Source organism: Lepeophtheirus salmonis, chromosome 8 (genome assembly GCF_016086655.4).
Source record: "Lepeophtheirus salmonis chromosome 8, UVic_Lsal_1.4, whole genome shotgun sequence".
NCBI classification, from domain to species: domain Eukaryota; kingdom Metazoa; phylum Arthropoda; class Copepoda; order Siphonostomatoida; family Caligidae; genus Lepeophtheirus; species Lepeophtheirus salmonis.
Genome location: NC_052138.2, coordinates 11060543 through 11195215, shown reverse-complemented (window position 1 = coordinate 11195215; position 134673 = coordinate 11060543). Strand labels below are relative to the sequence as shown.

Sequence of the window (134673 nt, the reverse complement as noted above, 5' to 3'; positions counted from 1 at the left end):
CGGCAACAGTAGCGACATATGTATTCATTTTTAATTTGTAAAAGCACCAATGATATTAAATATATTCAAACAATAACAGAAAAATATAGATAGCTTGTGTTAGATTTTAGTTGTCTATTTGTCAAACTAAAGGATTCTAGGCAAAGAGTGGACACTCAAGGTAAGGAAAGTAGGGTTTAGTAGTTCTTAATTCTGATTGGCTTAAAATTAGAAGCTGATATATGTTCCTCAAGGCACGCAGCCACTTTCAAAAGGCCGTCTCCCCCCTAGTGAAAAGATAATAATAATATATAATATAGTTCGGTGTTAGGAACAAGTCTTCATTGTTTTTAGATTGAATTTTTATTTTTCACTTGGCTGCTCTTTCCTAGAGTCCTTTAAGTCAACCCTGCTCTGAGTATTGGACTTTTTATGTGAAACCATTTAAAAAAAAATTATATATCTTAGTAATAATGAAATCGCAGCTTCATTACTTTTCCTCATGTAAGCAATAAAACATTTACACTTTTTTATAATGAAGTAATTTATTATTTTGCTCAAAATATACCCATTCTATAGTATGAATATAATTAATGTGAAAATTCAACTAATAAATATATATTTATTTTTAAGACTGATTTTAGATATCTATGTAATAAGTTTGGGCTGTTGTTCCGGTTTTAGGATTTTTGTACGTAAGAGTTAATCCCTTGGCACGTCTAACTTTTTCTGCCCATAGTGTGATGGTCAATACTTCTTTCTGGAATTTGGATCACTGACATGAATATGGAGCTTATCACCATCAACTTCTCCCTTCAGATTCATATCACCTAAACGGGTACTCTTTTTGGCATTGGATTTGTGAAATATCTACGAATTGGCCATCTAAAATATTTACCCGATTGTTCTAAAATATTTAATTACTATAACATTTGGTCATATCTGAATATTTTTTAGCAAGACTTACCCATAATTCCGTTGGCTGAATGTGAAGGGAGTTTAAAGGATTAAATATGCATGTTTGTAAAAGAAAATAATATTACCTTGTCCAAAGATTGCATATGCTCCAATTTTTCTAAGTAAACAATCTCCATTTCACTAGGATTGGAGCCCACTGGATTTAAATATTTAAGTTCATTCGTCAACTTTTCAAATCCTTCTTGATTTTTGTATCTTCCTTCCAATTTCCAAAAAGTAAGGGAAGTTTTTCCATTTTTTTAACTCGTCTAATTTTTTAGATATTAAATAGAAAAACATGGGATATTCAGTTTGTTAATTTGAGAGTCTAATAAAAGTTGGAGGATGAAGGAATCTAACTTACATTCCATGTTGGGCTTCACACTGGGAGAAGAAAAGAAGTGTAACTGTAATCAAACTTGAAAATATAACTTTCATATTGATATCTTGGCTAACGCGTGTACTTTCAATATGTATGCGTTCATGCTGAAAAACTGTGCTTTTAACTTAGTTTTTGCAATTGTTAATGACACATTTGCAAAAATATTGATATGTAAATACATTTATAGACCAATGACATCAATGACTTTGTTTCAATATGTAATTTTGCAAATATAATAAATACTCCTATATCAATTAATACGTTATACCTTTGTCCCAGGTTTGCAGCACCTGAACCACATAAGCACATCCAAACATCAAAATCTTAGATATTCCTCAAAAATGGGGATGGAGATTATGTTCACATTGAAAGGCATCAGGGATGGACAAAAGTTCATCTCCCCATTTAACACTAGTTTGATTAGTTTTTCACTTTACTGCAAATATTCGGGACAAATATACAACGATATCAAACGCCATTTTTTGTTGCTAAATTATAAAAGATTTATTATATAAGTTATTTCCAAATATATTCCTGATGATATTTTTCATCGATATCACAAATAAAGGCATTGTGTTATCTTTTTTTTTTTAAAGTTGTTTTGGTGTTTTTTTTATGTAGTACATTAATTTTTTTCAATATTACATTTTTAAGTACAATGATTTGCTTTTTTATAAGAGTTTGTAACATGGATAATTAGGTCATACCAAAGGGAAATTAATTTTAAACCAAAATTTATAATTATGTTTTTTAGAACACAATTTTTTTTTTTGGGAAATAAAATAATTTTTGCACAGGGCTAATTTTTCCAAATTTTTATAAAAAATGATCCCATGTCCTTTTTTTTTTATATATATAGGGTCTTCTTTTTCTCAGATAACTTATGTAATGAAGAGCTTGATAGGGTATGTTGACTTTAATTTTTGCACTTTAAAACTACCACTTAGTGAGTGCCCAGATATAACTACTTATAAGACTTGGTCCAATACTTTGAAAGTGATTCCTTACAGGAAAATCTTATAAAGATATTTTGCTCAATAATTGATCTCAAATAGTTGAGCGTTGTTTAAAAGACTCAAATTTTATCAATCTCACATCGAAATGAGAAACTCGATTGACGTCAAGGAAGACGAAAGTGAAAATAACGTAATAAATTTTAAATGTTTTAATTTAATACAGATTGTTTTTTTTTTTTTAAAAAATAAGTCACATATAAGAGTTGACAGTAAAATAATATTCATATAATTAAAAATCGAATTAAAAATAATCCAGAGTTGAACCTTTATTTTTTACGTTTGCTTAATCATTGCTCCATGTCTCTCATAATGACAGTAATATTAACTAGAAAATCAATTTGCTGGCTACAGATTATTCATTTGGATTATGGAACTTATTTCTACAGACACAGGTCAAGGGCGTTCCCAGGGGTGGGCTGTAGCCCTTCCCAAATCAAGTGTTGTTTGCCTCTTTGCAAAAAATGTAATATTTGAGATTTAATTTTTCAATATTTTTGTAAAAAAATAAAAATTTAATTTTTAAATGTTTTTGGCCAAAAATTTAGTTTTTCAAATATTTTGTATGTTAACTTTAACTTTATGTAAATAACTATTGATTTTTGATTTTATTCTCCTAAAAAATTAATATTTGAATTTTTTTATAAAATTTATATTTCAAATTTTTTCCCGAAAATTGAAATATTTTATGAAGAGTTGTAGATTTCTAATTTATTTTTTTTGTATTTCATTTCTTTTGATAATAAATATGGATTTTGAATAATTTTTCCAAAATATTTCATTTTTTAAATTTTTTTCCAAAATATTTAATTTTTTAATTTTTTTTCCAAAATATTCAATTTCTTTGCTAATAGCTGTGGAATTTTTTTCTACAAATTAAATATTTGAAATTTCTTTTCAAATAATTTAATCTTTTGTGAAAAGCTGTATATTTTTGGAAAAAATTATGATTTTGAGATTTTTGGATTAGGCCACGCTCCTGGTAATTGGTATTTTCTTTTAATTTACAAATTTGTTGCATACATATTTGACAAATCATGTTGAAACTTTGTTTTCAACATTTAATATTATTCCCCTTCTTGTAAGATATTTTATTTATTTTCATTTTATGACTGAAAACTCTGAGAAATCGAGAATAAATACCGTGATATTTGAATTTTTATAAAATATGCTTAAGTCAGTCTGTGTGAGTTCGAATCCCGGTCACTCCTAAAAAAGGAAAAGCATATTGGTTATGTTAATTGTTTTCAATATATTTCTTTGATAAAAATGATTAATTGTAGAACTACATTGTCAACTTATACCTACAGATGCTCTTAGGAAAGAGAAGAAAAGATGTTTAAAATAATAATAATGAAACATAAAACATGTATGTTAACTGCGTAAGTTTGTATGTTAACTTCTCCCTCTGAAGTCAGAACTATCACCTATCTGTATTGTATATTGTTTTAAAATGCAAAATTATTTAAATATAATTACAATATCAATTTTAACATGTTCTCAATTCTATTTTAAGTGTAGAAAGTCGTCATCTTTATAGCAGATAACTTTATTTTACACTTAAATCATATAATATGTAGCTGATAATAACAAGGTTCTTAATTCTATAGTAACATATGCTTCATTCCTGCATTCTTCTTTCGATCTTTTTCTCCCTACAAAAAGTCAACTCTACTTAATTTTTATAATAACTATAGATTTTTGAAATTTTTTTTAAATAATTTCAATTTTTAGATTCAGCTTTGCAAAAAAATTCCATAAAAAACCAAGGGAAAATATATATAAAAAATCTTTGCGCACAGCCCTTTTTGCCCTCTACCCAGTGCTCATTTATTTTTCATTTCTTTTGTATTCTAAAATAAAAACGTTAGTATATGTTGATAAATTAACCATCTTAGTCAAAAGTTTAAGAACCAACGGCACCAACCTCTGAATGTCTCTCAAGTAATCCAATTTTTGTCAATGGAATATATTTTGACTTACACGGATTCAGAGGGTGAGAGACCGAAAATAAGAGCATTGATTTTTTTAAAGTAGGCAATAAGTGCCACCCTAATTTACATGAGTAAAAACGCACCAAGGTCAAGGATTACAAATATAGTGTTGCTTGAGAATACAAATAGAGTAAACAAAGATCTCAATCATTATAATCACTCAAAGGAATTCACACGTTAAAAAAAAAGTTTTTTAGATATTATAAGAAATCAATAAAAAGGCATCCACATTGAGTTTGCTTTCTCAAATGAGATTTGTTCATCCCTCCTATTGAGGGAAAAATTGATCAATGTATTACAATTTCTAGAGCAATATCAAATTATTGATTTCAATCAAATTATCTATTTGGGTGATGTAATGTTACCGGAGCCGGCAACAGTAGCGACATATGTATTCATTTTTAATTTGTAAAAGCACCAATGATTTAAATATATTCAAACAATAGCAGAAAAATATAGATTTTGTGTTAGATTTTAGTTGTCTATTTGTCAAACTAAAGGACTTTAGGCAGTGGATCTTAGGTCAAAGTAGGGTTTAGTAGTTCTTAATTCTGATTGGTGATGAAAAAATTAGAAGCTGATATATGTTCCTAACGAACCTCTTAACAAGCGCAGCCACTTTCAAAAGGCCGTTAATCTTTAGCTAGTGAAAAGATAATAATAATATATAATATAGTTCGGTGTTAGGAACAAGTCTTCATTGTTTTTAGATTGAATTTTATTTTTCGGACTTGGCTGCTAATTTCCCTAGAGTCCTTTAAGTCAACCCTGCTCTGAGTATTGGACTTTTTATGTGAAACCATTTAAAAAAATTATATATCTTAAGTAATAATGAAAACGCAGCTTCATTACTTTTCCTCATGTAAGCAATAAAACATTTACACTCTTATATAATGAAGTAATTTATTATTTTGCTAAAAATATACCCATTCTATAGTATGAATATAATTAATGTGAAAATTCAACTAATAAATATATATTTATTTTTAAGACGATTTTAGATATCTGTGTAATAAGTTTGGGCTGTTGTTCCGGTTTTAGGATTTTTGTACGTAAGAGTTAATCCCTTGGCACGTCTAACTTCTTGTGCCCATAGTGTGATGGTCAATACTTCTTCTCTGGAATTTGGATCACTGACATGAATATGGAGCTTATCACCATCAACTTCTCCCTTCAGTTTCATATCACCTAAACGGGTACTCTTTTTTGGCATTGGATTTGTGAAATATCGGCGTTGGCCATCTAAAATATTTGCCCGATTGTTCTAAAATATTTAATTAATATAACATTTGGTCATATCTGAATATTTTTAGCAAGACTTACCCATAATTCCGTTGGCTGAATGTGAAGGGAGTTTAAAGGATTAAATATGCATCGTTTGTAAAAGAAAAATAATATTGTGTCCAAAGATTGCATATGCTCCAATTTTTTCTAAGTAAACAATCTTCATTTCACTAAATTGGAGCCCACTGGATATAAATATTTGAGTTCATTCGTCAACTTTTCAAATCCTTCTTGATTTTTGTATCTTCCTTCCAATTTCCAAAAGTAAGGGAAGTTTTTCCATTTTTTTAACTCGTCTAATTTTTTTAGATATTAAATAGAAAAACATGGGATATTCGGTTTGTTAATTTGAGAGTCTAATAAAAGTTGGAGGATAAAGGAATCTAACTTACATTCCATGTTGGGCTTCACACTGGGAGAAGAAAAGAAGTGTAACTGTAATCAAACTTGAAAATATAACTTTCATATTGATATCTTGGCTAAAGCGTGTACTTTCAATATGTATGCGTTCATGCTGAAAAACTGTGCATTTTATCGTTAAACCGATGGATCCAGCAATGTTTGGAAAGCATACAGATTTAGTTTTTGCAATTGTTAATTACACATTTGCATAAAATATTGATAGGTAAAGGAACATTTATAGACGAATGACATCAATGACCAAAACAATATGCCATTTTGCAAATATAAAAATTCTTCCTTTATAGGCCCTCAGGGTGGTACGTTATACCTTTGTCCCAGGCTGCAAAGCACCTGAACTTCCATAATCACAGACAAACATCAAAATCTTAGATATTCCTCAAAAATGGGGATGGAGATTATGTTCACTTTGAAAGGCATCAGGGATGGACAAAAGTTCATCTCCCCATTTAACACTAGTTTGATTAGTTTTTCACTTTACTGCAAATATTCGGGACAAATATACAACGATATCAAACGCCATTTTTTGTTGCTAAATTATAAAAGATTTATTATATAAGTTATTTCCAAATATATTCCTGATGATATTTTTCATCGATATCACAAATAAAGGCATTGTGTTATCTTTTTTTTTTTAAAGTTGTTTTGGTGTTTTTTTATTTAGTACATTAATTTTTTCAATATTACATTTTTAAGTACAATGATTTGCTTTTTTATAAGAGTTTGTAACATGGATAATTAGGTCATACCAAAGGGAAATTAATTTTAAACCAAAATTTATAATTATGTTTTTTAGAACACAATTTTTTTTTTGGGAAATAAAATAATTTTTGCACAGGGCTAATTTTTCCAAATTTTTATAACAAAATGATCCCATGTCCTTTTTTTATATATATATCGTCTTCTTTTTCTCAATAACTTATGTAATGAAGAGCTTGATAGGGTATGTTCCTTTAATATTTGCACTCTAACTACCACTGGGTAGTGAGTGCCCACGACTAACTACTTATAAGACTTGGTCCAATACTTTGAAAGTGATTCCTTACAGGAAAATCTTATTAAGATATTTTGCTCAATAATTGATCTCAAATAGTTGAGCGTTGTTTAATTAGACTCAAATTTTATCAATCTCACATCGAAATGAGAAACTTCGATTGACGTCAAGGAAGCGAAAGTGTATAACGTAATAAATTTTAAATGTTTTAATTTAATACAGATTGTCTCAGACTTTTTTTTTCAAAAAATAAGTCACATATAATGAGAGAGTAAAATAATATTCATATAATTCGAAAAATCGAATTAAAAATAATCCAGAGTTGAATTTTTTTACGTTTGCTTAATCATTGCTCCATGTCTCTCATAATGACAGTAATACATAACTAGAAAATCAATTTGCTGGCTACAGATTATTCATTTGGATTATGGAACTTATTTCTACAGACACAGGTCAAGGGCGTTCCCAGGGGGTGGGCTGTAGCCCTTCCCAAATCAAGTGTTGTTTACTCTTTGCAAGAAAATGTAATATTTGAGATTTAATTTTTCAATATTTTTCCAAAAAATAAAAATTTAATTTTTCAAATGTTTTTGGCCAAAAATTTAGTTTTTCAAATATTTTGTATGTTAACTTTAACTTTATGTAAATAACTATTGATTTTTGATTTTATTCTCCTAAAAAATTAATATTTGAATTTTTTTATAAAATTTATATTTCAAATTTTTTCCGAAAATTGAAATATTTTATGAAGAGTTGTAGATTTCTAATTTATTTTTTTGTATTTCATTTCTTGTGATAATAAATATGGATTTTGAATAATTTTTCCAAAATATTTCATTTTTAAATTTTTTTCCAAAATATTTAATTTTTTAAATTTTTTTCCAAAATATTCAATTTCTTTGCTAATAGCTGTGGAATTTTTTTCTACAAATTAAATATTTGAAATTTCTTTTCAAATAATTTAATCTTTTGTGAAAAGCTGTATATTTTGGAAAAATTATGATTTTGAGATTTTTGGATTAGGCCACGCTCCTGGTAATTGGTATTTTCTTTTAATTTACAAATTTGTTGCATACATATTTGACAAATCATGTTGAAACTTTGTTTTCAACATTTAATATTATTCCCCTTCTTGTAAGATATTTTATTTTCATTTTATGACTGAAAACTCTGAGAAATCGAGAATAAATACCGTGATATTTGAATTTTTATAAAATATGCTTAAGTCAGTCTGTGTGAGTTCGAATCCCGGTCACTCCTAAAAAAGGAAAAGCATATTGGTTATGTTAATTGTTTTCAATATATTTCTTTGATAAAAATGATTAATTGTAGAACTACATTGTCAACTTATACCTACAGATGCTCTTAGGAAAGAGAAGAAAAGATGTTTAAAATAATAATAATAAAACATAAAACATGTATGTTAACTCTGTAAGTTTGTATGTTAACTTCTCCCTCTGAAGTCAGAACTATCACCTATCTGTATTGTATATTGTTTTAAAATGCAAAATTATTTAAATATAATTACAATATCAATTTTAACATGTTCTCATTCTATTTTAAGTGTAGAAAGTCGTCATCTTTATAGCAGATAACTTTATTTTACACTTAAATCATATAATATGTAGCTGATAATAACAAGGTTCTTAATTCTATAGTAACATATGCTTCATTCCCGCATTCTTCTTTCGATCTTTTTCTCCCTACAAAAAAGTCAACTCTACTTAATTTTTATAATAACTATAGATTTTTGAAATTTTCTTTAAATAATTTCAATTTTTAGATTCAGCTTTGCAAAAAAATTCCAAAAAAACCAAGGGAAAATATATATAAATAAATCTTTGCGCACAGCCCTTTTTGCCCTCTACCCAGTGCTCATTTATTTTTCATTTCTTTTGTATTCTAAAATAAAAACGTTAGTATATGTTGATAAATTAACCATCTTAGTCAAAAGTTTAAGAACCAACGGCACCAACCTCTGAATGTCTCTCAAGTAATCCAATTTTTGTCAATGGAATATATTTTGACTTACACGGATTCAGAGGGTGAGAGACCGAAAATAAGAGCATTGATTTTTTAAAGTAGGCAATAAGTGCCACCCTAATTTACATGAGTAAAAAACGCACCAAGGTCAAGGATTACAAATATAGTGTTGCTTGAGAATACAAATAGAGTAAACAAAGATCTCAATCATTATAATCACTCAAAGGAATTCACACGTTAAAAAAAAGTTTTTAGATATTATAATGTATTCATTTTTAATTTGTAAAAGCACCAATGATATTAAATATATTCAAACAATAGCAGAAAAATATAGATAGTTTGTGTTAGATTTTAGTTGTCTATTTGTCAAACTAAAGGACTTTAGGCAAAGAGTGGACACTCAAGGTAAGGAAAGTAGGGTTTAGTAGTTCTTAATTCTGATTGGCTTAAAATTAGAAGCTGATATATGTTCCTCAAGGCACGCAGCCACTTTCAAAAGGCCGTCTCCCCCCTAGTGAAAAGATAATAATAATATATAATATAGTTCGGTGTTAGGAACAAGTCTTCATTGTTTTTAGATTGAATTTTTATTTTTCACTTGGCTGCTCTTTCCCTAGAGTCCTTTAAGTCAACCCTGCTCTGAGTATTGGACTTTTTATGTGAAACCATTTAAAAAAATTATATATCTTAAGTAATAATGAAAACGCAGCTTCATTACTTTTCCTCATGTAAGCAATAAAACATTTACACTCTTATATAATGAAGTAATTTATTATTTTGCTCAAAATATACCCATTCTATAGTATGAATATAATTAATGTGAAAATTCAACTAATAAATATATATTTATTTTTAAGACCGATTTTAGATATCTGTGTAATAAGTTTGGGCTGTTGTTCCGGTTTTAGGATTTTTGTACGTAAGAGTTAATCCCTTGGCACGTCTAACTTCTTGTGCCCATAGTGTGATGGTCAATACTTCTTCTCTGGAATTTGGATCACTGACATGAATATGGAGCTTATCACCATCAACTTCTCCCTTCAGTTTCATATCACCTAAACGGGTACTCTTTTTTGGCATTGGATTTGTGAAATATCTACGAATTGGCCATATAAAATATTTGCCCGATTGTTCTAAAATATTTAATTAATATAACATTTGGTCATATCTGAATATTTTTTAGCAAGACTTACCCATAATTCCGTTGGCTGAATGTGAAGGGAGTTTAAAGGATTAAATATGCACGTTTGTAAAAGAAAAATAATATTACCATGTCCAAAGATTGCATATGCTCCAATTTTTCTAAGTAAACAATCTTCATTTCACTAGGATTGGAGCCCACTGGATATAAATATTTGAGTTCATTCGTCAACTTTTCAAATCCTTCTTGATTATTTGTATCTTCCTTCCAATTTCCAAAAAGTAAGGGAAGTTTTTCAATTTTTTTAACTCGTCTAATTTTTTAGATATTAAATAGAAAAACATGGGATATTCAGTTTGTTAATTTGAGAGTCTAATAAAAGTTGGAGGATAAAGGAATCTAACTTACATTCCATGTTGGGCTTCACACTGGGAGAAGAAAAGAAGTGTAACTGTAATCAAACTTGAAAATATAACTTTCATATTGATATCTTGGCTAAAGCGTGTACTTTCAATATGTATGCGTTCATGCTGAAAAACTGTGCTTTTATGGTTAATTTGATGGATCCAGCAATGTTTGGAAAGCATACACAACTTAGTTTTTGCAATTGTTAATTACACATTTGCAAAAATATTGATATGTAAATACATTTATAGACGAATGACATCAATGACTTTGTTTCAATATGTAATTTTGCAAATATAATAAATACTCCTATATCAAATAATACGTTATACCTTTGTCCCAGGTTTGTAGCACCTGAACCACATAATCACATCCAAACATCAAAATCTTAGATATTCCTCAAAAATGGGGATGGGGATTATGTTCACTTTGAAAGGCATCAGGGATGGGCAAAAGTTCATCTCCCCATTTAACACTAGTTTGATTAGTTTTTCACTTTACTGCAAATATTCGGGACAAATATACAACGATATCAAACGCCATTTTTTGTTGCTAAATTATAAAAGATTTATTATATAAGTTATTTCCAAATATATTCCTGATGATATTTTTCATCGATATCACAAATAAAGGCATTGTGTTATCTTTTTTTTTTAAAGTTGTTTTGGTGTTTTTTTATTTAGTACATTAATTTTTTCAATATTACATTTTTAAGTACAATGATTTGCTTTTTATAAGAGTTTGTAACATGGATAATTAGGTCATACCAAAGGGAAATTAATTTTAAACCAAAATATATAATTTATGTTTTTTTAGAACACATTTTTTTTTTTGGGAAATAAAATAATTTTTGCACAGAGCCAATTTTTCCAAATTTTTTAACAAAATGATCCCATGTTCTTTTTTTTATATATATCGTCTTCTTTTTCTGATATGACTTATGTAATGAAGAGCTTGATAGGGTATGTTCCTTTAATATTTGCACTCTAACTACCACTGGGTAGTGAGTGCCCACGACTAACTACTTATAAGACTTGGTCCAATACTTTGAAAGTGATTCCTTACAGGAAAATCTTATTAAGATATTTTGCTCAATAATTGATCTCAAATAGTTGAGCGTTGTTTAATCAGACTCAAATTTTATCAATCTCACATCGAAATGAGAAACTTCGATTGACGTCAAGGAAGCGAAAGTGTATAACGTAATAAATTTTAAATGTTTTAATTTAATACAGATTGTCTCAGACTTTTTTTTAAAAAATAAGTCACATATAATGAGAGAGTAAAATAATATTAATATAATTCAAAAATCGAATTAAAAATAATCCAGAGTTGAATTTTTTTACGTTTGCTTAATCATTGCTCCATGTCTCTCATAATGACAGTAATACATAACTTAGAAAATCAATTTGCTGGCTACAGATTATTCATTTGGATTATGGAACTTATTTCTACAGACACAGGTCAAGGGCGTTCCCAGGGGGTGGGCTGTAGCCCTTCCCAAATCAAGTGTTGTTTACTCTTTGCAAGAAAATGTAATATTTGAGATTTAATTTTTCAATATTTTTCCAAAAAATGAAAAATTTAATTTTTCAAATGTTTTTGGCCAAAAATTTAGTTTTTCAAATATTTTGTATGTTAACTTTAACTTTATGTAAATAACTATTGATTTTTGATTTTATTCTCCTAAAAAATTAATATTTGAATTTTTTTTTTATAAAATTTTATATTTCAAATTTTTTCCCGAAAATTGAAACATTTTATGAAGAGTTGTAGATTTCTAATTTATTTTTTTTGTATTTCATTTCTTGTGATAATAAATATGGATTTTGAATAATTTTTCCAAAATATTTCATTTTTTAAATTTTTTCCAAAATATTTAATTTTTTAATTTTTTTCCAAAATATTCAATTTCTTTGCTAATAGCTGTGGAATTTTTTTTCTACAAATTAAATATTTGAAATTTCTTTTCAAATAATTTAATCTTTTGTGAAAAGCTGTATATTTTGGAAAAAATTATGATTTTGAGATTTTTGGATTAGGCCACGCTCCTGGTAATTGGTATTTTCTTTTAATTTACAAATTTGTTGCATACATATTTGACAAATCATGTTGAAACTTTGTTTTCAACATTTAATATTATTCCCCTTCTTGTAAGATATTTTATTTTCATTTTATGACTGAAAACTCTGAGAAATCGAGAATAAATACCGTGATATTTGAATTTTTATAAAATATGCTTAAGTCAGTCTGTGTGAGTTCGAATCCCGGTCACTCCTAAAAAAGGAAAAGCATATTGGTTATGTTAATTGTTTTCAATATATTTCTTTGATAAAAATGATTAATTGTAGAACTACATTGTCAACTTATACCTACAGATGCTCTTAGGAAAGAGAAGAAAAGATGTTTAAAATAATAATAATGAAACATGAAACATGTATGTTAACTGCGTAAGTTTGTATGTTAACCTCTCCCTCTGAAGTCAGAACTATCACCTATCTGTATTGTATATTGTTTTAAAATGCAAAATTATTTAAATATAATTACAATATCAATTTTAACATGTTCTCATTCTATTTTAAGTGTAGAAAGTCGTCATCTTTATAGCAGATAACTTTATTTTACACTTAAATCATATAATATGTAGCTGATAATAACAAGGTTCTTAATTCTATAGTAACATATGCTTCATTCCCGCATTCTTCTTTCGATCTTTTTCTCCTACAAAAAGTCAACTCTACTTAATTTTTATAATAACTATAGATTTTTGAAATTTTCTTTAAATAATTTCAATTTTTAGATTCAGTTTTGCAAAAAAATTCCAAAAAAAAAACCAAGGGAAAATATATATAAATAAATCTTTGCGCACAGCCCTTTTTGCCCTCTACCCAGTGCTCATTTATTTTTCATTTCTTTTGTATTCTAAAATAAAAACGTTAGTATATGTTGATAAATTAACCATCTTAGTCAAAAGTTTAAGAACCAACGGCACCAACCTCTGAATGTCTCTCAAGTAATCCAATTTTTGTCAATGGAATATATTTTGACTTACACGGATTCAGAGGGTGAGAGACCGAAAATAAGAGCATTGATTTTTAAAGTAGGCAATAAGTGCCACCCTAATTTACATGAGTAAAAAACGCACCAAGGTCAAGGATTACAAATATAGTGTTGCTTGAGAATACAAATAGAGTAAACAAAGATCTCAATCATTATAATCACTCAAAGGAATTCACACGTTAAAAAAAAAAAGTTTTTAGATATTATAAGAAATCAATAAAGAATGGCATTGATGTTTCTTAGACAAACCTTGCCAATGAGATTCATCCCTCCTATTTTCCATAAGAAAAATGATTCAAGGGCGTCCGCAATATCAAATTATTGATTTCCTCAAATTATCTATTTAGGTGATGTAATGTTACCGGAGCCGGCAACAGTAGCGACATATGTATTCATTTTTAATTTGTAAAAGCACCAATGATATTAAATATATTCAAACAATAGCAGAAAAATATAGATAGTTTGTGTTAGATTTTAGTTGTCTATTTGTCAAACTAAAGGACTTTAGGCAAAGAGTGGACACTCAAGGTAAGGAAAGTAGGGTTTAGTAGTTCTTAATTCTGATTGGCTTAAATTAGAAGCTGATATATGTTCCTCAAGGCACGCAGCCACTTTCAAAAGGCCGTCTCCCCTAGTGAAAAGATAATAATAATATATAATATAGTTCGGTGTTAGGAACAAGTCTTCATTGTTTTTAGATTGAATTTTTATTTTTCACTTGGCTGCTCTTTCCCTAGAGTCCTTTAAGTCAACCCTGCTCTGAGTATTGGACTTTTTTATGTGAAACCATTTAAAAAAAAATTATATATCTTAAGTAATAATGAAATCGCAGCTTCATTACTTTTCCTCATGTAAGCAATAAAACATTTACACTTTTATATAATGAAGTAATTTATTATTTTGCTCAAAATATACCCATTCTATAGTATGAATATAATTAATGTGAAAATTCAACTAATAAATATATATTTATTTTTAAGACCGATTTTAGATATCTGTGTAATAAGTTTGGGCTGTTGTTCCGGTTTTAGGATTTTTGTACGTAAGAGTTAATCCCTTGGCACGTCTAACTTTTTGTGCCCATAGTGTGATGGTCAATACTTCTTCTCTGGAATTTGGATCACTGACATGAATATGGAGCTTATCACCATCAACTTCTCCTTCAGTTTCATATCACCTAAACGGGTACTCTTTTTGGCATTGATTTTGTGAAATATCTGCGAATTGGCCATATAAAATATTTACCCGATTGTTCTAAAATATTTAATTAATATAACATTTGGTCATATCTGAATATTTTTTAGCAAGACTTACCCATAATTCCGTTGGCTGAATGTGAAGGGAGTTTAAAGGATTAAATATGCACGTTTGTAAAAGAAAAATAATATTACCATGTCCAAAGATTGCATATGCTCCAATTTTTTCTAAGTAAACAATCTTCATTTCACTAGGATTGGAGCCCACTGGATTTAAATATTTAAGTTCATTCGTCAACTTTTCAAATCCTTCTTCGATTTTTGTATCTTCCTTCCAATTTCCAAAAAGTAAGGGAAGTTTTCAATTTTTAACTCGTCTAATTTTTTAGATATTAAATAGAAAAACATGGGATATTCGGTTTGTTAATTTGAGAGTCTAATAAAAGTTGGAGGATAAAGGAATCTAACTTACATTCCATGTTGGGCTTCACACTGGGAGAAGAAAAGAAGTGTAACTGTAATCAAACTTGAAAATATAACTTTCATATTGATATCTTGGCTAAAGCGTGTACTTTCAATATGTATGCGTTCATGCTGAAAAACTGTGCTTTTATGGTTAATTTGATGGATCCAGCAATGTTTGGAAAGCATACACAACTTAGTTTTGCAATTGTTAATTACACATTTGCAAAAATATTGATATGTAAATACATTTATAGACGAATGACATCAATGACTTTGTTTCAAAATGTAATTTTGCAAATATAATAAATACTCCTATATCAAATAATACGTTATACCTTTGTCCCAGGTTTGTAGCACCTGAACCACATAATCACATCCAAACATCAAAATCTTAGATATTCCTCAAAAATGGGGATGGGGATTATGTTCACTTTGAAAGGCATCAGGGATGGGCAAAAGTTCATCTCCCCATTTAACACTAGTTTGATTAGTTTTTTCACTTTACTGCAAATATTCGGGACAAATAAACAACGATATGCAACACAATTTTTGTTGCTAAATTATAAAAGATTTATTATATAAGTTATTTCCAAATATATTCCTGATGATATTTTTCATCGATATCACAAATAAAGGCATTGTGTTATCTTTTTTTTAAAGTTGTTTTGGTGTTTTTTTATTTAGTACATTAATTTTTTTCAATATTACATTTTTAAGTACAAAAGATTTGCTTTTTTATAAGAGTTTGTAACATGGATAATTAGGTCATACCAAAGGGAAATTAATTTTAAACCAAAATATATAATTTATGTTTTTAGAACACAATTTTTTTTGGGAAATAAAATAATTTTTGCACAGAGCCAATTTTTCCAAATTTTTTAACAAAATGATCCCATGTTCTTTTTTTTTTTTATATATATCGTCTTCTTTTTCTGATATGACTTATGTAATGAAGAACTTGATAGGGTATGTTCCTTTAATATTTGCACTCTAACTACCACTGGGTAGTGAGTGCCCACGACTAACTACTTATAAGACTTGGTCCAATACTTTGAAAGTGATTCCTTACAGGAAAATCTTATTAAGATATTTTGCTCAATAATTGATCTCAAATAGTTGAGCGTTATTTAATCAGACTCAAATTTTATCAATCTCACATCGAAATGAGAAACTTCGATTGACGTCAAGGAAGCGAAAGTGTATAACGTAATAAATTTTAAATGTTTTAATTTAATACAGATTGTCTCAGACTTTTTTTAAAAAAAATAGGTCACATATAATGAGAGAGTAAAATAATATTAATATAATTCAAAAATCGAATTAAAAATAATCCAGAGTTGAATTTTTTTTTACGTTTGCTTAATCATTGCTCCATGTCTCTCATAATGACAGTAATACATAACTTGAAAATCAATTTGCTGGCTACAGATTATTCATTTGGATTATGGAACTTATTTCTACAGACACAGGTCAAGGGCGTTCCCAGGGGGTGGGCTGTAGCCCTTCCCAAATCAAGTGTTGTTTACTCTTTGCAAGAAAATGTAATATTTGAGATTTAATTTTTCAATATTTTTCCAAAAAATAAAAATTTAATTTTCAAATGTTTTTGGCCAAAATTTAGTTTTTCAAATATTTTGTATGTTAACTTTAACTTTATGTAAATAACTATTGATTTTTGATTTTATTCTCCTAAAAAATTAATATTTGAATTTTTTTATAAAATTTATATTTCAAATTTTTTCCCGAAAATTGAAATATTTTATGAAGAGTTGTAGATTTCTAATTTATTTTTTTTGTATTTCATTTCTTTTGATAATAAATATGGATTTTGAATAATTTTTCCAAAATATTTCATTTTTAAATTTTTTTCCAAAATATTTAATTTTTAATTTTTTCCAAAATATTCAATTTCTTTGCTAATAGCTGTGGAATTTTTTTCTACAAATTAAATATTTGAAATTTCTTTTCAAATAATTTAATCTTTTGTGAAAAGCTGTATATTTTTGGAAAAATTATGATTTTGAGATTTTTGGATTAGGCCACGCTCCTGGTAATTGGTATTTTCTTTTAATTTACAAATTTGTTGCATACATATTTGACAAATCATGTTGAAACTTTGTTTTCAACATTTAATATTATTCCCTTCTTGTAAGATATTTTATTTTCATTTTATGACTGAAAACTCTGAGAAATCGAGAATAAATACCGTGATATTTGAATTTTTATAAAATATGCTTAAGTCAGTCTGTGTGAGTTCGAATCGGTCACTCCTAAAAAAGGAAAAGCATATTGGTTATGTTAATTGTTTTCAATATATTTCTTTGATAAAAATGATTAATTGTAGAACTACATTGTCAACTTATACCTACAGATGCTCTTAGGAAAGAGAAGAAAAGATGTTTAAAATAATAATAATAAAACATCAAACATGTATGTTAACTCTGTAAGTTTGTATGTTAACTTCTCCCTCTGAAGTCAGAACTATCACCTATCTGTATTGTATATTGTTTTAAAATGCAAAATTATTTAAATATAATTACAATATCAATTTTAACATGTTCTCATTCTATTTTAAGTGTAGAAAGTCGTCATCTTTATAGCAGATAACTTTATTTTACACTTAAATCATATAATATGTAGCTGATAATAACAAGGTTCTTAATTCTATAGTAACATATGCTTCATTCCTGCATTCTTCTTTCGATCTTTTCTCCCTACAAAAAAGTCAACTCTACTTAATTTTTATAATAACTATAGATTTTGAAATTTTCTTTAAATAATTTCAATTTTAGATTCAGCTTTGCAAAAAAAAATTCCTTAAAAAACCAAGGGAAAATATATATAAATAAATCTTTGCGCACAGCCCTTTTTGCCCTCTACCCAGTGCTCATTTATTTTCATTTCTTTTGTATTCTAAAATAAAAACGTTAGTATATGTTGATAAATTAACCATCTTAGTCAAAAGTTTAAGAACCAACGGCACCAACCTCTGAATGTCTCTCAAGTAATCCAATTTTTGTCAATGGAATATATTTTGACTTAAACGGATTCAGAGGGTGAGAGACCGAAAATAAGAGCATTGATTTTTAAAGTAGGCAATAAGTGCCACCCTAATTTACATGAGTAAAAAACGCACCAAGGTCAAGGATTACAAATATAGTGTTGCTTGAGAATACAAATAGAGTAAACAAAGATCTCAATCATTATAATCACTCAAAGGAATTCACACGTTAAAAAAAAAGTTTTTTAGATATTATAAGAAATCAATAAAGAATGTGCATTGATGTTTGCTGTAGGCAAACCTTGCCTTTGTTCATCCCTCCTATTTTCCATAAGAATCAATGTATTACAAGGGCGTCCGCAATATCAAATTATTGATTTCACTCAAATTATCTATTTAGGTGATGTAATGTTACCGGAGCCGGCAACAGTAGCGACATATGTATTCATTTTTAATTTGTAAAAGCACCAATGATATTAAATATATTCAAACAATAGCAGAAAAATATAGATAGTTTGTGTTAGATTTTAGTTGTCTATTTGTCAAACTAAAGGACTTTAGGCAAAGAGTGGACACTCAAGGTAAGGAAAGTAGGGTTTAGTAGTTCTTAATTCTGATTGGCTTAAAATTAGAAGCTGATATATGTTCCTCAAGGCACGCAGCCACTTTCAAAAGGCCGTCTCCCCCCTAGTGAAAAGATAATAATAATATATAATATAGTTCGGTGTTAGGAACAAGTCTTCATTGTTTTTAGATTGAATTTTTATTTTTCACTTGGCTGCTCTTTCCCTAGAGTCCTTTAAGTCAACCCTGCTCTGAGTATTGGACTTTTTATGTGAAACCATTTAAAAAAAAAAATTATATATCTTAAGTAATAATGAAAACGCAGCTTCATTACTTTTCCTCATGTAAGCAATAAAACATTTACACTCTTATATAATGAAGTAATTTATTATTTTGCTCAAAATATACCCATTCTATAGTATGAATATAATTAATGTGAAAATTCAACTAATAAATATATATTTATTTTTAAGACCGATTTTAGATATCTGTGTAATAAGTTTGGGCTGTTGTTCCGGTTTTAGGATTTTTGTACGTAAGAGTTAATCCCTTGGCACGTCTAACTTCTTGTGCCCATAGTGTGATGGTCAATACTTCTTCTCTGGAATTTGGATCACTGACATGAATATGGAGCTTATCACCATCAACTTCTCCCTTCAGTTTCATATCACCTAAACGGGTACTCTTTTTTGGCATTGGATTTGTGAAATATCTGCGAATTGGCCATATAAAATATTTGCCCGATTGTTCTAAAATATTTAATTAATATAACATTTGGTCATATCTGAATATTTTTTAGCAAGACTTACCCATAATTCCGTTGGCTGAATGTGAAGGGAGTTTAAAGGATTAAATATGCACGTTTGTAAAAGAAAAATAATATTACCATGTCCAAAGATTGCATATGCTCCAATTTTTCTAAGTAAACAATCTTCATTTCACTAGGATTGGAGCCCACTGGATATAAATATTTGAGTTCATTCGTCAACTTTTCAAATCCTTCTTGATTATTTGTATCTTCCTTCCAATTTCCAAAAAGTAAGGGAAGTTTTTCAATTTTTTTAACTCGTCTAATTTTTTTAGATATTAAATAGAAAAACATGGGATATTCGGTTTGTTAATTTGAGAGTCTAATAAAGTTGGAGGATAAAGGAATCTAACTTACATTCCATGTTGGGCTTCACACTGGGAGAAGAAAAGAAGTGTAACTGTAATCAAACTTGAAAATATAACTTTCATATTGATATCTTGGCTAAAGCGTGTACTTTCAATATGTATGCGTTCATGCTGAAAAACTGTGCTTTTATGGTTAATTTGATGGATCCAGCAATGTTTGGAAAGCATACACAACTTAGTTTTTGCAATTGTTAATTACACATTTGCAAAAATATTGATATGTAAATACATTTATAGACGAATGACATCAATGACTTTGTTTCAATATGTAATTTTGCAAATATAATAAATACTCCTATATCAAATAATACGTTATACCTTTGTCCCAGGTTTGTAGCACCTGAACCACATAATCACATCCAAACATCAAAATCTTAGATATTCCTCAAAAATGGGGATGGGGATTATGTTCACTTTGAAAGGCATCAGGGATGGGCAAAGTTCATCTCCCATTTAACACTAGTTTGATTAGTTTTTCACTTTACTGCAAATATTCGGGACAAATAAACAACGATATGCAACACAATTTTTTGTTGCTAAATTATAAAAGATTTATTATATAAGTTATTTCCAAATATATTCCTGATGATATTTTCATCGATATCACAAATAAAGGCATTGTGTTATCTTTTTTTTTAAAGTTGTTTTGGTGTTTTTTTTTATTTAGTACATTAATTTTTTTCAATATTACATTTTTAAGTACAAAGATTTGCTTTTTATAAGAGTTTGTAACATGGATAATTAGGTCATACCAAAGGGAAATTAATTTTAAACCAAAATATATAATTTATGTTTTTAGAACACAATTTTTTTGCGAAATAAAATAATTTTTGCACAGGGCCAATTTTTCCAAATTTTTTAACAAAATGATCCCATGTTCTTTTTTTTTATATATATCGTCTTCTTTTTCTGAGCTGACTTATGTAATGAAGAACTTGATAGGGTATGTTCCTTTAATATTTGCACTCTAACTACCACTGGCTAGTGAGTACCCACCTAACTACTTATAAGACTTGGTCCAATACTTTGAAAGTGATTCCTTACAGGAAAATCTTATTAAGATATTTTGCTCAATAATTGATCTCAAATAGTTGAGCGTTGTTTAATCAGACTCAAATTTTATCAATCTCACATCGAAATGAGAAACTTCGATTGACGTCAAGGAAGCGAAAGTGTATAACGTAATAAATTTTAAATGTTTTAATTTAATACAGATTGTCTCAGACTTTTTTTTAAAAAATAGGTCACATATAATGAGAGAGTAAAATAATATTCATATAATTCAAAAATCGAATTAAAAATAATCCAGAGTTGAATTTTTTTATGTTTGCTTAATCATTGCTCCATGTCTCTCATAATGACAGTAATACATAACTAGAAAATCAATTTGCTGGCTACAGATTATTCATTTGGATTATGGAACTTATTTCTACAGACACAGGTCAAGGGCGTTCCCAGGGGTGGGCTGTAGCCCTTCCCAAATCAAGTGTTGTTTACTCTTTGCAAGAAAATGTAATATTTGAGATTTAATTTTTCAATATTTTTCCAAAAAAATAAAAATTTAATTTTCAAATGTTTTTGGCCAAAAATTTAGTTTTTCAAATATTTTGTATGTTAACTTTAACTTTATGTAAATAACTATTGATTTTTGATTTTATTCTCCTAAAAAATTAATATTTGATTTTTTATTTTATATTTCAAATTTTTTTCCGAAAATTGAAACATTTTATGAAGAGCTGTAGATTTCTAGTTTATTTTTTTTGTATTTCATTTCTTTTGATAATAAATATGGATTTTGAATAATTTTTCCAAAATATTTCATTTTTAAATTTTTTTCCAAAATATTTAATTTTTTAAATTTTTTCCAAAATATTCAATTTCTTTGCTAATAGCTGTGGAATTTTTTTCTACAAATTAAATATTTGAAATTTCTTTTCAAATAATTTAATCTTTTGTGAAAAGCTGTATATTTTTGGAAAAAATTATGATTTGAGATTTTGGATTAGGCCACGCTCCTGGTAATTGGTATTTTCTTTTTAATTTACAAATTTGTTGCATACATATTTGACAAATCATGTTGAAACTTTGTTTTCAACATTTAATATTATTCCCCTTCTTGTAAGATATTTTATTTTCATTTATGACTGAAAACTCTGAGAAATCGAGAATAAATACCGTGATATTTGAATTTTTATAAAATATGCTTAAGTCAGTCTGTGTGAGTTCGAATCCCGGTCACTCCTAAAAAGGAAAAGCATATTGGTTATGTTAATTGTTTTCAATATATTTCTTTGATAAAAATGATTAATTGTAGAACTACATTGTCAACTTATACCTACAGATGCTCTTAGGAAAAGAGAAGAAAAGATGTTTAAAATAATAATAATGAAACATAAAACATGTATGTTAACTCTGTAAGTTTGTATGTTAACCTCTCCCTCTGAAGTCAGAACTATCACCTATCTGTATTGTATATTGTTTTAAAATGCAAAATTATTTAAATATAATTACAATATCAATTTTAACATGTTCTCATTCTATTTTAAGTGTAGAAAGTCGTCATCTTTATAGCAGATAACTTTATTTTACACTTAAATCATATAATATGTAGCTGATAATAACAAGGTTCTTAATTCTATAGTAACATATGCTTCACTCCTGCATTCTTCTTTCGATCTTTTTCTCCCTACAAAAAGTCAACTCTACTTAATTTTTATAATAACTATAGATTTTTGAAATTTTCTTTAAATAATTTCAATTTTTAGATTCAGTTTTGCAAAAAAATTCCAAAAAAAACCAAGGGAAAATATATATAAATAAATCTTTGCACAGCCCTTTTTGCCCTCTACCCAGTGCTCATTTATTTTACATTTCATTTTGTATTCTAAGATAAAAACGTTAGTATATGTTGATAAATTAACCATCTTAGTCAAAAAGTTTAGAACCAACGGCACCAACCTCTGAATGTCTCTCAAGTAATCCAATTTTTGTCAATGGAATATATTTTGACTTAAACGGATTCAGAGGGTGAGAGACCGAAAATAAGAGCATTGATTTTTAAAGTAGGCAATAAGTGCCACCTAATTTACATGAGTAAAAAACGCACCAAGGTCAAGGATTACAAATATAGTGTTGCTTGAGAATACAAATAGAGTAAACAAAGATCTCAATCATTATAATCACTCAAAGGAATTCACACGTTAAAAAAAAGTTTTTAGATATTATAATGTTCATCCCTCCTATTTCCATAGAATCAATGTATTACAAGGGCGTCCGCAATATCAAATTATTGATTTCACTCAAAATTATCTATTTAGGTGATGTAATGTTACCGGAGCCGGCAACAGTAGCGACATATGTATTCATTTTTAATTTGTAAAAGCACCAATGATATTAAATATATTCAAACAATAACAGAAAAATATAGATAGTTTGTGTTAGATTTTAGTTGTCTATTTGTCAAACTAAAGGACTTTAGGCAAAGAGTGGACACTCAAGGTAAGGAAAGTAGGGTTTAGTAGTTCTTAATTCTGATTGGCTTAAAATTAGAAGCTGATATATGTTCCTCAAGGCACGCAGCCACTTTCAAAAGGCCGTCTCCCCCCTAGTGAAAAGATAATAATAATATATAATATAGTTCGGTGTTAGAACAAGTTTTCATTGTTTTTAGATTGAATTTTTATTTTTCACTTGGCTGCTCTTTCCTAGAGTCCTTTAAGTCAACCTCAAAATATACCCATTCTATAGTATGAATATAATTAATGTGAAAATTCAACTAATAAATATATATTTATTTTTAAGACTGATTTTAGATATCTATGTAATAAGTTTGGGCTGTTGTTCCGGTTTTAGGATTTTTGTACGTAAGAGTTAATCCCTTGGCACGTCTAACTTTTTCTGCCCATAGTGTGATGGTCAATACTTCTTCTCTGGAATTTGGATCACTGACATGAATATGGAGCTTATCACCATCAACTTCTCCCTTCAGTTTCATATCACCTAAACGGGTACTCTTTTTTGGCATTGGATTTGTGAAATATCTGCGAATTGGCCATATCTAAAATATTTGCCCGATTGTTCTAAAATATTTAATTAATATAACATTTGGTCATATCTGAATATTTTTTAGCAAGACTTACCCATAATTCCGTTGGCTGAATGTGAAGGGAGTTTAAAGGATTAAATATGCACGTTTGTAAAAGAAAAATAATATTACCATGTCCAAAGATTGCATATGCTCCAATTTTTTTCTAAGTAAACAATCTTCATTTCACTAGGATTGGAGCCCACTGGATATAAATATTTGAGTTCATTCGTCAACTTTTCAAATCCTTCTTGATTATTTGTATCTTCCTTCCAATTTCCAAAAAGTAAGGGAAGTTTTTCCAATTTTTTAACTCGTCTAATTTTTTAGATATTAAATAGAAAACATGGGATATTCAGTTTGTTAATTTGAGAGTCTAATAAAAGTTGGAGGATGAAGGAATCTAACTTACATTCCATGTTGGGCTTCACACTGGGAGAAGAAAAGAAGTGTAACTGTAATCAAACTTGAAAATATAACTTTCATATTGATATCTTGGCTAAAGCGTGTACTTTCAATATGTATGCGTTCATGCTGAAAAACTGTGCTTTTATGGTTAATTTGATGGATCCAGCAATGTTTGGAAAGCATACACAACTTAGTTTTGCAATTGTTAATTACATTTGCAAAAATATTGATATGTAAATACATTTATAGACGAATGACATCAATGACTTTGTTTCAATATGTAATTTTGCAAATATAATAAATACTCCTATATCAAATAATACGTTATACCTTGTCCCAGGTTTGCAGCACCTGAACCACATAATCACATCCAAACATCAAAATCTTAGATATTCCTCAAAAATGGGGATGGAGATTATGTTCACATTGAAAGGCATCAGGGATGGACAAAAGTTCATCTCCCCATTTAACACTAGTTTGATTAGTTTTTCACTTTACTGCAAATATTCGGGACAAATATACAACGATATCAAACGCCAATTTTTGTTGCTAAATTATAAAAGATTTATTATATAAGTTATTTCCAAATATATTCCTGATGATATTTTTCATCGATATCACAAATAAAGGCATTGTGTTATCTTTTTTTTTTTAAAGTTGTTTTGGTGTTTTTTTTATTTAGTACATTAATTTTTTTCAATATTACATTTTTAAGTACAAAGATTTGCTTTTATAAGAGTTTGTAACATGGATAATTAGGTCATACCAAAGGGAAATTAATTTTAAACGAAAATATATAATTATGTTTTTTAGAACACAATTTTTTTTTGGGAAATAAAATAATTTTTGCACAGGGCTAATTTTTCCAAATTTTTATAACAAAATGATCCCATGTCCTTTTTTTTATATATATATCGTCTTCTTTTTCTCAGATAACTTATGTAATGAAGAGCTTGATAGGGTATGTTCCTTTAATATTTGCACTCTAACTACCACTGGGTAGTGAGTGCCCACGACTAACTACTTATAAGACTTGGTCCAATACTTTGAAAGTGATTCCTTACAGGAAAATCTTATTAAGATATTTTGCTCAATAATTGATCTCAAATAGTTGAGCGTTGTTTAATTAGACTCAAATTTTATCAATCTCACATCGAAATGAGAAACTTCGATTGACGTCAAGGAAGCGAAAGTGTATAACGTAATAAATTTTAAATGTTTTAATTTAATACAGATTGTCTCAGACTTTTTTTTTCAAAAAATAAGTCACATATAATGAGAGAGTAAAATAATATTCATATAATTCGAAAAATCGAATTAAAAATAATCCAGAGTTGAATTTTTTTACGTTTGCTTAATCATTGCTCCATGTCTCTCATAATGACAGTAATACATAACTAGAAAATCAATTTGCTGGCTACAGATTATTCATTTGGATTATGGAACTTATTTCTACAGACACAGGTCAAGGGCGTTCCCAGGGGGTGGGCTGTAGCCCTTCCCAAATCAAGTGTTGTTTACTCTTTGCAAGAAAATGTAATATTTGAGATTTAATTTTTCAATATTTTTCCAAAAAAATAAAAATTTAATTTTTCAAATGTTTTTGGCCAAAAATTTAGTTTTTCAAATATTTTGTATGTTAACTTTAACTTTATGTAAATAACTATTGATTTTTGATTTTATTCTCCTAAAAATTAATATTTGAATTTTTTTATAAAATTTATATTTCAAATTTTTTCCCGAAAATTGAAATATTTTATGAAGAGTTGTAGATTTCTAATTTATTTTTTTTGTATTTCATTTCTTGTGATAATAAATATGGATTTTGAATAATTTTTCCAAAATATTTCATTTTTTAAATTTTTTTCCAAAATATTTAATTTTTTAATTTTTTTTTCCAAAATATTCAATTTCTTTGCTAATAGCTGTGGAATTTTTTTCTACAAATTAAATATTTGAAATTTCTTTTCAAATAATTTAATCTTTTGTGAAAAGCTGTATATTTTTGGAAAAAATTATGATTTTGAGATTTTTGGATTAGGCCACGCTCCTGGTAATTGGTATTTTCTTTTAATTTACAAATTTGTTGCATACATATTTGACAAATCATGTTGAAACTTTGTTTTCAACATTTAATATTATTCCCCTTCTTGTAAGATATTTTATTTTCATTTTATGACTGAAAACTCTGAGAAATCGAGAATAAATACCGTGATATTTGAATTTTTATAAAATATGCTTAAGTCAGTCTGTGTGAGTTCGAATCCCGGTCACTCCTAAAAAAGGAAAAGCATATTGGTTATGTTAATTGTTTTCAATATATTTCTTTGATAAAAATGATTAATTGTAGAACTACATTGTCAACTTATACCTACAGATGCTCTTAGGAAAGAGAAGAAAAGATGTTTAAAATAATAATAATGAAACATAAAACATGTATGTTAACTGCGTAAGTTTGTATGTTAACTTCTCCCTCTGAAGTCAGAACTATCACCTATCTGTATTGTATATTGTTTTAAAATGCAAAATTATTTAAATATAATTACAATATCAATTTTAACATGTTCTCATTCTATTTTAAGTGTAGAAAGTCGTCATCTTTATAGCAGATAACTTTATTTTACACTTAAATCATATAATATGTAGCTGATAATAACAAGGTTCTTAATTCTATAGTAACATATGCTTCATTCCTGCATTCTTCTTTCGATCTTTTTCTCCCTACAAAAAGTCAACTCTACTTAATTTTTATAATAACTATAGATTTTTGAAATTTTCTTTAAATAATTTCAATTTTTAGATTCAGCTTTGCAAAAAATTCCAAAAAAACCAAGGGAAAATATATATAAATAAATCTTTGCGCACAGCCCTTTTTGCCCTCTACCCAGTGCTCATTTATTTTTCATTTCTTTTGTATTCTAAAATAAAAACGTTAGTATATGTTGATAAATTAACCATCTTAGTCAAAAGTTTAAGAACCAACGGCACCAACCTCTGAATGTCTCTCAAGTAATCCAATTTTTGTCAATGGAATATATTTTGACTTAAACGGATTCAGAGGGTGAGAGACCGAAAATAAGAGCATTGATTTTTTAAAGTAGGCAATAAGTGCCACCCTAATTTACATGAGTAAAAACGCACCAAGGTCAAGGATTACAAATATAGTGTTGCTTGAGAATACAAATAGAGTAAACAAAGATCTCAATCATTATAATCACTCAAAGGAATTCACACGTTAAAAAAAAAGTTTTTTAGATATTATAAGAAATCAATAAAGAATGTGCATTGATGTTTGCTGTAGGCAAACCTTGCCTTTGTTCATCCCTCCTATTTTCCATAAGAATCAATGTATTACAAGGGCGTCCGCAATATCAAATTATTGATTTCACTCAAATTATCTATTTAGGTGATGTAATGTTACCGGAGCCGGCAACAGTAGCGACATATGTATTCATTTTTAATTTGTAAAAGCACCAATGATATTAAATATATTCAAACAATAGCAGAAAAATATAGATAGTTTGTGTTAGATTTTAGTTGTCTATTTGTCAAACTAAAGGACTTTAGGCAAAGAGTGGACACTCAAGGTAAGGAAAGTAGGGTTTAGTAGTTCTTAATTCTGATTGGCTTAAAATTAGAAGCTGATATATGTTCCTCAAGGCACGCAGCCACTTTCAAAAGGCCGTCTCCCCTAGTGAAAAGATAATAATAATATATAATATAGTTCGGTGTTAGGAACAAGTCTTCATTGTTTTTAGATTGAATTTTTATTTTTCACTTGGCTGCTCTTTCCCTAGAGTCCTTTAAGTCAACCCTGCTCTGAGTATTGGACTTTTTTATGTGAAACCATTTAAAAAAAAATTATATATCTTAAGTAATAATGAAAACGCAGCTTCATTACTTTTCCTCATGTAAGCAATAAAACATTTACACTCTTATATAATGAAGTAATTTATTATTTTGCTCAAAATATACCCATTCTATAGTATGAATATAATTAATGTGAAAATTCAACTAATAAATATATATTTATTTTTAAGACCGATTTTAGATATCTGTGTAATAAGTTTGGGCTGTTGTTCCGGTTTTAGGATTTTTGTACGTAAGAGTTAATCCCTTGGCACGTCTAACTTCTTGTGCCCATAGTGTGATGGTCAATACTTCTTCTCTGGAATTTGGATCACTGACATGAATATGGAGCTTATCACCATCAACTTCTCCCTTCAGTTTCATATCACCTAAACGGGTACTCTTTTTGGCATTGGATTTGTGAAATATCTGCGAATTGGCCATATAAAATATTTGCCCGATTGTTCTAAAATATTTAATTAATATAACATTTGGTCATATCTGAATATTTTTTAGCAAGACTTACCCATAATTCCGTTGGCTGAATGTGAAGGGAGTTTAAAGGATTAAATATGCACGTTTGTAAAAGAAAAATAATATTACCATGTCCAAAGATTGCATATGCTCCAATTTTTTTCTAAGTAAACAATCTTCATTTCACTAGGATTGGAGCCCACTGGATATAAATATTTGAGTTCATTCGTCAACTTTTCAAATCCTTCTTGATTATTTGTATCTTCCTTCCAATTTCCAAAAAGTAAGGAAGTTTTTCAATTTTTTAACTCGTCTAATTTTTTAGATATTAAATAGAAAAACATGGGATATTCAGTTTGTTAATTTGAGAGTCTAATAAAAGTTGGAGGATGAAGGAATCTAACTTACATTCCATGTTGGGCTTCACACTGGGAGAAGAAAAGAAGTGTAACTGTAATCAAACTTGAAAATATAACTTTCATATTGATATCTTGGCTAAAGCGTGTACTTTCAATATGTATGCGTTCATGCTGAAAAACTGTGCTTTTATGGTTAATTTGATGGATCCAGCAATGTTTGGAAAGCATACACAACTTAGTTTTTGCAATTGTTAATTACACATTTGCAAAAATATTGATATGTAAATACATTTATAGACGAATGACATCAATGACTTTGTTTCAATATGTAATTTTGCAAATATAATAAATACTCCTATATCAAATAATACGTTATACCTTTGTCCCAGGTTTGTAGCACCTGAACCACATAATCACATCCAAACATCAAAATCTTAGATATTCCTCAAAAATGGGGATGGGGATTATGTTCACTTTGAAAGGCATCAGGGATGGGCAAAAGTTCATCTCCCCATTTAACACTAGTTTGATTAGTTTTTCACTTTACTGCAAATATTCGGGACAAATATACAACGATATCAAACGCCATTTTTTGTTGCTAAATTATAAAAGATTTATTATATAAGTTATTTCCAAATATATTCCTGATGATATTTTTCATCGATATCACAAATAAAGGCATTGTGTTATCTTTTTTTTTTAAAGTCGTTTTGGTGTTTTTTTATTTAGTACATTAATTTTTTTCAATATTACATTTTTAAGTACAAAGATTTGCTTTTTTATAAGAGTTTGTAACATGGATAATTAGGTCATACCAAAGGGAAATTAATTTTAAACCAAAATATATAATTTATGTTTTTAGAACACAATTTTTTTTTTTTGGGAAATAAAATAATTTTTGCACAGGGCCAATTTTTCCAAATTTTTAACAAAATGATCCCATGTTCCTTTTTTTATATATATCGTCTTCTTTTTCTGATATGACTTATGTAATGAAGAACTTGATAGGGTATGTTCCTTTAATATTTGCACTCTAACTACCACTGGGTAGTGAGTGCCCACGACTAACTACTTATAAGACTTGGTCCAATACTTTGAAAGTGATTCCTTACAGGAAAATCTTATTAAGATATTTTGCTCAATAATTGATCTCAAATAGTTGAGCGTTATTTAATCAGACTCAAATTTTATCAATCTCACATCGAAATGAGAAACTTCGATTGACGTCAAGGAAGCGAAAGTGTATAACGTAATAAATTTTAAATGTTTTAATTTAATACAGATTGTCTCAGACTTTTTTTTTAAAAAATAGGTCACATATAATGAGAGAGTAAAATAATATTAATATAATTCAAAAATCGAATTAAAAATAATCCAGAGTTGAATTTTTTTACGTTTGCTTAATCATTGCTCCATGTCTCTCATAATGACAGTAATACATAACTTGAAAATCAATTTGCTGGCTACAGATTATTCATTTGGATTATGGAACTTATTTCTACAGACACAGGTCAAGGGCGTTCCCAGGGGGTGGGCTGTAGCCCTTCCCAAATCAAGTGTTGTTTACTCTTTGCAAGAAAATGTAATATTTGAGATTTAATTTTTCAATATTTTTCCAAAAAATAAAAATTTAATTTTTCAAATGTTTTTGGCCAAAAATTTAGTTTTTCAAATATTTTGTATGTTAACTTTAACTTTATGTAAATAACTATTGATTTTTGATTTTATTCTCCTAAAAAATTAATATTTGAATTTTTTTAAATTTTATATTTTTTTCCGAAAATTGAAATATTTTATGAAGAGTTGTAGATTTCTAATTTATTTTTTTGTATTTCATTTCTTTTGATAATAAATATGGATTTTGAATAATTTTTCCAAAATATTTCATTTTTAAATTTTTTTCCAAAATATTTAATTTTTTAAATTTTTTCCAAAATATTCAATTTCTTTGCTAATAGCTGTGGAATTTTTTTCTACAAATTAAATATTTGAAATTTCTTTTCAAATAATTTAATCTTTGTGAAAAGCTGTATATTTTGGAAAAAATTATGATTTTGAGATTTTTGGATTAGGCCACGCTCCTGGTAATTGGTATTTTCTTTTAATTTACAAATTTGTTGCATACATATTTGACAAATCATGTTGAAACTTTGTTTTCAACATTTAATATTATTCCCCTTCTTGTAAGATATTTTATTTTCATTTTATGACTGAAAACTCTGAGAAATCGAGAATAAATACCGTGATATTTGAATTTTTATAAAATATGCTTAAGTCAGTCTGTGTGAGTTCGAATCCCGGTCACTCCTAAAAAAGGAAAAGCATATTGGTTATGTTAATTGTTTTCAATATATTTCTTTGATAAAAATGATTAATTGTAGAACTACATTGTCAACTTATACCTACAGATGCTCTTAGGAAAGAGAAGAAAAGATGTTTAAAATAATAATAATAAAACATCAAACATGTATGTTAACTCTGTAAGTTTGTATGTTAACTTCTCCCTCTGAAGTCAGAACTATCACCTATCTGTATTGTATATTGTTTTAAAATGCAAAATTATTTAAATATAATTACAATATCAATTTTAACATGTTCTCATTCTATTTTAAGTGTAGAAAGTCGTCATCTTTATAGCAGATAACTTTATTTTACACTTAAATCATATAATATGTAGCTGATAATAACAAGGTTCTTAATTCTATAGTAACATATGCTTCACTCCTGCATTCTTCTTTCGATCTTTTTCTCCCTACAAAAAGTCAACTCTACTTAATTTTTATAATAACTATAGATTTTTGAAATTTTCTTTAAATAATTTCAATTTTTAGATTCAGTTTTGCAAAAAATTCCTTAAAAAACCAAGGAAAATATATATAAATAAATCTTTGCGCACAGCCCTTTTTGCCCTCTACCCAGTGCTCATTTATTTTACATTTCATTTGTATTCTAAGATAAAAACGTTAGTATATGTTGATAAATTAACCATCTTAGTCAAAAGTTTAAGAACCAACGGCACCAACCTCTGAATGTCTCTCAAGTAATCCAATTTTTGTCAATGGAATATATTTTGACTTAAACGGATTCAGAGGGTGAGAGACCGAAAATAAGAGCATTGATTTTTAAAGTAGGCAATAAGTGCCACCCTAATTTACATGAGTAAAAAACGCACCAAGGTCAAGGATTACAAATATAGTGTTGCTTGAGAATACAAATAGAGTAAACAAAGATCTCAATCATTATAATCACTCAAAGGAATTCACACGTTAAAAAAAAAAGTTTTTAGATATTATAAGAAATCAATAAAGAATGTGCATTGATGTTTGCTGTAGGCAAACCTTGCCTTTGTTCATCCCTCCTATTTTCCATAAGAATCAATGTATTACAAGGGCGTCCGCAATATCAAATTATTGATTTCACTCAAATTATCTATTTAGGTGATGTAATGTTACCGGAGCCGGCAACAGTAGCGACATATGTATTCATTTTTAATTTGTAAAAGCACCAATGATATTAAATATATTCAAACAATAGCAGAAAAATATAGATAGTTTGTGTTAGATTTTAGTTGTCTATTTGTCAAACTAAAGGACTTTAGGCAAAGAGTGGACACTCAAGGTAAGGAAAGTAGGGTTTAGTAGTTCTTAATTCTGATTGGCTTAAAATTAGAAGCTGATATATGTTCCTCAAGGCACGCAGCCACTTTCAAAAGGCCGTCTCCCCCCTAGTGAAAAGATAATAATAATATATAATATAGTTCGGTGTTAGGAACAAGTCTTCATTGTTTTTAGATTGAATTTTTATTTTCACTTGGCTGCTCTTTCCCTAGAGTCCTTTAAGTCAACCCTGCTCTGAGTATTGGACTTTTTTATGTGAAACCATTTAAAAAAAAATTATATATCTTAAGTAATAATGAAAACGCAGCTTCATTACTTTTCCTCATGTAAGCAATAAAACATTTACACTCTTATATAATGAAGTAATTTATTATTTTGCTCAAAATATACCCATTCTATAGTATGAATATAATTAATGTGAAAATTCAACTAATAAATATATATTTATTTTTAAGACCGATTTTAGATATCTGTGTAATAAGTTTGGGCTGTTGTTCCGGTTTTAGGATTTTTGTACGTAAGAGTTAATCCCTTGGCACGTCTAACTTCTTGTGCCCATAGTGTGATGGTCAATACTTCTTCTCTGGAATTTGGATCACTGACATGAATATGGAGCTTATCACCATCAACTTCTCCCTTCAGTTTCATATCACCTAAACGGGTACTCTTTTTTGGCATTGGATTTGTGAAATATCTGCGAATTGGCCATATAAAATATTTGCCCGATTGTTCTAAAATATTTAATTAATATAACATTTGGTCATATCTGAATATTTTTAGCAAGACTTACCCATAATTCCGTTGGCTGAATGTGAAGGGAGTTTAAAGGATTAAATATGCACGTTTGTAAAAGAAAAATAATATTACCATGTCCAAAGATTGCATATGCTCCAATTTTTTCTAAGTAAACAATCTTCATTTCACTAGGATTGGAGCCCACTGGATATAAATATTTGAGTTCATTCGTCAACTTTTCAAATCCTTCTTGATTTTTTGTATCTTCCTTCCAATTTCCAAAAAGTAAGGGAAGTTTTTCAATTTTTTTAACTCGTCTAATTTTTTTAGATATTAAATAGAAAAACATGGGATATTCGGTTTGTTAATTTGAGAGTCTAATAAAAGTTGGAGGATAAAGGAATCTAACTTACATTCCATGTTGGGCTTCACACTGGGAGAAGAAAAGAAGTGTAACTGTAATCAAACTTGAAAATATAACTTTCATATTGATATCTTGGCTAAAGCGTGTACTTTCAATATGTATGCGTTCATGCTGAAAAACTGTGCTTTTATGGTTAATTTGATGGATCCAGCAATGTTTGGAAAGCATACACAACTTAGTTTTTGCAATTGTTAATTACACATTTGCAAAAATATTGATATGTAAATACATTTATAGACGAATGACATCAATGACTTTGTTTCAATATGTAATTTTGCAAATATAATAAATACTCCTATATCAAATAATACGTTATACCTTTGTCCCAGGTTTGTAGCACCTGAACCACATAATCACATCCAAACATCAAAATCTTAGATATTCCTCAAAAATGGGGATGGGGATTATGTTCACTTTGAAAGGCATCAGGGATGGGCAAAAGTTCATCTCCCCATTTAACACTAGTTTGATTAGTTTTTCACTTTACTGCAAATATTCGGGACAAATAAACAACGATATGCAACACAATTTTTGTTGCTAAATTATAAAAGATTTATTATATAAGTTATTTCCAAATATATTCCTGATGATATTTTTCATCGATATCACAAATAAAGGCATTGTGTTATCTTTTTTTTTTTTTTTAAAGTTGTTTTGGTGTTTTTTTATTTAGTACATTAATTTTTTCAATATTACATTTTTAAGTACAAAGATTTGCTTTTTATAAGAGTTTGTAACATGGATAATTAGGTCATACCAAAGGGAAATTAATTTTAAACCAAAATATATAATTTATGTTTTTAGAACACAATTTTTTTTTATGAAATAAAATAATTTTTGCACAGAGCCAATTTTTCCAAATTTTTTAACAAAATGATCCCATGTTCTTTTTTTTATATATATCGTCTTCTTTTCTGATATGACTTATGTAATGAAGAACTTGATAGGGTATGTTCCTTTAATATTTGCACTCTAACTACCACTGGGTAGTGAGTGCCCACGATAACTACTTATAAGACTTGGTCCAATACTTTGAAAGTGATTCCTTACAGGAAAATCTTATTAAGATATTTTGCTCAATAATTGATCTCAAATAGTTGAGCGTTATTTAATCAGACTCAAATTTTATCAATCTCACATCGAAATGAGAAACTTCGATTGACGTCAAGGAAGCGAAAGTGTATAACGTAATAAATTTTAAATGTTTTAATTTAATACAGATTGTCTCAGACTTTTTTTAAAAAATAGGTCACATATAATGAGAGAGTAAAATAATATTAATATAATTCAAAAATCGAATTAAAAATAATCCAGAGTTGAATTTTTTTACGTTTGCTTAATCATTGCTCCATGTCTCTCATAATGACAGTAATACATAACTTGAAAATCAATTTGCTGGCTACAGATTATTCATTGGGATTATGGAACTTATTTCTACAGACACAGGTCAAGGGCGTTCCCAGGGGGTGGGCTGTAGCCCTTCCCAAATCAAGTGTTGTTTACTCTTTTGCAAGAAAATGTAATATTTGAGATTTAATTTTTCAATATTTTTTCCAAAAATTAAAAATTTAATTTTTCAAATGTTTTTGGCCAAAAATTTAGATTTTCAAAATTTTGTATGTTAACTTTAACTTTATGTAAATAACTATTGATTTTTGATTTTATTCTCCTAAAAAATTAATATTTGAATTTTTTTCTTTTATATTTCAAATTTTTTCCCGAAAATTGAAACATTTTATGAAGAGTTGTAGATTTCTAATTTATTTTTTTTGTATTTCATTTCTTTTGATAATAAATATGGATTTCGAATAATTTTTCCAAAATATTTCATTTTTAAATCTTTTTCCAAAATATTTAATTTTTTTAATTTTTTTCCAAAATATTCAATTTCTTTGCTAATAGCTGTGGAATTTTTTCTACAAATTAAATATTTGAAATTTCTTTTCAAATAATTTAATCTTTTGTGAAAAGCTGTATATTTTTGGAAAAAATTATGATTTTGAGATTTTTGGATTAGGCCACGCTCCTGGTAATTGGTATTTTCTTTTAATTTACAAATTTGTTGCATACATATTTGACAAATCATGTTGAAACTTTGTTTTCAACATTTAATATTATTCCCTTCTTGTAAGATATTTTATTTTCATTTTATGACTGAAAACTCTGAGAAATCGAGAATAAATACCGTGATATTTGAATTTTTATAAAATATGCTTAAGTCAGTCTGTGTGAGTTCGAATCCCGGTCACTCCTAAAAAAGGAAAAGCATATTGGTTATGTTAATTGTTTTCAATATATTTCTTTGATAAAAATGATTAATTGTAGAACTACATTGTCAACTTATACCTACAGATGCTCTTAGGAAAGAGAAGAAAAGATGTTTAAAATAATAATAATAAAACATCAAACATGTATGTTAACTCTGTAAGTTTGTATGTTAACCTCTCCCTCTGAAGTCAGAACTATCACCTATCTGTATTGTATATTGTTTTAAAATGCAAAATTATTTAAATATAATTACAATATCAATTTTAACATGTTCTCATTCTATTTTAAGTGTAGAAAGTCGTCATCTTTATAGCAGATAACTTTATTTTACACTTAAATCATATAATATGTAGCTGATAATAACAAGGTTCTTAATTCTATAGTAACATATGCTTCACTCCTGCATTCTTCTTTCGATCTTTTTCTCCCTACAAAAAGTCAACTCTACTTAATTTTATAATAACTATAGATTTTTGAAATTTTCTTTAAATAATTTCAATTTTAGATTCAGTTTTGCAAAAAAATTCCTTAAAAAACCAAGGAAAATATATATAAATAAATCTTTGCGCACAGCCCTTTTTGCCCTCTACCCAGTGCTCATTTATTTTACATTTCATTTGTATTCTAAGATAAAAACGTTAGTATATGTTGATAAATTAACCATCTTAGTCAAAAGTTTAAGAACCAACGGCACCAACCTCTGAATGTCTCTCAAGTAATCCAATTTTTGTCAATGGAATATATTTTGACTTAAACGGATTCAGAGGGTGAGAGACCGAAAATAAGAGCATTGATTTTTAAAGTAGGCAATAAGTGCCACCTAATTTACATGAGTAAAAAACGCACCAAGGTCAAGGATTACAAATATAGTGTTGCTTGAGAATACAAATAGAGTAAACAAAGATCTCAATCATTATAATCACTCAAAGGAATTCACACGTTAAAAAAAAGTTTTTTAGATATTATAAGAAATCAATAAAGAATGTGCATTGATGTTTGCTGTAGGCAAACCTTGCCTTTGTTCATCCCTCTATTTTCCATAAGAATCAATGTATTACAAGGGCGTCCGCAATATCAAATTATTGATTTCACTCAAATTATCTATTTAGGTGATGTAATGTTACCGGAGCCGGCAACAGTAGCGACATATGTATTCATTTTTAATTTGTAAAAGCACCAATGATATTAAATATATTCAAACAATAGCAGAAAAATATAGATAGTTTGTGTTAGATTTTAGTTGTCTATTTGTCAAACTAAAGGATTTAGGCAAAGAGTGGACACTCAAGGTAAGGAAAGTAGGGTTTAGTAGTTCTTAATTCTGATTGGCTTAAAATTAGAAGCTGATATATGTTCCTCAAGGCACGCAGCCACTTTCAAAAGGCCGTCTCCCCCCTAGTGAAAAGATAATAATAATATATAATATAGTTCGGTGTTAGGAACAAGTCTTCATTGTTTTTAGATTGAATTTTTATTTTTCACTTGGCTGCTCTTTCCCTAGAGTCCTTTAAGTCAACCCTGCTCTGAGTATTGGACTTTTTATGTGAAACCATTTAAAAAAAAATTATATATCTTAAGTAATAATGAAAACGCAGCTTCATTACTTTTCCTCATGTAAGCAATAAAACATTTACACTCTTATATAATGAAGTAATTTATTATTTTGCTCAAAATATACCCATTCTATAGTATGAATATAATTAATGTGAAAATTCAACTAATAAATATATATTTATTTTTAAGACCGATTTTAGATATCTATGTAATAAGTTTGGGCTGTTGTTCCGGTTTGAGGATTTTTGTACGTAAGAGTTAATCCCTTGGCACGTCTAACTTCTTGTGCCCATAGTGTGATGGTCAATACTTCTTTCTGGAATTTGGATCACTGACATGAATATGGAGCTTATCACCATCAACTTCTCCCTTCAGTTTCATATCACCTAAACGGGTACTCTTTTTTGGCATTGGATTTGTGAAATATCTACGAATTGGCCATCTAAAATATTTGCCCGATTGTTCTAAAATATTTAATTAATATAACATTTGTTCATATCTGAATATTTTTTAGCAAGACTTACCCATAATTCCGTTGGCTGAATGTGAAGGGAGTTTAAAGGATTAAATATGCATGTTTGTAAAAGAAAAATAATATTACCATGTCCAAAGATTGCATATGCTCCAATTTTTTCTAAGTAAACAATCTTCATTTCACTAGGATTGGAGCCCACTGGATATAAATATTTGAGTTCATTCGTCAACTTTTCAAATCCTTCTTGATTTTTGTATCTTCCTTCCAATTTCCAAAAAGTAAGGGAAGTTTTTCCATTTTTTTAACTCGTCTAATTTTTTTAGATATTAAATAGAAAAACATGGGATATTCAGTTTGTTAATTTGAGAGTCTAATAAAAGTTGGAGGATGAAGGAATCTAACTTACATTCCATGTTGGGCTTCACACTGGGAGAAGAAAAGAAGTGTAACTGTAATCAAACTTGAAAATATAACTTTCATATTGATATCTTGGCTAAAGCGTGTACTTTCAATATGTATGCGTTCATGCTGAAAAACTGTGCTTTTATAGTTAATTTTATGGATCCAGCAATGTTTGGAAAGCATACACAACTTAGTTTTTGCAATTGTTAATGACACATTTGCAAAAATATTGATATGTAAATACATTTATAGACGAATGACATCAATAACTTTGTTTCAATATGTAATTTTGCAAATACTCCTATATCAAATAATACGTTATACCTTTGTCCCAGGTTTGCAGCACCTGAACCACATAATCACATCCAAACATCAAAATCTTAGATATTCCTCAAAAATGGGGATGGAGATTATGTTCACTTTGAAAGGCATCAGGGATGGGCAAAAGTTCATCTCCCCATTTAACACTAGTTTGATTAGTTTTTCACTTTACTGCAAATATTCGGGACAAATAAACAACGATATGCAAACACAATTTTTGTTGCTAAATTATAAAAAGATTTATTATATAAGTTATTTCCAAATATATTCCTGATGATATTTTTCATCGATATCACAAATAAAGGCATTGTGTTATCTTTTTTTTTAAAGTTGTTTTGGTGTTTTTTTATTTAGTACATTAATTTTTTCAATATTACATTTTTAAGTACAAAGATTTGCTTTTTATAAGAGTTTGTAACATGGATAATTAGGTCATACCAAAGGGAAATTAATTTTAAACCAAAATATATAATTATGTTTTTAGAACACAATTTTTTTTTTGGAAATAAAATAATTTTTGCACAGGGCCAATTTTTCCAAATTTTTTAACAAAATGATCCCATGTCCTTTTTTTTTATATATATCGTCTTCTTTTTCTGATAACTTATGTAATGAAGAACTTGATAGGGTATGTTCCTTTAATATTTGCACTCTAACTACCACTGGGTAGTGAGTGCCACCTACTTGAAACTACTTATAAGACTTGGTCCAATACTTTGAAAGTGATTCCTTACAGGAAAATCTTATTAAGATATTTTGCTCAATAATTGATCTCAAATAGTTGAGCGTTATTTAATCAGACTCAAATTTTATCAATCTCACATCGAAATGAGAAAATTTGATTGACGTCAAGGAAGCGAAAGTGTATAACGTAATAAATTTTAAATGTTTTAATTTAATACAGATTGTCTCAGACTTTTTTTTTCAAAAAATAGGTCACATATAATGAGAGAGTAAAATAATATTCATATAATTCGAAAAATCGAATTAAAAATAATCAGAGTTGAATTTTTTTTACGTTTGCTTAATCATTGCTCCATGTCTCTCATAATGACAGTAATACATAACTAGAAAATCAATTTGCTGGCTACAGATTATTCATTTGGATTATGGAACTTATTTCGACACAGGTCAAGGGCGTTCCCAGGGTGGGCTGTAGCCCTTCCCAAATCAAGTGTTTTTACTCTTTGCAAGAAAATGTAATATTTGAGATTTAATTTTTCAATATTTTTCCAAAAAATTAAAAATTTAATTTTTCAAATGTTTTTGGCCAAAAATTTAGTTTTTCAAATATTTTGTATGTTAACTTTAACTTTTTAAATAACTATTGATTTTTGATTTTATTCTCCTAAAAAATTAATATTTGAATTTTTTATTTATTTTTCAAATTTTTTTCCGAAAATATTGAAGATTTAGATTTGCTAATAGCTGTGGAATAATTTTTTTTCTACAAATTAAATATTTGAAATTTTTTTTTCAAATAATTTAATCTTTTGTGAAAAGCTGTATATTTTTGGAAAAATTATGATTTTGAGATTTTTGGATTAGGCCACGCTCCTGGTAATTGGTATTTTCTTTTAATTTACAAATTTGTTGCATACATATTTGACAAATCATGTTGAAACTTTGTTTTCAACATTTAATATTATTCCCCTTCTTGTAAGATATTTTATTTTCATTTTATGACTGAAAACTCTGAGAAATCGAGAATAAATACCGTGATATTTGAATTTTTATAAAATATGCTTAAGTCAGTCTGTGTGAGTTCGAATCCCGGTCACTCCTAAAAAAGGAAAAGCATATTGGTTATGTTAATTGTTTTCAATATATTTCTTTGATAAAAATGATTAATTGTAGAACTACATTGTCAACTTATACCTACAGATGCTCTTAGGAAAGAGAAGAAAAGATGTTTAAAATAATAATAATGAAACATAAAACATGTATGTTAACTGCGTAAGTTTGTATGTTAACTTCTCCCTCTGAAGTCAGAACTATCACCTATCTGTATTGTATATTGTTTTAAAATGCAAAATTATTTAAATATAATTACAATATCAATTTTAACATGTTCTCATTCTATTTTAAGTGTAGAAAGTCGTCATCTTTATAGCAGATAACTTTATTTTACACTTAAATCATATAATATGTAGCTGATAATAACAAGGTTCTTAATTCTATAGTAACATATGCTTCACTCCCGCATTCTTCTCGCGATCTTTTTCTCCCTACAAAAAAGTCAACTCTACTTAATTTTTATAATAACTATAGATTTTTGAAATTTTCTTTAAATAATTTCAATTTTTAGATTCAGTTTTGCAAAAAAATTCCAAAAAAACCAAGTTGAAAATATATATAAATAAATCTTTGCACACAGCCCTTTTTGCCCTCTACCAAGTGCTCATTTATTTTACATTTCATTTGTATTCTAAGATAAAAACGTTAGTATATGTTGATAAATTAACCATCTTAGTCAAAAGTTTAAGAACCAACGGCACCAACCTCTGAATGTCTCTCAAGTAATCCAATTTTTGTCAATGGAATATATTTTGACTTAAACGGATTCAGAGGGTGAGAGACCGAAAATAAGAGCATTGATTTTTAAAGTAGGCAATAAGTGCCACCTAATTTACATGAGTAAAAAAACGCACCAAGGTCAAGGATTACAAATATAGTGTTGCTTGAGAATACAAATAGAGTAAACAAAGATCTCAATCATTATAATCACTCAAAGGAATTCACACGTTAAAAAAAAAGTTTTTTAGATATTATAAGAAATCAATAAAGAATGTGCATTGATGTTTGCTGTAGGCAAACTTTGCCTTTGTTCATCCCTCTTATTTTCCATAAGAATCAATGTATTACAAGGGCGTCCGCAGAATTATATATATATATATTTTTTTTGGGGGGGGGAAGGAAATTAAGTTTTAAATATTACATTTTTTAGAAAATAAATTCAAAAATCCTTATTTTTTCCAAAAAGTTAAATCTTTCTGAATTTTTTTTGAAACCCCCTGCGGACGCCCCTGTATGTTACTTAAATATCTATTTTGATATGAATTTGATTTAGAGTACTTTTACAAACAATATATTTTGATCTGAAATTATCAGATATAAATACATTTTTGGTTAATTTCAATTATAGGGATAATATTAGTATTTATGTATTCTTCGACAAAGACTTTTTGTGATCCATGAAATCATCGCATGCTATATACATTAAAGCAGAGGCGTCCACATTGGGTGGGCAGGAAGGGCTGTAGCCGTCCCCCCTTATTAAGGAATTTTTGATTGTTACAGGATTTTTTTTGGTCAGGATGAAAAACTTTTGTGGAAGAGTCGGGGTTAAATTTTATATTGAAAAATTATTTTCTTAAGAAAAAAGGTCCTTCGCGTATATACATTTAAATATCTATCCTACGTACCCAGATACATTTAGTTTAAGAGAATAACATCTACTGAGGGCGCTGTTCACTGTGCTACGGTTTTAAACATAAATTTGTTTGGATTTTGTGCAAGTTATAATTAAAACCTCTTTTAACGTTTTATTTTTGTATTTTAATAACCAAATTTATTAAGACTGAGGATTTTACAAGGTGGGGTAGCAAAACGTGGACTGTTACTTAATTAGTGGACAAATGAGACTGTAATTCAGACTCATTTTAGAGAAAATCATCCTTCTGAATTACAGTTTTATTCATTTATCTGATTGACGGGTCACATTTTTGGCCGAAGTAGAAAAATAATAGAGCCGACTTCCTGGGTATACGTACTTTTTCGCTTTAGCTACTCTAGGTTAATAGAAATACAAAGTTATATAATAACACGTTTCCGGCAGACTTTTCCTGAAGACTTGCACTACGCATATGTCAAAAAGAATATACTATTAGTATTAATCATATAATTTTTAGTATAATATGCTCTTAATATACTGTTGTTATTCTCTATAACGTCCAAATCTGTCTGTATTGCCTAACGGTCGGTACGGTATATCAAATGGAAATTATGGCAAGCCCGATGACATGATGGTATAACCTTGTATTTCTATTAACCTTGGGGCTACTAAGGTTAAATAGTTCTTCACTAAAGGGCTACCTAAAAATATGCCCAATATCTCGACTGACTAATCTCGTTCTATGTTAATAAAAGCTCCAAAAATATTAATTAGATTATATTTGTCATCATGTACATCAAATCATTAAAAAAATACGAACAGATCCTTTGATTTACTTTTCGGCTACTAAAACAGGGACGTACCAGGATTCTATTTTAAGAAGGGCTTGGTTTTCCGAATTATTTTGAAAAAAAGTTTAAAATTTAAATTACTATTAACTATTAAATGTGTACCCGAAAAACACAAAAATTAAAAAACTCTTCACAAAAAATTTGCAATATAAATTTTTTTGGAAAACAATTTGAAATATATACATATTTTTCGATAAAATTTAGAAAATCTCCATTTTTGTAAAGAAATTCAAATATGAAATTTTCTAATAAAAGGAAAAATTCCTTAATTAGGGGGAAGGCTACACCCCCTGTGAACGCCGCTGCAAAATCTGAATAGTATATATTTTTTTAAATGTCTTCTTCTTCACATCCTGGAAGCTTTTAGGTATCGACAATGATCATAATATATGTAATTCACCCTTGCTACATAATTAGGTACTTAAATATGCATTTATTTAAATAATATAATATATACTTATGCGCGTGTTCCTAATTACGTACGAGGAAAGAAAGTTTTTATTCCAATGCTAGAGGAAGATATAGTCATTAACATTAACAAGATATTTACACCAAATGCCTCCTAAACAACCAGAAGCATCATATCAACCGTGTGATCTTCTTCTCGGGTGAAAAAACATTCATAGTCGACCCTGTCTTCAACAAGCGGGACAATCGGGTTGTTTGCATTGAAGACACTTCTGAAGACCTCCACTACGTGTCCAAGACGGTTGGGTGGGTGCCCCATCCTGCTGGAAGACGTAGGACTCCTTACCCGACTACTTGGAGATCTTGAAGATCAAGGTACTCCGGTAGGTCCTCAAGATCACCAAGAAGTCGAACAAGGCGTTCTACGTCTTCCAGCAGGATGGGGACCCACCTACACAGCCAATGTTGAGTAAGTCTGGACGGAAGAGAACATGTAGTTTTGGCTTTTGAACTTCTGGCCTCAACAGAGCCTCGAACTGAATCCTTTGGACTACTGTATCTCGTCAAGTCCAAAGTCTGCTGATCATCCATTTCGCACAACCCGGTAGATTTAATAGAGGCTGGTTGCGACCTTGTTGAATAGTTCTTGCCATTATTGATTGCTAAAAGTTTTTTTTTATAAGCTTTTCTAATAAAAAGTTATTAAGGTTTTGGTTTTGCTTCTTGAATGTGGGAAAATTTCCTGTTGCACTCTCTATAATACTATATTCCAAATTATTGTGAGAAAACAATTCAATAACTATAAATATTGTTGTAATAATAGAATCAGTGTTTCACTATTTTTTCTGTTGTTTATATGATATGAAATATTAATTCTTTTTTGATTTAGTATCAAATTATTGATTTCACTCAAATTATCTATTTAGGTGATCGGCAACAGTAGCGACATATGTATTCATTTTTAATTTGTAAAAGCACCAATGATATTAAATATATTCAAACAATAACAGAAAAATATAGATAGCTTGTGTTAGATTTTAGTTGTCTATTTGTCAAACTAAAGGATTCTAGGCAAAGAGTGGACACTCAAGGTAAGGAAAGTAGGGTTTAGTAGTTCTTAATTCTGATTGGCTTAAAATTAGAAGCTGCTATATGTTCCTCAAGGCACGCAGCCACTTTCAAAAGGCCGTCTCCCCCTAGTGAAAAGATAATAATAATATATAATATAGTTCGGTGTTAGGAACAAGTCTTCATTGTTTTTAGATTGAATTTTTATTTTTCACTTGGCTGCTCTTTCCCTAGAGTCCTTTAAGTCAACCCTGCTCTGAGTATTGGACTTTTTTATGTGAAACCATTTAAAAAAAAATTATATATCTTAAGTAATAATGAAATCGCAGCTTCATTACTTTTCCTCATGTAAGCAATAAAACATTTACACTTTTTTATAATGAAGTAATTTATTATTTTGCTCAAAATATACCCATTCTATAGTATGAATATAATTAATGTGAAAATTCAACTAATAAATATATATTTATTTTTAAGACTGATTTTAGATATCTATGTAATAAGTTTGGGCTGTTGTTCCGGTTTTAGGATTTTTGTACGTAAGAGTTAATCCCTTGGCACGTCTAACTTTTTCTGCCCATAGTGTGATGGTCAATACTTCTTCTCTGGAATTTGGATCACTGACATGAATATGGAGCTTATCACCATCAACTTCTCCCTTCAGATTCATATCACCTAAACGGGTACTCTTTTTTGGCATTGGATTTGTGAAATATCTACGAATTGGCCATCTAAAATATTTACCCGATTGTTCTAAAATATTTAATTACTATAACATTTGGTCATATCTGAATATTTTTTAGCAAGACTTACCCATAATTCCGTTGGCTGAATGTGAAGGGAGTTTAAAGGATTAAATATGCATGTTTGTAAAAGAAAAATAATATTACCTTGTCCAAAGATTGCATATGCTCCAATTTTTTCTAAGTAAACAATCTCCATTTCACTAGGATTGGAGCCCACTGGATTTAAATATTTAAGTTCATTCGTCAACTTTTCAAATCCTTCTTGATTTTTTGTATCTTCCTTCCAATTTCCAAAAAGTAAGGGAAGTTTTTCCATTTTTTTAACTCGTCTAATTTTTTTAGATATTAAATAGAAAAACATGGGATATTCAGTTTGTTAATTTGAGAGTCTAATAAAAGTTGGAGGATGAAGGAATCTAACTTACATTCCATGTTGGGCTTCACACTGGGAGAAGAAAAGAAGTGTAACTGTAATCAAACTTGAAAATATAACTTTCATATTGATATCTTGGCTAACGCGTGTACTTTCAATATGTATGCGTTCATGCTGAAAAACTGTGCTTTTATAGTTAATTTTATGGATCCAGCAATGTTTGGAAAGCACACAACTTAGTTTTTGCAATTGTTAATGACACATTTGCAAAAATATTGATATGTAAATACATTTATAGACCAATGACATCAATGACTTTGTTTCAATATGTAATTTTGCAAATATAATAAATACTCCTATATCAATTAATACGTTATACCTTTGTCCCAGGTTTGCAGCACCTGAACCACATAAGCACATCCAAACATCAAAATCTTAGATATTCCTCAAAAATGGGGATGGAGATTATGTTCACATTGAAAGGCATCAGGGATGGACAAAAGTTCATCTCCCCATTTAACACTAGTTTGATTAGTTTTTCACTTTACTGCAAATATTCGGGACAAATATACAACGATATCAAACGCCATTTTTTGTTGCTAAATTATAAAAGATTTATTATATAAGTTATTTCCAAATATATTCCTGATGATATTTTTCATCGATATCACAAATAAAACATTGTGTTATCTTTTTTTTTTTAAAGTTGTTTTGGTGTTTTTTTTATTTAGTACATTAATTTTTTTCAATATTACATTTTTAAGTACAATGATTTGCTTTTTTATAAGAGTTTGTAACATGGATAATTAGGTCATACCAAAGGGAAATTAATTTTAAACCAAAATTTATAATTATGTTTTTAGAACACAATTTTTTTTTTTGGGAAATAAAATAATTTTTGCACAGGGCTAATTTTTCCAAATTTTTATAACAAAATGATCCCATGTCCTTTTTTTTTATATATATATCGTCTTCTTTTTCTCAGATAACTTATGTAATGAAGAGCTTGATAGGGTATGTTCCTTTAATATTTGCACTCTAACTACCACTGGGTAGTGAGTGCCCACGACTAACTACTTATAAGACTTGGTCCAATACTTTGAAAGTGATTCCTTACAGGAAAATCTTATTAAGATATTTTGCTCAATAATTGATCTCAAATAGTTGAGCGTTGTTTAATTAGACTAATTTTATCAATCTCACATCGAAATGAGAAACTTCGATTGACGTCAAGGAAGCGAAAGTGTATAACGTAATAAATTTTAAATGTTTTAATTTAATACAGATTGTCTCAGACTTTTTTTTTCAAAAAATAAGTCACATATAATGAGAGAGTAAAATAATATTCATATAATTCGAAAAATCGAATTAAAAATAATCCAGAGTTGAATTTTTTTACGTTTGCTTAATCATTGCTCCATGTCTCTCATAATGACAGTAATACATAACTAGAAAATCAATTTGCTGGCTACAGATTATTCATTTGGATTATGGAACTTATTTCTACAGACACAGGTCAAGGGCGTTCCCAGGGGGTGGGCTGTAGCCCTTCCCAAATCAAGTGTTGTTTACTCTTTGCAAGAAAATGTAATATTTGAGATTTAATTTTTCAATATTTTTCCAAAAAATGAAAAATTTGATTTTTCAAATGTTTTTGGCCAAAAATTTAGTTTTTCAAATATTTTGTATGTTAACTTTAACTTTATGTAATAATAATTATTGATTTTTGATTTTATTCTCCTAAAAAATTAATATTTGAATTTTTTTATAAAATTTATATTTCAAATTTTTTCCCGAAAATTGAAATATTTTATGAAGAGTTGTAGATTTCTAATTTATTTTTTTTGTATTTCATTTCTTGTGATAATAAATATGGATTTTGAATAATTTTTCCAAAATATTTCATTTTTTAAATTTTTTCCAAAATATTTAATTTTTTAATTTTTTTTCCAAAATATTCAATTTCTTTGCTAATAGCTGTGGAATTTTTTTCTACAAATTAAATATTTGAAATTTCTTTTCAAATAATTTAATCTTTTGTGAAAAGCTGTATATTTTTGGAAAAAATTATGATTTTGAGATTTTTGGATTAGGCCACGCTCCTGGTAATTGGTATTTTCTTTTAATTTACAAATTTGTTGCATACATATTTGACAAATCATGTTGAAACTTTGTTTTCAACATTTAATATTATTCCCCTTCTTGTAAGATATTTTATTTTCATTTTATGACTGAAAACTCTGAGAAATCGAGAATAAATACCGTGATATTTGAATTTTTATAAAATATGCTTAAGTCAGTCTGTGTGAGTTCGAATCCCGGTCACTCCTAAAAAAGGAAAAGCATATTGGTTATGTTAATTGTTTTCAATATATTTCTTTGATAAAAATGATTAATTGTAGAACTACATTGTCAACTTATACCTACAGATGCTCTTAGGAAAGAGAAGAAAAGATGTTTAAAATAATAATAATGAAACATAAAACATGTATGTTAACTGCGTAAGTTTGTATGTTAACTTCTCCCTCTGAAGTCAGAACTATCACCTATCTGTATTGTATATTGTTTTAAAATGCAAAATTATTTAAATATAATTACAATATCAATTTTAACATGTTCTCATTCTATTTTAAGTGTAGAAAGTCGTCATCTTTATAGCAGATAACTTTATTTTACACTTAAATCATATAATATGTAGCTGATAATAACAAGGTTCTTAATTCTATAGTAACATATGCTTCATTCCCGCATTCTTCTTTCGATCTTTTTCTCCCTACAAAAAAGTCAACTCTACTTAATTTTTATAATAACTATAGATTTTTGAAATTTTCTTTAAATAATTTCAATTTTTAGATTCAGCTTTGCAAAAAAATTCCAAAAAAACCAAGGGAAAATATATATAAATAAATCTTTGCGCACAGCCCTTTTTGCCCTCTACCCAGTGCTCATTTATTTTTCATTTCTTTTGTATTCTAAAATAAAAACGTTAGTATATGTTGATAAATTAACCATCTTAGTCAAAAGTTTAAGAACCAACGGCACCAACCTCTGAATGTCTCTCAAGTAATCCAATTTTTGTCAATGGAATATATTTTGACTTACACGGATTCAGAGGGTGAGAGACCGAAAATAAGAGCATTGATTTTTTAAAGTAGGCAATAAGTGCCACCCTAATTTACATGAGTAAAAAACGCACCAAGGTCAAGGATTACAAATATAGTGTTGCTTGAGAATACAAATAGAGTAAACAAAGATCTCAATCATTATAATCACTCAAAGGAATTCACACGTTAAAAAAAAAGTTTTTTAGATATTATAACGCATGCTATATACATTAAAGCAGAGGCGTCCACATTGGGTGGGCAGGAAGGGCTGTAGCCGTCCCCCCTTATTAAGGAATTTTTGATTGTTAGAGGATTTTTTTGGTCAGGATGAAAAACTTTTGTGGAAGAGTCGGGGTTAAATTTTATATTGAAAAATTATTTTCTTAAGAAAAAAGGTCCTTCGCGTATATACATTTAAATATCTATCCTACGTACCCAGATACATTTAGTTTAAGAGAATAACATCTACTGAGGGCGCTGTTCACTGTGCTACGGTTTTAAACATAAATATGTTTGGATTTTGTGCAAGTTATAATTAAAACCTCTTTTAACGTTTTATTTTTGTATTTTAATAACCAAATTTATTAAGACTGAGGATTTTACAAGGTGGGGTAGCAAAACGTGGACTGTTACTTAATTAGTGGACAAATGAGACTGTAATTCAGACTCATTTTAGAGAAAATCATCCTTCTGAATTACAGTTTTATTCATTTATCTGATTGACGGGTCACATTTTTGGCCGAAGTAGAAAAATAATAGAGCCGACTTCCTGGGTATACGTACTTTTTCGCTTTAGCTACTCTAGGTTAATAGAAATACAAAGTTATATAATAACACGTTTCCGGCAGACTTTTCCTGAAGACTTGCACTACGCATATGTCAAAAAGAATATACTATTAGTATTAATCATATAATTTTTAGTATAATATGCTCTTAATATACTGTTGTTATTCTCTATAACGTCCAAATCTGTCTGTATTGCCTAACGGTCGGTACGGTATATCAAATGGAAATTATGGCAAGCCCGATGACATGAGGGTATAACCTTGTATTTCTATTAACCTTGGGGCTACTAAGGTTAAATAGTTCTTCACTAAAGGGCTACCTAAAAATATGCCCAATATCTCGACTGACTAATCTCGTTCTATGTTAATAAAAGCTCCAAAAATATTAATTAGATTATATTTGTCATCATGTACATCAAATCATTAAAAAATACGAACAGATCCTTTGATTTACTTTTCGGCTACTAAAACAGGGACGTACCAGGATTCTATTTTAAGAAGGGCTTGGTTTTCCGAATTATTTTGAAAAAAGTTTAAAATTTAAATTACTATTAACTATTAAATGTGTACCCGAAAAACACAAAAATTAAAAAACTCTTCACAAAAAATTTGCAATATAAATTTTTTTGGAAAACAATTTGAAATATATACATATTTTTCGATAAAATTTAGAAAATCTCCATTTTTGTAAAGAAATTCAAATATGAAATTTTCTAATAAAAGGAAAAATTCCTTAATTAGGGGGAAGGCTACACCCCCTGTGAACGCCGCTGCAAAATCTGAATAGTATATATTTTTTTAAATGTCTTCTTCTTCACATCCTGGAAGCTTTTAGGTATCGACAATGATCATAATATATGTAATTCACCCTTGCTACATAATTAGGTACTTAAATATGCATTTATTTAAATAATATAATATATACTTATGCGCGTGTTCCTAATTACGTACGAGGAAAGAAAGTTTTTATTCCAATGCTAGAGGAAGATATAGTCATTAACATTAACAAGATATTTACACCAAATGCCTCCTAAACAACCAGAAGCATCATATCAACCGTGTGATCTTCTTCTCGGGTGAAAAAACATTCATAGTCGACCCTGTCTTCAACAAGCGGGACAATCGGGTTGTTTGCATTGAAGACACTTCTGAAGACCTCCACTACGTGTCCAAGACGGTTGGGTGGGTGCCCCATCCTGCTGGAAGACGTAGGACTCCTTACCCGACTACTTGGAGATCTTGAAGATCAAGGTACTCCGGTAGGTCCTCAAGATCACCAAGAAGTCGAACAAGGCGTTCTACGTCTTCCAGCAGGATGGGGGACCCACCTACACAGCCAATGTTGAGTAAGTCTGGACGGAAGAGAACATGTAGTTTTGGCTTTTGAACTTCTGGCCTCAACAGAGCCTCGAACTGAATCCTTTGGACTACTGTATCTCGTCAAGTCCAAAGTCTGCTGATCATCCATTTCGCACAACCCGGTAGATATGGTCTGAATGAAGTTTTTGATCAGGTAGAGTATGTAGATTATTGTAGAATTTAATTCGTAAATCGAAATATGGCCTTAGTTTTTCTCCATCAACATCAGAAGGAAAAAAATTTATAAGATTTATTTTTCTTAAATAAGATCATTCCCTCCAATTCTGGGGCTTATAATTTTTTAGAGGCTTTAATAGAGGCTGGTTGCGACCTTGTTGAATAGTTCTTGCCATTATTGATTGCTAAAAGTTTTTTTTATAAGCTTTTCTAATAAAAAGTTATTAAGGTTTTGGTTTTGCTTCTTGAATGTGGGAAAATTTCCTGTTGCACTCTCTATAATACTATATTCCAAATTATTGTGAGAAAACAATTCAATAACTATAAATATTGTTGTAATAATAGAATCAGTGTTTCACTATTTTTCTGTTGTTTATATGATTTGAAATATTAATTCTTTTTTGATTTAGTATCAAATTATTGATTTCACTCAAATTATCTATTTAGGTGATGTAATGTTACCGGAGCCGGCAACAGTAGCGACATATGTATTCATTTTTAATTTGTAAAAGCACCAATGATATTAAATATATTCAAACAATAACAGAAAAATATAGATAGCTTGTGTTAGATTTTAGTTGTCTATTTGTCAAACTAAAGGATTCTAGGCAAAGAGTGGACACTCAAGGTAAGGAAAGTAGGGTTTAGTAGTTCTTAATTCTGATTGGCTTAAAATTAGAAGCTGATATATGTTCCTCAAGGCACGCAGCCACTTTCAAAAGGCCGTCTCCCCCCTAGTGAAAAGATAATAATAATATATAATATAGTTCGGTGTTAGGAACAAGTCTTCATTGTTTTTAGATTGAATTTTTATTTTTCACTTGGCTGCTCTTTCCCTAGAGTCCTTTAAGTCAACCCTGCTCTGAGTATTGGACTTTTTTATGTGAAACCATTTAAAAAAATTATATATCTTAAGTAATAATGAAATCGCAGCTTCATTACTTTTCCTCATGTAAGCAATAAAACATTTACACTTTTTTATAATGAAGTAATTTATTATTTTGCTCAAAATATACCCATTCTATAGTATGAATATAATTAATGTGAAAATTCAACTAATAAATATATATTTATTTTTAAGACTGATTTTAGATATCTATGTAATAAGTTTGGGCTGTTGTTCCGGTTTTAGGATTTTTGTACGTAAGAGTTAATCCCTTGGCACGTCTAACTTCTTGTGCCCATAGTGTGATGGTCAATACTTCTTTTCTGGAATTTGGATCACTGACATGAATATGGAGCTTATCACCATCAACTTCTCCCTTCAGATTCATATCACCTAAACGGGTACTCTTTTTTGGCATTGGATTTGTGAAATATCTACGAATTGGCCATCTAAAATATTTACCCGATTGTTCTAAAATATTTAATTACTATAACATTTGGTCATATCTGAATATTTTTTAGCAAGACTTACCCATAATTCCGTTGGCTGAATGTGAAGGGAGTTTAAAGGATTAAATATGCATGTTTGTAAAAGAAAAATAATATTACCTTGTCCAAAGATTGCATATGCTCCAATTTTTTCTAAGTAAACAATCTCCATTTCACTAGGATTGGAGCCCACTGGATTTAAATATTTAAGTTCATTCGTCAACTTTTCAAATCCTTCTTGATTTTTTGTATCTTCCTTCCAATTTCCAAAAAGTAAGGGAAGTTTTTCCATTTTTTTAACTCGTCTAATTTTTTTAGATATTAAATAGAAAAACATGGGATATTCAGTTTGTTAATTTGAGAGTCTAATAAAAGTTGGAGGATGAAGGAATCTAACTTACATTCCATGTTGGGCTTCACACTGGGAGAAGAAAAGAAGTGTAACTGTAATCAAACTTGAAAATATAACTTTCATATTGATATCTTGGCTAACGCGTGTACTTTCAATATGTATGCGTTCATGCTGAAAAACTGTGCTTTTATAGTTAATTTTATGGATCCAGCAATGTTTGGAAAGCATACACAACTTAGTTTTTGCAATTGTTAATGACACATTTGCAAAAATATTGATATGTAAATACATTTATAGACCAATGACATCAATGACTTTGTTTCAATATGTAATTTTGCAAATATAATAAATACTCCTATATCAAATAATACGTTATACCTTTGTCCCAGGTTTGCAGCACCTGAACCACATAAGCACATCCAAACATCAAAATCTTAGATATTCCTCAAAAATGGGGATGGAGATTATGTTCACATTGAAAGGCATCAGGGATGGACAAAAGTTCATCTCCCCATTTAACACTAGTTTGATTAGTTTTTCACTTTACTGCAAATATTCGGGACAAATATACAACGATATCAAACGCCATTTTTTGTTGCTAAATTATAAAAGATTTATTATATAAGTTATTTCCAAATATATTCCTGATGATATTTTTCATCGATATCATCGATATCACAAAGTATAAAAAAGAAAATAAAGGCATTGTGTTATCTTTTTTTTTTTAAAGTTGTTTTGGTGTTTTTTTTATTTAGTACATTAATTTTTTTCAATATTACATTTTTAAGTACAATGATTTGCTTTTTTATAAGAGTTTGTAACATGGATAATTAGGTCATACCAAAGGGAAATTAATTTTAAACCAAAATTTATAATTATGTTTTTTAGAACACAATTTTTTTTTTGGGAAATAAAATAATTTTTGCACAGGGCTAATTTTTCCAAATTTTTATAACAAAATGATCCCATGTCCTTTTTTTTATATATATATCGTCTTCTTTTTCTCAGATAACTTATGTAATGAAGAGCTTGATAGGGTATGTTCCTTTAATATTTGCACTCTAACTACCACTGGGTAGTGAGTGCCCACGACTAACTACTTATAAGACTTGGTCCAATACTTTGAAAGTGATTCCTTACAGGAAAATCTTATTAAGATATTTTGCTCAATAATTGATCTCAAATAGTTGAGCGTTGTTTAATTAGACTCAAATTTTATCAATCTCACATCGAAATGAGAAACTTCGATTGACGTCAAGGAAGCGAAAGTGTATAACGTAATAAATTTTAAATGTTTTAATTTAATACAGATTGTCTCAGACTTTTTTTTTCAAAAAATAAGTCACATATAATGAGAGAGTAAAATAATATTCATATAATTCGAAAAATCGAATTAAAAATAATCCAGAGTTGAATTTTTTTACGTTTGCTTAATCATTGCTCCATGTCTCTCATAATGACAGTAATACATAACTAGAAAATCAATTTGCTGGCTACAGATTATTCATTTGGATTATGGAACTTATTTCTACAGACACAGGTCAAGGGCGTTCCCAGGGGGTGGGCTGTAGCCCTTCCCAAATCAAGTGTTGTTTACTCTTTGCAAGAAAATGTAATATTTGAGATTTAATTTTTCAATATTTTTCCAAAAAAATAAAAATTTAATTTTTCAAATGTTTTTGGCCAAAAATTTAGTTTTTCAAATATTTTGTATGTTAACTTTAACTTTATGTAAATAACTATTGATTTTTGATTTTATTCTCCTAAAAAATTAATATTTGAATTTTTTTATAAAATTTATATTTCAAATTTTTTCCCGAAAATTGAAATATTTTATGAAGAGTTGTAGATTTCTAATTTATTTTTTTTGTATTTCATTTCTTGTGATAATAAATATGGATTTTGAATAATTTTTCCAAAATATTTCATTTTTTAAATTTTTTTCCAAAATATTTAATTTTTTAATTTTTTTTCCAAAATATTCAATTTCTTTGCTAATAGCTGTGGAATTTTTTTCTACAAATTAAATATTTGAAATTTCTTTTCAAATAATTTAATCTTTTGTGAAAAGCTGTATATTTTTGGAAAAAATTATGATTTTGAGATTTTTGGATTAGGCCACGCTCCTGGTAATTGGTATTTTCTTTTAATTTACAAATTTGTTGCATACATATTTGACAAATCATGTTGAAACTTTGTTTTCAACATTTAATATTATTCCCCTTCTTGTAAGATATTTTATTTTCATTTTATGACTGAAAACTCTGAGAAATCGAGAATAAATACCGTGATATTTGAATTTTTATAAAATATGCTTAAGTCAGTCTGTGTGAGTTCGAATCCCGGTCACTCCTAAAAAAGGAAAAGCATATTGGTTATGTTAATTGTTTTCAATATATTTCTTTGATAAAAATGATTAATTGTAGAACTACATTGTCAACTTATACCTACAGATGCTCTTAGGAAAGAGAAGAAAAGATGTTTAAAATAATAATAATGAAACATAAAACATGTATGTTAACTGCGTAAGTTTGTATGTTAACTTCTCCCTCTGAAGTCAGAACTATCACCTATCTGTATTGTATATTGTTTTAAAATGCAAAATTATTTAAATATAATTACAATATCAATTTTAACATGTTCTCATTCTATTTTAAGTGTAGAAAGTCGTCATCTTTATAGCAGATAACTTTATTTTACACTTAAATCATAATATGTAGCTGATAATAACAAGGTTCTTAATTCTATAGTAACATATGCTTCATTCCTGCATTCTTCTTTCGATCTTTTTCTCCCTACAAAAAGTCAACTCTACTTAATTTTTATAATAACTATAGATTTTTGAAATTTTCTTTAAATAATTTCAATTTTTAGATTCAGTTTTGCAAAAAAATTCCAAAAAAACCAAGGGAAAATATATATAAATAAATCTTTGCGCACAGCCCTTTTTGCCCTCTACCCAGTGCTCATTTATTTTACATTTCATTTGTATTCTAAGATAAAAACGTTAGTATATGTTGATAAATTAACCATCTTAGTCAAAAGTTTAAGAACCAACGGCACCAACCTCTGAATGTCTCTCAAGTAATCCAATTTTTGTCAATGGAATATATTTTGACTTAAACGGATTCAGAGGGTGAGAGACCGAAAATAAGAGCATTGATTTTTTAAAGTAGGCAATAAGTGCCACCCTAATTTACATGAGTAAAAAACGCACCAAGGTCAAGGATTACAAATATAGTGTTGCTTGAGAATACAAATAGAGTAAACAAAGATCTCAATCATTATAATCACTCAAAGGAATTCACACGTTAAAAAAAAGTTTTTTAGATATTATAAGAAATCAATAAAGAATGTGCATTGATGTTTGCTGTAGGCAAACTTTGCCTTTGTTCATCCCTCTTATTTTCCATAAGAATCAATGTATTACAAGGGCGTCCGCAGAATTATATAGAGATATTTTTTTTTTTTTTGGGGGGGAAGGAAATTAAGTTTTAAATATTACATTTTTTAGAAAATAAATTCAAAAATCCTTATTTTTTCCAAAAGTTAAATCTTTCTGAATTTTTTTGAAACCCCTGCGGACGCCCCTGTATGTTACTTAAATATCTATTTTGATATGAATTTGATTTAGAGTACTTTTACAAACAATATATTTTGATCTGAAATTATCAGATATAAATACATTTTTGGTTAATTTCGATAATATTAGTATTTATGTATTCTTCGACAAAGACTTTTTGTGATCCATGAAATCATCGCATGCTATATACATTAAAGCAGAGGCGTCCACATTGGGTGGGCAGGAAGGGCTGTAGCCGTCCCCCCTTATTAAGGAATTTTTGATTGTTAGAGGATTTTTTTGGTCAGGATGAAAAACTTTTGTGGAAGAGTCGGGGTTAAATTTTATATTGAAAAATTATTTTCTTAAGAAAAAAGGTCCTTCGCGTATATACATTTAAATATCTATCCTACGTACCCAGATACATTTAGTTTAAGAGAATAACATCTACTGAGGGCGCTGTTCACTGTGCTACGGTTTTAAACATAAATATGTTTGGATTTTGTGCAAGTTATAATTAAAACCTCTTTTAACGTTTTATTTTTGTATTTTAATAACCAAATTTATTAAGACTGAGGATTTTACAAGGTGGGGTAGCAAAACGTGGACTGTTACTTAATTAGTGGACAAATGAGACTGTAATTCAGACTCATTTTAGAGAAAATCATCCTTCTGAATTACAGTTTTATTCATTTATCTGATTGACGGGTCACATTTTTGGCCGAAGTAGAAAAATAATAGAGCCGACTTCCTGGGTATACGTACTTTTTCGCTTTAGCTACTCTAGGTTAATAGAAATACAAAGTTATATAATAACACGTTTCCGGCAGACTTTTCCTGAAGACTTGCACTACGCATATGTCAAAAAGAATATACTATTAGTATTAATCATATAATTTTTAGTATAATATGCTCTTAATATACTGTTGTTATTCTCTATAACGTCCAAATCTGTCTGTATTGCCTAACGGTCGGTACGGTATATCAAATGGAAATTATGGCAAGCCCGATGACATGAGGGTATAACCTTGTATTTCTATTAACCTTGGGGCTACTAAGGTTAAATAGTTCTTCACTAAAGGGCTACCTAAAAATATGCCCAATATCTCGACTGACTAATCTCGTTCTATGTTAATAAAAGCTCCAAAAATATTAATTAGATTATATTTGTCATCATGTACATCAAATCATTAAAAAAATACGAACAGATCCTTTGATTTACTTTTCGGCTACTAAAACAGGGACGTACCAGGATTCTATTTTAAGAAGGGCTTGGTTTTCCGAATTATTTTGAAAAAAAGTTTAAAATTTAAATTACTATTAACTATTAAATGTGTACCCGAAAAACACAAAAATTAAAAAACTCTTCACAAAAAATTTGCAATATAAATTTTTTTGGAAAACAATTTGAAATATATACATATTTTTCGATAAAATTTAGAAAATCTCCATTTTTGTAAAGAAATTCAAATATGAAATTTTCTAATAAAAGGAAAAATTCCTTAATTAGGGGGAAGGCTACACCCCCTGTGAACGCCGCTGCAAAATCTGAATAGTATATATTTTTTTAAATGTCTTCTTCTTCACATCCTGGAAGCTTTTAGGTATCGACAATGATCATAATATATGTAATTCACCCTTGCTACATAATTAGGTACTTAAATATGCATTTATTTAAATAATATAATATATACTTATGCGCGTGTTCCTAATTACGTACGAGGAAAGAAAGTTTTTATTCCAATGCTAGAGGAAGATATAGTCATTAACATTAACAAGATATTTACACCAAATGCCTCCTAAACAACCAGAAGCATCATATCAACCGTGTGATCTTCTTCTCGGGTGAAAAAACATTCATAGTCGACCCTGTCTTCAACAAGCGGGACAATCGGGTTGTTTGCATTGAAGACACTTCTGAAGACCTCCACTACGTGTCCAAGACGGTTGGGTGGGTGCCCCATCCTGCTGGAAGACGTAGGACTCCTTACCCGACTACTTGGAGATCTTGAAGATCAAGGTACTCCGGTAGGTCCTCAAGATCACCAAGAAGTCGAACAAGGCGTTCTACGTCTTCCAGCAGGATGGGGGACCCACCTACACAGCCAATGTTGAGTAAGTCTGGACGGAAGAGAACATGTAGTTTTGGCTTTTGAACTTCTGGCCTCAACAGAGCCTCGAACTGAATCCTTTGGACTACTGTATCTCGTCAAGTCCAAAGTCTGCTGATCATCCATTTCGCACAACCCGGTAGATATGGTCTGAATGAAGTTTTTGATCAGGTAGAGTATGTAGATTATTGTAGAATTTAATTCGTAAATCGAAATATGGCCTTAGTTTTTCTCCATCAACATCAGAAGGAAAAAAATTTATAAGATTTATTTTTTTAAATAAGATCATTCCCTCCAATTCTGGGGCTTATAATTTTTTAGAGGCTTTAATAGAGGCTGGTTGCGACCTTGTTGAATAGTTCTTGCCATTATTGATTGCTAAAAGTTTTTTTTTATAAGCTTTTCTAATAAAAAGTTATTAAGGTTTTGGTTTTGCTTCTTGAATGTGGGAAAATTTCCTGTTGCACTCTCTATAATACTATATTCCAAATTATTGTGAGAAAACAATTCAATAACTATAAATATTGTTGTTATAATAGAATCAGTGTTTCACTATTTTTTCTGTTGTTTATATGATTTGAAATATTAATTCTTTTTTGATTTAGTATCAAATTATTGATTTCACTCAAATTATCTATTTAGGTGATGTAATGTTACCGGAGCCGGCAACAGTAGCGACATATGTATTCATTTTTAATTTGTAAAAGCACCAATGATATTAAATATATTCAAACAATAGCAGAAAAATATAGATAGCTTGTGTTAGATTTTAGTTGTCTATTTGTCAAACTAAAGGATTCTAGGCAAAGAGTGGACACTCAAGGTAAGGAAAGTAGGGTTTAGTAGTTCTTAATTCTGATTGGCTTAAAATTAGAAGCTGCTATATGTTCCTCAAGGCACGCAGCCACTTTCAAAAGGCCGTCTCCCCCCTAGTGAAAAGATAATAATAATATATAATATAGTTCGGTGTTAGGAACAAGTCTTCATTGTTTTTAGATTGAATTTTTATTTTTCACTTGGCTGCTCTTTCCTAGAGTCCTTTAAGTCAACCCTGCTCTGAGTATTGGACTTTTTTATGTGAAACCATTTAAAAAAAAATTATATATCTTAAGTAATAATGAAATCGCAGCTTCATTACTTTTCCTCATGTAAGCAATAAAACATTTACACTTTTTTATAATGAAGTAATTTATTATTTTGCTCAAAATATACCCATTCTATAGTATGAATATAATTAATGTGAAAATTCAACTAATAAATATATATTTATTTTTAAGACCGATTTTAGATATCTATGTAATAAGTTTGGGCTGTTGTTCCGGTTTGAGGATTTTTGTACGTAAGAGTTAATCCCTTGGCACGTCTAACTTCTTGTGCCCATAGTGTGATGGTCAATACTTCTTTTCTGGAATTTGGATCACTGACATGAATATGGAGCTTATCACCATCAACTTCTCCCTTCAGATTCATATCACCTAAACGGGTACTCTTTCTTGGCATTGGATTTGTGAAATATCTACGAATTGGCCATCTAAAATATTTGCCCGATTGTTCTAAAATATTTAATTACTATAACATTTGGTCATATCTGAATATTTTTTAGCAAGACTTACCCATAATTCCGTTGGCTGAATGTGAAGGGAGTTTAAAGGATTAAATATGCATGTTTGTAAAAGAAAAATAATATTACCTTGTCCAAAGATTGCATATGCTCCAATTCTTTCTAAGTAAACAATCTTCATTTCACTAGGATTGGAGCCAACTGGATATAAATATTTGAGTTCATTCGTCAACTTTTCAAATCCTTCTTGATTTTTTGTATCTTCCTTCCAATTTCCAAAAAGTAAGGGAAGTTTTTCCATTTTTTTAACTCGTCTAATTTTTTTAGATATTAAATAGAAAAACATGGGATATTCAGTTTGTTAATTTGAGAGTCTAATAAAAGTTGGAGGATGAAGGAATCTAACTTACATTCCATGTTGGGCTTCACACTGGGAGAAGAAAAGAAGTGTAACTGTAATCAAACTTGAAAATATTAATTTCATATTGATATCTTGGCTAAAGCGTGTACTTTCAATATGTATGCGTTCATGCTGAAAAACTGTGCTTTTATAGTTAATTTTATGGATCCAGCAATGTTTGGAAAGCATACACAACTTAGTTTTTGCAATTGTTAATGACACATTTGCAAAAATATTGATATGTAAATACATTTATAGACCAATGACATCAATGACTTTGTTTCAATATGTAATTTTGCAAATATAATAAATACTCCTATATCAAATAATACGTTATACCTTTGTCCCAGGTTTGCAGCACCTGAACCACATAAGCACATCCAAACATCAAAATCTTAGATATTCCTCAAAAATGGGGATGGAGATTATGTTCACATTGAAAGGCATCAGGGATGGACAAAAGTTCATCTCCCCATTTAACACTAGTTTGATTAGTTTTTCACTTTACTGCAAATATTCGGGACAAATATACAACGATATCAAACGCCATTTTTTGTTGCTAAATTATAAAAGATTTATTATATAAGTTATTTCCAAATATATTCCTGATGATATTTTTCATCGATATCACAAATAAAGGCATTGTGTTATCTTTTTTTTTTTAAAGTTGTTTTGGTGTTTTTTTTATTTAGTACATTAATTTTTTTCAATATTACATTTTTAAGTACAATGATTTGCTTTTTTATAAGAGTTTGTAACATGGATAATTAGGTCATACCAAAGGGAAATTAATTTTAAACCAAAATTTATAATTATGTTTTTTAGAACACAATTTTTTTTTTGGGAAATAAAATAATTTTTGCACAGGGCTAATTTTTCCAAATTTTTATAACAAAATGATCCCATGTCCTTTTTTTTTTATATATATATCGTCTTCTTTTTCTCAGATAACTTATGTAATGAAGAGCTTGATAGGGTATGTTCCTTTAATATTTGCACTCTAACTACCACTGGGTAGTGAGTGCCCACGACTAACTACTTATAAGACTTGGTCCAATACTTTGAAAGTGATTCCTTACAGGAAAATCTTATTAAGATATTTTGCTCAATAATTGATCTCAAATAGTTGAGCGTTGTTTAATTAGACTCAAATTTTATCAATCTCACATCGAAATGAGAAACTTCGATTGACGTCAAGGAAGCGAAAGTGTATAACGTAATAAATTTTAAATGTTTTAATTTAATACAGATTGTCTCAGACTTTTTTTTTCAAAAAATAAGTCACATATAATGAGAGAGTAAAATAATATTAATATAATTCAAAAATCGAATTAAAAATAATCCAGAGTTGAATTTTTTTACGTTTGCTTAATCATTGCTCCATGTCTCTCATAATGACAGTAATACATAACTAGAAAATCAATTTGCTGGCTACAGATTATTCATTTGGATTATGGAACTTATTTCTACAGACACAGGTCAAGGGCGTTCCCAGGGGGTGGGCTGTAGCCCTTCCCAAATCAAGTGTTGTTTACTCTTTGCAAGAAAATGTAATATTTGAGATTTAATTTTTCAATATTTTTCCAAAAAATGAAAAATTTAATTTTTCAAATGTTTTTGGCCAAAAATTTAGTTTTTCAAATATTTTGTATGTTAACTTTAACTTTATGTAAATAACTATTGATTTTTGATTTTATTCTCCTAAAAAATTAATATTTGAATTTTTTTTTTATAAAATTTTATATTTCAAATTTTTTTCCGAAAATTGAAATATTTTATGAAGAGTTGTAGATTTCTAATTTATTTTTTTGTATTTCATTTCTTGTGATAATAAATATGGATTTTGAATAATTTTTCCAAAATATTTCATTTTTTAAATTTTTTTCCAAAATATTTAATTTTTTAATTTTTTTTCCAAAATATTCAATTTCTTTGCTAATAGCTGTGGAATTTTTTTCTACAAATTAAATATTTGAAATTTCTTTTCAAATAATTTAATCTTTTGTGAAAAGCTGTATATTTTGGAAAAAATTATGATTTTGAGATTTTTGGATTAGGCCACGCTCCTGGTAATTGGTATTTTCTTTTAATTTACAAATTTGTTGCATACATATTTGACAAATCATGTTGAAACTTTGTTTTCAACATTTAATATTATTCCCCTTCTTGTAAGATATTTTATTTTCATTTTATGACTGAAAACTCTGAGAAATCGAGAATAAATACCGTGATATTTGAATTTTTATAAAATATGCTTAAGTCAGTCTGTGTGAGTTCGAATCCCGGTCACTCCTAAAAAAGGAAAAGCATATTGGTTATGTTAATTGTTTTCAATATATTTCTTTGATAAAAATGATTAATTGTAGAACTACATTGTCAACTTATACCTACAGATGCTCTTAGGAAAGAGAAGAAAAGATGTTTAAAATAATAATAATAAAACATCAAACATGTATGTTAACTGCGTAAGTTTGTATGTTAACTCTCCCTCTGAAGTCAGAACTATCACCTATCTGTATTGTATATTGTTTTAAAATGCAAAATTATTTAAATATAATTACAATATCAATTTTAACATGTTCTCATTCTATTTTAAGTGTAGAAAGTCGTCATCTTTATAGCAGATAACTTTATTTTACACTTAAATCATATAATATGTAGCTGATAATAACAAGGTTCTTAATTCTATAGTAACATATGCTTCATTCCTGCATTCTTCTTTCGATCTTTTTCTCCCTACAAAAAAGTCAACTCTACTTAATTTTTATAATAACTATAGATTTTTGAAATTTTCTTTAAATAATTTCAATTTTTAGATTCAGTTTTGCAAAAAAATTCCTTAAAAAACCAAGGGAAAATATATATAAATAAATCTTTGCGCACAGCCCTTTTTGCCCTCTACCCAGTGCTCATTTATTTTACATTTCATTTGTATTCTAAGATAAAAACGTTAGTATATGTTGATAAATTAACCATCTTAGTCAAAAGTTTAAGAACCAACGGCACCAACCTCTGAATGTCTCTCAAGTAATCCAATTTTTGTCAATGGAATATATTTTGACTTAAACGGATTCAGAGGGTGAGAGACCGAAAATAAGAGCATTGATTTTTTAAAGTAGGCAATAAGTGCCACCCTAATTTACATGAGTAAAAAACGCACCAAGGTCAAGGATTACAAATATAGTGTTGCTTGAGAATACAAATAGAGTAAACAAAGATCTCAATCATTATAATCACTCAAAGGAATTCACACGTTAAAAAAAAGTTTTTTAGATATTATAAGAAATCAATAAAGAATGTGCATTGATGTTTGCTGTAGGCAAACCTTGCCTTTGTTCATCCCTCCTATTTTCCATAAGAATCAATGTATTACAAGGGCGTCCGCAATATCAAATTATTGATTTCACTCAAATTATCTATTTAGGTGATGTAATGTTACCGGAGCCGGCAACAGTAGCGACATATGTATTCATTTTTAATTTGTAAAAGCACCAATGATATTAAATATATTCAAACAATAGCAGAAAAATATAGATAGTTTGTGTTAGATTTTAGTTGTCTATTTGTCAAACTAAAGGACTTTAGGCAAAGAGTGGACACTCAAGGTAAGGAAAGTAGGGTTTAGTAGTTCTTAATTCTGATTGGCTTAAAATTAGAAGCTGATATATGTTCCTCAAGGCACGCAGCCACTTTCAAAAGGCCGTCTCCCCCCTAGTGAAAAGATAATAATAATATATAATATAGTTCGGTGTTAGGAACAAGTCTTCATTGTTTTTAGATTGAATTTTTATTTTTCACTTGGCTGCTCTTTCCCTAGAGTCCTTTAAGTCAACCCTGCTCTGAGTATTGGACTTTTTATGTGAAACCATTTAAAAAAAAAAATTATATATCTTAAGTAATAATGAAAACGCAGCTTCATTACTTTTCCTCATGTAAGCAATAAAACATTTACACTCTTATATAATGAAGTAATTTATTATTTTGCTCAAAATATACCCATTCTATAGTATGAATATAATTAATGTGAAAATTCAACTAATAAATATATATTTATTTTTAAGACCGATTTTAGATATCTGTGTAATAAGTTTGGGCTGTTGTTCCGGTTTTAGGATTTTTGTACGTAAGAGTTAATCCCTTGGCACGTCTAACTTCTTGTGCCCATAGTGTGATGGTCAATACTTCTTCTCTGGAATTTGGATCACTGACATGAATATGGAGCTTATCACCATCAACTTCTCCCTTCAGTTTCATATCACCTAAACGGGTACTCTTTTTTTGGCATTGGATTTGTGAAATATCTGCGAATTGGCCATATAAAATATTTGCCCGATTGTTCTAAAATATTTAATTAATATAACATTTGGTCATATCTGAATATTTTTTAGCAAGACTTACCCATAATTCCGTTGGCTGAATGTGAAGGGAGTTTAAAGGATTAAATATGCACGTTTGTAAAAGAAAAATAATATTACCATGTCCAAAGATTGCATATGCTCCAATTTTTTCTAAGTAAACAATCTTCATTTCACTAGGATTGGAGCCCACTGGATATAAATATTTGAGTTCATTCGTCAACTTTTCAAATCCTTCTTGATTATTTGTATCTTCCTTCCAATTTCCAAAAAGTAAGGGAAGTTTTTCAATTTTTTTAACTCGTCTAATTTTTTTAGATATTAAATAGAAAAACATGGGATATTCGGTTTGTTAATTTGAGAGTCTAATAAAAGTTGGAGGATAAAGGAATCTAACTTACATTCCATGTTGGGCTTCACACTGGGAGAAGAAAAGAAGTGTAACTGTAATCAAACTTGAAAATATAACTTTCATATTGATATCTTGGCTAAAGCGTGTACTTTCAATATGTATGCGTTCATGCTGAAAAACTGTGCTTTTATGGTTAATTTGATGGATCCAGCAATGTTTGGAAAGCATACACAACTTAGTTTTTGCAATTGTTAATTACACATTTGCAAAAATATTGATATGTAAATACATTTATAGACGAATGACATCAATGACTTTGTTTCAATATGTAATTTTGCAAATATAATAAATACTCCTATATCAAATAATACGTTATACCTTTGTCCCAGGTTTGTAGCACCTGAACCACATAATCACATCCAAACATCAAAATCTTAGATATTCCTCAAAAATGGGGATGGGGATTATGTTCACTTTGAAAGGCATCAGGGATGGGCAAAAGTTCATCTCCCCATTTAACACTAGTTTGATTAGTTTTTCACTTTACTGCAAATATTCGGGACAAATAAACAACGATATGCAACACAATTTTTTGTTGCTAAATTATAAAAGATTTATTATATAAGTTATTTCCAAATATATTCCTGATGATATTTTTCATCGATATCACAAATAAAGGCATTGTGTTATCTTTTTTTTTTTTTTAAAGTTGTTTTGGTGTTTTTTTTTATTTAGTACATTAATTTTTTTCAATATTACATTTTTAAGTACAAAGATTTGCTTTTTTATAAGAGTTTGTAACATGGATAATTAGGTCATACCAAAGGGAAATTAATTTTAAACCAAAATATATAATTTATGTTTTTTAGAACACAATTTTTTTTTTTGCGAAATAAAATAATTTTTGCACAGAGCCAATTTTTCCAAATTTTTTAACAAAATGATCCCATGTTCTTTTTTTTTTTATATATATCGTCTTCTTTTTTTCTGATATGACTTATGTAATGAAGAACTTGATAGGGTATGTTCCTTTAATATTTGCACTCTAACTACCACTGGGTAGTGAGTGCCCACGACTAACTACTTATAAGACTTGGTCCAATACTTTGAAAGTGATTCCTTACAGGAAAATCTTATTAAGATATTTTGCTCAATAATTGATCTCAAATAGTTGAGCGTTATTTAATCAGACTCAAATTTTATCAATCTCACATCGAAATGAGAAACTTCGATTGACGTCAAGGAAGCGAAAGTGTATAACGTAATAAATTTTAAATGTTTTAATTTAATACAGATTGTCTCAGACTTTTTTTTAAAAAATAGGTCACATATAATGAGAGAGTAAAATAATATTAATATAATTCAAAAATCGAATTAAAAATAATCCAGAGTTGAATTTTTTTACGTTTGCTTAATCATTGCTCCATGTCTCTCATAATGACAGTAATACATAACTTGAAAATCAATTTGCTGGCTACAGATTATTCATTGGGATTATGGAACTTATTTCTACAGACACAGGTCAAGGGCGTTCCCAGGGGGTGGGCTGTAGCCCTTCCCAAATCAAGAAAATGTAATATTTGAGATTTAATTTTTCAATATTTTTCCAAAAAATTAAAAATTTAATTTTTCAAATGTTTTTGGCCAAAAATTTAGATTTTCAAAAATTTTGTATGTTAACTTTAACTTTATGTAAATAACTATTGATTTTTGATTTTATTCTCCTAAAAATTAATATTTGAATTCTTTTATATTTCAAATTTTTTCCGGAAATTGAAACATTTTATGAAGAGTTGTAGATTTCTAATTTATTTTTTTTGTATTTCATTTCTTTTGATAATAAATATGGATTTTGAATAATTTTTCCAAAATATTTCATTTTTTAAATCTTTTTCCAAAATATTTAATTTTTTAATTTTTTTCCAAAATATTCAATTTCTTTGCTAATAGCTGTGGAATTTTTTTCTACAAATTAAATATTTGAAATTTCTTTTCAAATAATTTAATCTTTTGTGAAAAGCTGTATATTTTTGGAAAAAATTATGATTTTGAGATTTTTGGATTAGGCCACGCTCCTGGTAATTGGTATTTTCTTTTAATTTACAAATTTGTTGCATACATATTTGACAAATCATGTTGAAACTTTGTTTTCAACATTTAATATTATTCCCCTTCTTGTAAGATATTTTATTTTCATTTTATGACTGAAAACTCTGAGAAATCGAGAATAAATACCGTGATATTTGAATTTTTATAAAATATGCTTAAGTCAGTCTGTGTGAGTTCGAATCCCGGTCACTCCTAAAAAAGGAAAAGCATATTGGTTATGTTAATTGTTTTCAATATATTTCTTTGATAAAAATGATTAATTGTAGAACTACATTGTCAACTTATACCTACAGATGCTCTTAGGAAAGAGAAGAAAAGATGTTTAAAATAATAATAATAAAACATCAAACATGTATGTTAACTCTGTAAGTTTGTATGTTAACCTCTCCCTCTGAAGTCAGAACTATCACCTATCTGTATTGTATATTGTTTTAAAATGCAAAATTATTTAAATATAATTACAATATCAATTTTAACATGTTCTCATTCTATTTTAAGTGTAGAAAGTCGTCATCTTTATAGCAGATAACTTTATTTTACACTTAAATCATATAATATGTAGCTGATAATAACAAGGTTCTTAATTCTATAGTAACATATGCTTCACTCCTGCATTCTTCTTTCGATCTTTTTCTCCCTACAAAAAGTCAACTCTACTTAATTTTTATAATAACTATAGATTTTTGAAATTTTCTTTAAATAATTTCAATTTTTAGATTCAGTTTTGCAAAAAAATTCCTTAAAAAACCAAGGGAAAATATATATAAATAAATCTTTGCGCACAGCCCTTTTTGCCCTCTACCCAGTGCTCATTTATTTTACATTTCATTTGTATTCTAAGATAAAAACGTTAGTATATGTTGATAAATTAACCATCTTAGTCAAAAGTTTAAGAACCAACGGCACCAACCTCTGAATGTCTCTCAAGTAATCCAATTTTTGTCAATGGAATATATTTTGACTTAAACGGATTCAGAGGGTGAGAGACCGAAAATAAGAGCATTGATTTTTTTAAAGTAGGCAATAAGTGCCACCCTAATTTACATGAGTAAAAAACGCACCAAGGTCAAGGATTACAAATATAGTGTTGCTTGAGAATACAAATAGAGTAAACAAAGATCTCAATCATTATAATCACTCAAAGGAATTCACACGTTAAAAAAAAAGTTTTTTAGATATTATAAGAAATCAATAAAGAATGTGCATTGATGTTTGCTGTAGGCAAACCTTGCCTTTGTTCATCCCTCCTATTTTCCATAAGAATCAATGTATTACAAGGGCGTCCGCAATATCAAATTATTGATTTCACTCAAATTATCTATTTAGGTGATGTAATGTTACCGGAGCCGGCAACAGTAGCGACATATGTATTCATTTTTAATTTGTAAAAGCACCAATGATATTAAATATATTCAAACAATAGCAGAAAAATATAGATAGTTTGTGTTAGATTTTAGTTGTCTATTTGTCAAACTAAAGGACTTTAGGCAAAGAGTGGACACTCAAGGTAAGGAAAGTAGGGTTTAGTAGTTCTTAATTCTGATTGGCTTAAAATTAGAAGCTGATATATGTTCCTCAAGGCACGCAGCCACTTTCAAAAGGCCGTCTCCCCCCTAGTGAAAAGATAATAATAATATATAATATAGTTCGGTGTTAGGAACAAGTCTTCATTGTTTTTAGATTGAATTTTTATTTTTCACTTGGCTGCTCTTTCCCTAGAGTCCTTTAAGTCAACCCTGCTCTGAGTATTGGACTTTTTTTATGTGAAACCATTTAAAAAAAAATTATATATCTTAAGTAATAATGAAAACGCAGCTTCATTACTTTTCCTCATGTAAGCAATAAAACATTTACACTCTTATATAATGAAGTAATTTATTATTTTGCTCAAAATATACCCATTCTATAGTATGAATATAATTAATGTGAAAATTCAACTAATAAATATATATTTATTTTTAAGACCGATTTTAGATATCTGTGTAATAAGTTTGGGCTGTTGTTCCGGTTTTAGGATTTTTGTACGTAAGAGTTAATCCCTTGGCACGTCTAACTTCTTGTGCCCATAGTGTGATGGTCAATACTTCTTCTCTGGAATTTGGATCACTGACATGAATATGGAGCTTATCACCATCAACTTCTCCCTTCAGTTTCATATCACCTAAACGGGTACTCTTTTTTGGCATTGGATTTGTGAAATATCTGCGAATTGGCCATATAAAATATTTGCCCGATTGTTCTAAAATATTTAATTAATATAACATTTGGTCATATCTGAATATTTTTTAGCAAGACTTACCCATAATTCCGTTGGCTGAATGTGAAGGGAGTTTAAAGGATTAAATATGCACGTTTGTAAAAGAAAAATAATATTACCATGTCCAAAGATTGCATATGCTCCAATTTTTTCTAAGTAAACAATCTTCATTTCACTAGGATTGGAGCCCACTGGATATAAATATTTGAGTTCATTCGTCAACTTTTCAAATCCTTCTTGATTATTTGTATCTTCCTTCCAATTTCCAAAAAGTAAGGGAAGTTTTTCAATTTTTTTAACTCGTCTAATTTTTTTAGATATTAAATAGAAAAACATGGGATATTCGGTTTGTTAATTTGAGAGTCTAATAAAAGTTGGAGGATAAAGGAATCTAACTTACATTCCATGTTGGGCTTCACACTGGGAGAAGAAAAGAAGTGTAACTGTAATCAAACTTGAAAATATAACTTTCATATTGATATCTTGGCTAAAGCGTGTACTTTCAATATGTATGCGTTCATGCTGAAAAACTGGCTTTTATGGTTAATTTGATGGATCCAGCAATGTTTGGAAAGCATACACAACTTAGTTTTTGCAATTGTTAATTACACATTTGCAAAAATATTGATATGTAAATACATTTATAGACGAATGACATCAATGACTTTGTTTCAATATGTAATTTTGCAAATATAATAAATACTCCTATATCAAATAATACGTTATACCTTTGTCCCAGGTTTGTAGCACCTGAACCACATAATCACATCCAAACATCAAAATCTTAGATATTCCTCAAAAATGGGGATGGGGATTATGTTCACTTTGAAAGGCATCAGGGATGGGCAAAAGTTCATCTCCCCATTTAACACTAGTTTGATTAGTTTTTCACTTTACTGCAAATATTCGGGACAAATAAACAACGATATGCAACACAATTTTTGTTGCTAAATTATAAAAGATTTATTATATAAGTTATTTCCAAATATATTCCTGATGATATTTTTCATCGATATCACAAATAAAGGCATTGTGTTATCTTTTTTTTTTAAAGTTGTTTTGGTGTTTTTTTTATTTAGTACATTAATTTTTTTCAATATTACATTTTTAAGTACAAAGATTTGCTTTTTTATAAGAGTTTGTAACATGGATAATTAGGTCATACCAAAGGGAAATTAATTTTAAACCAAAATATATAATTTATGTTTTTTAGAACACAATTTTTTTTTTTTTGCGAAAAAAAATAATTTTTGCACAGAGCCAATTTTTCCAAATTTTTTAACAAAATGATCCCATGTTCTTTTTTTTTTTATATATATCGTCTTCTTTTTCTGATATGACTTATGTAATGAAGAACTTGATAGGGTATGTTCCTTTAATATTTGCACTCTAACTACCACTGGGTAGTGAGTGCCCACGACTAACTACTTATAAGACTTGGTCCAATACTTTGAAAGTGATTCCTTACAGGAAAATCTTATTAAGATATTTTGCTCAATAATTGATCTCAAATAGTTGAGCGTTATTTAATCAGACTCAAATTTTATCAATCTCACATCGAAATGAGAAACTTCGATTGACGTCAAGGAAGCGAAAGTGTATAACGTAATAAATTTTAAATGTTTTAATTTAATACAGATTGTCTCAGACTTTTTTTTTAAAAAATAGGTCACATATAATGAGAGAGTAAAATAATATTAATATAATTCAAAAATCGAATTAAAAATAATCCAGAGTTGAATTTTTTTACGTTTGCTTAATCATTGCTCCATGTCTCTCATAATGACAGTAATACATAACTTGAAAATCAATTTGCTGGCTACAGATTATTCATTGGGATTATGGAACTTATTTCTACAGACACAGGTCAAGGGCGTTCCCAGGGGGTGGGCTGTAGCCCTTCCCAAATCAAGTGTTGTTTACTCTTTGCAAGAAAATGTAATATTTGAGATTTAATTTTTCAATATTTTTCCAAAAAATTAAAAATTTAATTTTTCAAATGTTTTTGGCCAAAAATTTAGATTTTCAAAAATTTTGTATGTTAACTTTAACTTTATGTAAATAACTATTGATTTTTGATTTTATTCTCCTAAAAAATTAATATTTGAATTCTTTTATATTTCAAATTTTTTTCCGGAAATTGAAACATTTTATGAAGAGTTGTAGATTTCTAATTTATTTTTTTTGTATTTCATTTCTTTTGATAATAAATATGGATTTCGAATAATTTTTCCAAAATATTTCATTTTTTAAATCTTTTTCCAAAATATTTAATTTTTTAAATTTTTTCCAAAATATTCAATTTCTTTGCTAATAGCTGTGGAATTTTTTTCTACAAATTAAATATTTGAAATTTCTTTTCAAATAATTTAATCTTTTGTGAAAAGCTGTATATTTTTGGAAAAAATTATGATTTTGAGATTTTTGGATTAGGCCACGCTCCTGGTAATTGGTATTTTCTTTTAATTTACAAATTTGTTGCATACATATTTGACAAATCATGTTGAAACTTTGTTTTCAACATTTAATATTATTCCCCTTCTTGTAAGATATTTTATTTTCATTTTATGACTGAAAACTCTGAGAAATCGAGAATAAATACCGTGATATTTGAATTTTTATAAAATATGCTTAAGTCAGTCTGTGTGAGTTCGAATCCCGGTCACTCCTAAAAAAGGAAAAGCATATTGGTTATGTTAATTGTTTTCAATATATTTCTTTGATAAAAATGATTAATTGTAGAACTACATTGTCAACTTATACCTACAGATGCTCTTAGGAAAGAGAAGAAAAGATGTTTAAAATAATAATAATAAAACATCAAACATGTATGTTAACTCTGTAAGTTTGTATGTTAACCTCTCCCTCTGAAGTCAGAACTATCACCTATCTGTATTGTATATTGTTTTAAAATGCAAAATTATTTAAATATAATTACAATATCAATTTTAACATGTTCTCATTCTATTTTAAGTGTAGAAAGTCGTCATCTTTATAGCAGATAACTTTATTTTACACTTAAATCATATAATATGTAGCTGATAATAACAAGGTTCTTAATTCTATAGTAACATATGCTTCACTCCTGCATTCTTCTTTCGATCTTTTTCTCCCTACAAAAAGTCAACTCTACTTAATTTTTATAATAACTATAGATTTTTGAAATTTTCTTTAAATAATTTCAATTTTTAGATTCAGTTTTGCAAAAAAATTCCTTAAAAAACCAAGGGAAAATATATATAAATAAATCTTTGCGCACAGCCCTTTTTGCCCTCTACCCAGTGCTCATTTATTTTACATTTCATTTGTATTCTAAGATAAAAACGTTAGTATATGTTGATAAATTAACCATCTTAGTCAAAAGTTTAAGAACCAACGGCACCAACCTCTGAATGTCTCTCAAGTAATCCAATTTTTGTCAATGGAATATATTTTGACTTAAACGGATTCAGAGGGTGAGAGACCGAAAATAAGAGCATTGATTTTTTAAAGTAGGCAATAAGTGCCACCCTAATTTACATGAGTAAAAAACGCACCAAGGTCAAGGATTACAAATATAGTGTTGCTTGAGAATACAAATAGAGTAAACAAAGATCTCAATCATTATAATCACTCAAAGGAATTCACACGTTAAAAAAAAAGTTTTTTAGATATTATAAGAAATCAATAAAGAATGTGCATTGATGTTTGCTGTAGGCAAACCTTGCCTTTGTTCATCCCTCCTATTTTCCATAAGAATCAATGTATTACAAGGGCGTCCGCAATATCAAATTATTGATTTCACTCAAATTATCTATTTAGGTGATGTAATGTTACCGGAGCCGGCAACAGTAGCGACATATGTATTCATTTTTAATTTGTAAAAGCACCAATGATATTAAATATATTCAAACAATAGCAGAAAAATATAGATAGTTTGTGTTAGATTTTAGTTGTCTATTTGTCAAACTAAAGGACTTTAGGCAAAGAGTGGACACTCAAGGTAAGGAAAGTAGGGTTTAGTAGTTCTTAATTCTGATTGGCTTAAAATTAGAAGCTGATATATGTTCCTCAAGGCACGCAGCCACTTTCAAAAGGCCGTCTCCCCCCTAGTGAAAAGATAATAATAATATATAATATAGTTCGGTGTTAGGAACAAGTCTTCATTGTTTTTAGATTGAATTTTTATTTTTCACTTGGCTGCTCTTTCCCTAGAGTCCTTTAAGTCAACCCTGCTCTGAGTATTGGACTTTTTATGTGAAACCATTTAAAAAAAAAAATTATATATCTTAAGTAATAATGAAAACGCAGCTTCATTACTTTTCCTCATGTAAGCAATAAAACATTTACACTCTTATATAATGAAGTAATTTATTATTTTGCTCAAAATATACCCATTCTATAGTATGAATATAATTAATGTGAAAATTCAACTAATAAATATATATTTATTTTTAAGACCGATTTTAGATATCTGTGTAATAAGTTTGGGCTGTTGTTCCGGTTTTAGGATTTTTGTACGTAAGAGTTAATCCCTTGGCACGTCTAACTTCTTGTGCCCATAGTGTGATGGTCAATACTTCTTCTCTGGAATTTGGATCACTGACATGAATATGGAGCTTATCACCATCAACTTCTCCCTTCAGTTTCATATCACCTAAACGGGTACTCTTTTTTGGCATTGGATTTGTGAAATATCTGCGAATTGGCCATATAAAATATTTGCCCGATTGTTCTAAAATATTTAATTAATATAACATTTGGTCATATCTGAATATTTTTTAGCAAGACTTACCCATAATTCCGTTGGCTGAATGTGAAGGGAGTTTAAAGGATTAAATATGCACGTTTGTAAAAGAAAATAATATTACCATGTCCAAAGATTGCATATGCTCCAATTTTTTCTAAGTAAACAATCTTCATTTCACTAGGATTGGAGCCCACTGGATATAAATATTTGAGTTCATTCGTCAACTTTTCAAATCCTTCTTGATTATTTGTATCTTCCTTCCAATTTCCAAAAAGTAAGGGAAGTTTTTCAATTTTTTTAACTCGTCTAATTTTTTAGATATTAAATAGAAAAACATGGGATATTCGGTTTGTTAATTTGAGAGTCTAATAAAAGTTGGAGGATAAAGGAATCTAACTTACATTCCATGTTGGGCTTCACACTGGGAGAAGAAAAGAAGTGTAACTGTAATCAAACTTGAAAATATAACTTTCATATTGATATCTTGGCTAAAGCGTGTACTTTCAATATGTATGCGTTCATGCTGAAAAACTGTGCTTTTATGGTTAATTTGATGGATCCAGCAATGTTTGGAAAGCATACACAACTTAGTTTTTGCAATTGTTAATTACACATTTGCAAAAATATTGATATGTAAATACATTTATAGACGAATGACATCAATGACTTTGTTTCAATATGTAATTTTGCAAATATAATAAATACTCCTATATCAAATAATACGTTATACCTTTGTCCCAGGTTTGTAGCACCTGAACCACATAATCACATCCAAACATCAAAATCTTAGATATTCCTCAAAAATGGGGATGGGGATTATGTTCACTTTGAAAGGCATCAGGGATGGGCAAAAGTTCATCTCCCCATTTAACACTAGTTTGATTAGTTTTTCACTTTACTGCAAATATTCGGGACAAATAAACAACGATATGCAACACAATTTTTGTTGCTAAATTATAAAAGATTTATTATATAAGTTATTTCCAAATATATTCCTGATGATATTTTTCATCGATATCACAAATAAAGGCATTGTGTTATCTTTTTTTTTTTAAAGTTGTTTTGGTGTTTTTTTTATTTAGTACATTAATTTTTTTCAATATTACATTTTTAAGTACAAAGATTTGCTTTTTTATAAGAGTTTGTAACATGGATAATTAGGTCATACCAAAGGGAAATTAATTTTAAACCAAAATATATAATTTATGTTTTTTAGAACACAATTTTTTTTTTGCGAAATAAAATAATTTTTGCACAGAGCCAATTTTTCCAAATTTTTTAACAAAATGATCCCATGTTCTTTTTTTTTTATATATATCGTCTTCTTTTTCTGATATGACTTATGTAATGAAGAACTTGATAGGGTATGTTCCTTTAATATTTGCACTCTAACTACCACTGGGTAGTGAGTGCCCACGACTAACTACTTATAAGACTTGGTCCAATACTTTGAAAGTGATTCCTTACAGGAAAATCTTATTAAGATATTTTGCTCAATAATTGATCTCAAATAGTTGAGCGTTATTTAATCAGACTCAAATTTTATCAATCTCACATCGAAATGAGAAACTTCGATTGACGTCAAGGAAGCGAAAGTGTATAACGTAATAAATTTTAAATGTTTTAATTTAATACAGATTGTCTCAGACTTTTTTTTTAAAAAATAGGTCACATATAATGAGAGAGTAAAATAATATTAATATAATTCAAAAATCGAATTAAAAATAATCCAGAGTTGAATTTTTTTACGTTTGCTTAATCATTGCTCCATGTCTCTCATAATGACAGTAATACATAACTTGAAAATCAATTTGCTGGCTACAGATTATTCATTGGGATTATGGAACTTATTTCTACAGACACAGGTCAAGGGCGTTCCCAGGGGGTGGGCTGTAGCCCTTCCCAAATCAAGTGTTGTTTACTCTTTGCAAGAAAATGTAATATTTGAGATTTAATTTTTCAATATTTTTCCAAAAAATTAAAAATTTAATTTTTCAAATGTTTTTGGCCAAAAATTTAGATTTTCAAAAATTTTGTATGTTAACTTTAACTTTATGTAAATAACTATTGATTTTTGATTTTATTCTCCTAAAAAATTAATATTTGAATTCTTTTATATTTCAAATTTTTTTCCGGAAATTGAAACATTTTATGAAGAGTTGTAGATTTCTAATTTATTTTTTTTGTATTTCATTTCTTTTGATAATAAATATGGATTTCGAATAATTTTTCCAAAATATTTCATTTTTTAAATCTTTTTCCAAAATATTTAATTTTTTAAATTTTTTCCAAAATATTCAATTTCTTTGCTAATAGCTGTGGAATTTTTTTCTACAAATTAAATATTTGAAATTTCTTTTCAAATAATTTAATCTTTTGTGAAAAGCTGTATATTTTTGGAAAAAATTATGATTTTGAGATTTTTGGATTAGGCCACGCTCCTGGTAATTGGTATTTTCTTTTAATTTACAAATTTGTTGCATACATATTTGACAAATCATGTTGAAACTTTGTTTTCAACATTTAATATTATTCCCCTTCTTGTAAGATATTTTATTTTCATTTTATGACTGAAAACTCTGAGAAATCGAGAATAAATACCGTGATATTTGAATTTTTATAAAATATGCTTAAGTCAGTCTGTGTGAGTTCGAATCCCGGTCACTCCTAAAAAAGGAAAAGCATATTGGTTATGTTAATTGTTTTCAATATATTTCTTTGATAAAAATGATTAATTGTAGAACTACATTGTCAACTTATACCTACAGATGCTCTTAGGAAAGAGAAGAAAAGATGTTTAAAATAATAATAATAAAACATCAAACATGTATGTTAACTCTGTAAGTTTGTATGTTAACCTCTCCCTCTGAAGTCAGAACTATCACCTATCTGTATTGTATATTGTTTTAAAATGCAAAATTATTTAAATATAATTACAATATCAATTTTAACATGTTCTCATTCTATTTTAAGTGTAGAAAGTCGTCATCTTTATAGCAGATAACTTTATTTTACACTTAAATCATATAATATGTAGCTGATAATAACAAGGTTCTTAATTCTATAGTAACATATGCTTCACTCCTGCATTCTTCTTTCGATCTTTTTCTCCCTACAAAAAGTCAACTCTACTTAATTTTTATAATAACTATAGATTTTTGAAATTTTCTTTAAATAATTTCAATTTTTAGATTCAGTTTTGCAAAAAAATTCCTTAAAAAACCAAGGGAAAATATATATAAATAAATCTTTGCGCACAGCCCTTTTTGCCCTCTACCCAGTGCTCATTTATTTTACATTTCATTTGTATTCTAAGATAAAAACGTTAGTATATGTTGATAAATTAACCATCTTAGTCAAAAGTTTAAGAACCAACGGCACCAACCTCTGAATGTCTCTCAAGTAATCCAATTTTTGTCAATGGAATATATTTTGACTTAAACGGATTCAGAGGGTGAGAGACCGAAAATAAGAGCATTGATTTTTTAAAGTAGGCAATAAGTGCCACCCTAATTTACATGAGTAAAAAACGCACCAAGGTCAAGGATTACAAATATAGTGTTGCTTGAGAATACAAATAGAGTAAACAAAGATCTCAATCATTATAATCACTCAAAGGAATTCACACGTTAAAAAAAAGTTTTTTAGATATTATAAGAAATCAATAAAGAATGTGCATTGATGTTTGCTGTAGGCAAACCTTGCCTTTGTTCATCCCTCCTATTTTCCATAAGAATCAATGTATTACAAGGGCGTCCGCAATATCAAATTATTGATTTCACTCAAATTATCTATTTAGGTGATGTAATGTTACCGGAGCCGGCAACAGTAGCGACATATGTATTCATTTTTAATTTGTAAAAGCACCAATGATATTAAATATATTCAAACAATAGCAGAAAAATATAGATAGTTTGTGTTAGATTTTAGTTGTCTATTTGTCAAACTAAAGGACTTTAGGCAAAGAGTGGACACTCAAGGTAAGGAAAGTAGGGTTTAGTAGTTCTTAATTCTGATTGGCTTAAAATTAGAAGCTGATATATGTTCCTCAAGGCACGCAGCCACTTTCAAAAGGCCGTCTCCCCCCCTAGTGAAAAGATAATAATAATATATAATATAGTTCGGTGTTAGGAACAAGTCTTCATTGTTTTTAGATTGAATTTTTATTTTTCACTTGGCTGCTCTTTCCCTAGAGTCCTTTAAGTCAACCCTGCTCTGAGTATTGGACTTTTTTTATGTGAAACCATTTAAAAAAAAATTATATATCTTAAGTAATAATGAAAACGCAGCTTCATTACTTTTCCTCATGTAAGCAATAAAACATTTACACTCTTATAATAATGAAGTAATTTATTATTTTGCTCAAAATATACCCATTCTATAGTATGAATATAATTAATGTGAAAATTCAACTAATAAATATATATTTATTTTTAAGACCGATTTTAGATATCTGTGTAATAAGTTTGGGCTGTTGTTCCGGTTTTAGGATTTTTGTACGTAAGAGTTAATCCCTTGGCACGTCTAACTTCTTGTGCCCATAGTGTGATGGTCAATACTTCTTCTCTGGAATTTGGATCACTGACATGAATATGGAGCTTATCACCATCAACTTCTCCCTTCAGTTTCATATCACCTAAACGGGTACTCTTTTTTGGCATTGGATTTGTGAAATATCTGCGAATTGGCCATATAAAATATTTGCCCGATTGTTCTAAAATATTTAATTAATATAACATTTGGTCATATCTGAATATTTTTTAGCAAGACTTACCCATAATTCCGTTGGCTGAATGTGAAGGGAGTTTAAAGGATTAAATATGCACGTTTGTAAAAGAAAAATAATATTACCATGTCCAAAGATTGCATATGCTCCAATTTTTTCTAAGTAAACAATCTTCATTTCACTAGGATTGGAGCCCACTGGATATAAATATTTGAGTTCATTCGTCAACTTTTCAAATCCTTCTTGATTATTTGTATCTTCCTTCCAATTTCCAAAAAGTAAGGGAAGTTTTTCAATTTTTTTAACTCGTCTAATTTTTTTAGATATTAAATAGAAAAACATGGGATATTCGGTTTGTTAATTTGAGAGTCTAATAAAAGTTGGAGGATAAAGGAATCTAACTTACATTCCATGTTGGGCTTCACACTGGGAGAAGAAAAGAAGTGTAACTGTAATCAAACTTGAAAATATAACTTTCATATTGATATCTTGGCTAAAGCGTGTACTTTCAATATGTATGCGTTCATGCTGAAAAACTGTGCTTTTATGGTTAATTTGATGGATCCAGCAATGTTTGGAAAGCATACACAACTTAGTTTTTGCAATTGTTAATTACACATTTGCAAAAATATTGATATGTAAATACATTTATAGACGAATGACATCAATGACTTTGTTTCAATATGTAATTTTGCAAATATAATAAATACTCCTATATCAAATAATACGTTATACCTTTGTCCCAGGTTTGTAGCACCTGAACCACATAATCACATCCAAACATCAAAATCTTAGATATTCCTCAAAAATGGGGATGGGGATTATGTTCACTTTGAAAGGCATCAGGGATGGGCAAAAGTTCATCTCCCCATTTAACACTAGTTTGATTAGTTTTTCACTTTACTGCAAATATTCGGGACAAATAAACAACGATATGCAACACAATTTTTTGTTGCTAAATTATAAAAGATTTATTATATAAGTTATTTCCAAATATATTCCTGATGATATTTTTCATCGATATCACAAATAAAGGCATTGTGTTATCTTTTTTTTTTTAAAGTTGTTTTGGTGTTTTTTTATTTAGTACATTAATTTTTTCAATATTACATTTTTAAGTACAAAGATTTGCTTTTTTATAAGAGTTTGTAACATGGATAATTAGGTCATACCAAAGGGAAATTAATTTTAAACCAAAATATATAATTTATGTTTTTTAGAACACAATTTTTTTTTTGCGAAATAAAATAATTTTTGCACAGAGCCAATTTTTCCAAATTTTTTAACAAAATGATCCCATGTTCTTTTTTTTTTTTATATATATCGTCTTCTTTTTCTGATATGACTTATGTAATGAAGAACTTGATAGGGTATGTTCCTTTAATATTTGCACTCTAACTACCACTGGGTAGTGAGTGCCCACGACTAACTACTTATAAGACTTGGTCCAATACTTTGAAAGTGATTCCTTACAGGAAAATCTTATTAAGATATTTTGCTCAATAATTGATCTCAAATAGTTGAGCGTTATTTAATCAGACTCAAATTTTATCAATCTCACATCGAAATGAGAAACTTCGATTGACGTCAAGGAAGCGAAAGTGTATAACGTAATAAATTTTAAATGTTTTAATTTAATACAGATTGTCTCAGACTTTTTTTTAAAAAATAGGTCACATATAATGAGAGAGTAAAATAATATTAATATAATTCAAAAATCGAATTAAAAATAATCCAGAGTTGAATTTTTTTACGTTTGCTTAATCATTGCTCCATGTCTCTCATAATGACAGTAATACATAACTTGAAAATCAATTTGCTGGCTACAGATTATTCATTGGGATTATGGAACTTATTTCTACAGACACAGGTCAAGGGCGTTCCCAGGGGTGGGCTGTAGCCCTTCCCAAATCAAGTGTTGTTTACTCTTTGCAAGAAAATGTAATATTTGAGATTTAATTTTTCAATATTTTTCCAAAAAATTAAAAATTTAATTTTTCAAATGTTTTTGGCCAAAAATTTAGATTTTCAAAAATTTTGTATGTTAACTTTAACTTTATGTAAATAACTATTGATTTTTGATTTTATTCTCCTAAAAAATTAATATTTGAATTCTTTTATATTTCAAATTTTTTTCCGGAAATTGAAACATTTTATGAAGAGTTGTAGATTTCTAATTTATTTTTTTTGTATTTCATTTCTTTTGATAATAAATATGGATTTCGAATAATTTTTCCAAAATATTTCATTTTTTAAATCTTTTTCCAAAATATTTAATTTTTTAAATTTTTTTCCAAAATATTCAATTTCTTTGCTAATAGCTGTGGAATTTTTTTCTACAAATTAAATATTTGAAATTTCTTTTCAAATAATTTAATCTTTTGTGAAAAGCTGTATATTTTTGGAAAAAATTATGATTTTGAGATTTTTGGATTAGGCCACGCTCCTGGTAATTGGTATTTTCTTTTAATTTACAAATTTGTTGCATACATATTTGACAAATCATGTTGAAACTTTGTTTTCAACATTTAATATTATTCCCCTTCTTGTAAGATATTTTATTTTCATTTTATGACTGAAAACTCTGAGAAATCGAGAATAAATACCGTGATATTTGAATTTTTATAAAATATGCTTAAGTCAGTCTGTGTGAGTTCGAATCCCGGTCACTCCTAAAAAGGAAAAGCATATTGGTTATGTTAATTGTTTTCAATATATTTCTTTGATAAAAATGATTAATTGTAGAACTACATTGTCAACTTATACCTACAGATGCTCTTAGGAAAGAGAAGAAAAGATGTTTAAAATAATAATAATAAAACATCAAACATGTATGTTAACTCTGTAAGTTTGTATGTTAACCTCTCCCTCTGAAGTCAGAACTATCACCTATCTGTATTGTATATTGTTTTAAAATGCAAAATTATTTAAATATAATTACAATATCAATTTTAACATGTTCTCATTCTATTTTAAGTGTAGAAAGTCGTCATCTTTATAGCAGATAACTTTATTTTACACTTAAATCATATAATATGTAGCTGATAATAACAAGGTTCTTAATTCTATAGTAACATATGCTTCACTCCTGCATTCTTCTTTCGATCTTTTTCTCCCTACAAAAAGTCAACTCTACTTAATTTTTATAATAACTATAGATTTTTGAAATTTTCTTTAAATAATTTCAATTTTTAGATTCAGTTTTGCAAAAAATTCCTTAAAAAACCAAGGGAAAATATATATAAATAAATCTTTGCGCACAGCCCTTTTTGCCCTCTACCCAGTGCTCATTTATTTTACATTTCATTTGTATTCTAAGATAAAAACGTTAGTATATGTTGATAAATTAACCATCTTAGTCAAAAGTTTAAGAACCAACGGCACCAACCTCTGAATGTCTCTCAAGTAATCCAATTTTTGTCAATGGAATATATTTTGACTTAAACGGATTCAGAGGGTGAGAGACCGAAAATAAGAGCATTGATTTTTAAAGTAGGCAATAAGTGCCACCCTAATTTACATGAGTAAAAAACGCACCAAGGTCAAGGATTACAAATATAGTGTTGCTTGAGAATACAAATAGAGTAAACAAAGATCTCAATCATTATAATCACTCAAAGGAATTCACACGTTAAAAAAAAGTTTTTTAGATATTATAAGAAATCAATAAAGAATGTGCATTGATGTTTGCTGTAGGCAAACCTTGCCTTTGTTCATCCCTCCTATTTTCCATAAGAATCAATGTATTACAAGGGCGTCCGCAATATCAAATTATTGATTTCACTCAAATTATCTATTTAGGTGATGTAATGTTACCGGAGCCGGCAACAGTAGCGACATATGTATTCATTTTTAATTTGTAAAAGCACCAATGATATTAAATATATTCAAACAATAGCAGAAAAATATAGATAGTTTGTGTTAGATTTTAGTTGTCTATTTGTCAAACTAAAGGACTTTAGGCAAAGAGTGGACACTCAAGGTAAGGAAAGTAGGGTTTAGTAGTTCTTAATTCTGATTGGCTTAAAATTAGAAGCTGATATATGTTCCTCAAGGCACGCAGCCACTTTCAAAAGGCCGTCTCCCCTAGTGAAAAGATAATAATAATATATAATATAGTTCGGTGTTAGGAACAAGTCTTCATTGTTTTTAGATTGAATTTTTATTTTTCACTTGGCTGCTCTTTCCCTAGAGTCCTTTAAGTCAACCCTGCTCTGAGTATTGGACTTTTTTATGTGAAACCATTTAAAAAAAAATTATATATCTTAAGTAATAATGAAAACGCAGCTTCATTACTTTTCCTCATGTAAGCAATAAAACATTTACACTCTTATATAATGAAGTAATTTATTATTTTGCTCAAAATATACCCATTCTATAGTATGAATATAATTAATGTGAAAATTCAACTAATAAATATATATTTATTTTTAAGACCGATTTTAGATATCTGTGTAATAAGTTTGGGCTGTTGTTCCGGTTTTAGGATTTTTGTACGTAAGAGTTAATCCCTTGGCACGTCTAACTTCTTGTGCCCATAGTGTGATGGTCAATACTTCTTCTCTGGAATTTGGATCACTGACATGAATATGGAGCTTATCACCATCAACTTCTCCCTTCAGTTTCATATCACCTAAACGGGTACTCTTTTTTGGCATTGGATTTGTGAAATATCTGCGAATTGGCCATATAAAATATTTGCCCGATTGTTCTAAAATATTTAATTAATATAACATTTGGTCATATCTGAATATTTTTTAGCAAGACTTACCCATAATTCCGTTGGCTGAATGTGAAGGGAGTTTAAAGGATTAAATATGCACGTTTGTAAAAGAAAAATAATATTACCATGTCCAAAGATTGCATATGCTCCAATTTTTTTTCTAAGTAAACAATCTTCATTTCACTAGGATTGGAGCCCACTGGATATAAATATTTGAGTTCATTCGTCAACTTTTCAAATCCTTCTTGATTATTTGTATCTTCCTTCCAATTTCCAAAAAGTAAGGGAAGTTTTTCAATTTTTTTAACTCGTCTAATTTTTTTAGATATTAAATAGAAAAACATGGGATATTCGGTTTGTTAATTTGAGAGTCTAATAAAAGTTGGAGGATAAAGGAATCTAACTTACATTCCATGTTGGGCTTCACACTGGGAGAAGAAAAGAAGTGTAACTGTAATCAAACTTGAAAATATAACTTTCATATTGATATCTTGGCTAAAGCGTGTACTTTCAATATGTATGCGTTCATGCTGAAAAACTGTGCTTTTATGGTTAATTTGATGGATCCAGCAATGTTTGGAAAGCATACACAACTTAGTTTTTGCAATTGTTAATTACACATTTGCAAAAATATTGATATGTAAATACATTTATAGACGAATGACATCAATGACTTTGTTTCAATATGTAATTTTGCAAATATAATAAATACTCCTATATCAAATAATACGTTATACCTTTGTCCCAGGTTTGTAGCACCTGAACCACATAATCACATCCAAACATCAAAATCTTAGATATTCCTCAAAAATGGGGATGGGGATTATGTTCACTTTGAAAGGCATCAGGGATGGGCAAAAGTTCATCTCCCCATTTAACACTAGTTTGATTAGTTTTTCACTTTACTGCAAATATTCGGGACAAATAAACAACGATATGCAACACAATTTTTTGTTGCTAAATTATAAAAGATTTATTATATAAGTTATTTCCAAATATATTCCTGATGATATTTTTCATCGATATCACAAATAAAGGCATTGTGTTATCTTTTTTTTTTTAAAGTTGTTTTGGTGTTTTTTTTATTTAGTACATTAATTTTTTTCAATATTACATTTTTAAGTACAAAGATTTGCTTTTTTATAAGAGTTTGTAACATGGATAATTAGGTCATACCAAAGGGAAATTAATTTTAAACCAAAATATATAATTTATGTTTTTAGAACACAATTTTTTTTTTGCGAAATAAAATAATTTTTGCACAGAGCCAATTTTTCCAAATTTTTTAACAAAATGATCCCATGTTCTTTTTTTTTTTTATATATATCGTCTTCTTTTTCTGATATGACTTATGTAATGAAGAACTTGATAGGGTATGTTCCTTTAATATTTGCACTCTAACTACCACTGGGTAGTGAGTGCCCACGACTAACTACTTATAAGACTTGGTCCAATACTTTGAAAGTGATTCCTTACAGGAAAATCTTATTAAGATATTTTGCTCAATAATTGATCTCAAATAGTTGAGCGTTATTTAATCAGACTCAAATTTTATCAATCTCACATCGAAATGAGAAACTTCGATTGACGTCAAGGAAGCGAAAGTGTATAACGTAATAAATTTTAAATGTTTTAATTTAATACAGATTGTCTCAGACTTTTTTTTAAAAAATAGGTCACATATAATGAGAGAGTAAAATAATATTAATATAATTCAAAAATCGAATTAAAAATAATCCAGAGTTGAATTTTTTTACGTTTGCTTAATCATTGCTCCATGTCTCTCATAATGACAGTAATACATAACTTGAAAATCAATTTGCTGGCTACAGATTATTCATTGGGATTATGGAACTTATTTCTACAGACACAGGTCAAGGGCGTTCCCAGGGGTGGGCTGTAGCCCTTCCCAAATCAAGTGTTGTTTACTCTTTGCAAGAAAATGTAATATTTGAGATTTAATTTTTCAATATTTTTCCAAAAAATTAAAAATTTAATTTTTCAAATGTTTTTGGCCAAAAATTTAGATTTTCAAAAATTTTGTATGTTAACTTTAACTTTATGTAAATAACTATTGATTTTTGATTTTATTCTCCTAAAAAATTAATATTTGAATTCTTTTATATTTCAAATTTTTTTCCGGAAATTGAAACATTTTATGAAGAGTTGTAGATTTCTAATTTATTTTTTTTGTATTTCATTTCTTTTGATAATAAATATGGATTTTGAATAATTTTTCCAAAATATTTCATTTTTTAAATCTTTTTCCAAAATATTTAATTTTTTAAATTTTTTTCCAAAATATTCAATTTCTTTGCTAATAGCTGTGGAATTTTTTTCTACAAATTAAATATTTGAAATTTCTTTTCAAATAATTTAATCTTTTGTGAAAAGCTGTATATTTTTGGAAAAATTATGATTTTGAGATTTTTGGATTAGGCCACGCTCCTGGTAATTGGTATTTTCTTTTAATTTACAAATTTGTTGCATACATATTTGACAAATCATGTTGAAACTTTGTTTTCAACATTTAATATTATTCCCCTTCTTGTAAGATATTTTATTTTCATTTTATGACTGAAAACTCTGAGAAATCGAGAATAAATACCGTGATATTTGAATTTTTATAAAATATGCTTAAGTCAGTCTGTGTGAGTTCGAATCCCGGTCACTCCTAAAAAAGGAAAAGCATATTGGTTATGTTAATTGTTTTCAATATATTTCTTTGATAAAAATGATTAATTGTAGAACTACATTGTCAACTTATACCTACAGATGCTCTTAGGAAAGAGAAGAAAAGATGTTTAAAATAATAATAATAAAACATCAAACATGTATGTTAACTCTGTAAGTTTGTATGTTAACCTCTCCCTCTGAAGTCAGAACTATCACCTATCTGTATTGTATATTGTTTTAAAATGCAAAATTATTTAAATATAATTACAATATCAATTTTAACATGTTCTCATTCTATTTTAAGTGTAGAAAGTCGTCATCTTTATAGCAGATAACTTTATTTTACACTTAAATCATATAATATGTAGCTGATAATAACAAGGTTCTTAATTCTATAGTAACATATGCTTCACTCCTGCATTCTTCTTTCGATCTTTTTCTCCCTACAAAAAAGTCAACTCTACTTAATTTTTATAATAACTATAGATTTTTGAAATTTTCTTTAAATAATTTCAATTTTTAGATTCAGTTTTGCAAAAAAATTCCAAAAAAACCAAGGGAAAATATATATAAATAAATCTTTGCGCACAGCCCTTTTTGCCCTCTACCCAGTGCTCATTTATTTTACATTTCATTTGTATTCTAAGATAAAAACGTTAGTATATGTTGATAAATTAACCATCTTAGTCAAAAGTTTAAGAACCAACGGCACCAACCTCTGAATGTCTCTCAAGTAATCCAATTTTTGTCAATGGAATATATTTTGACTTAAACGGATTCAGAGGGTGAGAGACCGAAAATAAGAGCATTGATTTTTTAAAGTAGGCAATAAGTGCCACCCTAATTTACATGAGTAAAAAACGCACCAAGGTCAAGGATTACAAATATAGTGTTGCTTGAGAATACAAATAGAGTAAACAAAGATCTCAATCATTATAATCACTCAAAGGAATTCACACGTTAAAAAAAAGTTTTTTAGATATTATAAGAAATCAATAAAGAATGTGCATTGATGTTTGCTGTAGGCAAACCTTGCCTTTGTTCATCCCTCCTATTTTCCATAAGAATCAATGTATTACAAGGGCGTCCGCAATATCAAATTATTGATTTCACTCAAATTATCTATTTAGGTGATGTAATGTTACCGGAGCCGGCAACAGTAGCGACATATGTATTCATTTTTAATTTGTAAAAGCACCAATGATATTAAATATATTCAAACAATAGCAGAAAAATATAGATAGTTTGTGTTAGATTTTAGTTGTCTATTTGTCAAACTAAAGGACTTTAGGCAAAGAGTGGACACTCAAGGTAAGGAAAGTAGGGTTTAGTAGTTCTTAATTCTGATTGGCTTAAAATTAGAAGCTGATATATGTTCCTCAAGGCACGCAGCCACTTTCAAAAGGCCGTCTCCCCCCTAGTGAAAAGATAATAATAATATATAATATAGTTCGGTGTTAGGAACAAGTCTTCATTGTTTTTAGATTGAATTTTTATTTTTCACTTGGCTGCTCTTTCCCTAGAGTCCTTTAAGTCAACCCTGCTCTGAGTATTGGACTTTTTTATGTGAAACCATTTAAAAAAAAATTATATATCTTAAGTAATAATGAAAACGCAGCTTCATTACTTTTCCTCATGTAAGCAATAAAACATTTACACTCTTATATAATGAAGTAATTTATTATTTTGCTCAAAATATACCCATTCTATAGTATGAATATAATTAATGTGAAAATTCAACTAATAAATATATATTTATTTTTAAGACCGATTTTAGATATCTGTGTAATAAGTTTGGGCTGTTGTTCCGGTTTTAGGATTTTTGTACGTAAGAGTTAATCCCTTGGCACGTCTAACTTCTTGTGCCCATAGTGTGATGGTCAATACTTCTTCTCTGGAATTTGGATCACTGACATGAATATGGAGCTTATCACCATCAACTTCTCCCTTCAGTTTCATATCACCTAAACGGGTACTCTTTTTTGGCATTGGATTTGTGAAATATCTGCGAATTGGCCATATAAAATATTTGCCCGATTGTTCTAAAATATTTAATTAATATAACATTTGGTCATATCTGAATATTTTTTAGCAAGACTTACCCATAATTCCGTTGGCTGAATGTGAAGGGAGTTTAAAGGATTAAATATGCACGTTTGTAAAAGAAAAATAATATTACCATGTCCAAAGATTGCATATGCTCCAATTTTTTCTAAGTAAACAATCTTCATTTCACTAGGATTGGAGCCCACTGGATATAAATATTTGAGTTCATTCGTCAACTTTTCAAATCCTTCTTGATTATTTGTATCTTCCTTCCAATTTCCAAAAAGTAAGGGAAGTTTTTCAATTTTTTTAACTCGTCTAATTTTTTTAGATATTAAATAGAAAAACATGGGATATTCGGTTTGTTAATTTGAGAGTCTAATAAAAGTTGGAGGATAAAGGAATCTAACTTACATTCCATGTTGGGCTTCACACTGGGAGAAGAAAAGAAGTGTAACTGTAATCAAACTTGAAAATATAACTTTCATATTGATATCTTGGCTAAAGCGTGTACTTTCAATATGTATGCGTTCATGCTGAAAAACTGTGCTTTTATGGTTAATTTGATGGATCCAGCAATGTTTGGAAAGCATACACAACTTAGTTTTTGCAATTGTTAATTACACATTTGCAAAAATATTGATATGTAAATACATTTATAGACGAATGACATCAATGACTTTGTTTCAATATGTAATTTTGCAAATATAATAAATACTCCTATATCAAATAATACGTTATACCTTTGTCCCAGGTTTGTAGCACCTGAACCACATAATCACATCCAAACATCAAAATCTTAGATATTCCTCAAAAATGGGGATGGGGATTATGTTCACTTTGAAAGGCATCAGGGATGGGCAAAAGTTCATCTCCCCATTTAACACTAGTTTGATTAGTTTTTCACTTTACTGCAAATATTCGGGACAAATAAACAACGATATGCAACACAATTTTTTGTTGCTAAATTATAAAAGATTTATTATATAAGTTATTTCCAAATATATTCCTGATGATATTTTTCATCGATATCACAAATAAAGGCATTGTGTTATCTTTTTTTTTTTAAAGTTGTTTTGGTGTTTTTTTTATTTAGTACATTAATTTTTTTCAATATTACATTTTTAAGTACAAAGATTTGCTTTTTTATAAGAGTTTGTAACATGGATAATTAGGTCATACCAAAGGGAAATTAATTTTAAACCAAAATATATAATTTATGTTTTTAGAACACAATTTTTTTTTTTGCGAAATAAAATAATTTTTGCACAGGGCCAATTTTTCCAAATTTTTTAACAAAATGATCCCATGTTCTTTTTTTTTATATATATCGTCTTCTTTTTCTGATATGACTTATGTAATGAAGAACTTGATAGGGTATGTTCCTTTAATATTTGCACTCTAACTACCACTGGGTAGTGAGTGCCCACGACTAACTACTTATAAGACTTGGTCCAATACTTTGAAAGTGATTCCTTACAGGAAAATCTTATTAAGATATTTTGCTCAATAATTGATCTCAAATAGTTGAGCGTTATTTAATCAGACTCAAATTTTATCAATCTCACATCGAAATGAGAAACTTCGATTGACGTCAAGGAAGCGAAAGTGTATAACGTAATAAATTTTAAATGTTTTAATTTAATACAGATTGTCTCAGACTTTTTTTTTTTTTAAAAAATAGGTCACATATAATGAGAGAGTAAAATAATATTAATATAATTCAAAAATCGAATTAAAAATAATCCAGAGTTGAATTTTTTTACGTTTGCTTAATCATTGCTCCATGTCTCTCATAATGACAGTAATACATAACTTGAAAATCAATTTGCTGGCTACAGATTATTCATTGGGATTATGGAACTTATTTCTACAGACACAGGTCAAAAGCGTTCCCAGGGGGTGGGCTGTAGCCCTTCCCAAATCAAGTGTTGTTTATTCTCTAAAAAATTAATATTTGCAAGAAAATGTAATATTTGTATTTCAGATTTAATTTTTCAATATTTTTCCAAAAAATTAAAAATTTAATTTTTTAAATTTTTTTCCAAAATATTCAATTTCTTTGCTAATAGCTGTGGAATTTTTTTCTACAAATTAAATATTTGAAATTTCTTTTCAAATAATTTAATCTTTTGTGAAAAGCTGTATATTTTTGGAAAAAATTATGATTTTGAGATTTTTGGATTAGGCCACGCTCCTGGTAATTGGTATTTTCTTTTAATTTACAAATTTGTTGCATACATATTTGACAAATCATGTTGAAACTTTGTTTTCAACATTTAATATTATTCCCCTTCTTGTAAGATATTTTATTTTCATTTTATGACTGAAAACTCTGAGAAATCGAGAATAAATACCGTGATATTTGAATTTTTATAAAATATGCTTAAGTCAGTCTGTGTGAGTTCGAATCCCGGTCACTCCTAAAAAAGGAAAAGCATATTGGTTATGTTAATTGTTTTCAATATATTTCTTTGATTTAAATGATTAATTGTAGAACTACATTGTCAACTTATACCTACAGATGCTCTTAGGAAAGAGAAGAAAAGATGTTTAAAATAATAATAATGAAACATCAAACATGTATGTTAACTCTGTAAGTTTGTATGTTAACTTCTCCCTCTGAAGTCAGAACTATCACCTATCTGTATTGTATATTGTTTTAAAATGCAAAATTATTTAAATATAATTACAATATCAATTTTAACATGTTCTCATTCTATTTTAAGTGTAGAAAGTCGTCATCTTTATAGCAGATAACTTTATTTTACACTTAAATCATATAATATGTAGCTGATAATAACAAGGTTCTTAATTCTATAGTAACATATGCTTCACTCCTGCATTCTTCTTTCGATCTTTTTCTCCCTACAAAAAAGTCAACTCTACTTAATTTTTATAATAACTATAGATTTTTGAAATTTTCTTTAAATAATTTCAATTTTTAGATTCAGTTTTGCAAAAAAATTCCTTAAAAAACCAAGGGAAAATATATATAAATAAATCTTTGCGCACAGCCCTTTTTGCCCTCTACCCAGTGCTCATTTATTTTACATTTCATTTGTATTCTAAGATAAAAACGTTAGTATATGTTGGTAAATTAACCATCTTAGTCAAAAGTTTAAGAACCAACGGCACCAACCTCTGAATGTCTCTCAAGTAATCCAATTTTTGTCAATGGAATATATTTTGACTTAAACGGATTCAGAGGGTGAGAGACCGAAAATAAGAGCATTGATTTTTTAAAGTAGGCAATAAGTGCCACCCTAATTTACATGAGTAAAAAAACGCACCAAGGTCAAGGATTACAAATATAGTGTTGCTTGAGAATACAAATAGAGTAAACAAAGATCTCAATCATTATAATCACTCAAAGGAATTCACACGTTAAAAAAAAAGTTTTTTAGATATTATAAGAAATCAATAAAGAATGTGCATTGATGTTTGCTGTAGGCAAACTTTGCCTTTGTTCATCCCTCTTATTTTCCATAAGAATCAATGTATTACAAGGGCGTCCGCAGAATTATATAGATATATTTTTTTGGGGGAAGGAAATTAAGTTTTAAATATTACATTTTTTAGAAAATAAATTCAAAAATCCTTATTTTTTCCAAAAAGTTAAATCTTTCTGAATTTTTTTGAAACCCCCTGCGGACGCCCCTGTATGTTACTTAAATATCTATTTTGATATGAATTTGATTTAGAGTACTTTTACAAACAATATATTTTGATCTGAAATTATCAGATATAAATACATTTTTGGTTAATTTCAATTATAGGGATAATATTAGTATTTATGTATTCTTCGACAAAGACTTTTTGTGATCCATGAAATCATCGCATGCTATATACATTAAAGCAGAGGCGTCCACATTGGGTGGGCAGGAAGGGCTGTAGCCGTCCCCCCCCCCTTATTAAGGAATTTTTGATTGTTACAGGATTTTTTTTGGTCAGGATGAAAAACTTTTGTGGAAGAGTCGGGGTTAAATTTTATATTGAAAAATTATTTTCTTAAGAAAAAAAGGTCCTTCGCGTATATACATTTAAATATCTATCCTACGTACCCAGATACATTTAGTTTAAGAGAATAACATCTACTGAGGGCGCTGTTCACTGTGCTACGGTTTTAAACATAAATTTGTTTGGATTTTGTGCAAGTTATAATTAAAACCTCTTTTAACGTTTTATTTTTGTATTTTAATAACCAAATTTATTAAGACTGAGGATTTTACAAGGTGGGGTAGCAAAACGTGGACTGTTACTTAATTAGTGGACAAATGAGACTGTAATTCAGACTCATTTTAGAGAAAATCATCCTTTTGAATTACAGTTTTATTCATTTATCTGATTGACGGGTCACATTTTTGGCCGAAGTAGAAAAATAATAGAGCCGACTTCCTGGGTATACGTACTTTTTCGCTTTAGCTACTCTAGGTTAATAGAAATACAAAGTTATATCATAACACGTTTCCGGCAGACTTTTCCTGAAGACTTGCACTACGCATATGTCAAAAAGAATATACTATTAGTATTAATCATATAATTTTTAGTATAATATGCTCTTAATATACTGTTGTTATTCTCTATAACGTCCAAATCTGTCTGTATTGCCTAACGGTCGGTACGGTATATCAAATGGAAATTATGGCAAGCCCGATTACATGATGGTATAACCTTGTATTTCTATTAACCTTGGGGCTACTAAGGTTAAATAGTTCTTCACTAAAGGGCTACCTAAAAATATGCCCAATATCTCGACTGACTAATCTCGTTCTATGTTAATAAAAGCTCCAAAAATATTAATTAGATTATATTTGTCATCATGTAAACAACTCATTAAAAAAATATGAACAGATCCTTTGATTTACTTTTCGGCTACTAAAACAGGGACGTACCAGGATTCTATTTTAAGAAGGGCTTGGTTTTCCGAATTATTTTGAAAAAAAGTTTAAAATTTAAATTACTATTAACTATTAAATGTGTACCCGAAAAACACAAAAATTAAAAAACTATTCACAAAAAATTTGCAATATAAATTTTTTTGGAAAACAATTTGAAATATATACATATTTTTCGATAAAATTTAGAAAATCTCCATTTTTGTAAAGAAATTCAAATATGAAATTTTCTAATAAAAGGAAAAATTCCTTAATTAGGGGGAAGGCTACACCCCCTTCAGATCACCCCCTGTGAACGCCGCTGCAAAATCTGAATAGTATTTTTTTTTTAAATGTCTTCTTCTTCACATCCTGGAAGCTTTTAGGTATCGACAATGATCATAATATATGTAATTCACCCTTGCTACATAATTAGGTACTTAAATATGCATTTATTTAAATAATATAATATATACTTATGCGCGTGTTCCTAATTACGTACGAGGAAAGAAAGTTTTTATTCCAATGCTAGAGGAAGATATAGTCTAGAGAGAGAGAGAGAGAAGGGAATAACTTATTATACACTTCAAGAAACACTTTATTAAATTGCAAAAAGATTTAAAAAAATAAAATATAAAGAAAACAAAATTGGACTTGCATAATCAACATTTAAAATATTTAATTATATACATATGTACATAGACTGAATATTGTTTAAGTATGTATAAAGACGGATCCATAATAATTATGACCACAAGGAAGGTCAACTTAGTAGTTAGGAAAAGTGAAACTAAAGTTTCACACCATAGCAAAGGAAAATAAGTTTTTTGTTATTATCTTTAAAAAAATCTTATGAGGAGGTAAAAGAGATGCTATCCATTCCTCTCAAAATATGACTATATCTGATTTATATTTGAACTCCTCTAAATATGTGCTCTATTATACATTTGGTACTATTGTATGTCTTGAATATTTTGACCCATTCTTAGCCTCTCCTTTATTTTACCTAATATATTGATACGTAAAATAATCATTCATTAGCATACCTTCAAATAAACATGATCATTAGACACAAATAGATATATTTTCCCTTAAAGAGGCCTCATTTACGGGTAAATGACTCTTGCATAATACCCTTGTCTATCAGTACTAAGAATAACTTACTGTAGCTGTTATTATAAGTAACAGGCTATCCAAATTACTCCTAACCAGTAATTTTGCCGCCTAAAGTTTGACCAGAGGTAATTTTGCCTTAAATAAATTTTACTACATAGGATATTTGTTGCCGCCTTTTTATATTTTGATATTATCAACTCGAACTTTACCGTTTAGATATGTCCTTCGAACAATAAGGCAATGTGAACCTCTAAAGTTTTAGAGTCCGACATTCCGATAAAAATTTGAATTGCCTTCCATATACCGGATCGTGTAAAATGGATGTACCAATACGATAGATTAATTTTTCGAGGTAGAGTGATTGTAATTCGTAAACTACCGATGTTTCATGCAACAGCTGACGTTTTAAGTTTTTGAATGAGCTATTGCAATTCTCTCTATCATTTCTGTACACAAAAATGGAAGCAAAAATAAATCAGATTGCTTCTTTGATTTGCACCTGCCATAGCACACCAGAAATAGTCAAGATTGTTAGGATCGAGAAGCACACCGTCTACAGGATAAGAAAGCTCATAAAGAGGGGAAACCCCTTAAAATAGAGCCCAGTCGTGGAAGCCCGACCAAACTGAACCAGAAGTGGGCAAGAAGTCAGTGGTTTCCTCCACCGTATCCAGAAAAATCAAGGTAATAGGGGGGAAAGTCCAAGAGGTACGTGGAAAGACCATTAATGGCTCAACATTAACAAGATATTTATTTGGAGCGCACCAAATGCCTCCTAAACAACCAGAAGCATCATATCAACCGTGTGATCTTCTTTTCGGGTGAAAAAACATTCACAGTCGACCCTGTCTTCAATAAGCACGACAATCGGGTTGTTTGCATTGAAGACACTTCTAAAGACCTCCACTACGTGTCCAAGACGGTTGGGTGGGTGCCCCATCCTGCTGGAAGACATAGGACTCCTTACCCGACTACTTGGAGATCTTAAAGATCAAGGTACTCCGGTAGGTCCTCAAGATCACCAAGGAGTCGGGCAAGGCGTCCTACGTCTCCTGCGGACACCCATCCAAAAGTAATAAAGTTTTTGATGTCTTCAGCTATTTTTAAGATTTAAACAATAATTTGAAGTTCGAGGTTCCTTCGCTAAGGGCCACACTTTGAGGGACTCCAAAAGGAGCCCTTGTGCTCACATAAGTCTATAATTTTAGACATAGTATTTTATTAATGGGATAAACCTACTTACCAAAAATTATTTAATTCGAAATTTCTAAAACGTGCGTACACTTGAATTGGAAGGACCCATGTGTAAGCACTAGGTATTGAAAATAGGGGTAAGGGATATCAATACTATTGCTGTGTTGGTTGTTATCTATGCTTTCTTTTTTTAAATTATCCCATTATATATTCAAATAAATTATAGTCCGTGCGAAGTACCGATAGTCTTAAGGAACGGTACCGAGGACAGCCAGTCCAAAGGGCCAATAGAATTAATTCGGACTGGACCGAATAAATATGGAACGACACCACACTAATGAATACATATAAAATCCTAATCTTGAATGATTGTTTTGTGTCCATGAATGAAAATTTTCCAACAAAATTATTAATACTGCTCCATCGATAAAAACCGTTTTACTGCACTAGAATATGTGCAAAAATTCCTCATTAAGAAATTAGAGCATTGGATTCAACTTCAAAATCCAAGCTTCGTCCAATTATTTTAATTAATTTGGCACAAATAGCTCCTATTCTCTTTGTAATGAAATATATGATATTTATACGTCACTTAAAATAAGTACATATTTTGTTTCATTTCTTGTTAGAGAACTGCATTGGAGGTATTTTTTTGTGTTCCTTCGTGCATAATCACCATTATAATCCTGTGGGTTGGTTTTATTTAACGTAATAAAATAAAATAAAACCTGTGGTGCAACGAGATCGAGTACACGATACATTTATTCCATTGCATTGTTTTTGCAACATTTTCTTAATCTTCATTATCTTTATCTATCGTTTTATTTTTGGTTTCTTCTGTGTGCGTAGGTATGTAATTGAATCTCATCTTGTTCAAAATAAAATATAACATCAGACCGCCACCCAGTTAATAAACTCTCAAATTTATATATATGAGTTATACCATGAGAAATTTTTAAGAGGAAACGGATTTGATTCAAATTTTGTAATTGGTATTATTGACTGTAGAACAGTTTGAAAATGAAATTCGTAACTGGAAATGGAAGACAACAGAAAGGAAGTTGCTGTTTATAGTTCACAACGGTCACATCAGTATCATGAGCATGTTCTCATCAGCAACCAAACGGTCTGTAGTCAAGAAACGACTTGAAGCTGAAGATAATATTGAAGAAAAAGCTCGAAGTGAACGACCAATTCGACTGACTCCAGAAGTTTTTAAAACCAATCCAAGAATGAAATTGCCTTAGTTTGCCATGAAATAACATTATGCAAAGTCCACAGTGTCAAGAACCTTAAAAATTGCTGGTGGTTAGTCCCCAGGGTTTCAGAAACAACATTTATGTAGTCAAGTAAAAAAATTTAAAAAAACTCCTTTTTAGAGATGTAAACTCATCCGGAATTATCTTTAACATCATGAAAACAGAGTCATTTTCTTTAATGATGAAAAAACCTTCACTGTTGATCCTGTTGTTAACAGGTAAAGATATAAAACCCTTGATAAATCCTGAGAAACGAGATGAATCCGCTTCCTGACCCTCAAGATTGCCCGGTTGTTAATTGAGAGCATGCTCATTATGAAGGTTGACCGGCATGTACTAGAACAGCAGATTATTTTCTATCGGCTTCCATTTTCCATTTGAAAGTATTTATTCGGATATATACAGCTGACTTTACTTCTAAAACTATCGCACCTGAAAGTTTGTAAGGGGTTGTTTACAAAAAATGCCTACGCAACCTCATAAGCTTTTCTTTTTGCTATTAAAAAAAAAAGTAAACCATAACCTTAGTTTTTGACCTACAAATGTTCAAGGTTTATGGTGTTTGATTCATTTGAAATTTTAACCGTCCACAAATAAAGCACTTAGTTATATTTATATAAAGTGGAAGGTTCATGGAATTAGGCGTAATTGTGTGATTTATAAAATCTCAACTTCCTTAATTTATTTAGTATTTTTTCTACATTAAATTAAATTTTACTTTAAAGGGGTAGGTTCAATGCTGCTTATTTTACTATGTATATAAATGGAGTTATGATTTTTATAAATCACACCATTTCTCATAACTCCATGAATTCTTTAATTTTTTATATAACATATGTGACCTGTCAAAATAAAAGCAGGCTGGGATTATTTTCGAAGCTAAAACAATCGATTAAATTCTGTTCATTTAATTATATAAATACATGTTTTTGATTCGTTGAGTGCAAATTGTAGTTTTTAACTGATTTATTACGTTTTACCAAAATTCAACGTTAAACATAGAAATAAACTGGCTTTGATTAAAAAAACAGCTACTTCTAAGGCTTTAAATTTTAAATGAGAAACATATAAAAAACCTCAGAGCCCTTACTTATAATAACCTCATACCAACGAATAATATTATTACTACACGGGAGTGCATAATGGTCTGTAAAAAAATCCTATGATCTTTTCTTATGAAGTAAAATAGCCATAAAAAGAAAAATATTTTTTTCTCAAACTCTTCTGTTGATAACCCAGTCTGCTTTTATATTGACGCATTACATATACCAAGTGGTCCATTAATATCTGACCACTTTGAATTTTAAACTTCAACAAGATATAATTTATTAATTAACAATAAAATTTGAACAAAATTAATATTATAAATAGATGTGTGTATGGCCTCTCTTAAACATCATTGCACCCTACCTTAGGAGCAATGATGGCCTACAAGCGGCGGTTGAAGGCCTGACACCTGCTGTGGACGTAATATTCTGTCATGGGGTCCCAATGGTATCTAACAGTGGCCTTGAGGGCCTCCCTATTTGGATGACGGACGCTACAGGCCTTCCCCTCGTCAGGCACGTAAATTTGTAGTCAAGGAGAGGGATTTCTTTCATTGCTGTTGTCAGAAGCAGCTTCTTCACCCTCAAAAGCCACTTTCCATCCACTTATTTGATAGCTCTCTGGCCAGACTGGTGTGTACCCCTGATATCTATTACATTTGCCCTCCTGGACTTGAGGGGACTGACCTGCCCTGTTTTCTTTAACTTCTATGTGTCCATTTTGGTCTTTTTGACAGAGCTCTTCCTCCTCTACAATATTTGGACTTGCTGATATTATGGACGGTGGTCCTTGAGACGTCAAGAGTCAAGGAGGGTGCGAATGAAAATTTGTTGATCACGTTCAAGTGTCATTTTCTCGACTTGTATTTAAGCTAAAGAGCTCAGATTTGTTTTTGATTGTAACTCATTCCTTATACTTTAATATAGCGAAATTTGAATTAATTTCATTAATTTTTGAATAACTAAGTTTTCAGATTTCAATGAACGACCCTGTACTTTATCTAATTTCAGAGTGGCATTTATATAATATGTATTTGATTATCAATTTCTTATTATCAAATAGTAAATATTCAAGTCTGTCATGACGTATCAATATGATCAATAAAAGATAAGAATGGAAAATAACAATTTCAGGACATCAAAGACTGTATTTAGCAAGAGTCAAGATTGAAGTATATAATATTAAGTATCTATAAAGTTATGATGAAAAATGGAAATAACTTTTGATGACGGAGCAACATCCTTACGAGATAAGTGTTGATGAATACAAAACTCTAAGACTGACCATACAGTGACATTAATTTCATAACCACTTCTTTAAAAGGAAAAAGAAAAAAGTCCTCAATTAGTTTTGGAATATTTTTCATATAATAGTACTGCTTCAAAAGAAGTAATTCCAGTTCAACGGACCAACGTTCAAAAAACTAATAACACTATGTCATCGTCTTTTTATAGATGACCCTCTCCTCTAAAAAGAAGTAAATACCCAACATCAGTTGTAGGTAAGTTGTTTTGGTCCAACATAATTAAATAGTGGGGAATTGTTCACACCTTAACGCAGATAATTCGATTTCAATCAATAAACGTTCATAATTCTATGTATTTATAGAGGGGCATGCATAGTACAATTATCGACAGCTGGCAGACAAATGTAGTGTAACTTATTCCAAGGTATTATTTTATATGTTAATTTATAAGTTGTAATATTTTGTACAAATTGTTCAAATTGCAACCTAAAAAGAGGAGCATAAATACACAGTAGTACTTCTAATATATCTAATGTATGGATTGAAATTCCATTAGATCTAAGATATATATTTCAAATACCCACAGTTACTACGGACCAGTTTGATCCAATTTTTAAAACTTAACTACTCAGTATATACTTACGACTAGTTTTTTTATCTATACTTAAACTCGATTGTCAAAAGGAAAGGAAAAAATTGAGGAAAACAAATGGTAATTTGCCTTCTGTATTTTTCCTGTTGCCAACTGTTAATTATTATTAAGATATCGAATAGTGATTAATTTAATTGCTAATATTATCAATGACCCAGTATAAAATGACACGAATTATAAATGTAGGCCCTTGATTGATATAAATTAATATAAAAATCCCAACCATATTTAATACCCTTTTTAAGTTTATGAAACGTAGAATCAGCTGTTTTAAATCATACAAGAGTTAACTTATGAAAATTAAGGAAAAAAACTTTAAGGAAAATACATTATACCTTTGTTTATATAGAAAAACAAGCCGTGATTAAAATAGTTTAATTTTTTCCCCTATTAGGAAGTGCCTGAAGTATCCTCTTTTTGTTTACATTATATTTTAAACATTACAGTTTATTATCATGTTGCAAGAACAACAAAGGTGACATATTATACCCTTGTCCCCAAAAGCAGTTTTTACGGCGAAATATGGGTCAAAAGTAAGCGTGCACTTCGATAAGGGTGAGGATCTTGGAGAAGCCCCAGGAGTGTTCATCAAAGAAAATTAACTACTGACTAAGCTGTATTCAAAGCTTTTAAAGAGCAGCTAGATCCCTCCTTGGCCATCGACGTCAAAGTTCACTGTATAGATGGGCATCAAAGAGGGGTGGGGGGTGTCTCTCTATGAGGCCAAAAAGTACCACTTCTGACAGCAGGGATGGTGAAAAAAAAGGAACCATCAGTTCAGTTCTAGTTCTTTGTGATAAACTCTTGACCTTCCCAATCACCAGATATGAATCCCCCTTCCAAACGTTGAAGTCTTTAAGGGCTCTGTGAATGAGTAGTGGCCTACCATATGACAGGCCTACATCTAAAGCACTTGCTGCAAATTCCACCCCCGCTCGAAGTTGTTTTGGCTGCCTTGTTGTGTTCATATTAATTTTAATTATTAAGATACACTTTTTGTTGATGTTATTAAATGATTCAAAATTATACATCGTCATTTAACTCTTTCTTTTAACTTTTGACATCCCGGTATATCATACCCCCTATAAGTTATAACTAGAGTTGACATGTTTATAATGAAAAAAATAAGTTCAGAAATTTGAAAGGGAAAAGGGTTAAGGGGTGTGCTCTTTCTTCTTTTTTGTTAATTATGTGGTCGTCGTGATAAATTTTCTCTCTGAAGTAAGAATTATCACCTATCTTTGGTATAAATTCTTTAAAAATGTATAATAAAATAAATATATATATATGAATTTAAATATGATTATAATATTTTTCCTGTACTAATGCTATTTTAAATATAGAAGTTTTTCCTCTTTATAGCAGTAATTCATTTTTTTCTCCCAAAATCATATTATAAACAGGTGATATTCACAAGGTTATAAATTCAGATGTATAATTTGTATCGCTCTTTCACATGCACATAAAGGAACATTCGCAGAATTTGTGATTTGATTAGTGGGAGAGGTGGTCTTGTCCAGAAATTTAATGAGTTTTACAATATTAGTCCTAATGCTTTATTGTTGATTGAAAAACTTATTAATGAGGTTTTTAATTTTTAAGGCCCGTTAATTTATACAAGAAAGATATTATGTAGATTGTTCATATAACAAAATCATTCTTAAATTTTGAATATACATTGACTATAACTCAGTTACATAAATTCATAGCTTTGTTGAAGATTTAAAAGAACATGGTAATTACAAATGCACGTGAGAATATTAACTGGCTACAGTCCTTTTGTAAACAATTAATATATACCTGTTGCATTCATGACGTACGACAACTTTATCTGCCAGAAAAAAAATCTCTTTAACTCAAATTTGTCGAGGAAGAATATTTTTTTCAATAACTACTCGTTTTTTATCTAATTTGGATAAATTTGGAGGGGGAAATCGAAACTTTCGAGATCTGCATATTAATGTTTCCCCCTATATTCACCTAAAAAATCTTGGCATTACTGATATCATAAAAAAACGAATAATGATGTTTTATATTCCAAATAAACGGTGAATGAATGAAGGCTCACCAGTCTTAATTTGATTTAATAATAAATTATCCAATTAATTTAAAAAAGTAGATGGAGGTAATGGCACCCTAGTTCCGGAGCCACTAGGGTTGACTTTCCTATAGACTGAACTATTTTTAGTTAACTTTTTCTATCCTGCTAAAAAAACTTTTTGCACTGGGGACAAACAAAAAACTAACTTTAGTAAAGTTTGAGATCTATCTGGTTATTTCTGTTGTGGAACAGGGCATTTTAGTTGTTGAAAATGGTATTTTTGGTTAAAGTTGGATTTTTTCTACGCCTCTTGCACTGTTCTAATTATGAAGTAAAATTGTAATTTTTATATTTTTAGTATTCAGTTATCAGTTAAATATATAGTTTTTTCTGTTTAATCAAACATAGCATATCAAAGTTGAACGCTAGTTGAAGTGATAGTTGTTGAGCAAAAAGAAGGCTTTTTTTTCAGGGCTATGTATGATGGAAAAAAGAAACCTCAAATCATTGAGAACATCTTATGCCTCGCAATTATTAAATATAAGGTGCACAATAATTTTTATAGATAGACCAAATACTAAAAAAATATAAAAAGTACAATTTTTTACTTAAATATGGACAAATTATGCACTAAAAATACAATTATTTCCAAACTAAACAATATAAAGTTTTTTGATTGTCTCTAGTATAGGGAGAAAAATATTAACCCGAAAACGGGGTAGTCCACTGTACATGTTGCAATCCAACTTAAACAAATGAATCAATCATGTTAAGTGAAATCTTTTTAGGTGTGTTTTTGTATGTACGAACGATATTGTACACATACAGACGGGAGCTACAACGTATTGTTGAGATTTTTATGTACATTAATTGTATTCAATTAATTGAAAATACAAAGTCCTTTATAATGAAATGTCTTTTTTTATATACTATACGAGAAATAAAAGTGAAAATCCGTTTTCATTAATTCAAAATCAAAGCAAAACGGGGTGGTGGAAACAATCATTTTTCTGTGTATCATGATATGAAAAGGGTGTGAATATCATTTTGAATTCATTATAATTATCATTGTGCCAATAACATAATTTCTAAATATCTATAATTTTCATACATATATACTCATATGTGAGATGTGGAGGTTTAATGATGTACAGATTGTCTTCATTCAATAGATACAATAGCTGCATTAAAAAGTAGGGGGGGGGATCTTAAATAAGGTAAAATGTAAGGATACTGCATTTATTTTCCCAAATTAATTTAGTAATTCACAAATCTTTTGCCCTTACATCAGGAGGTCCATTGTAAAGTAAATCACTCAAAACAACCACCTCCAGCTTCAACCAGGGCCTCCAACCTGGCCCAGAACCGGGCAGAGGCATTGATGAGGAACTCATTGTCCATGTTTACACGAGAATGGAAGCCTGTAAGGAGTCAAAAGTGTTATGTACACGTTTATGGGACTCTCTAACTTCAAGACCCCCTACAAATAGTAGTCCAAGGGGTTCAGACCTTTGTAGCTAGGATGCCACATTTCCTAAACATAATTATCTTAAAAATGTTGGGTTTTCCGGAATAAATCTGGTTCCAATAGCACGATTTGGACAAACTGGACCAATTTAAAATTATATTATGACACCAGATATATTAAAATTAGTTGAAGCTCTTCAGTATCATCATCTATGGAGTTATTTACTACCTTGGGCGTGTGTCCAGGACAGAGGCACACAATAATGCCAGTACGGCGTTCGTATTTGGAGAAAATCTCAAGGATTTTGTATTATTTCTTACAATGTTTTGTCAGCTAAATCTGATGAGCCCACTATTTTAAACAATGATTTCCTTTTTGCCAAGATATTGAGCTCTAAGTTTGTTCTGGATTTAAAATGTCCACCCTGTATAAAGTAATACCACATAAAAGCACTTTTCTTCATTTCCTGTAGCTAAATAAATATACATACATACTGACAAAGGTGTCGTAAACACCTTTACAAAAAAGGGGGTCGATAATGATAATGGGATATTTATCGAGATACGAACTTACCTTTGATCTATGTTATTAGTACTGAAATATTGGCATTCAACAGGTCGTTATTTGAAGATCTACAGATAGGTGTATTATTGTGTTTTTCCTCACTCATTCAGTAAAAATCACATACATGAGGATTGAAGTAGAAATACTGTTACTTATTTAACCTAATATATTTGTTATACAAATATATGGCACATTATAATCCGGCACATTATTATACTATTCCATATTTGACAAATACTATAAGGAATTACTCATTAAGCATGTAGCAAATCTAAGTTATAAAAATAAATAAATGTTATTATTAGAGTTGTAAAAAATATGACTTTGAAGGAGCGCAATACTTTTTGTAGATGCAAACTAAACATGCTTTTTTATTTTCCAAAGATTTTATCATTATTATTTTATACTTGAAATATTAACTTCGAAGTACAAAATAATATATAGTGTATGAAAGACGAAGACTACCACTTAGGATTTATTGCCTATGTATAAGTCCATCTTGAGCTTGGAGGATAATTGAGGTAACTCCTGCTAATATCTCTGCTAGTATCTATACGGAGTTGTATTTTTGTTTATTTCTTTCATCTTGTAGCTGCTAATCTAATCAAACGACATGACAACCAAGCTTGTTTCCTCCTAAACATTCTACAAATTGTCAGGGCTCTTGGGACCAGTTTTGGCTAATATTACTGGGCTGAGTAATAAGTTACTTATTACATGGATTACTCTGTGGAAAAGTAACTCAGTTACATTACTTAGAATTAATAGTAATAATATTATAGTACTATATTTGTATTTTTTGATATTTCATTAAGAAATGAAGAATGCTTCAATCAGTTTGACAAATGTATTTCTTTGAATTAGGTTAATATTTAACTAATTTCTTCTATCCTCATTTCCTCTTTTATCATTTTTTTAAATCATTGATTATTGTTGATACTGGATCCCTGGAGTAAAACCAAAAAAATATAGTGTTATTTACACATAAACAAATAATTAATGTAAATCTGAGATAGTAACTTTTCATAATTTAATTTACAATTGAAATTTATTCTTCACTGATACTTATCTGGTTCACAGCTGTTTCTAATTTAGTATTTGTACAAACAATAAAACAAAGCAGAAGTCGCTTTAATTTTTCAACTTTAAGTTTTTTTAGTTAAAAGAATAACTCAAGACTTTCACATTCTCTGAGACAAAGACTTATAGGCGAAAACATGACATAGTCACAGTACTTGACTTTTTGTTGCACGTCTTCTGATCGGATTAAGATATTTTATTAATAACTTAATTAATGACAGATTAAATGAAGTGGCATAATATAAGTAAAGAAGGGATCCAAGTGAAGAAAAAACTAATTTTAGGGATTAAAAAAGCGTAAAACGGTTGAGGTGGATGCTCTTCATCTTTTTATTCATTTCTTAGTGAATCTTGGGGGTCGTAACATCTCCTTCTAAAATAAAAATTATCTCCTATCTTTGGTATAAATTGTTTAAAATGCAGGAATATAATATATATATATATGAATTGAAGCATAATTATAATATTTTCCATTTACTAAGGCTGTATAAATTGTAGCAGGATCTCCTTTTTATATCTGTAATTCAATTTCTTCCTCCAAAAACATAGAACCGGGAGCAGATAGTAAAAAGGGTCTTAATTCATATATATATACCATATGAATCGCTCCCATCTCCTCATCTGTTCGCTTGGTTCCTTACAAACTTCTCAAATCTAGCTATGGGTTATTTAATGTAAGGTCCCAGCTTTTGATAAACCGTTCTCTGGTCCGATTAGTCTGTATTAGTTTTATCACAAAAATAAAAAAAAATCACCAAAATTAACATGGGTATATATCATTTTAAGGACAAGTGTAAACTGTATAATGTATTCCCGTATTCCTTGTCATTTCATGACTATAATCACAAATTATACACAATTCATTTCTAAACATTATTATTCATAATAATTAATAAGTAATGTACTTCTGATTTAAATAGTAATGAACAATTATTCTTATTAAGATTGAATCCTTGATAGTCGAGATTGAGTGATGATTTCGTCATTTATGAAGATTGTTTAATGGTTTTTTTTAGATTAGAATTTTTTTTCTAAAAAAAATTATTTTCCAATTTATTTTCCAAAATATTTTAATTCTTGGATTTGTTTCCAAAAAATTCCAAAAAGCAAGCCCCTTTAGCCCACCCCCTGTGGGCGGCCTGAGGGTGTTCTAAATTAGGACCAACAACACAATTTAACTTTACATTTTTACAAAATTATGCAGGAAGAATCATTAGAATAAATATCTGCTTTAATTTAAAGCATTAATCAATTGGATTTTTTTCAGCATTATTGTGATTTTGCATCCTCATATACAAAATATTTAAACGTAATACTCTACTACAAACCCTTGCGAAAAATAATATTCCTTGTCATTTCATCACTACAAGCACAAATGATGCAGGAAGCATTTCTAAACATTATTATTCATAATAAGTAATGGACCTCTGATTTAAATAGTAATAAACCAATAGTTGGTACTCACACTTCAATTATTGTAAAATCCAACCTGCCTAATAATTGTTCTTAAATGGAATTAATCCAAGGAATAAATATGTTTATGAATACCTTAAAAGAAATAATAATTGAAGGAATGATAAGCGGCATGCAGGTCAGTACAAGAGGACACTCTGAGAAGAGACTTTTGCATCCGCATATCCCTTATTGATTGACATTTATACAGGTTAATTTGGCGGGAATCTGGTGGGTTATAATTTAATCACCTGCACTGATTATTTGTATGGTAAGTACTTAAGTTTCGAGTAGCGCGCTCTTTTCGCGTACATCTTTAGAGGGGCTACTACCTTCGCATACACACTGGTTGTATTTTTTTCTTCTTCTTCTTCTTATTTATTTCAATTCAGTCCTTGTTTTTGTTTTTTTTTCAAAAAGAAAATACCGAAGTAGTTAGTTGTATATCTGACACTCACGTGGGAGGTTAAGGGTCCCGTCAGTACTTTAAGAATCATCACCCTTAGTACATGATTTGACAATATAATCCGGAATGTAGATTGTCAGTAGTTGTTTGTTTCTACAAAAAAAAAAAAAATGTGACCCATAAGTTTTGGTCATTTGATAAATGTGATTTTATGGATTGTCGTGTATCTTTTTCCGCCCTTTTTGGATTTGCTTCAAATTAAATTCGAGTAAGTAAGTGTTTCATTAATAAGGATATTAAGTGTAAGTAGTGTTGGATCCGTCTTAAAAAACAAAAAAAGACTGTAGTCCGGTCCTAAAAAATTTGTCAGTTCTAGGACTGGTCTTTCATAGTGATTCAGGTGGCGTTCGCAGGGTTTCTCTTTCATCAAGATAAAATAAAATATCAAGAGAATCGGGGTATTTTTTTTGTTTAAGGATTTCCTTGATTATAAGGTTATTCGGATAAATTATGAAGCAGAGGAAAAAATTTAATTTTTGAATTTTTTTGAAAAACTTCTTGAAACAAAGCCACCTCCCAAAAAATATATCTCTCATCATGCGGACCCACCTGCAACTACAATTGCTGAATTGACGTAGTCAATAATTACGGTCTTGTAGCTGTTCAACTTAAGCTATTTCAATGTGACGGGATAGGCTAAGTTTAAAGTGGGATCTGTGTGGCTCTAACGTATTTCCTTCGTTTTTTTATTTTTCCATCCTAGCCAGTAGTAAAAAAAAAAAGAAAAGAAGATAGATGGACCCACTAATCTTTCCTAAGGACTGTCTAATGATAAAAAAGATTTCATGGATAAACGAAAAAGACTGAAGAAGTAGAGAAAGACTTATTAGAGAAATCAGTCCTTGGTTCTTTTTTTATGTTGATCAAATTTGACTGCCGTTGACGACTGGTCATCCACATAATAAGTGTTTTTAATACTAAGTATACATTATTTCCTGGTGCAATGCTAGTACCTTAAATCTTTTTTCATTCTGTAAATTGAAACAATCATGAGAGGGTCAAATAAGCATTTACAATGAAGGGAATCATCAAATTACTCTATGACATGGAAGGAAAATTGAAAAAAGTAAAGAAAGAAATTCTTGACTGTTTTTTTTTTATTGTTGTGTGTTGAGATCATTACACACGAAACCGTTTTGATGTGTTGCTCTTTTTTTTATTTTTTGAAGGAGGGGGGAGGTAAGTTCAAGTAGATGTTTGGACTGTTGCTGAAACTAAAAAAAAGATAAGGTCTTTGAACTTACACATTTCTTTGAAATTTCGATGATTGCTGACTTAATGGGGTTAAGATATATATATATATATATATACATAATTATTAACCATTCTAGTTACGACACGTTCTCTCTCAGTCTGTTAGAATTATGTAGATCCTCAGCCTTAGATACAAGGCAAATAAAGGAACCACAGAGTGTATTACTATTATAATTACGGATTGAATTTTCTTGTTCAACCTTGAATTATTACATTTACCTACGTTTCAATGCATATCCATCAACACAAATTGTTTGTTTCGTGTGAGAAAATACGATGAATATGCGTTGTTCATAAGAATCAATTCCGTTGATTGATTTATCAATGACGGTTGCTGCATGTATCATTATTCTCTCTTACTATTTTTGAATTTCCCAGTGGGGGTGATGACTATTTCTCATAAGGTGTGAACTCATAATTTACACATGTAATGTATGTTGTACAGGTGAGTTTCTAACTCTTGACATTCAGATTCTATGTAGGATATTTGATTTAATCCAATGATGTGTTTTTTTTTGCTTCTTAATATCCACCAAATGCGATTTTCAGGAATGTGTAACATGTAGTAGGTATTTTAATTCATATGTCATACGGTTCTCAGACCCTATACTATCCTGAATATAAAACTGAATGTCTTAGATGAAGAGAGTGAAGGATTTGTAAGGATTAGTAATTGTACCCAACGTGATTCAAACGAACTCAATCGTCTTATTAATTCATATTTGAATTCCATTGCTTCTGTTCTTCATATCTCATAATAATCCATCAAGGTATTTGATTTATTTAAGTGCATCCTATTTGATGACTAATTATGAATGTACCCCTGACTTATTTTACTGCGTAAAATTGCGTGTTGTGTCGTCATCAAGTCTTACAAGGGTAGTACTTCCAAATTAGAATCCTGTATTATAATTGTATTGAAACGTGATTTTTTAACAATTGTTTGAAATTTGATCCTCAAAATTATATGCTTCACTTAAGACTCTTACTTACACTTCTGCCTGGTGTTCGTACGCACGCACTTAGTAATTAAGTTATCAACTTAAAGGATATAATAGTAAAATGAGTTCCTTTTTATATACCTATGTAAATTGCTTACATAGGTACTTTTAGTGTATTATAGAGTCTTACCTACATTTTTATAATTAATTAACTTTTATTTTCAGTATTGAAGAAGCCTTTGGGATACCTATCAAATCCATCTCGATTAAGAAGAATTGGCAAAGCCTCATCTTCTTTCCTTACAATTCCGAATCATGAAATCAAAAAAGTCTTCAAAATTCAAATTTTCTTTTAGCTCAACGCCAAGTTCCGCCAATTCTTCGTTGAGTTCCTCCTTGCGAAAGGACTCGATCGCTTTAGATAAAAAGAGTGATGTTCAATTACTATCAGTCAAACGCAAGACATCAAATGATGACTCTGGATGGGAATCCTCTACCCCCAGTACTTCATCATGTAGCTCAACCTCAAGGAAGTCATCCTCTTCTTCGAATTTTTTCAAGCTCTTTCACCGTTCTGCTGCCACGTTACTGTTACCCAAGCGATCTGAGAATGAATTTGATTCATTTTCTCACCCACATCGTCCGTCTAGGACAAATGTCTTTATCAAAAATGAAGAATTAGACTTGGATAGTCTTCCACCATCAAACAAACAAACTTCCTTCGTCACAAAAGCTCGAAGAAGATCTTCAAAACTACAAGCACGCTCCTTATCTGCTGTCAATCTTATGGCCAAACGACATTTTGAAGACGACTCCGAGGAAGGATCCTCGGTTATAAGTGGATGCACTAGTTCTACCATTACTTCGTCCCTATCACCTCTTCGAAGGCATTCCGTTTCCTCTCTTTTGTCCTCTCGCTATGAATCCGCAAAAGAGTCATATGATTACGATTCTGGTGCCTACTCCAGGACATCCTCTCCCGACGACAAATCCCTACCAAGAGCTTCATCCCATTTGGCTATTTCTGCTCCCCTTTCTGCACCCTCCCTCGTCCTTGCTGCCTGTATGAACTTTTCAGGGGATGTTTATAACTTATCTAATGTGAAATCCATCTCTCCTCTCTTTTGTGCGTCTCGACATAAAATTGAGGATGATAATCACCGTGTCTCAGTCACCATAGGAGCACATACCAAGTTATCAATAGCAGCAGGTCGTGGAAGATGTCCTCTTCTTGGCACAGCCGGTCTGTCTCCCGGTAAACGGAGCCATAAATTCCTTATGAAAAAGTCGCCATCTCCTTCTGGATTGACTCGATCCAAAATTTCAACTGTATATCTAGGCAAAAATCCCAAGAAAAATCCCTTTTGCAGTTGTGGAGAACAGGTCACAGTGAATGGAAGACATCATTGCACGGGGGACCGTAGCTGTTTCTCAGATACTGATTCAGAATTGGGACGATCCTTCCTTCAGTTTTGATCTAGATTAAACTAATGATGAACGTATCCATCCAAATATATCGTTTTTATCTTAACCTTTCTTCAAATAAAAAAGAATAAGTCATTTTTATCCATTATACGTATGAATCCAAAAAATTCTTAATGCTAATGTGCTAGCGTGATTACTATTTATATAAATTCAGATTACAAAAAAGTTAAATTTGAGTATATTCCATTAGAATTAATAAACTATATGCATATTTATATCTACAAAATGATTGCCTTTATTATTGAACATTCTTACCTTCTACTCCCTTTTGAATGATTTATAGAGTGATGAAAATCCAGTGTATTTTGGACATGCCAAAAAAAAATCGAAAACTCGCTTGGTAACCCTGATAGTAAAATGATTTGGGGGGAAAGTATCTTAAAGGGCATGGCGTTTCATTCCTAAAGATAAAATCACTAACCTAGAGCTCGGTGGATAAAATACATAAGAGTTATGATGTGGAGAAGTAGTTGACATAATATTGTAGTTGTATTAGTTAGGTATATTAAAAATAGAGTTCGCCTCAAATATTTTTATGTTTACTGTGGCGTGCACTCATTTGAGCAACATTTATTTTAGCAAGTATGGAGTAGGATCTTCCTTCTACCATCAGTTTCGTTGTCCAATGTTATAAAAGTAATCCAGTTGCTCCTTCCAGACTTCTCTTATTTGATTTTGAACACTGCTCTGGTGGGTAATGAGTAATGAGTGATGACGTTTAATAATTAAATAATTTAATTCATAATATTTACTATATAAAAATCGCTGAAATGAAGCTTGCCCAAATGAATGATGCTAAGATTATCCTTGCTAAAATAAATTTTGCTCAAATGAACGGGCACGGTTTATTTTAATATATATTTATTACATTAATTATATGCATTTAGAGATGTCAATAGGTTAATAAAGTATTTTTAAACAGATCATTTTATCAAGTATATTAATATTTATTCCAATTTTTACATTTGAATATAATTTTATTCAGTATTTCAAAATATTAATGATTGATTTAAGAGATTATTCTGACTCTAATTTAATTTTAGAATTATTTATTCTTGTATCGATTTAGGTTCGGGAGCATGCTACGAGCTTTGGTCCCTTGACTCCTCTCACTGATACGTTTTCCCAAATGATAAAAATTTTTGCTTCGTTAAAATTTCGTAATATATTTAATATATGGTTTGATTCAGGAGATGAATCAATGACATGATTATTAATAGATTGAAAAAACCTAATTTTTTAACTTAAAATCGAATTTTTTTTTTTGCAACGGCTAGAAACTATTGGAGCTTATAGCGGGAAATATAATATTTTCTATTGCTTTGGTCTACTATATTTTTTCTCTGTCTGCTATGGCGACGTCAAATAATTTTGTTTGCTATTCCACAGTATCATCACTATGTATTTTATCTCTATGGTTCCATTAGATCAGTTTTGACAAGAGAAGAGTTGGAGAATCAAATTAAAAAGGGCATGGACAATAATTATTCCGATGTTAATCCTCAATTCTACTCTGAATTCAACTGAGACTTACAGTCATAACTTCATAGCAAAATCCTCATGGTGACTATCTGTCTTTTATGAGCACACACGAATATTAAATAATAATGACAACACCTGAGGAAAATAAAATTATTTCTTCAGATTTTGTATTTAAAAAAAAAAAAAAAAGCTAGCAAAATGTACACACAATTTTGCATAACTTATAAGTGAAGCCGAGTTGAAAGGATTTGGTTCGACAAGTTGGCCAGATTAAGGAAGATGTAAATCGTGTGTATTTTTTAGCGGTCCTTTTTTTTTTTTTTTTTGAATTGGTGATTCTTATCTTTAGATGTTGTCATTCTTATTTGACTCCTCAGTAGTCAACTTCCTTTCCTACTGCATTTAATTATATTCCAAACCTGATTGAAATCGTCGGAGATTAACCCCTAGGATGATTTGTTGCAGAGTTATTTGTAAGTTCTTCTTGTACTCATAGTATAATTGAGGATTCCCATCTGAGTAATTCTAGCCACTATCCCTGTTTATTTCCTTCTCTCCCTCCTCCCTTGTAACAGCTGATTGAAACGTCATGATAGCCAAGCGTGTCTCCTACAAAACATTCTTCATATTGTTTATTCTACAAGAGTAACTTGAGTGATAACTAGTACCGAGGTACTGTCGTCTTTAAAATGTGATTACGTTATTAACAAATTGCCACGCTAATGAGGTAATTCCTCTTTATATAATAGGATAAAGCCTACATTTAGCCTTTAGTTAATTCTAAATTAGCTCCCTCTCAAACAAAATCCTGGGGGAATCCATTATAAGTGCATGCGAATTCCCCTTAATTACATTTTATAATGTATTTTTAATCCAAAAAGTATCAAAATCACAATACTAAATTGTTTACCTGTACAAAAATATTGGTATCATGATTGGTTATCAATAAAAGTGGCACTAATTACGATTTCAAGCATTTTGGGTAAATTGAATCAGGGGCGTTTGCAGTGGGAGGGATGGAGGTGCCGTACCCCCCCCCCCAAATAATTTTTTTTGTGATTTTTAATAGAAAAGTTAATATTAGAATTTTTTTTCAAAAATTTAATTTTTTTCAATTTTTTTCCCAAAAAATTTAATTGTCTGTGAATAGTTATGGATTTTCGAAATTTTTTCTCGAAAAATGTAATATTTGAATTTTTTTATTTTTAAAAAATATTTTTCAAAAAATTGCATTTTTTGTGAACAGGTTTGTATTTTTGAATTTTTTTTCCAAATAATTTAATTATTAGAGAATAGCTATATATTTTTGATATTTTTCTCCCTAAATTTAATATTTGAAATTTAATTTTAATTTTTTCCCCCCTTTTTTGAATAAAAAAATAATTAAAAACCTTCAAAAAAAATAAATATATATATATAATCATGCGGGCCTCCTTTGAATAAGCGCTCATACACTTCATATGTAGGACTTTTTCAGACCAAGAGCGGTTCTCGATATATTTTTTTAGAGGTTTTCGCTGTAGTTAGGGTTCAGCATGCAACAAACTATTATTAATTGAAAATACCCCTTATAGAGTCTTTAGGACACGTTATCAAGTGCTTTTTTGAATTATAAAATGTGTACGGAAATGCAATATACTCATTTTAAGATAAGTTCATAAACATTAAGTTTATAGCATATTTTAATATATATATTTGATTGTCGATTCTATATTTCTATTCTTGAATTTATGTATTGGTAAAAGAGGTTTTTATCTATTTGCCTATTTCTGTTGTCAATTCATTCATCAATAGTGTTCTTAAATATCCTTTCCTACTCGGTAATTTTTTTTATTGTCATTTATGTCCTGTTTATGTCATATACATTTTCTTGAATACGCCTCACTTTTTGTACTATCTTACATATACAAAGTAAACTTTTGGACATATTATAACCAGATGTGGCACGACTTTTCCATTCATCACCATATCACCAAGTTTAATTTGCATATGGATAGTATTTCATACTTATATACGCTGTTGCAACTCTGTAACAACGCCATATGGACGAACCATAGATAACTAAATATATAGAGGCGACAAGTTGGGAAATATCTTGATCTCAATTGCATCTGTTAACAAACATGTTACCAAGGATCCAATGTATTGGGCCCAAAAATATGTCCGGTCTCGTCCTTCATTTTAAAGAACCTTCCTAATTAGGCACAAAAGCTGTCGTATAGAATGATGTTTGATAAATGACGTCATTGTAGATTTTATATAAACTTAACAATTCAAATTTCATTAATAATAATGACAAAATATGCGCATATTTTAAAGATACTTATGATAATACAAAACTAAATTAAATGTTAAACTGAGATATAATACCTTAGTGAATGATGCCATGAAGAGGGCGCTTTGGGATGTTTTTTAAGGAGTGAAAATTGGGACAAGATGGGAATAGACTGGACTGAACGTGAATGATTTTAAGTCCCATAATAAGGACCGATACAATTCTACTAATAACATTCCTACTCAATTCTCTTTTTAGTGAAGTTGAATGATTCTACTCGACCTTTATTGGGTAGAAGCTTGAAACTTACACACTTGTATTATATTTATTAAAGAGGTTTTGTGGTTAGAAATTACAGCTTTCTGTAATTTTATAAGTAGCCATGTATCTCAAGTACCTGTTTCTTTTTGAATTTTTGAAATCGGACGAAAAATTTCGACACAGAGAGATTCAAGTTTTAGGGTATCAACTCTTCTTCGTGCGGGTCAAACTCCAAAAGAGGTGACCAGCGTGACGGGAATGGCTGTAAGACCATTTACAATGTTAAAAAGAGGCTAGACCACAACGAGACCATCGAGAGGAAGGAGTGCTCCTGATAAAATCCCATCATTAATTTGGATGCCCTCAAGGAAGCCCTGATCTGATTCCCGGAGGGTTACATGCTCACAGCAACCATGTACATCGACGTTTTCTAAGCCAACCTGCTCCTTTGAGTCCAAGCAAATATCCCCACCACAACGTCGTCTTTCAGCAAGATGGGCGCCCCACTCACACTGTAAAATATTCTTACCTAAAATCACCGCATTCTGGGACAAGTGAATGTGGCCACCATACAGTGCGGATGTCAATCCCCTCAACATTTTTTCTTGCCGCACATCGAGAGGAGGGATTGTGACAATCGACACCCAAACGCTGAAGCCATGTAGGCCTCTGTCGACGAAGAGCGGGCTGCCATGGAATCAAATTAATTCGCAATAATTGCAACTCTTTTTGTGGAAGAGGCTTGTCGCCATCTGTGAGGACAATTGGGGATGAATAATGATAACAACTTTGGAAAAAACAAAATACTGTTCAAATTACCAACGGGAAAAAGCCAATCAAATATCCGATGGTTCAACGAGTTTGTCTTCCGTCAATCTCAGTGTCACATAGGCTTTGACACTACTGATGGCAACATTCAAGGACTTTTCTTCTTCACTGTTATTTAATTGTCTACCGGTAATGCCGAATAACAAATAAGCTTTTAAGAGATTCGACTGTTTTTCTTTCAAACTCAACTCCAAAAATTTCCTGACAATCAATTGAACCGGACAGTCATAAAAAAGTACAATGTATTGTTGAACATTTTCCCACAGTCTTTGCACGGCTTGAACACATCAATGATATCATCTGCAGCAAGATTTTTATTTATTTATATATATCCGCACATAAAAATATAGATATAAACATATCGAAGGAAAATAACATAAAAATAAATAACTTAATTCAACATTATAGTAGAAAATTAGTTTCCTCCGAAAGACCTAGAAAAAACAAATAAAATCAGACCACTAACACAAAACAATTATGGGGTTAATATATGAAAAAGGGGGTCATTGTACATAAGAATGATAAAACAAAAAAAAAGAAGCAAATAATTATACTAAAACAGTAACTAGACAGTCTGACCTAATTTTCGGTAACGTTTTTTGAACTGTCTTATTATAAAGCTTAAAGTTTCGAAATGCCTTGCTGAGACAGATGGATAAAATTCCACTAAATTGGCAGCAAAGTACCAATTTCTTACATGTACCTGTGGAATCTTGATGGAAAATACCGAATATCTCACTGCTGTAGAGAGCAATATTCCTCGAATATCCGATGGTTCAACCAGTTATTCTTCCGTCAATCTCAGTGCCACACAGGCTTTGACCCTACTGATGGCAACATTCAAGGAATTTTCTTCTTCACTGTTATTTAACTGTGTACAAGTAATGCAGAATAACAAATAAGCTTTTAAGAGATTTGACTGTTTTTTTTTTTTCAAATTCCATTCCAAAAATTTCCTTACAAATCATAGAACCGGACAGTCATAAAAAACGTACCCTGTATTGTTGAACATTTGGATACCTTGAAGAAATCAATGATATCGTTACTGTGAAGTAAATTTCCTCCCGTCATGAATTCCATTGAGTGCACAAAGTATTTTCTTCTCCCAAGATGCAGCAGATTAACACCAATATATACATTTTACACAGGTTTTCTGTGTACGGAAGACTTCACAGCCTCATAATAAAATTTCAGATATTATGGAACCAGGGGTAGATGAATTTTCGCTGCTCTCTGAAGAGCAAAAAGGAATCTTCCACTATCAAAATAGGAACCGGGTTTTAGATCATGAAATGTAAGGATGTTTTCAACCAAGGCAATCCTCTCTAGCTCCTCAGGTCCCGGAATGGTTTTTGAAATAATCTAGACTATATTGATTCTGTTGGATGATGACAATGGTACTGTTACTTTCAAATCTCGGAGTCTTAGACCAAACAATTCTTTGTACAGCTGCCAATTTACTAGATATTGCACTGATGGAATCATTGGAGATAACAGAAACAAACATAAGAATGTCATAGATTGACGATTTCGTGACAAATCTTCTCCATTCTAATTGAGGCCTTTGACTAATATCAATAAATAACTTCCCATATATCTCTGGATGATTATGGGACAGTAAATATAATACCCCTCCTAATTGATTGCGCGGTCTTTTTAATGCAGAAATATACCTATTATGAAAAAGTATTTTCAGCCAAACTTCATCCTCATTCATGGGCTTCTTACCAACTGATGGGATGGCGGACGCAACATATATTATTTGCGAAACAAGTTTGGTATTAAATGCTTCGATTTTTTGTTTCATGTATTTTGCATAGAAAATGTGTGCTATTTGTTCTTTATGTAGTAGGTCGTCGTATTGTTAAGTTTATTTTAGAAGTTAGACATAAATCAATTTTAAACATGCTAAATTTTTATTTTTATTACGGAGTAGTTCCTCTTTTAATTTCATAAAAGGGTGTTAATTCAGTCATATGACCATTCTTTAGTCTTTTTTAATGTCAAAAGGGTCTTATTTCAGTAGTGCCATTTTTCTAGCTCCCGCTTTCTCCTCGTACTCCTTTTTTCCTTACAAAAATGTCAACTCTAATTATTATGTATACGGACCATACCCTATAGTGCAAAGTCAAAGGGATTAAAATCAGGTAAAGAAGCTGTAGTGTCTTGACAAAAAACCTTTTATATATTAGGTTTTTTTTAATATCGTGTACCTTTTAACATTTCATACAAACATGTTAATGCATTTTATCTCGTCACTCCCTTATTACCCCTGGGTCGGGTCACTCCCTTGTGTTTTGACTCATTTATTATTTACCTCGTTTATTTTAGTGAAACTGTATCATATACTTTTTTAAATTATACCTGTTTCGGAGTCACCTCTCTTTAATTCATATTACCCATTGGGTTGTCAACGAGCCTGGATAATAATATATTCATTAGTTCTTAGGTAAGAACATAACAGAGCGTTGTCTTTGCACTATTCTTGCACTTTATTTGTAGTGTGGGGTTGGGGGAAACGCATTTAAATGTTGATGTATTGAGTAAAGAAATTTCTACTCAGAATACTATAAATCTAATGATATTAAATTAAGGGACTTTCATTTTGGGACCATCCTGTAATCCGTCATAATTCATGTATGAACAATAATGTACATATTTGAATTCATATTTAATAATGTACATATTTTAATTCAATTTAATAATTTTTTGTCCATGTAATGAAGTATGCTACGATAAAATATTGTTTTTGGACACAATTTCCTAACTAATAACTTTTCCTTCTTGACAATATTGTACCTATTTGCTAAAGCTATGATTACAAAATAAAATAAAAAACACATAAAACCACACACGAACATAAAATATTTATTGATATTCTATTACTCATATGACTTCAAACGTATAATTGCCCCAAAAAGTTTCATTCCAGATAATTGCGTTAAATTACCCTGTGTCTACATGTATGAGCTTAATTTGATTGTTTTCCTCTCATAGCCTTTTACCTATTATTATTTATCTTCTGTTGTCGTTCTCGCAAGAGGGGAAATGGTCTAATTACCTCCTCCATCCTCCAATAGTGTCTACTTCATATGAAGTCCATACTTTCACTTCATGTTGACTCCCATCTAGGGAAAAACAGCGTAAATTTGTGAAACAAACAAATGAGTAAAAGTACAAAATATTATTGCAAGAATATTCCCACAACATCAACCATTCGTATGTATTTTTTGTCAGATGTTGTTCCTACTCAGCTCAAATTATATAATGTATATGTGATGAGTCAACAAAAAAGTAAGTTTATGTATTTTTTTAGATGAATTATTGTCACTTTATATCAAGAAATTATGATAATTAAGTCTTTGTTAGTATCGCTACATACAATTTAAGTTATCCAAAATATATCCATAAATTAATAACTTTTACTTGAATGGGTATATCGAGGCCAATATAAGTATCTTAAATCAAATAAAAGTTTTAAAATATTGCAAAAATTCTTGGGTATCTTGAATCATCCCACAAATTAGAACAGAGGGCTTATAATGGACTCAAATATGTCTCTGAAATATTGGGCTGTATGTATGTGTATATGAAAAAAATAAACAATTGGCGTTTTCTCCTTTTCTTGATTTTTATTCAAAATTGTTTATATGTTGATGCATCACAAACATAGCTAAGATATAATCAAATTCCCACTTTTCACATATACTTACTTTCATTGTTGGTATATCTCAACTTTTCATCCGACAAGAGAAAGAAAAAAGACTCAAAATTAACTGGTAGTTTGTAGGTTCTTCCCAACCACCATGGGAATATTCTTCTTCATTTAATTTTAGGGACTTGTTCAAAGCTTAACACTAGCTGATTCCTTTTGTTCAGAACACTAACTAGAGACAAGATAAGTAAAAAGAATGATAAATGATAAAAAACATCAACAAATAAGAATTGTAGATGTTTTGGGGATAACATATGGAGGACTCTTTGTGCTACAAGAATTGTCACTAGTGTGCTTTTTATCCAATCAAAACTTTACATAATCTCAAATTTTAATCACTTAAGAGGAAGTCGAATTTCTGTGGAAAAAATGAAATGGCACTATGGCGTCATTTTCTTGTGATGTAAACTTCCTTTCACCTTGGATTTTTCAATTTCATAATGTTTTAAGTCATAAGTATCGTTTAAAATCATATTGAGTTTTGCTGCAATACAAGTGCTATACATTTGCAAAGACAAGTCGACCGGGACGTTATATAGTCCCTATTGTGCTAAATAACGGCACGGGACTCCCAAATTTTGGGACTCGTACCTCCCAATAATGTCAATTTAAAAAGAAACTTAAATCTATTAGATGTTGAATATGCCAAAATCCATTTATTGCTGCTGCGTATTAGTATTTACATTATACATACGGTACGTATAATAGTAATATTAATATAGGACTCTTAGAGTCAATACGTGTTGAACCTTCAACGAGTAAACTCATTGACCATATTCCATCCCTTTCCAAGAGCCATTAACCCTTTGTGCAATCTCACTCGGCAACAAGGTTATAATTTGATGTTCCTCTTTATGATAACTAGCTATATAGTTCAATCAACCCAAATATTTCGATGGGTGAGACCTAAATTGTGGTAACTCAAATATGTAAGTTAGAAAATCAAGCTTGGAAACTCCATTTTTTCATAATGAATAATGTTTTTTTTCAATTTTTACAAACGAATGGAATTGAAAAAAATCACTCCTATAGTATTCATTTATCTGTTTTTAAACATTAGGAGTAAATATGAAACTTCTAGAATGATGTAGCGGCTGTATCACTAATATTGTTAATTTTTGAGTTGCAATATTTTGGACTCAACCCTCTATTTGTTGTTGTATCCAACTTATATAGATGTCTCACGAAATAATGCAATGCTCACATACCAAAAAAACAAACTATGTTGCATAGATGTGCAACAATATGTAGTCTATAAAAAGAAATATTCTTATATTTTCTTTCAAGATTGTCTATTTATAGTCATTTTCCAATGTTTAGAATTACAAACTAGTAGTACATATGTGAATATTTTTTGTATTCATCACAAAACCAGCCAGCTGAATGAAATGGCTCTTAAGAATTCATACAGTGGAAGAAGTGGTTCAACATCATATATTTAGAGTATTTCTCAAACTGTGAGGCACTTTGTTAACAAGGGTTTTTCAATATGAGTTTCAATTGAGTTATTAGTTGAAAACTTCTTTAATTTAGTTTCTTTGAACTGGAGAACCACTCTCACCAAAAATAATACTGTTTCACATGCTCTGAGGAGTTGTAGGAGCCAAGGGCTATTTTTTTAACTTGCCTCTTTATTCGGAATTGGTAATCTGCAAAATGAATTTTCTATTCCTCAGCTGTTGTCATTATTATCTAAATCCTAGTGAAGTGAACTTCCTTTTCTGCTACAATCAATTATATTCTAAACTTGATTGAACAATTGTGTGTCTCATAAAAGACACACGATTTTCATCAATAACCATGAGGTACTTTTGCAGTGAGGAATATTTTATTGCGCTATGAAAGTTTAATTGCCAGAAATTCGGAAAAAATTATAAAACACAAGAAATTTTAAAATGGTATTTTCCTTTTTCTTTTGAAGACTTATTTCAAAATCTCTTGACCAAAACAAGCTAACAAAGTTAAAAAATATTTGGAAAAAAAGAAATTAAAAGTAATATGCATATTAACATTTATTAAAAAAATCTAATTAAATTTATATCTTTGCCAAAAAAAGGTCGCTCAAAGGACCTAATGAAAATATCTGAAATATATTTCAGATATTAAATATTACAGAATTGGAAATCCCACTAACAATTAGCTAATTTTTCAAAAATAGACATTTTTAAATCTGAATTTTAGGGGTTCTAAAATTTTATATATGGCTTCCCTTATAGAATTATTCAGACTTTATCACTGTTTCTAAGTCTTGGCCATGTTTTACTACATAAAACGCTTCAAATTAATTCCAAGTTCGGACTTGAGAAATAAGTAAGACGGGTAACAGAGTTCAAATGATTAGGTATGTATGCAAATATCATCTATTTTTATACATGTCTGAGCCCAATGATAGGAACCCCAAACCCATATAATTCCACATGAATCACGGATGAATTTAGCTTAGAATTGAGTGCTACAGCTCTGCACTGATACAAAAGTCATCCAGTTTGAAGTGGCCAATTGATAGCGAATCAGCACACCACCTTACCTTAGAACAAGTATGTCCAACCTTTTAATATAATGGACCACTGAAACTATTTGATTAAATTTCTTGAAAAATGGCTTCATAAAACTAAACTATTAAATACATATTTATTTCAAATTTAGGCAAAATATTATAAAAATCTGGAACCCTGTTCAAGGGTTCCATATCCCCCTGCATAAATCCTTTTATTTTTTTCCTGTTTTCTCATGTAATTCCCCCCGCGATAATGTTAGATTCTTAGGAAATACGAGATGACGTCAAATATTTTTAAATTTTTGTACGTATTATGAGTTTTACATTTTATGATGTTATTGTGACACTTTTGCTAAAAAAATACATCTTGAAATTAGAATGAGTAGTGGGCCACACTTAAACATTCGGCGGACCAAGGGTTGACATCCCTACCTAGATGATGGGGAGTAGGCTGAAATGTCTACCCCCCCCCCTCCCCTAGATTATCTTAAAATCTGATATTTTTACCTAACTAGGTTTTATATTATTTATGTAATGAAGCCCTTGAATTGCCCTTCACAATTATTTTAACCCTGCTTCATATTCCTTTTAATCTACTAACTACACATCGCCAATATATATATTCGGGTCAAGTATATTCTTAAAACATTCCATCAGATTATACACAATTTTTTATTTATCTAGATAACGCCTTGTTTAGGATTAATTAGTATATTAAATAATTTTTAATCGATGTTTAGTGAATTTAATTAATTGTTTTGCTTAAAAGTCATTAATTTGTCTTTTCATATGATTTTTTGGATTCTTTTTTTTATTTTAATGTGAGCACTGAGGCCAGAGATAAGTATAATTTGCTTTAGGGTATCGTGTAAGATCTCATTAGCTGTTGTATGGCCCTCCTGTATACTACATATATATACTCTTTGAAAATAAATAATAAATTATAGATTATTATAGCTTAAATACTGCAAAAATCATATCGAGTTGAAAACAACTTCCTCAATAAAAATGTCGCTCTATATATTCTCTATCATTAATACGTACAGCAGTAGCTACATCAATGTAATATTGTATGTAGCTATTCTTCAATATAATACACGCAACCTCACTAAATCTGATGGGTATAATTTTGATTCTCAAAATTCGCATAAACTAATGAATATTTCATGAAAATATTCATAGGAAAGACAAAAATATAACGTTTTTATTATGAAAATAACAAGTTATGTTTTGATGGAAGCCAAAACTCATGTCGTTAAAACTATTTTTAAACAAAAATGATATGTTTCTCCGATGTGTTGTATTCATACAAGATTTTTTAGTATTTTAATTGATATTTATGAGTGTAAAATGGATTGAATAGTTGATAAAATAATACAAAATTTATATGATATATTTACTTTGACTGTTCAACTGTTTATCATTTAATTAAATAAGTTTTATTTTGGAGTATTTTTTTACTCTGTTCACTAACCGCGTTATAAAAAAAAGGATATTTACTGACGCAGGATTTAAATAATAAATGGGCCTCTGCTCGAGGTCAAAACAATACCAAAACTGAAAGAATTCAAGATATAAGTTAACAGCTATCCTTTTATATATCACACCGGGCAGACTTGACGTAGGAAGATAAATGTAACGTATCTTCATCCTTGGATCCGATGAGAGTCCGATAGTGGGTGAAATATATAGTCCTTTGCTTATGTTTGTAAGATTTATACTTAATAAGTAACAAAAATGGGTGTGCTTTTCAATTCCCCCCTCCCCTGAAAAAATTGTTTCTGATATATCTTGTCACTATATATCTTTGAAGGATCAGGGTAAAACCTTCAAAAATTGCTTTCAACACCATTCTTAACTTTACTAAGTACATTTCTACTAATTTATGCCTAAAAAAATTACTTGGGCCAGTTTGGAATTAAAAAGCACTTGTTCGTAATCCCAGCACATATTTTAATAATTAATTTGGAAAATTTACACGTTTGTAGATCAAATGCTCTACAATTTGAGATGTAAATACAATAATGATGAATCGGTCACTCGTAAATAATAAGAAGTTAGATCTAAATATATTAAATAAATATATTTTTAGTGGATTTGAATGATATAAGTACGTAGACTTGAGGTTGTAATATTGATTGTATACTTGAATGATATCTTAGATTTCCATACTGTAAATTTTGTGACATCTCTCTCAGATCTATCTGTTATTAATCCAGTAATCTCTTCCTATCTTGTACCTTTACAATGTATATATTCTTAATAGCATTTCAAATTTCTTTAAATACTTCTTTTTTTTTTTACAAAAAAAAAAAAAAAAAGTAATCAAATCCTATAATGAGAGAAGGAGTTGTTCAAATTTCAACAATGAAGCATTAATTTTCCTCTCAAATAAAAAATAGCACTAAAAGAGGTAGAGATTTTACATATAATGTGTGTAGATTATATATTTTAGGTATTTCCTGGCACAAACATCTTTTCTGCTGTGGTTATGGAGAACAAAAAAACAGACATTGGCCAAGTTTGAAGTTTTTAATGCCATTTTTAGCCAGATACAATCCATTTACAATTGAAATTAAAATGGGCATTCTGTAGAACACAAAATCTCCGCCCAAATTCAAATTGTGTTGTGTATCTCAATTCATTCCAAAGTTATGGTAAATTTTACACTTTTTTGTTTTGTATTACATTGACTTTAAAAAAAAATTTAAAAAAAAAATGTTAAAATGAAGTAATAATTTCAAATTAATTGGCCTCTTACTCTTACATGTATATTATAATCTTCGTAGGAAGTTTGATCAAAATTGATATCTTACTTTTGCCTTAATCCTGGTGACTAGCAAACCGTCAAACAGGGGAAAATATATAATTTCCGTTCAACTTCGTTGGCGGAATTAAATTTTTTTTTAGGTTTTTGTAGTTTCCTTTAATTTAGAGTTAATGGTATTAGAGTTTCATAAATGACTCATTTCGACCCAAAAATTCCATATTTTTCAAATTAAATGGCCTCCGCCACACCAAAGCCGGCTTTGGCAAAGTAAGTGTTTTTATTGACTCCATTGGAACAGGTCTTTGTGAAGAGGGAAATAAATACTAACCCGAAAACCGGAGAGTGATTCCCAACCGAGGCACGGCACGTAATCAAGAAATGTGGCATGTGAACACAAAATAGGGTTAAACGATTTTTCTCAACATTGAGACAGGGCTACATTTCTAAGCTTGACAAATTATTCTCGTCAATTTCTATTAACAAATTATTCATATTAATTTTTTAGATAGGTTGCAAATGACAACTAATGTAGGCAACATTGATCATCACAATGAAATTGCCAGATTTGATTTGAAGATCCATATCGGGCCAATTTAAGTCTCTCAAATCAAATAAAGATTCTAAAATATAGTTAATATTCTTGAGTATAGTAACTCACCCTACAAATTTAAATAATAAACTCATAGTTGACTCAAATAAGTCTATGAAATATTAGGCTGTATATATATAGTATTGTATAATATTGTATAATTTTCTCTTTTTCTTGATTTGTGTTCAAAATTGTTTTTATGTTGACTACCACAAATGTATTTTGCAATAAAAAATATAGTCATCAAAAATTTCGACAAATTGTCTTTTCTAATAAAGAATGTCTTAATAGAAGTAGGAAATGGGAAAATTCAAAATATTCGGCAAATAATAGATTAAAAAATACACCCAGATGCACCGTGGTAATGAAAAGGTTGGGAATCACTGCTCTTTTACGTAGTTATTTAAAATTTACCTCAATTTCTTGTAATAAAATGTAGTATACATAATATATGTAAGTATAATTTGTTATGCTCGAATGAGGAAATTATTCAAGTCATTACTGGCGTAGCCAAATCCCTACATATATGAATAACTAATTATATGTATATTATGTTGTATATAAGTTGCAATGTCTGTACAAGTTACAACTACTATAAAGAAATTATACCAATCCAATGGCGTGCGCAATATAATATGTATATAAAGCAAAAATTCACAGCTGTACACTAACAATTAAACTTTTTTCATAACAAATTCTAAAATTTATAGTTATTCATAAAAAATTTAAATTTCTGCTGTTCACAAAAAAATTAAATTTTTTGGTAAATAATTTCAAAAATAAAATTTCAAATATTAAATTAAAAAATATATGAAATTTTTTCTCAATTGTTTTTAAAAAAAACATAGCTATTCTCCAAAAATTACATTTTGAAAAAAAAAAGAACATTCAAAAATACATAGTTATTTTCACAAAATTAAATTTTTTCGAAAAAGTTTTTAAAATCCACATTTATTCAGTAAAAATTATGTTTGTTTTTGAAAAAATTTCTAAATCCAAAGCTATTCACAAAATAATTTCAAACATTAAATTTTTTTGAAAAATAGTTATTCACAAAAAACAAAAAATTAAATTTCTTTTTTAAAAATCACAGGCTGTTCACTAAAAAATTTCAAAAATTAGATTTTTGAAAGAAATATTCAAAAATCCAAAGTTATATGCACGAAATTAAAATTTTTCGTAATTTTTTTTAAAATCCACATTTATTCACAAAAAATTATGTTTTTTTAGAAAAAAATTTTCAAAAATCCAAAGCTGTTCAAATGATAATTTCAAATATTGTATTTTTTGAAAAAATATTAAAACATCCATAGTTACACACAAAAAATTAAATTTCTTTAAAATAAAATTCAAACATCACAGGCTGTTCACAAAAAAATTCAAAAATGATATTTTCAAAAAAAATATTGGGAAATCCATAGTTTTTCCGACAAAATTAAATTTTTAAAAAAATATTCAAAAATCCATAGTTTTTCGTAAAAGTTTTTAAAATCCACATTTATTCAAATAAAAATATGTATTTTTTTTGTAATTGTTCAAAAATCCAAAGCTATTCACAAAATAATTTCAAATATAAAATTTTTTCTGAATTTCTTTTAAAAAACATAGCTATTCACCAAAAATTAAATTTCTTGAAAACAATTTCAAAAATCACAGGCTGTTCACAAAAAAATTACAAAAATTACGTTTTGAAAAAAATATTAAAAAATCCATAGTTATTTGCACAAAATTAAATTTTTTCAAAAAAAGGTTTTTAAAATCCACATTTATTTACAAAAAATTATGTTTTTTTCGAAAAAAATTTCTAAAATCCAAAGCTATTCAGAAAATATTTCCAAATATAAAATTTTATAAAAATATTGAAACATCAATAGTTATTCACAAAAAATTCAATTTAAAAAATAAAAATTAAAAAATATTAGACATTTTATGATTGTTTGACTCATGTCTTTTCAGCGTGCGTCAAAGATGGACACCAGAAGATAGAAAATACGCCATATTTTACAGAGCCAAAAATGCCAGTGAGGCAAGTGTTTATAGTTTTGATAGTCTAACAATAAATTAAGCGCAATTTGCGTCGATTCCGCTCTGGTAATTTTGATGTCAAAGATGGTCCACGCTCTGGAAGGCCAATTTGTGAAAATGCGAATAAAATATTGGAAATCGTGGAGTCCATGCGTAATATAACAACTGTTTTGATTGCCAAGTTTATAGACATTATTAGAAAAGAAAAAATACATTAAAAATGATGGATTTTTTATGGATTTCTTTTTACTACACCCTATAAATCAATCATCCATGAAATATTCAATTATGCCATTATCTTCATGCCAAATACGTACAGTAAACTATTCATCTCCTTTTGTGGTTGCAACATGTACAAGTCGCCATGTCTGTACGAGTTGCAACTTGTACAAGTTGCAACCAAAAATGGGATGAACATTATGCAATGATACAATATTCCATTAATGTTTTAAATATTAATGGTGCATTTTTTGACTATTTCAATACAAATTTCTAAAATACAAGTATTAGGTTGCACATTATAAAGTATAAAGGTCCACAGTTATATTACTCATCAATATGTAATACCCATGATATTTTAATAAATCAAAATGAAATGATAGTATCATTTAATATTTGGTAATTAGAATAACCAATGTTGTAATTAAAGCATTAATGCATTTAAGACGAAGAAATTGCAACTCTTACAGACTTCGCATCCTTTTCACATAACTTATACGTGGGTAGTATGAAAAGTTTCCGACCTCAATATGTAGATGGTAGCACTCTAAAATAAAAGCTAGTTACATATATATAGTATCTGTTTACAGTTACTCACCAAAGAGGGGAATAGAAACAAAGATTGAAGGTAAAGGAAAAGTTACGGAGAGAGGGATGTAGATAGTGACAGAGGGAGAAGAGAGGAGATATACAAAGAAGGAGAGAGATATTGATGAGAGAAGGAAAATGTGGTTTTATTTTAGTTGAAGACATCCTCCTTATGACCTCGGATATTCGGTGATTTTATACGTCTACTTGTTAAATTTCAAAGTTATCTGTTCGACTGTCACCAAAAACAGGATAATGAATTTACAAGATAATATCACGGTGTTAATAATTTTTTGGGGGCTAAGTGCTCCCCCGCCCCCAAATGATGAAAGTTAGCAACGCCCCTTCATTATATATGACTACTTATGAATGTCTTAATTTTTTTTAATGAAAGTAGTGTGCATAAATTTGTATACTCTATAAAATGTTTCTTCACATTGATTTATATTACCCTGCTCCAAAATGATTGTGACAGGTTCGTTTGATGGCAAAATGGGAAGAGATAGCTACAAAGTTCTATCAGCATTGATTTTCATGAATTTTATGATGGACATTTGCACATATTTCTCCATTCGTTGCTGACCATGGAGACTCACAATTTTCGCTCATAATTTTTGATACGTTAAAAACTTGGAAAACAGTGTCTGAGATCCACACCAACCTCCCTATCAATTACTCTTATGCTATGCCTATTTTTCGGTGGGCTGGTGATATCTGGGATGGTAATTTTAGGCTCGAGAAAGGTGTCTCATCAGGATGTCTTGAAAGACAAGTATACCCAACAACATCATCCTAGTCAAAGGCCTGGTAAAGAACAAACCCAGATTGAGCGTTTTCCAGCCAAAAGAAGAACAAAACTTACCTGAAGGGACTTGCTCATGTGGGACAATGCACGTCCCCACATAGGCAACGACACCAGACAGTTCTTAACGCGGAGAAAGCATGGAAACGTCCATGAAGACCTCACACGCGGCATTCACCGGATGAGGAAGTTAGTAAACGACGAAAAGCTCTCCAGGTAGTTGTTGAAGTTGGAGAATCATTGTCACGACGTTATCCGAGCCGGAGGAGACTATGTGACATGATTGAGTACTTTTTAAAAACTTTTTAATGAAATTTCTTGTCGTACTGGGGCAATGTCAATCATTTCGGAACAATCTAATATATATGTTATATATTTCAAATATATCGTGTGTTGAAATGTTGTTCGTTGAGGGAGTAATACCTGAAGACACTTCTCTCTCTCTCTCTTTGTTTCTAAGTATTTATGTATTTTTAAAGGAATATATGTATGTATTTTTAAGTGCGTTAATATGTAGAAAGTGAAATAATATTCATACATACACGGAAATAAATAAATACAAAAATTGGAAAATAACGGATATTTATTATTTTCTTTTCCTTTTATTTCTTATAAACACATACATAGAGTTGCTGACAACAGCTATGTACTTCGTTTTTATTATTGTTATCCTTATAGTTGTAAAAAATATGATACTTTTCATAGTTGCAACCTGCACAACTTTTTTTCTTTTGCAAAGCTTTGTCCTTATTCTTTTACTTTTGAAGATAGAACATCAAAGTATAAAGCAGCCCCTGCGCAGGGGTTGGGCTAGAGGGGATGTAGCTATTTTACTTATATGAGGGAATTTTTGCTTTTTACTTCTAAGCAAAGAACGGGGGTAACTTTTGTTTTTAAATAGTTGGAAACACCACTTTCGATTTATTTTATTTTTAGTAATCCGATAAATCATATTTTCTACATCTCTAATCATTATAACAACAACAGACTAATATGTGAAAAGGATCAGGGACAGTTTCAACCCTTTTGGTTTTGGGTACAATTACTCCGAGTAGGTTTAACATAGACTCCTCATATTGGAACTCAACATACGTTCATATATCTGCTATTGTTGGAGTTCATTTAGGGGTTATATTAGTCGATCATTTTTCCAACGATTTCATTTGAATGCGTCTTGTCAAATGTTGTCACTGCCCATGTATCCAGGGACTGTTAATTGAGCTGAAAAACATTGAATTTGAGTGAGAAATTAAAGTGAAATAGTATAAGAATAATTTTTGATTACTAAATAACTAAACCTTTCATGATGTTGACTTATTCCGTACTATAAAAATATATTTAGGGTCCTACACTGGCTATTAAATATACTTGATCGGAAGTGTAATAAAAAAATTGCACTGCTTATTCCAATTGTCCACCTTGTACTCATTGTTACAATTTGTCAAATTTATCTAAAACCTATTATTTGGTTATTTTTTTTCTTTTCAAAATTGAAACAATTATATATAATGATCTAGGTAAGATATTTTAAAATTTAAAAAAATTGAACTTCTATAATTCAGCTGATTAAGTATGGTCTTGTATTAATCTAGATATTTAAGGAGTTCCATGTATATAATTTTTTTGGATTCTAAATATATTTTGTTATCCAATACGGTATCACCAGGAGATAATTAGTTAATAATTTAATTTTTTACTGGAATGATATTTCAAAAACAAACAAGCAATCGTTCAAATGATATAAGTGATAGGAAAAATTCACTGAATTATTAAAGAAAAAATGGTTCTCAAAATACTATTTTAACTCCACAAAAACAGTTTTTATCCAATATCTCGAAAAAAAGTGAATTTTTTTTGTCGTTTTTTTAAATAGTCTGCATTATATTTTACAACTGTAAAGCAGTGGTGTTGGAATCATAGAAACATATGCTCCCCCCCCCCACTCTTGTAGAATTGTTATATGTATCACAATGTTTTTTTCTTCTTGTTTTAAAAATAATTAATGTAATAAATTTGGAGAAAAAAATCAATTTCCTGTATTTTTAAAAATTGTTAATCGATCATATTTATTCTTTTCTGAAAATTTTTAACTCTAAAATGTAAAAAAAACAAAAAACTTTTCCCATTTTCTTAAAAAAATAATTTGCCAAATTTGGGATTTATGTAACTATAAAAAAAATCTGTCAAAATGGTCAAAAAAGCTCCTAAAAAGAATCCTATTGGAGCATTTGATAACGTCACATTTATATAATTAGCACACACCCCTTCCACTTGAAGATACAACCAGGGGCTGTGTGTTGCAACTATCCCCAGTTTTGCCCTATTACAAATTATAATTATGCTTATATACCTTTTTGAGGTACCACAAATGAGTAAGATACATGTTACGCGGTATCAAAATTTCACCTCTAATGGAATTTCTTTTTTCATACTCTTAAATTAAGTATATTGTAAAATATTGATTTTCCAATCCTATATATGTATAAATATGTCTAATTGAGCAAAATCTTACTAATTATTATCAACCCACATGTTTTCACCGTGTTCCTAGAAAATTATTTTTTTAAATCATCCCATTAATGGGGGTTTAAATATGATTTTAATCGTTATTTAATGATGAAATGATTCATTGTAGGCTCTTTTCTATTAAGTACTTAGAGTTGATTAGTAGAGAATAGGTGTTGGTGCTTATTATTAGGAGATATCGATCGTTTCTTTGACCCATCTGTAGGTTTATACCTAATACCTACATAAAAAAAGAAAAACATCGAGGAACCAAAGTAATTTCCACATTAGTTGTTCTTCTATTTAGATTAGCCTTTGTTTGTGGCGGTGAATTATTTCTCACAACTAATTCAAAAAGAATAATGGCCGGTATATATATTGATGGCAGGTTACCACATCTATCGTGCGAGTACAGGTCTATATGTAAATATACAGGGTGGTCAGGATACGTTGGTAAAATCTTTAAAAGCTTATACTAAAGGAAATGGACGTGGTAGAACCATAAATTTTCTTTATTTAAACGCTATATTTAATGAAATTCAATTATTAATAATGAAATCCGCCTTTCTTGATAACCTCGGAGACTTGGGGCCGGAAGCTTTGGAAGGGCCGGGCAAACTCGTGCGGATCCAGTTTTTTCATTACTGATTCTGGTTTTGTACTTTTAACGCTCATTCTGTGCATTCAAGCAGCATACCAGGGAAGAAATTACACCTTCTAACAAGACAGTACGCCAGCTCATAAGACCAAAAAAGTACAAGATGTCTGTGCCACAGACCATCCTCGCTTTTGGAGCCAAGATTTTTGGCCTGTATACATCCTTGACCTGAATCCATGTGACTTCTATCCCTGGGGGAGGATCTAGCATGATACTTGTGCCAAGTATTATTCGTATGTGCCCATGACCCTAACGAGGGCCAAGCTGGATCGGTACAAGGTCGCTTGGGCATGCCAAAGATTCTGGCGTCGTGTGGCCCCACCACTAGGCTTCTATTCATAGCTGCCATCAACCTCAAACGCCTTCCTTATCCTCAAAAAGGTGAACCACTTGACTTTCACAAAATGACCGCCTCACAAACGGAACTATCGCGTGGAGTAAATCAAGCACTTTATATTTCTTCGGCGACCTCACGAAATTGACTTTGTTTAAAAATATTTTATGAGCTAAAAAGGAAGATCTCAAGACTGTTCTTTCAAATAATCAATGTTTCATTGACCTATAAACTATTTAAGTTTTGATATATGATGCATTTTTGCTAACACACACTGTATACATGCAGCCTAATATTTCATATACATATTTGAGTACATTATGGTTAGAACTATTCAAAAGTATCTAAGTATCAAGATTGCCCAATACAACGAAGGTCAAAGAGAAACATCTAGGTGCACGAACTAAAATTGTAAACGCCACTCTGTCAATGTTATTTTCCTTATATTTATCTATTTTTTGCAGAAAAGATATTAATATTTTCGAAAGATTTTACACTTTACATAGATTTGATTCCAATGATTCCGTTCTGGTAATATAGATGTTAAAAATGTTGATAAAATAATGAAAATCCTCGAGTTGGACAGTCATGTGAGCACTGATTCCATTGCCCAGGAACTGAAGATTAGCCAGAAAACCACTTGGAACCATTTAAATATAAATTTAATACTATATTAATTTTATTGTCAAAATAAAGCAAAAAAACGCTCCGAACTTTTTAAATCATCTCTTATGCAATAGTTTAATCTCTAGATACCTCCAATAATAAAAATTAGTGATGGGTCATAAGTTTTTTATAGCATCAGTATATGATTTTTATTTATTAAACTCCTGGAGTACCTCCACGACCCGAATTGACTCACAACAGATTACTAATATATACGAGGGTGAACTTACTATCTGAAAAATTGGTACGGAGGCGTGGCTACGGAATCAAAAGAAGACTACACTGCCATGCTCTGCTGTTAAGCAGAGGAAACTTTTCAAGTGACTTATTCTTCATGAAATTTGTCAAAATGAAACTAATTTCTATACATTTTAAATATTTATGCCATATCTGTCTTCGAAATCAACTGAATGGAACGATAATAACCCGTCTCCTAAGCGTACATACATCCATATAACGATAATACATCAAAAATAACAAAAAACACAAATCCTTTCCCGCCCCCTCTTTACCTACCACTTAATATCATACCCACAATACTACATATTTTCTAATATGTTATACAAAGAAGAAGTGCATATTTTGAGTCATGATTCACTGGTTATGTGCTAATGTATTTTTAAAATTTCCAATCTGATGTTAATTATAATATATATGTATTCTTTATCTATGTATGTATATATTGAGTAGACTCCATGTGAACCAGTCAAAATGAATTAAGTTGCATAAGAAAACAAGGGGGTTCATACAGGGAGTCCATAGGCATTTTTCTTCTGAATTGTCTATTTTCTATGTTTCTATTCCTTTTAACTCCTGGAGTCAAAAGTACTAATAATATAACATTAAACGATACTTTTGACAAAATAAACAAATAAGAAATAACAATGTAGTTGTATTAATGAAATATTGCAGATGTGTGCATATTGCACCGAACGTGTGTATGATGGAGCACTTTATATAGTGCTCCCTCATATACATATTTTTGATCCAGGAAATAAGAATGTAGTTGTATTATTGTTATTGCTCTCTTATGTATATTATAATTCATAAGTATTTTCAGTATATGTGAAGACTTCAACAAAACAATCACCCTTGTATTAAAAAATCATTTAATCCTTCTGCACACTTGTAATTTTATTAGTGAGCGCTATAGAGACTAAAGTACTCATCAGTCATCACATCATATTTTTTTTTTTCTCTAAAACTCTTATTATGATTCTTTCATTCAGAATATATATGAATTAATATAAGTATTGAGTAGTTACGTGTTAGTGTGCTCATAAAAAAATTGAGACTCTCTCAGTGTCTCTGAGTGTCACTGAGGATTTCTTTGGGAGTCATCTTCTTTTACTATGAGAGCAAAATTAGTCTTTTAGACGAAGCCTAATTACTACAGGCAATGCGGGGGTTCTACCAATAGTATTCGATATGTCACTAATATAAATATTTGTCTATTTACCCTCTAAATTTTAATTTGAACCAAAATTGGATAGAGTTCAAATACCTGAGATTGGGAGACACTAGGTTAGGAATTAAGTTTTCCAATTTGGATAAAAAGTGATTGCAAATAAATGTCATTTAATTATTACCTTTCCAAGAAGTTTAATCACAAATAATGTTGGCAACGACACTTATAAAAGAACCATTCAGCTTCTTGTAACCAAATAATATGGATATGGGCATTTGTACCTCCAACGTTTTGAACCTTCCTACTCTCCTCAGTTCTACAAAACTG

The 134673-nt window shown here is 29.5% G+C and overlaps 11 protein-coding genes, 3 long non-coding RNA genes and 3 pseudogenes across 18 annotated transcripts; 1 reads left to right on the top strand and 16 right to left on the bottom strand.

Moving 5' to 3' along the window:
- Positions 1-505: 505 nt before the first annotated feature.
- Positions 506-4724, bottom strand: LOC121123158 (uncharacterized; annotated as a pseudogene).
- Positions 4725-9758: 5034 nt separating this feature from the next.
- On the bottom strand, positions 9759-10734 carry LOC121123157 (uncharacterized). Its single transcript, XM_040718276.2, is given in 5 exon segments — positions 9759-10139; positions 10200-10214; positions 10277-10306; positions 10309-10460; positions 10556-10734. Coding segments are annotated over 5 exon segments (645 nt in total). The 3' UTR covers positions 9759-9870.
- A 4192-nt stretch (positions 10735-14926) lies between these two features.
- On the bottom strand, positions 14927-15393 carry LOC121123159 (uncharacterized). Its single transcript, XR_011781634.1, has 3 exons — positions 15281-15393; positions 15004-15185; positions 14927-14941 (listed from the first exon to the last, which is right to left on the bottom strand). It is a non-coding gene; the product is annotated as an uncharacterized lncRNA (long non-coding RNA).
- A 3813-nt stretch (positions 15394-19206) lies between these two features.
- On the bottom strand, positions 19207-19698 carry LOC121123156 (uncharacterized). Its single transcript, XR_011781376.1, has 2 exons — positions 19648-19698; positions 19207-19587 (listed from the first exon to the last, which is right to left on the bottom strand). It is a non-coding gene; the product is annotated as an uncharacterized lncRNA (long non-coding RNA).
- An 8743-nt stretch (positions 19699-28441) lies between these two features.
- Positions 28442-29416, bottom strand: LOC121122794 (uncharacterized; annotated as a pseudogene).
- A 3739-nt stretch (positions 29417-33155) lies between these two features.
- Positions 33156-34066, bottom strand: LOC121123444 (uncharacterized). Its single transcript, XM_040718562.2, has 4 exons — positions 33954-34066; positions 33673-33857; positions 33596-33610; positions 33156-33536 (listed from the first exon to the last, which is right to left on the bottom strand). The coding sequence occupies exons 1-4, from the start codon at positions 34025-34027 to the stop codon at positions 33268-33270; spliced, it is 543 nt and encodes a 180-aa protein (XP_040574496.1). The 5' UTR covers positions 34028-34066; the 3' UTR covers positions 33156-33267.
- A 3878-nt stretch (positions 34067-37944) lies between these two features.
- On the bottom strand, positions 37945-38861 carry LOC139906158 (uncharacterized; annotated as a pseudogene).
- A 6214-nt stretch (positions 38862-45075) lies between these two features.
- On the bottom strand, positions 45076-45983 carry LOC121123052 (uncharacterized). Its single transcript, XM_040718131.2, has 4 exons — positions 45877-45983; positions 45596-45780; positions 45519-45533; positions 45076-45458 (listed from the first exon to the last, which is right to left on the bottom strand). The coding sequence occupies exons 1-4, from the start codon at positions 45948-45950 to the stop codon at positions 45190-45192; spliced, it is 543 nt and encodes a 180-aa protein (XP_040574065.1). The 5' UTR covers positions 45951-45983; the 3' UTR covers positions 45076-45189.
- A 6240-nt stretch (positions 45984-52223) lies between these two features.
- Positions 52224-53228, bottom strand: LOC121123050 (uncharacterized). Its single transcript, XM_040718130.2, has 4 exons — positions 53025-53228; positions 52744-52928; positions 52667-52681; positions 52224-52606 (listed from the first exon to the last, which is right to left on the bottom strand). The coding sequence occupies exons 1-4, from the start codon at positions 53201-53203 to the stop codon at positions 52338-52340; spliced, it is 648 nt and encodes a 215-aa protein (XP_040574064.2). The 5' UTR covers positions 53204-53228; the 3' UTR covers positions 52224-52337.
- A 6590-nt stretch (positions 53229-59818) lies between these two features.
- On the bottom strand, positions 59819-60823 carry LOC121123049 (uncharacterized). The gene is made up of 4 exons (XM_040718129.2): positions 60620-60823; positions 60339-60523; positions 60262-60276; positions 59819-60201 (listed from the first exon to the last, which is right to left on the bottom strand). Exons 1-4 carry the CDS (start codon positions 60796-60798, stop codon positions 59933-59935), a joined length of 648 nt encoding a protein of 215 aa, XP_040574063.2. The 5' UTR covers positions 60799-60823; the 3' UTR covers positions 59819-59932.
- A 3742-nt stretch (positions 60824-64565) lies between these two features.
- LOC121122763 (uncharacterized) lies at positions 64566-65544 on the bottom strand. Its single transcript, XM_040717803.2, is given in 5 exon segments — positions 64566-64887; positions 64889-64947; positions 65008-65022; positions 65085-65269; positions 65366-65544. Coding segments are annotated over 5 exon segments (648 nt in total). The 3' UTR covers positions 64566-64677.
- A 3739-nt stretch (positions 65545-69283) lies between these two features.
- Positions 69284-70195, bottom strand: LOC121122729 (uncharacterized). Its single transcript, XM_040717764.2, has 4 exons — positions 70083-70195; positions 69802-69986; positions 69725-69739; positions 69284-69664 (listed from the first exon to the last, which is right to left on the bottom strand). The coding sequence occupies exons 1-4, from the start codon at positions 70154-70156 to the stop codon at positions 69396-69398; spliced, it is 543 nt and encodes a 180-aa protein (XP_040573698.1). The 5' UTR covers positions 70157-70195; the 3' UTR covers positions 69284-69395.
- A 3820-nt stretch (positions 70196-74015) lies between these two features.
- LOC121122731 (uncharacterized) lies at positions 74016-74925 on the bottom strand. Its single transcript, XM_040717766.2, has 4 exons — positions 74813-74925; positions 74533-74717; positions 74457-74471; positions 74016-74396 (listed from the first exon to the last, which is right to left on the bottom strand). Exons 1-4 carry the CDS (start codon positions 74884-74886, stop codon positions 74128-74130), a joined length of 543 nt encoding a protein of 180 aa, XP_040573700.1. The 5' UTR covers positions 74887-74925; the 3' UTR covers positions 74016-74127.
- Positions 74926-78818: 3893 nt separating this feature from the next.
- Positions 78819-79656, bottom strand: LOC121122730 (uncharacterized). The gene is made up of 4 exons (XM_040717765.2): positions 79544-79656; positions 79263-79447; positions 79186-79200; positions 78819-79125 (listed from the first exon to the last, which is right to left on the bottom strand). Exons 1-4 carry the CDS (start codon positions 79615-79617, stop codon positions 78857-78859), a joined length of 543 nt encoding a protein of 180 aa, XP_040573699.1. The 5' UTR covers positions 79618-79656; the 3' UTR covers positions 78819-78856.
- Positions 79657-83467: 3811 nt separating this feature from the next.
- Positions 83468-83959, bottom strand: LOC121122748 (uncharacterized). Its single transcript, XR_011781369.1, has 2 exons — positions 83909-83959; positions 83468-83848 (listed from the first exon to the last, which is right to left on the bottom strand). It is a non-coding gene; the product is annotated as an uncharacterized lncRNA (long non-coding RNA).
- A 4238-nt stretch (positions 83960-88197) lies between these two features.
- Positions 88198-89109, bottom strand: LOC121122724 (uncharacterized). Its single transcript, XM_040717753.2, has 4 exons — positions 88997-89109; positions 88716-88900; positions 88639-88653; positions 88198-88578 (listed from the first exon to the last, which is right to left on the bottom strand). Exons 1-4 carry the CDS (start codon positions 89068-89070, stop codon positions 88310-88312), a joined length of 543 nt encoding a protein of 180 aa, XP_040573687.1. The 5' UTR covers positions 89071-89109; the 3' UTR covers positions 88198-88309.
- A 10096-nt stretch (positions 89110-99205) lies between these two features.
- On the top strand, positions 99206-110950 carry LOC121122737 (uncharacterized). Of its 5 annotated transcripts, XM_040717770.2 has the most exons (3): positions 106721-106849; positions 106999-107252; positions 109465-110950. In XM_040717770.2, the coding sequence occupies exon 3, from the start codon at positions 109555-109557 to the stop codon at positions 110713-110715; it is 1161 nt and encodes a 386-aa protein (XP_040573704.1). In that variant the 5' UTR covers positions 106721-106849; positions 106999-107252; positions 109465-109554; the 3' UTR covers positions 110716-110950. The 5 variants fall into 5 exon arrangements, with proteins under 5 accessions (XP_040573706.1, XP_040573707.1, XP_040573704.1 ...); XM_040717772.2 differs by lacking the exons at positions 106721-106849; positions 106999-107252 and adding an exon at positions 99206-99576; XM_040717773.2 differs by lacking the exon at positions 106999-107252 and having other exon boundaries at positions 106720-106849.
- The last annotated feature ends 23723 nt before the right edge of the window (positions 110951-134673 follow it).

What these genes read in the sequence shown, in the direction of transcription:
- LOC121123444 (XM_040718562.2), bottom strand. Translation starts at nt 34,027, where the DNA reads ATGAAAGTTATATTTTCAAGTTTGATTACAGTTACACTTCTTTTCTTC. An exon ending in TGTGAAGCCCAACATGGAAT is followed by an intron (nt 33,858 to 33,953) that starts GTAAGTTAGATT and finishes TAAAAAAATTAG; the next exon opens with ACGAGTTAAAAAAATTGAAA.
- LOC121122737 (XM_040717772.2), top strand. Translation starts at nt 109,555, where the DNA reads ATGAAATCAAAAAAGTCTTCAAAATTCAAATTTTCTTTTAGCTCAACG.
- LOC121122724 (XM_040717753.2), bottom strand. Translation starts at nt 89,070, where the DNA reads ATGAAAGTTATATTTTCAAGTTTGATTACAGTTACACTTCTTTTCTTC. An exon ending in TGTGAAGCCCAACATGGAAT is followed by an intron (nt 88,901 to 88,996) that starts GTAAGTTAGATT and finishes TAAAAAAATTAG; the next exon opens with ACGAGTTAAAAAAATTGAAA.
- LOC121122730 (XM_040717765.2), bottom strand. Translation starts at nt 79,617, where the DNA reads ATGAAAGTTATATTTTCAAGTTTGATTACAGTTACACTTCTTTTCTTC. An exon ending in TGTGAAGCCCAACATGGAAT is followed by an intron (nt 79,448 to 79,543) that starts GTAAGTTAGATT and finishes TAAAAAAATTAG; the next exon opens with ACGAGTTAAAAAAATTGAAA.
- LOC121123052 (XM_040718131.2), bottom strand. Translation starts at nt 45,950, where the DNA reads ATGAAAGTTATATTTTCAAGTTTGATTACAGTTACACTTCTTTTCTTC. An exon ending in TGTGAAGCCCAACATGGAAT is followed by an intron (nt 45,781 to 45,876) that starts GTAAGTTAGATT and finishes TAAAAAAATTAG; the next exon opens with ACGAGTTAAAAAAATGGAAA.
- LOC121123050 (XM_040718130.2), bottom strand. Translation starts at nt 53,203, where the DNA reads ATGCTTTCCAAACATTGCTGGATCCATAAAATTAACTATAAAAGCACA. An exon ending in TGTGAAGCCCAACATGGAAT is followed by an intron (nt 52,929 to 53,024) that starts GTAAGTTAGATT and finishes TAAAAAAATTAG; the next exon opens with ACGAGTTAAAAAAATGGAAA.
- LOC121122731 (XM_040717766.2), bottom strand. Translation starts at nt 74,886, where the DNA reads ATGAAAGTTATATTTTCAAGTTTGATTACAGTTACACTTCTTTTCTTC. An exon ending in TGTGAAGCCCAACATGGAAT is followed by an intron (nt 74,718 to 74,812) that starts GTAAGTTAGATT and finishes CTAAAAAATTAG; the next exon opens with ACGAGTTAAAAAAATTGAAA.
- LOC121122729 (XM_040717764.2), bottom strand. Translation starts at nt 70,156, where the DNA reads ATGAAAGTTATATTTTCAAGTTTGATTACAGTTACACTTCTTTTCTTC. An exon ending in TGTGAAGCCCAACATGGAAT is followed by an intron (nt 69,987 to 70,082) that starts GTAAGTTAGATT and finishes TAAAAAAATTAG; the next exon opens with ACGAGTTAAAAAAATTGAAA.
- LOC121123049 (XM_040718129.2), bottom strand. Translation starts at nt 60,798, where the DNA reads ATGCTTTCCAAACATTGCTGGATCCATAAAATTAACTATAAAAGCACA. An exon ending in TGTGAAGCCCAACATGGAAT is followed by an intron (nt 60,524 to 60,619) that starts GTAAGTTAGATT and finishes TAAAAAAATTAG; the next exon opens with ACGAGTTAAAAAAATGGAAA.